We start from the raw sequence: 134,484 nt of genomic DNA on the forward strand, positions 1-134,484 counted from the left end.
GGCTGGAATTATACAATTTTTTTCTCTGATTTTTTCTGCGTGTATCTTTTTTTTTGTTTTTTTGATTTATATCGCGGACTTTGCGTAATTGCATTAAATGGCATGGAACGCGAATCCATCACCAGAAAACTCAGAGAGAGAGAGGGAAAGAGAGAAAAAAAGATATAAAGAGTCAACAACAAGCGAACAATTTTACCCGTTCAACATCAGCGCACAAAATTCCAATTTATTTTAATTGATTTATTAATGATTGAAATGTTGCATAAATGTATACAATATAAATGACCAATTCGAATGTGGAAGATGAACGGGAAGAGGTCTTTTATCTCCATCTCTGACGACTTCAGTATCCGTCTGGTTAGATAAGGAAAGAAAGCCTCTTACATATTCCAACCACCAAACACCACCAAACACCACCCAACACCACCACCAACACACCCTATGCTCCTAGCTGGAGGCCTTTGTCCAATAAGTTACTTGTGATCCTTTTTCTTTTCTTCTCTTTTCTATGCTGCGAATGCTTCTATTCCACATTCAAAGAAAAAAGCCATTTGCATTTGGTATCTCTCAAGATTAGCTTCCAAGGGGTTGGGTTAAGGATTCGAATTGGGATCGGGTTCAGCTAACTGTCTGTGGGTGTTTGGAGGGAGAGGATAAAAATGGAAGAATGCATAATTATGCAATTTCCTCTTTAACGCTCAGACAGACACATACAAAAAGAGTTGAATTCAATAAAATTTACATTTAACCACAAAAACAACTGAACTGAACGGCTCAACTGAAGAACTGAAGAGCTAAAGATGCAGACCAAAACCAACCGAACCAAACAAACCAACAAAACGAACAAATAAAACACAAAAAAAAATAAAGGCAAATGATTAACATTGTCTGCATCAGCATTTTAAATACTCTATACATTGAAAACAACGTAAACAAAATACCAATTTATAATTGAAATATTTTTTAATATAACTATTAATGTATTTTATATTTTTTAGTTGCGAAAAACAGATAATCGAGACTTAGAACAGATGTATCAGATCGAAAAATTCACCTAATTAAAGCTGATATTAAATACAGTTTTAAGCTTTTTGATTAAGTTAGTTAAATGATTTTATAAATTCGTAAAGTATCTAAATTCTGTACAATAATATATAAAGCTAAGTTTAAAAAAGCTTAAACACAAAAAGATAATTCTTTCTTTCTTTTACTTATTTATTACTACATCAACTTAATTGCTGTTTTAGATTTATTTGATTTATACCAAAATCAAGTAGTATGTTTATTAGTTATTTTGATTACTGCTCAATAGATGTGCTTTTATTTTTCATGTAAGGAAATTACATTTTCCAATCTTAAATTCAAATTCAAGCAGATAAAACGAGCTAAATAGAAGCTGCAATGATAGACATAAGTTACTTAATTAATTTAATGATTTTCAATTTAATAATCATAAAAAGCAGAAATGCATTTCTTTATTGTACCAAAATATTGGTCTTATACCCCATAGTGCAGCAGATAAATTCAAAAGAAGAATTACACGTGACTAATATTTTCATAGAGTAAGTAAATAAACTAAAAATATTTACATTCTTAAATACTAAACGACAAAAAGTATAAAATAAATTAAAAAGTTTGTGTACACTTCTTTGACAAAGGGTATGAAAAAATCCAACTTAAGATGAAAGTTTAACAAAAGGCCGAGGAGAGACAAGAGAGAGTTTTGCGAGACAACAGAGAGACAGTGAGACGCAGAGACATAGACAGAGAAAAAGAAAGAGATAAAGAGAGAGAGAGGGGCAGCTGAGACTTGTGTAAATTGAAATTCAAGCTCACCGAAAACAACAACAACAACGAGAGAAGGAAAACAGAAACAACAACTGGAACTCATGAAGAAAAGAATTTCTCATTCATTTCGAATTACGCTGTATGAGTGTCAAAATGGTGGCCCATAATTGAAGACTTACCCAGAGAGAGAGAGAGGGAGAGAGAGAAATGATAGAATAGAGAGGGGCAGCTAAAGCTAGGATAAAAACGGAGGATGGAGCACGAGGCCAATTGGCTGGGTTTTTGTCGCCTGCTGCAGACCGAAATTCAATTTCATGCCGCGTGACACAAAGACAAAGGGCTCCAAAAAGGGCAGACGTAGAACCAGACGAGGATGAGAGAGCGAGGGGAGACGGAAGAGAGTTGAGGAGACCAGGCAAGCAGTATGGAGTGCGGGGCAAGGAAGGGGATTCGAAAGTGAGGTCGCAGCAGCTGCAGTTGCTGCCGTTAAGAAGCGTCGCCATGTCAAGTTGACATTCAAAAAATTTTTGCGCACACTTTTTGGCTCAAAAGAATTTCAAATTAGCCACTTTTGCTTAACAATTGTCGTTGCTGGCGCAAGTCCCGCAAATTAAAATGCACCCAGAATGAGCCACAGAGAAAAAAAAAAAGAAAAGGAAGAGAAAATCCCAAAGAGCGCAAAAAGGGAGTCAATCCTGACCAGGTTCAGGTGGTCACAGCACAAATGGCGACAATTTAAAGTCAAGTGGGGCTGGCAAAATAATTGCAAAAAAAAAAAAAAAAAAACGGAACCACAGAAAATGCTAGAAAAATTCCACTTGAAATTCTAGGAAGTTGCTGTACTTCGATCTCACTCTCTATCTCTTTCTCCATCTCCAACTTCCTTTCTCTCTTTCTCCCTCTCTTTCTCTCTGTCTCTGTCTCTCTTCAGCTTTGGGCATTAGCACCATTTACTGAAATCAACGTATTGCCTATAACTCTGATGCTTAGAGGTTAACAAGTGGCTAAGTGGCAAAATTTCCATGAAAAACGCGCATTGAAAAATCAAATCAAATTGAATATGCGGTCTAACGGCCAGTAAACGACTAACAAAGCTAATGAATCGACTGGACAAAGACCAAACTCAAGTGGTTTCAATATGTTAAAATCAGTGCAGATAAAAGACAGTTCATTCAACTCAAATTAGTAGATAAATTAAAACGAAATATCTAGTCTACATACTAAATCATATATTAAAAGGAATTCAAGCTAAGTCTAGTTTAACAAATTTATAATATATATACAATCGCCTCTTAATCTCATCGCTTTATTTTCATTTAAACTATTTGAATCAAAATTTCATAAAAATATTAAAATTTTAACTTAATTTTGAAAAACACTGCATACAAACTTAACAAGCATTTCCAATCATATTAGACTTTTTTTTTGAGTCGTCTTGCTGATTAAAATGATCATAACTAATCTCATTTTCTGATCATAAGTGACCCATTCGTCTTGAAGAGTTGCTTATGACCCCATGTTTTAATCAATTTCGAGTCATAATTAAATCATATATATTTTGTTTTTACTTAAAGTAAATCAACTTTTGAGTCTTCTTTTAATCGCGCTTAAAATAAATCATATTTTGATCATCAAAATGACTCAAAGAAGACTCCTCAAAAACATTTTTGACAAAAAAGGCTTCGAAATGCTAAGTGTGGAATTATAATTCCTAATACAAATTTGTGGATGTAAGCTCCGATTGCGAGATTTTTTAATAATATTCACCTGGAAAATAAGTAAAAGATATATCGTATATTACCTCAATAGAAGTAGATCAAGAAATTACGAAAAATAATAAGTAGTTAAAGAATAAAAACATTGGGTCTAACCTACATATATGTATGTATTATCAAATACATATTAGTTTAAATATTATTAACCGTGTAAGATAGAATATGTTTGTAAAAGAAAACAAACTAAACAAAAATCTTCTCAAAACTTAACAAAACAGTTTCATTTAAAATATGAAACCGAACCCAAACGGTTGATTGTTGAAAAAACAGTCTAAAATTGTTGGTTAAGTAAATTTATTATATATATACACATGTTATATACTTATGTAACTCAAAACCGTAGTAAAGTAGACAAAACAATAAATTGGACAAAATACCAAAAAGAATGGATTATGAAATATGGAATATAGTTTGATAGCAACTCTCATTTAGGGCATATTGAGTTGCTCGGTCGGCGTTACAGAAGTCGTCGGGTCCCCATCCCCATCGAAAGCATGGTCTCGCTCAAAATTCTGCTCCCGCTTCAATTTCATGATGCATTGATGAATTTTATAGGCCGTTTCGCATTTGTTGTCGCCCTTAAGGTTGTGGCATTGTCGCTGTGGCCAGGTATTGGGATTACTCACATCCGAGAGGAAACCAAGGAAATCCTTTTCCACAAACACGCCATCGTGCATGAGTCCCATTTGCTCGTACAGACAGTGGGTGAAGCATTGTGTGGCCTCCGAGGCATTGACCTTGACATCGGGTTGCTGGAATTTCTGTAATTCCTCAAGGGAGATTTCTGTTTGTTGGGAACAAATGTGTATCATATCCTCGTCGAGTTGACGTGGGGCATCAATGGTCACAGTGAGGCCAAGATTCAAATTGATTTTCGCATAGCGGCACTATCCCACAAACAAGGACATAACTCTTTAAAAAAAAGACTCCAGTAACAAAACGGAAAGAACTTACCTCTACAGTGGCCAATATTAGGCTAAACACCAATGGAACTGTCATAATATCTGAGCTATATTTCACTTGATTCTGTCTCTACATTTTCAGCAACAGCTTTATATATATAACATATATACATATATACATATATACAACACTTATATATAAGTGTACAGCTTTGGGCCAATAATCATCATTATACTTAGTATTAATTATCAAATTATATCAATTCAATGATACGTAAAATCTGCTTACAACTCAAAAAACCAAAAAAAATTATAATCACTGCCATTGCCAAAATAATGAAACTTTTTGTTTTTGCTTTGGGGCAAAAGTTGAGCCGCAATTTTAATAATGCCCAAAAAGTAACGAAATTCAAATCGATTCTATGCCAATGGCAAATATCTTAAGAACTACTTCAAAATTTGAACCAAGTCTCAAGTTTTGCTGGGCAAAAAATAAGCCAAAAACAAAACAAGTTTACTTAGATATATAAAAGACGAAGCAGAAATACTCTTTGAATAAAAATTGTTTGATTACTTAATTATAGATATTTAGCCAACAATTGTTGGACATGAAATATCAAATATTAGAGGATTTCTAATAGCTCTTTATGACTTTACAAAGTAAAAAGCTTTTTTTTACTTTTATTTTAAATTATTTGAAGATTTAAATCTTGTACATAGAAAATTGTACTTTTAATACCTATAAAATCCTAAACTATTATTTAGAACTGAAGAAATCGCTAGTCTTGGTTTGCCATTGACATGATTCTCATCTCGATTTAGCGGTTATCATGTACTATAGCTATTGGATTGGTTGAGTCTTTCAAAAAATTGGTTATAATAAAACTTGATTGTTCTTTAAACAACTACAAGAAGAACCTTTCAACCATCGCTCTATCTAAAATCTACCCTTAAGTTTGCTCATCTATTAGGTTTGCACATAAAAGACAACTATTTTTTATGGGTTTATGGAAAATGATTGGAAACTATATAGCCAGACCATATACTGATAAAAGATGTTACTCGTATGCGGAATATTGAAGATAAAATGATTGATTTTTCTTTTTATCTCATATATACTATTTTACTTGGTTCTTACTCAGTTAAAATCATTAAAGAAAATCACTCTGCACGTTTTGGCTATTAATTTTAAAACTTATAGACTAAATAGAAACATTAATATGATTGATTGATAATTGATTGAATTAAATATTAATTACAATAACAATTGCCTTAATCAACTTTATCAGCATAAGCTATATACCCTAAGGCAGTGATTATTAAGGCTAAAATCAAAACCAGAACGAAAAGTGCAACAACTTTTTGTATACATATCGACAACAAGTAGGAACGAGAATGTCTTTCGATGTATCCTCCAATGGGAGTATGTGTGTGTGTGTGTGTGTGTGTGTGAGTGTAGACTGGGCACTTTTGATATGGATATGGATGCGGATGTGAATGCGGTAACTGCTGCTGCTGCTATTTTGACTACCTCTCCTGACTTTTCCTCCCTCTCTGTCTCTCTCTCTCTTCTCTAGAGAAGCTCCTCTTTACTGCGACTATTTCCGCTGGGCGCATTAACTGCAGGCGCATAACTTTTCCAATTTGCTTTTGGCAATTATTGATATAAGCCCTAACAGGCAACAGCAGCAGCAGCAACAACACTTCAACTACTCTCCCCCCTTTAGCCAACTTTCCCCTCTTCTCTATATGCTGTGGGCTTGCTCTCTTTCTGTGTATTGGGTCCAAGCATATTTTCTTGCATTTTGCGCATATTTGTGCAACATTCTCAAAATTTCTTGAACAAAGTTTTGTTATTATTGCCGTTTTTCCACTCTGCCTTCTCTGCTTACTTCTTTTCTCTCTCTCTCTCTCTCGCTCTCTCTCTCTCTTTCCCAGTGTGTTGCCTGCCACTTTGATTACTTTTGCAGTTTTGCTAGTGCAATTAGTTTGTTCATTAGAAAGCAACAAAATGGCCAAAACTCATGATGATGACGATGGGGTAGTATTTGGACTTGGATTGGAATTCACACACTTAATTAGTTTGGACAGTTAATTTGCCTGACTGCCTGTCAGGCAAGCCAGCCTCTTGCATTTTGCTTTGCTTTGCTTTCCCTCTCTCTTTCTCACACAATTCTCTGTCTGTTTTGTTTGCCAGAATGTATCTTTAAGTTGCATTCATTTGATATTTGTGTGCAAGAAGAATACATTAAGTCTAAATATCTTGCTAATTAAAACATGTTCAATATGAAACAATTGTCTTTTTAAATGTGCCTTTTCATTCAATAGTTCAAATATAATACAAAATAGAGTTTATTTTGATTTAAAATTGACAAGTAAAAACAATTTTCAATTTAAATGACTTCAAATTATTTGAAATTGATCTAAATTAGTAAAGAAACTTGCTGCCTAGATAGTCTTGGTGTAAAGACCTTTGGCTTGGCATTGTTATGCCAATTAAAATGCAAACATAAATTGGTCCTAAGTTTATTCATAATTTGTTAGACTGCTAAATAGTTTGAGTCCTAGTCCAAGTCATCATCCAATGGCTAGTTACTAAACTGATTACGAAAATTGCTTAAAATTTCTTAAAAATCTATTTAGAATTAAGATTAACAGTAGACAATTGGATTGGATTAGTATTGAAAGTAGTTTCCCTTTCAATTTCAAAAACAAAACACACACCAAGTGAACGAGAAAGAAACTCTGTAATTGAAATTTCAAATACAATCAGACTTAATTCAAATCTTAGACAAAGTAGAATTTGTTCATTCTCTTTGGTATACTTCTTAGGGGGTTTGTTTTTTCTCTTCTTATTTTCATATGGACATGGTTAAAATGTTGGCTCATGTTGAGTGATTTGCCTGGAGACTGTTTTGGCGTAGCAATCATTTTTCTATGCCAATGTGTATGTACACATGCATATATCTATGTATATATATATACAAACGAATATCCTTAACCATATCCTTTGCCTTAGCCACAAGGATTTTGCATACAAGTTGTGCACACACACATAGATATATACATATATTGGCCTCTATATCACATATCCTTGCTGCATATTTGTTGCATAATGCCAACTTATGCACTGGCACATTGTTGACCAGTTGTCCGGCATCTGAACCCCGCACTGGTACCTTCCATTTCTCCCCCCTCTCTCTCTCGATGGACCTCTCTCATCTTAGGGCCAGTTCTATTTGCATCTAATGCCAAAGCGTTTTGGGGGGTAGAAAAATCTACAAATCGCATGCCGCAAAACAAAAGCAAATGCCAGAGTAGAAAAAGAGTGAAACGAATGGAAGAGAAACCCTTGCAGATGGATGACTGTTAGAGGAGAATCCCGGCTTGCATACCAGCATTATTCCACGTCACTGCCTGCACATTTCAAATTGCACATGGGCCAGGCCAACACAAGCGAAAAAAAGATAGAATGAAACGGTTTACCAAAAGGCTGCGATTTTTTAATACCCTGTAGGGACAAGCCTAACAATATATTTTTGATCATTTCAAAACATAACTCTATCTAAACAGTTGATATACATAAAAAAAAATTTAACATCAAACATCAAATTTAACATCAAAAAAAGTAAAAAAAAAAACGGCTTCTACTATTTTGCTAATACTTAATATCTTAATAATTAATAACACTTTAGGGATTTGCCTAAACTATAATTAGCCAAAATTAAAAGGCAAAGAGCTTTCAGTGAAATCGGCTTTTTTTTTGAGCGCGAGTGTACATTTCTAACAATTGAATTGGTGTGCAGCAAACAGTTTTTTATCAGCTCAATAAGCGTCTCAGCCAAGTTTGTAATGAATTTTTTTTTTTGCATATTAGCTTATAGTTATATCTAAAAATTAAACTATGGAAGATATTGTTAAAGAAGGTAGAAGAGGCATTTTAATCTGAGGAAAGCCGTTAATATTCACAGAAAGATCTGAGCTCTAGCTAAGTTTCTGCAAACGAAAATTTTGTACATGACTTTCGGAAAAGGTTCAAATAGATCATGGATAGATCATCATTCAAATTGCCAAAAGTTGTTTAAAGTTATAAGATATTTTACATGTCAGGTTGAGCAACCTTCGATCCTAAGTTCGTAAGGAAAAGCTGGAGACATTTTATGATTAAGTCTTCAATATCGATTTGATATCCAAATTATGGTTTGTCCTATCTTCTGAACATATAATTTGTGATCTGCCGACAACATATTATTCATTTCGTAATGGTCTCAATTGTAGGGAACTCAAATAATACAGCTGATTACCACACAAGCTAGATATCAATAAGGCAAGTCTCTAAAGATCAGTAAGGTGTAAGTCTGTTTACTTCATTCTAATTCTAAATACAGGGTATCAAAATAGAGAAGAAAGCGACAAATGGTAAAAGTAAAAAAAAAAACCAACAACTATGTATGCATACAACTCTAGGAAAATTCTCTTGCAAATTTCATTCAATAAGAAATAAATAAGTAAATACTTGAGATACCCGAAAAAAGAGAGGAAAAACATGAGAAAAAAAAGAAACCCAGATGACGAAGAGAAAGGAACTTCACTGTGACAAAAAACATTCTCGAGGTGGTTGTTGGTTGGTGGTTTAATTTTTTTTTTCTCTTATTTTCTTTCTTTCCTTTTGCCTGGCCCAAAAGCCTTTCAACATGCAAATCACATTCACATGAGGCTGAAGTAAACGAAAGGAACATACGAAACAAAAACCGACTTCTCGGAGGGAGAGAGAAAGATAGAGAGTTGTAGGCAATGTGACGGGGGCGGATGTCAGTGGTGCGATGAGGGAGGGGCGGAGGCGGTGGGTTGGGGTCACACAAAGCAAATATGACATTTTGAGGCATCAAGTAAATAAATGTTAGGCGGGCACAATTGAAACGTGCCAAAGCCGCTTGACAAACTACCGAGTTGGGTAAGAAACGTGGTTTCAGCTCGAGGCCATCTTTAGTCCCAGCTCACCTCACCTCACCTCATCTTCAGCTCATGGTCCATATTCATTTAAAGTAAAACAGACATGACTTTGCTACAATTTCATTTCAATTGTGTCTTAAAGACATTTCGAAAATATGGGATTACTTTGAAAGAGAATAACAATTGAATTCATTGTTTCTAAAGTGTTAAACAACCTGGAATCATTTCTGTTTTAGTTAAGTTAAATTGAAAATTGATTCAACCACTTAAAGTATATATATTTTGTTGGTTGCAATTTGGAAACTACATAGTTTTGACCAGTCTTAAAACGATTTAAATTAACTGAGAACAAGCCCTAAGAGAAATGGTTTTAATTTGTTCACAATTTCTTACAAATAATATCAAACATTATCGGAACATATGTATTTGCCAATTGATTTAAACCAATTATGAGTATCAGTTCTTAGCAATTGTGGCTTTTTCAACAAAAGGATGAGTTTTCGTTTCTGATTCCGAATATTTTTGTCAGAATCGGACGAGAGACCCGTTATCCTACCGATTCTGAGGCAAATTATTTGATTTCAAATCGTTTGCCTTTGAGTCAGTAGAATAAAAAGTAATTACAAATTTTCTTATAAATTTGTAATAATGACTGCTCTTTCCTATTTTCCTATCAATCTGTAAAATTTTGAGAACAATTCGATGTATTAGTAGATAGTTGATTGTTTGAAGTAGAAATATTTTAAACGAAATGCCTTCGACACCTTTTTATGGTTAACAATAAAATGTTTCGAACTTAACTTAGAAAACAACAACGAACACCATTACAACATCAGAATTGAAAACAACAAGTTCAAAAACGGTGGGAAAATGCTATGAATTTACGTTTGAAATTGACTCGGAAACAACAACATGTTTGTATGTATAATGTCTCTCATTAAGAATGGAATAAAAATTTATAAAGTATTTATGGAATAAAAATTTATAAAGTATTATACTTTCTAATAAATAGTAACCTTAACATTAGTTTTATTTAATTTATAGAAAATAGGACATCAAAATTTGGTTAGTTATAAAATTTTTTTGAAACTTTGAGTAAACGATCTCAAAATTGCTTACCAGAATTCCAATTGGTTTTATGTGATACCCTTTTCAATTTGATTACGCCATGCACTAGCAATTGTTATGGCAAAGACTTCAATTAAGTGTAACGAAGAGTGATGGACATTTATCTGAAAGTGGCAAAGAATTGGCCCAACGAAAAGTTCATCTATTATTATTAACAACTATTGTTAAACAAGTCTATGGACATGTCTATTGTGGTATCTATCAGGTGATGTTCTCTATATTTAGGTCTTTAGAGAAATCAGCATAATCGAAGGCATTGTAATGGCGACAGGAGGTAGAGGTAGAGAGAGAGAAAGAGTCCTGTGTATTCCACTCCGCCCTTACTTCCTCTCTAACACTGTCTCTCTCTCTCTCTTTCTCACTTGGATCCTCATGCAATTATTTGTATAGGAATTTAAATTGAATGTCAGTCTGTTTGTTTCCATAACACACATGCATAGAGTCGAACACGCACACACACACTCACTCACAACCATTCCCATACCTATACCCAAAGTCTAGGCACACATAGACACTCAGTGGCTGACAGTTTAAGGAACATGAACATAAGAGGAGGGGAAGGAGGACGAATAGGAGGACTGGTCCAAAAGCAGACCTAAACCAGCAACTGGCTCCTTTAACCCATCTTTGACTTGGTCCAACACCACCATCTTTCCCATTCACTATCTCTCTCCCCATCTCGTTCCCCTCCCATTCCTCGAACGTCTGTTGGTGCTGCTGTAAAATTCCAAATTTGTTTTATTTGATTTCTGCGCTGCTTTCGCTCGTTTTCTTTCTTGTATTCCGTTGCTGTTGCTGCTGATGCTCCTTCTGCATATTTCCCTTTTTATGCAAAAATATATATGCCACGCCCCCGCCTTTATTTGAATATCGTGTCACATGTCGCACGCAGTTAGAGAGGTGGCTACCACCCCCTCCTCTTCCCCCATCAACTTCTTTTCCTTCTTATAGGTTGTTGTTATTGTAATTGTTGTAAATGTCGCCCAGCGACAATATCACATTTGCATATTTCTATGCAAACACACGGAACAGCAGCAGCAGCAGCACCATCCCCAACCATTTTCATGGTCCACCAAGGGGTTCAAGGGGGCGTGTGTATGTATGAGTTTGCATGAATGTGTGTTTGCATTTTTACTTAATTTTATTTGTATTGGATTTGCCACCCAGCGACAGAAGCAGCGACATTGCAATTCACAGTTTCTTGCATTTTGGAATTTTCCTGCTTTCTTTTCTCCTTCACCTCTTTGTCCTTCTCCTGCTCCGTGTTTGCCATCGCCATGCGCTTCCTTTCTCTGTCTGCTTTTTTTTTTTTTTTTTTTTTTGCAATTTTCACAATAAATTTTAATTCAATTTACTGCTAAGTTCACACAGAAGACTAACTAAACGCAAAAGGAAATGCAGCCAACTGAATCGCATCCTATTCGTTTATTCTTTTTTTATTTTGAGAAGTTCAAGATTTGCCTATCATACAGTAAAGCATCGATTGGCATGGACAATGAAAGTTGGAATAATATATAAAAATTCATTTAATACTTATTTAAGAGAGATGACAATAAATCTGAGGTTTGACTTCAGAAAAACTATTTCTTTCTTTTATTAATTCCTTTTAAAATATTGCCTTTAAATATTGTTTTTATTTTGTGAAAAGAAATATTAGATTTGTTTAATATATTTTGTAAAAAAAAATTTTAATTTAAAAATAATATATATAAAAATTTCAAAATTTGTTATTTTGCCTACAAAAAGAAAGGTGAAAAAGGAGAAAAAAATCTGAATCCCTAAAACCTTTGCATATTATTTATTTTCAAAACTGCTCATCAAATTTTTAATAGTCTTAAGATAAAGTTAATAAATTATGACAATTTATAATAATTATTATTTTAAGGAATTAGTTTTAATATTAAAGAGTCTAACAAGTTAGCTGGTTTGATTGATTTGATTGGTTTTTCGTTTGAGAAACTTGGCAACCCTAAAATCGATAATTGTAGAAAATTTAACTTCAAAAAATCAAACTTTTACAATTCAACTCTGGAAGAGATTTGAGAAAATTGTTTTTGAGAATGAAAAATAAGAAATAATAATAATTTGAGACATAGTTAATTTCAAAAATAATTTTAGTAATAAGTTTTTGAGTTAAGAAACAAACTTTCCTACAGAATAGATGCACCAAACAAGTTCACCAATAAAGATCTTGAAAAAGATCATATCGATAAACCAAAACATTGACAATAAGTTTATCGAAAATTTATCATCTTTTTAAGAGTTTTTCACTTTAGCATATTATTACTGTACGGGTAACCAAAGGCATTGGCAAATTGTCCTTTTACACAAACGGCCAAATCGAGCAAAGTTGCTTCTCCGCGCATAGTTTCTGCATTTTATGCGAAACACTGGCAAAGTAGGTAATAAGTTTCACTTATTATGATAATGGGCAACGCGCATGTGCCCCCGTTTGGAGCGATTTAGTTTTAAGTGAATTGAATGTGCGCAGCTGCAAAACGATAAAAGATAAAAGACACACAGCATACACACACACACACACAGACACATTCGAGACTAACTTGAAATTAATGTCAAAATTGTAGAAAAACAATTGTGTGGGTCTTTTTTGTTGTTGTTTTTGGCGAATGGGTATGGCATCTCCTGGACGGCAGGACAATGTGCAACATGAACCGCAGCTGACTGAGGCGTGAGTTGGAAACGAACTAAAATTTTGCATAAACCAAAAATTTAAATATATGTATTTTTCTTACTACAGTCAGGCCTCGAAGCATTCGCTTTATATATACAATCCTTATGAGAAACGTACCATCGAAGTGCCATTGACGTAAGTTCCAAAAGGAAACCAAGTAAAAGATTAAAACTAATTCATTCATTTATTCTTTTTAGTAACTTTGATGCTTTCGTTTCGCTGCTTAAATGTGTAATTGGTACTGGAATATTGGCCATGCCATTGGCATATCGTAATGCGGGAATCGCTGTGGGTACCGTCATGTCCATATTGCTAATGATCCTGCTGACCTATTCCATACATTTGCTGGTGTGTAAGTCTTTGCCAAACAATTCTCTTTGCAGCTATCATAAAATATTCCATCCCATTTTATTTTTAGATCTCTGGCATGACGGAATGTTGCCGACGTCGTAAAGTTCCTCAGGTCTCGATGCCAGAAGCCGTTCAAATTGCCTACGAAGTGGGTCCAAATTGTGTACGTTGCTTTGGCTATGTCGCTGGTCTGTTTACTAGTTGTATTCTGGTAATTGGGCAATTTGGTTTATGTACCATTTATTTGGTATTTGTGGCTAAGAATTTTAAGGAAATCGGTGATCATTATTGGCAGGATTTTAATGAACGCTATTATGTGCTTGTGGCTTGCATTTTATTATTGCCCATCTTTATGATAAGACGTTTAAAGTATTTGGTCCCCTTGAATTTGGCCTCGAATTGTCTACTCTATGTGGGTTTCGCAGTCATTATGTATTATCTCTTTCGTGGCTTACCCGATCCGAGTACAAGACATCTAGCCAAAGAGCCAGAGAATTGGATTATATTCTTTGGCATAGCTGCCTTCTCCCTGACAGCCGTGGGATCGGTAAGTTTTAACTTGATATAGATAAGTTGCATATATTAAATATTAATTCCTATTTTATTTCTAGATGATTGTGGTGGAGGCCAATATGGCTCAACCACAGAGCTATTTGGGCTTTTGTGGTGTCCTCAATTTGGCTGTATTCTTCATATTGCTATCGAATACCTTTTTCGGCATCATGGGCTATTGGCGTTATGGTGATAGAGTCGAGGCCAGCATTACCCTCAATATACCCAGAAATGAAATGTGAGTAGGATAAGATAACTTCTGGGCTTATAGAAAACGTTGTATGTCATCTGCACTTACATCTAAAAGCTCTTTCTAATAGTAGTCAAACATCATTTTATTACAAAAACATCCAAGAGAAAATACTAATTTATTCGTTTCCTTACATCCTTTTTTACTTAAATTTATTTAAAGTAGTATGCTACCTTAAAATGTCGTGTTTTGTAGTTAAGTGTGAGCCATCAAGCATTTGGAAGGTTGTTTGAACAGAAATAAGCCTGAAGAGTTTATCCTAAGCCTTCTTCTTGAATCAAATTGTGTTTTTTTACGACTGTAGCACTATTCAAAATGTGACTCTAAAACGAGTCACATTTAATACAAAATATGACTTCAAACCAAGTCGCGTACCATTAATCAATAGAACTAGCCGTTTATGACGAAAAATATGACTCAAAAAGGAGTCAAAATTGAATAAAAGGAAGGGGATTAACCGCATCAAGAGGAGTTGTGGCTAGGCTACCATTTTTTTCGGACAAATAACCAGAAAATGGGTTCAAAAAAGATTCGTTTGCGATCAGAAATTCTATAAAATGCTTGGGTCGGTAATAGTAGAATAGTTTTAGTAAGTTTTTTTTTTGGCATACAGACAGTCACATGATTAGTCATATATATATTATCAAACCTGGTTTAAATATTGAACATAATCATTCAAAAGAAAATTGTATTTTAATGTTTTTTTTATGATTTTTTCATGTCATATAGGGTAGATTGGTTTGTATATGCTTTTTGTTTTTGATAGCTTTATGGTGAATTATATAGTGCACATAGTTGATCTTTTGTAATATAAAGCATTTTTACCTAGTTTTTTCCAAATGTAAACTAATTTTGCTTGTATGAATATATCAGATATCTGTGCTTCTTTAATATTCTCATTAGATCGTTTGATCGAAACGCACGTTTCCTGTTTAGCAATTTTTGGTGAACTGCCAAGTTCCCTTTTCAGTAGACTTAGGCACATTAGAATTGTAATGTCAATCTAGTATCAGAACTATATGAGAATTACAACTTAATAAAGTAATAAACAAAAAACATAGCATTCAACTTTAAGATTTATGCATAATCTTTTATGCATAGTCTTTCGAATAATAGTACTAAGAATTCCTTTTCAAATCCTCTTTCTTTTACATGTTACCTTTTTCTGTATAATAATCTTTCTCTCTATTTTTTTAAGACTCTCACAGTTTGTAAAAATTGTGATTGCATTGGGAATATTTCTGAGTTATCCGCTAAATGGCTTTGTAGTCATGACTGTGATCTTTAGTGATTATGCATCTGGCACAGAACACAGTAAATGTCATCATCTCTGCGAGTACATAGTGCGCATTTGCTTTTTGGGTCTAACAGGTAAACAATACAATGGTAAAAAAAAGGTAAACACAATTTATATATATTCATTTTTAGGTCTGGTGGCTATTGGTGTACCCAATTTGGCGGCCTTAACCGAACTGGAGGGGGCCTTCTCTTTGAGTAATCTGAATTTACTATGTCCGGCCCTCATTGATTTGTTTCTCAATTATAGCACTGGCTATGGCAAATTCAAATGGAAATTGATACGCGATATAGTGTTAATAGTGATTGGCATTATATTTGGAACCGTCGGCTGCGGTGTGGCCGTAAAGCAGCTAATTGATGACTTTAGGCAGACAATAAAGGATATTTAAACGAACTAACCATTAAAATCAAATTTTATTCATCTTTTTTCATTAGTTTTTTTCTATCTTAAATTTAATGGCAAAATATTTGATTTGTCTGGCTATGGCAATGAGCTGAAGATGAGAGGGGGGGGAGAGACAAAGGTAGATGAATGATTTTAATTAACTACCTTGTATCCTTGTATTAAGTCGTTGGCTGCTGTTTGCCCAACGTGGCGTATACTTAACATTAATTAGTTGGCATTAGTCGATCAACTGCATATCTATGCCAGGGACTCGAGTGGAGAGAAAATAAGGATGTGAATGGATGGATGGATTTGGCTTTTTTCTTTCTTTTCCATCAGTTTTTTTTCTTGTTTTCCTTTTCTTTTTTTTTTTGAAAATTGAATTCTCTTGCCTCAATGAAGCGCAAATACAAAAGCAAGTTGCAGCAGCATCACAATAAACTAAAAGACAAATACACATACAAACAAATTTCAGAGTGAAATAGAGAAAGAGAGCGAGCAAGTTCCGACTCCCGATTCCTAGAGTCCTGGAGAAGTCCTTATATAAATAGGCATAGGCTAAAGCAGAAAAGCAACTGCCGACGACGATGCCAACGACAACGGCAACGACTGTTGACTGCCAGCCAGTGTAAATAGCAGCCACGGCAAGTGAAATACAATAAAACGAAATCACTAGCAAACCAAGAGGCACCAAGACGGTATGAGAAAAAAAAGGAAGGGGAACGGGAATGGGAATGGAATGGAATGGCATAGCGAGGTTTGGGGTATGGGGTATAGGAAGCTGGAGCAGCTCCTCAAGGAACTGCTAAGGGGAACTGCTGCACGGCCAGCGAGTATAAGAAAAGACCACTGCAGCAAACACACACAAAACACAATCTTCATTCTTCAAATAGAAATACAAAAAACAGGAAGAAAAATACTAGAGGAACAACTCTAGATGTCTAGGCTAACAGCGAAGTAATTTATACCCTGTATAAATATGCAAAAATGAAGACAGGATTGCACTGCAATTCAAATCTAATGGTGAAGTTTTTAATTAATTTTGCCTTATAAAGGTCAATTTTAACTTAATTTTAAAATTTTAACTTATCTGAAGCTGTTAGGAAACTATCGAAAAGGAGCTGGAAAGAGGTTTAGTTTAACCTTGCAAGGATTACTTTTTAGCTGGTCAACATTTAGCTTGATGGGTAAAATTAACGGATCGGCATTACTTTATGAGCTAGTAAGAGAGTTTAAGTTGAAAATGGAAAGGTTTTTCAATAAATATGTACTTCAGAAAGCGCTTTGATGATCTAAAAATATAAAACCTTTGGGTAAAAGAGAACATTTTACTTTCTGCTCTTTCTTGCAGCTCTTTAGATTGAAGATACAAAATATTTTTTATATAATATTGAACAAATATACCCAAACTATAAAACAACAACTTTTTAATCGTTCATTTTTGTTGTAGATGTTAGTAGTTTTTTTACCAATATTTTTGAATGTTTTGATTTTCTTTTCAGTTATTAACTGCAACCATATTCATCTTCCTAACCGAATTATTTCTTCTGTAATAGGTAATTTTTAGTTGTTTCGAAAGTTTACTCATCATTTCTTATTAATTTTTATTTACTCATTTCTTCTTATAAATAAAAATGTAATTAGTCAAGAGTAAAGATTTCTTTCCCAAACGATTTTAGGTGTAACACAATATTAATATCACTTTAACCTGCCTAATCATCCGTAAAATACGTAGTCTTTCGATTTCAATTTGTAACTAGTTCTTCATTTTATTAAGGTACTTTTCTTATTTATTTCTTTTGCAAATAATATATAAAACAGAAAAAGTTTCAGTAAGTCATATAAAGTGTAAAGTCCAATATCTTTTGTTCAATAAAATGAAGAGCCTTAGTATTGTAATAAGAATCAAACATTTACCAAAACGTTGTAATATTAAAAGAATCTATAGCTTTATGATCCCTTCAACTGGAAATTAGGTAAGTTTGAATGCAAAACAATTTTGATATTTTCAATTCAAGCTTTTGTAAAGAAAAAAACTGTAGATAGACAAAGAAAACTGTAACAATTGGAGCTTGTAAATAAAGTATACAACTATTTTTTATTCGTCGATCTTGAAAAGTTTCGATATATTGGGTCACATTTTAATGGTCCAAAATGCTGCACTATTCAAGGGTATATAGAAAAAAAAGAGCCGGAAAAAAAGGCCCAACAACTGCCACTAACAGCAATTGGTGAAAGGGACAAGAGAGGGAGGTAGAAAGCAAGCTGGCCTACAACAATTGCTTAGAGCTGGGCAAAAGAGGGACAATGGCAGTAGGTAGGTTTTTGGTTTTGCTTAGGCCGTTGTCCTGGGGCATGATTTTTGCAGACATGTTGCTTAAAACTTAATTTAGAGACCACCACCAAAAAAAAAAACGAGAAACGTAAACGACGAAAACTGAGCGAAATGAGATCAAGACGAAACCGAGGAAGAGGACCAAAAACAGGGACCAGGGACAAGGGACCAGTACCAAGACCAGGAAGTAGACACAAAATTTGCCAAAGGCAGAAAGACATTACAAATAATTCCCCAAATATATATGTATATAGTAGTATATATAATTCTGTTGGACTCGGCGGTTTTTGCTCTCTCTTGCCTAGTTGTCAGTGCAGACACACAGAGCACAGCATCATGTCAGTGTCATTATCAAACAATTGCGCAAAGCTAAAGAATGTCGAGAAGACGCAACGCAACTGCGGGGCGAATCGGGGGGATAGGAGCTGAAACCCGGCACCAGCTCAGACATTCACATGGGAAGTCATCGTGTCTCGCTGGTGTCTCGTGGCTGGGTTTTGTCTCCACAGTCCAAACAATGCGTATGCCACACAACTTCATTCACTCTTCTCCCTCCCTCAACCTCAGTTTCTGCCTCAGTCTCTGACTTTCCTTCTCGGGCGGGTTTCCTTCGGTTTTTTTTTTTTTTTTTGGTATTGCATTTAACCAACTCCGGACAAACTCCACTCCGTCGGTTGGCTGTCACACATGTCCTGCTCCTGCTGTCGTCTGGCTCTGCCAAGACGTTTCTCAAATTGAAAAATTCCAATTTTAATACAATTATTTGTAGGCAAAAACGAAAAAAACAAAAAAAAAAAAGTACAAGCAGCAAAACCAAAGAACAAGAACACGATGGATGACACAACGAAAGATGTATGTAAAAGAAGAGGAAGAAGAAGAAATCAGGCCGTGCAACTTGCTAAAATGATAAAATAGTGTAGAACTTCTATAAAAGGAAACCAAGAGTCAAGCAACTTCATTTTCCATTTCGCCTTGTTAGCACATTGAAGGACATTGTGATCTTAAAGTGAGCCACCCAAAGGCCCAATCAGGAAACGAATCTTCAATTTCATAAGGTTAAACAATTTGCTTCAATCTACTCCCAAAAGTTCACATTAACGCGAAGTCAACATAATTTTAACTTCTTATTGTCAATTCCATTTTTAATGCTTGATTTTAGGCTATTTATTATTGTGTTAAAACTTTTCGAGATCTTTGACTATTTTAATGGGAAAATTGCATAAGAATTTTCCAAATAAAACCTTTGGATCATAGCAAAAATTAGTCTCTTTATATATATAGTGAAACATAAGTATAAACAATTAGTAGATTTTCCAACAACAAATAAATTAAATCATTCATTTAAAAATTGTTACTGTGAAAGAAAATCATTTTTAAATTTTAATTTCTTAAACATAAAAATTCCAGAAACTAAGATCATCGATTGAAAATCAGTCAAAAGCCCAAAAAATCAATCGATGCGACGGAAAAGTCAAATAGTGAAACTTTCCCCCCCTAAAGTATGCAATGAGCAATCGAGAAATTGACATTATTATATTCATAATTGTAAAATATTAAAAACAATTTACATATTACAGACTCAATTATGGTTCATATAAATTATAGTTAGAGTTAGAGCCATACAAAATTTAAGGAAATATTATTCATCATATTTTCTTAAAATTTATAATTTTTCTGTCTAAACTTTGACGACGATCTTAAGAAATAATTTGTTATTTCGTACATTGGCTTGACCAACATTTGCAACATTTTTCAAGTTTCTGATCAACTCAAAAATAAGTTCGATATATTACTTAACTTCAAGAAATGTTTTACTTTTGCAGGTAATTAAAAAAATTAAAAAAATGTCTAAATTTCATTTTGTATAATTTTCGTTTTGTGGACAAATTTAAAACACTTTACAGTTAAATGTGAGAGAAGAGAATGTTCCATATGGAAAATCTGCATGAAATTTCTGTGTCATTGGCCTTCATCTGCACGTCAAGAAAGTCATTATGCAAATAATTATAAAAATTCCTAACCGAAACCAAAAAAAAAAAAAACACACAGAAAAGAAAGGTCGACGACAAAAAGACAAAAAAGGAGAAAGAAAAATAAGTGAGTTAAGAAGCATATAAATTCCATTTGCCCAGGTAAAAATTTTCTCAAGGAAAATGCAGCGCACGCACAGAAGGATGTCGATGCGACGACGACAATGTTGAGGGGAAAAGAGTGTGAGGATAAGAGAATGGTTGTTGGATGATGATGCTGCTGCTGCTGCTGCCGCCTTTGGCATGGAGGTACTCGTTTTCTGTTTTTTTGTCCTTGGCAATTGGCGTTTACCTGAGCGCAGGACATGGCATACCAAACATTATCACAGCGGTTAATGCGGCGGCATCAACCAGAAGCATCATCATCAAGAGCAGCATCGGCATTGGCATCGGCATCATCATGGTGAAATGTTATCAACAGCTTAGCGTTAAACTAAACTAAAACTTTTTCGCTGCACCATGGTGCAACCTCATCCTGCTCATCCTTATGTTGGGGTCGGTCCTTCAATGTTTGTTTCCCCACCTTCTCCTACTTTTCTCTTTATCTGGTCTTTATCCTACCACTTGCTATGCGCTTCGATGATTTTGATCAGATTTACTAGCACGAATATAAAGCGAAAGAGTGAGCGAGAGAGAGAGAGAGAGGGATGGTGGTCGCGAATGGTGGGTGGTGAGGGAGGGGGCGTGGCATGATGTCCAGCATTCGCTTTTATCTCTTTTAGCTGCAATATTTTTGCATTTATAATGAAATTCATCGTTCATTTTTCATACTTGCACAAAGTGGATTTTTATTAGATTTACAATTTTCTCTTTTTGCCTTTTTTTTTGCTCTGTGTATCTCCCTCCTCTTGGCCACTCTTCGTATCTCTTTCCCACTCCCTTTGTAGCATATGGTTTGCTTTCCATTTATTATGTTTTGTCAAATTGTGGTAAAAACTAGTAGAAAAGCATAAGAGAAAATGTGTGTGTGTGTGTGTTTGTGTTGTGTGCTGTTTTTTTTTCCGCAAAATTTTTCTATTAAATAAACTGTCAGTCAAGTCATTGACGCGCTGGTGCTACGTGAGATGCCGCCATTTCCCCTTCAAATAGAAAGTCATAGACGATGATGTTTCAAATAATTGTGCTTAGACACCGCGCAACCACCACCCCCCGCATCCTCCACTAACACCCTTCCATCCATAGCGGGGTAAATATTAACGACATTTTTAGTTTCAGGCATGCAGACAACGGAATATACAAGAATATATATTAACATTATTTCTCTAGGACTAGAGTCTGCCTTTTAGCGTCAATAATTGAATGTTACACGTAAAATATTAAGAACGAACAGTGTAAAAAAAAAGAAAGTAAATAACATGAGTGCCAGTCAACAAGTTCATTATGCGGCAGAACCAAAAAAAAAAAACGAAACGTGAGAGTAGAGACCTTTCAACTCAAACCCATTTCAAAATGTGCTATGAAAATGAAAAATTCAAATCCCAAAAGTAACCGCTCAAGTGCAAGCTGCCAAAAGCTGATTGCTGCGACAACAACGAACTAGGAGCGCCAGTGGGCTAAATCGATAATTTACTACAACTTTACTTATCGATTCTTTTCTCATCGCTGGTAATCGCTTATATCGAGTGATTTATCATCACTAATTTTAAATAAAAGTCTGAATTTTCCGCGTGCTCTAGAATTTTCATTGCTAAACCATGGATGATGAAGCCGAAACTTATAAATTATGGCGCATACGCAAGACCATAATGCAGTTGAGTCATGATCGAGGCTATTTGGTTACCCAGGATGAGTTGGATCAGACGCTAGAGCAGTTCAAGGAAATGTTTGGAGACAAGCCCAGCGAGAAGCGACCGGCCCGTTCCGATTTAATTGTGCTGGTGGCCCACAACGATGATCCCACCGATCAGATGTTCGTCTTCTTCCCCGAGGAGCCCAAGATTGGTATTAAGACCATCAAAACCTATTGCACACGTATGCAAGAGGAGAATATTCATCGAGCCATTGTTGTTGTCCAAGGCGGCATGACGCCTTCGGCGAAACAATCTCTAGTGGACATGGCCCCCAAGTATATATTGGAACAATTTCTGGAATCTGAGCTATTGATCAACATTACGGAACACGATCTGGTGCCGGAGCATGTGGTAATGACGGCCGAGGAGAAACAAGAACTGTTGAGTCGTTATAAGTTAAAGGAAAACATGTTGATGAGAATTCAGGCCGGTGACCCTGTTGCCCGATACTTTGGACTGAAGCGTGGACAAGTAGTTAAGATTATAAGAGCCTCGGAGACAGCAGGCAGATATATTTCCTATCGCCTAGTCTGCTGAGGCGATAGAGTGGACGAGGAGTTTTGGAAAGGACAGATAGCTTAAGTTTTAATATGTAAGGCAAAGTAAGCTAACTGTTTATAATAAAGATAAAAACTGACTTAAGAAAGATATAGATGTTTAAATATATATATATTCATAGAATTACCTGACTAAAAGTTCAAGAACGAAAAGCCCTATAGATTGGCTCCATTTTCCAAAAATATTACGGAATTGTAGTTCCACTGAGGGCAAACTTTCAGCAGGTAAGGTAACTTTCCTGTAATTCTTTCAGATCGTACAAATATATAGTTATAGCGCTCCATGTAAATCAACTTTAAAATAGTATAAAAAAAATACTAGACTATCGGCAATGGCTAGAATCTATCGATATCATGTAAGCCCGCTAAACAATCGTTGGTATCGATAATTTAGTAGCTATACAACACTGGTGTTTGGCCGAGAATTTTGCAGCTTTTATTGTTTATAACATTTGTTTTGTTTACACCCACACAGAAAGAGCAAACGAGACAAGAGCCAAAAGGAAGATTATGGATAATTAACAAAAACAAAGAAATCGGAAAAACAGAGTAAGTGCGCTTGGAAAGTCGGTGGTTTGCCTTTCGTTTTTCTTTTTAGGCCCTATGACACATGCATATGTGGGAGCATACAAACATACGGATATAATTACATATGTGTGCGTGCGTTAGGGTATATGTACGAATGTAACTGCATAAGACACACACACACATCAGTGTGTTATTGTGTGTCTGTGTGTAATTATATTCTTTACTTGTGTGCATTGCATTTTATATGCTTGTTTTTTGTGGTTTTAATTTGTTTATCATCTTATTCTCATCTCCGATTTCGCATCTCTCTCACTCTCTCTGACAGACTGTTGTTGTTGTAGACAAAAGGAGGCAGGCGGCGGCGTGAAGCAGACGAAGTGGCAACCCTAAACACCCACAAAACGACGCATTTAATTCAATGTTCTCCAACGGATTGCCCTGCAATCTTTCATTTCCAAGCTGTCTAAGTGTACCAAAAGACGAAATTGGTAATGAAGAGCTACTGCCCGCAAATATGGGTACTCGTGAGCCTGTTATATTGAATGTCTATGATATGGTAAGCTCCCCAAAAAAGCAACATAAGACCAAAATCTTTCAAATTCCTCGGAAGTTTTTGGCGGAATCGAAATTTGCATATTTTATTGCTTTCGTGACAAATGCAATTTATTCGCTTAGCTTGCACGCAAATCCTTAACTTTTTAGTCAATATTTTCGAATTTTGAATGAGCGAAATGATGAGAATGTTATTTTAATATTTTTAAACAACATTCATATATTATAGATCGCCATTTATTCCCTACTGTTCAGATTGTTGGCATCAACAATCATAAGCATTTATTAAAGTAAAACCACTTATTTTTAGACTTTAAGTGATTTGTATTTCAACTTCTGCGGTTAAAATTTATGAGCTCATTTTGCAAGAATTTTGTGAACCCCTTTAGATGCTATGATTGTTTAAATTAAAGATTAAGATGTTTTCTTCAGTCAATTAAGTGCAAAACTTTCAATTGAAGTCGAAAGATTGTAGATTTTTTTTTAAAACAGCTGTTGAACAAATGGTAGTGTCTATAACTTTGAGACTGATGCTTTTAGTGACTTGTTTCTTAATTTAAAATCTGTTTTCTAACTAGGAATTGGTTTATTGTTGCCAAAAGTTTAAAAATGTTAACTATGGAAATTCTTCATTTTGGCATCCAAAATTGTGCAGTTATGGCCATATCCCTGAAAAGTTTCGTCAATTTATAAAAATCATAACCATTCGAAGCAATTCGTAAAATTATGGTCAAAAATGTGTATAAATTTTGACATAAAGTCCAAAAATGTGCCAAAAGCTTCCCATTTTAGCCCTAAATGTCATGTAATAATGGTTATGTAGACGAAAACACTTCATTTCGTCGTGAAATGTCACCAAATAATGACTTTGTGCATTATTCACCCAACATTACACCTACATTAATTGATATTTAATTTATTTATACTAATTCAGGCGCAGAAATTCGTCGAATTTGGCTAAATTTGTGAAAACATTTCATGTGGACGTAAAAATAGATAAAACTATTGTAATTTTCTCGAAAACTCCTTATAATACCGTAGAAATTCGACGGAAATCGTAGCAATTTTAATGAAAAATCTTCAATTAGGCATCGACATTTGTAAAATTATCACAATTCTCGCCAAAAAAAAAAAACCTTTTTTTAATTTCTTGATAGTAAAAACATTAAAATATCTAAAGTTTTAGAGATAAGATAAACAGACAACAGATTTGTCACCAATGTTGATAAGACTTTTTATTGTGATAATCGGTTGTTGTCTATTTGTAAAATTTCCAAGCAAAATAAATGTAATTAAACGTTTTTTTATCTTTCTTTTTTTTACGATAGTACTGGATCAATGAGTACACCACATCCATTGGTCTGGGCGTATTTCATTCCGGCGTTGAGGCATTTGGCACTGAATTTGCATATGGTGGCCATCCATTTCCGTTTACGGGAGTCTTTGAAATCTCACCACGTGATCATGATGAATTAGGTGACCAATTTCAATTTCGTCAGAGCATACAAATTGGTTGTACCGATTTTACCTATGAAGAAGTCCGACGAATTGTTGAAGAATTGGGTAATCAATTTCGTGGCGATCGTTACCATTTGATGAACAATAATTGCAATCATTTTTCGGGCAATTTAACACAGGTAAATTACAAAAATAAAGAATATCGAACAATTTTACTATACTATCAAATCATCTGCAGATACTTTGCGGCCAAGAAATACCCAGCTGGGTCAATCGTTTAGCGCATTTTAGCTCCTGTGTGCCATTTCTACAAAGATGTTTGCCAAAGTGAGTTGGAATCTTTTATAAAATATGTATAATTTGTTTAATTGTTGTCGTTTTTTTATTTATTGCAGAGAATGGCTAACACCGAATGCCTTGCAACAAAGCATAAGCACAATCCAAGAGCGCGAAGACTCCGATACCAATCCCCTTTGAGATTATACCTGAATTATCCCCCAAAAACGAAACATAAAAAGCATAGTTCATATTATCCTAACTACTTCCTCCTTCTCCTTAAAGAAAAAAACAAAAACTCTATTACAACAAATTGTTTAGTTAAAAGAAAAGAAAACAACCAACAAAGTAAAATATTTAAGAGAAATAATATGATAAAAACCAGCCAAGAACCCGCGAAAAATATATAGATATAAATAAACAAAAAAAAAGAAACTAGCTTAAGTAATTATGAAATGCAAATAAGAAGAGAAGAGAAGAGCGTTAAATTCGCAAGAAAACAAAAACTCTCTAAATTAGTTATGATGGGGAACATGATGAATTGGCTCTATGTAATTTGTATAATGACTATTCAGAATTTAAGAATTATAATTAAGATTGGATAATTTAAGTAGCAGAGATGATCGATCAGATGATTTTAAAGCTATATTCAACAAAACTCACACAACAAAAACACACACACATATACACATCGAGTAAACAAAAACAACAAACAACAACAATTACATATTGATATCGATATCATTGCTGCTAGATTGATTAATTGATTGATTGATAAATGCTCCCTTTTTGAAATTCTCTATTATCCTATCTATTTATCTCTTAATGTAAACTATATACATCTGTAATTTTCTTTTTTGTCTTTGTCGAATATTTATAAATCAAATTTATGTGTTATGTTTTTTCTACAATTTCCTGTTCAGTTTTAGTCGCATTATTTAACAAACAAAAAAAACAAAAAAATTATACACCAAATTACACGGATTTGTTATCAATAAATATATATATATATTATTATTATGTATATGTATTTGACATTCTGATATTTACACATAAATTAACATTAATTATAATTATTAAAACAATTTGATCGAAAATCTATTTCGATTTGCATTTAGTCTGTTAAAACAAAACAAATTTTACAGTTGTTTTTCTTTACTGCCTACAAAAATAAAAAACAAATATTGGGTAAAAGGGTTAAGTTTAGTTTTCAGATCAGAAACTCCATAAATTCTAATTTATGAAATGACAAAACGGGGAACAAATTTACAAACATGTTTTTTAAATTAAACAAAAATTTCAGCATTTTCAAAATTGTTTACTTTATTTTGCTTGAAAATTTGGAATTTTAGAATTTTTATTTGAATAATTTGTTTTAACATCTATCTAGTGTAAATATATTTCAAATATTATTTTTTATCTCTTAAAGTTAATGTTAAATAAATTAGTTTCAACTATTTACAAAATACAAAATTTTGTTAGTTTTTTTTTGGACAGCTTTTTAATAAATAGAAAAAATGAGAATTTTTAGCTATTTTTGGACTTCTCGGTTATTTCAACTTTTTATACAATTAAAGATTGTAAAAAATATTTTAAAAAATTTCGTTTTAATTTTTTGATGAAAATCCAAAAGTTTAAGATTGTTTAGTGAAATTTTCTTCAAATTTTAAAAGTTATCTGATCTTAAGGATAATGTTAAATAAATAATAGTAAAATATTTACAAAATGCTAAACAATTTTGTTAATTTCTTGGGGAGTTCTTTTTTTTTAATAAATAATATAATTTGTAAGTTAGTCAAATGGAAAATATAATTAAATATTATTTTTCGATTATAAAAATTGAATTTTTTGAAAATTTCACCTGGGTTTTATAAATTAGTTATAAATTATTTACAATTAGAAATGTTTTTTAAACCAGACTGGATACATTATTACTATATAAGCCAATATCATCTAAATCCAAATCGCCAATAACTGGACGATTTTGCCAGGCCATCGAAGAGCCAGCGGAGGCCATGGGAGGACTTGGAGCATATCCGGCCAAATGTTGAGCACTTCGACTGAGACTAACGTATTCATTTATGGGTCGCTGCGTTGCCAGAACTTGCGGCTGCGAATGTCCCTGGGTATGCGGATGCGGATGCGGGTGATTAAAGATATTTGCATTTGGTTGTGGTGGCGGATGTGGATTTGGTAAATAGCCCGAATTCGAAATGATTTTGCGACGATGCGGCAATTCATGGAAATAGGCATCTTTGGGCACGAAATTTTGTGGCATTTGCTGTGTGGTGGCATGGATGACAGGTAAACCAAATTGCGATTGCTGCGCAAGATGGCCAGCTGTCCGATGGGGTATACTATAGGTGGGTGATGGAGTACTAGCACTTGCTTGCATGGGATGAAAATTGTTGGCCTTTTTCAAACATTTGATCTCACTATTTCGAATTTCAACTTTATTTTCAAGCACGCCGTTTCCATGAATTTCCATTTCCTCGTTGCCATATTCTTCATTGTATTCCCGTATAGGATTTGAATAGAAAAGATTCGACATTATGGGTAAATGTCGTAGATTCTCTTGCTCCAGGCAAAGTGGTTGCCTCTTCAGATTAGCCTCCTCTTTATAGAGTAATTTATCGTTAACCAAACGCTCGCCAAGGCTCTCATTGCGTGCAGCGGTCTTCACGGCATCTTCTTGCTCTTGATTGAGTTCCGCATCCTTGCGTAGCGCCTTGATTACAGAATTCAACATATTCTCACCGCGTCCGAAACGTGGATAATATCTAGGTGATGGTGTACAGGTTTCCCAACTATTTTGCGAGGGATTCGAGGTTTCACTAGAGTTGGGATAGCGTCGCAGAACATGTGTATACTCATCACTCTCCTTGTCCTCCCCCCTCAGGTGGTTAAGGGATTCGGGGCGATCCGGACTGGGTTTGAAGGGAGGCGACAGAGATGAGAGTGGTGATGAGATTGGTAACTTTTGCTCTTGCTCGCTATCCCGTTCCATTATCAACGTGGTCTTCTCTAAGAGGACACCTAAACGTTCGGAAACTTTCAGGAAATCCAATTTCAATTCATCCAATTTTGAGTGCTCATCATTTGCTAGATCTTGTGTGGAAATGGGTAGTGGATTTTCTGCTAATATCTGCTCTGCCTCCTCATCCTCCTCTGTTTCATTATCCTCACTTTCTTCTTCGGTGCGATGTACAATCGCTTCGACAGCTGCTCCAATTCCTGGTACACTTTGATCATCCTCATCGTCTTCCTCTTCGAGACCATCAACAGATCGCGAATTTTTCATTGTACGATTCTCCATGTGCTTTTCCAATAGTTCCAGACTCCGACAACGTGATAGAGTCCTCTCCAGGGTTGATCTATTGTGATGGAATGATGTGGAATGCCTCTGGGGATTGCCACGCATTAGAAACTCATTCAAATATTGCCTTTTACTCTCACATCTCAAGCGATCTTCAATCATTGTACGCGTCAGTTGCTCAATCTGATCGTTTGTCTTGATGGCCAACGCTTGCACCTTGTGTCCCAGCCGCTCTTTGGTCTTGTGTACGTATTTCTTTAAACTCTTGCGATTACAATTCAATTTGTTCTCAATGTGCCGAAAGAAGGGACCACAATAGCAAGTATTGCCCACGCTGACTTGTCCCTTGTGTATATGCCCAGCCAAGTCCAAATAGTATTGTTCTCCTGGACGCAAAGGTTCTTTGGGTAGGGTTTCCAATTTGGGTGAGGGAAATGCTCGAGGATCGGGAAAATAATGACATCCATAGGGTGACCAATTTATTCCTTTATCCACACTATCTCTATCTTTATCTCGTTCTCCATTTCTATCTACCTTTTCATCCTTGGAATGCTTCTCTTTGCGATTACGTATACGACGTGGTGTATTGAGTATCTCTATAATCTCACGATAATTCTTCCTAATTGCTATATGCATAGGACAATCGCCTTGGGCGTTCTTTATACTTAAACGAGCATCGGCTTCCAATAGGATTCGTGTTAATTTTCGTCTACCCATGGCCGATGTTATATGCAAGGCGGTATCACCATTCAGATTCGTCTTATTTGGATCACATAGGGCGGAAAGTAGAATCCGGGTAACGCCAGCATGTCCGTATCGACAGGCAGTGTGTAATGGTGTATCGCCATACTGGAAATTGTTAAAAGAATTTGATCAATATAAAATACTTTGAAACAAAGGTTTTTTAATCAAGAAGATTAGTACTATTTCTAAACACGTTTTAAACTATCTGATATAGTCAATCAAGCAGTGAAGAGACAATTTTTTGCATTCTAACTGGAAGATCAAGGATTATGGATTTAGTATTTTTTGCTTTTCAGTATGTGGAGTTATTAAAATTACCGAAATATAGAAAAACCGATATTTGGGAATGTCCCCAGACTCCGCCCGGATTCTTTTTAGTTTTTACACCAAATTTTTGAAATTTTTTTCCATTTACTTTCGACAAAAACTGCTGAATATGCCTAAATCATAACAAAACATGACATAACCTTATTCTTTCCTAAAGATCTACCACTATTTTCCGTGAACGTGAAAGATCTACCACTATTTTTCGTTAACTCACATTATTTTGAACATCAGGATCGGCTCCAGCTAGCAAAAGCTCTCGTGAGCTTTGATTATGACCATTTTGAGCGGCCAAATGGAGAGCGGACAAACCCTCATTGTTGATAATGCCCAATGTGCTGTTATGTAGGGCTTCTATGGTGGTTGCTGCCACCCTTGCCTTGACCTTGCCACCACCGTTGGACGAGGACTTTTCCTTGCTGGTTTGCAGTGGCTTGGCGCAAATTAGTTTCACACAACGGCTAAAACCACGACTGGCCGCCTCATGTAATGCTGTATTGCCATGATTTGATTCCTTGGCCAAGCGATCTGTATGACTGGAGCTGGAGGAGAGTAAGACTTCCACACGTTTATCATCTCCAGCGGCAACGGCTTCATGCAAAGGTGTCCAATTGACAGAATCGGGCTAACAATCCAAAAAAAAAGGTGGAGTCACGTTTAAGAAAAGACGCATTAAGTGGAGGGAATGAAATACCTACCCCAGAAATCGCATTTGGCAGGGCTTCCTGTTTTTGTAGGCGATTGGCTATGGATCCATGCTGCATTTTCTAACAAAAAGAAACCAACCAAAAGATCAACAAATCGTTGTATTTAATCTCATTTGATGGCTTCAATTACAGTTATCAGAGTGGTCTACGAGTGTGTGTGTGTGTGCGTTTCTTGTGTGTATTTGTATTGGTGTACACGTAGTAATTACCATCTATGTGATACTCCCATTTTTACTCCCAATTTCACTTACTTTTAATTTGAATTTTTCAAATTAAGCGCCTTCGAGTTTTACATTTTAACCGTTGCGTATAATTTCCAAACAATTTGCTTTTCAATTTCCTTTAATTTTCATAAATTTTTTTGCACTACTTTGCCTACGTTTGTCTCTTTGAGTTAATTCTTTAAGCCAGGCCTAAAAGAAACTCTGCAGAAGAAAGCCAATCACAGGTAAAAAAAAAAAAAAATTGGCAACAGGTTTGACCATTATAAAAATCCCACTATAATTTAAAATCCCAGTATGAGGTAAACAAATCTTACAAGTTCTCATATTAGGAAAAACGTTATGCGATAATTATATATTTTAAGCTACTAGAGTTTTTTAGTTAATAAATATAATATAGAATCTTAAAAAAAACGCTTAGCGGCTTTTAATTTTTGTAATAAAAATTGTTTTGAAATTGCTCAAATACTGGGATACAGAAATATCGGGCATAACATCTATTTGATCCACTATTTTTTCTTTGAATATGAATGATTTGATGTTTTTGAGGCGAATTTGATTTCAAAGAGAACATGTTCGGTGCGGTTCAAATGGTTTGATGTGGCTTCGGGTGGTTGCGGCGAATGGTCAAAAAGTTACGGCGAATGTTCACTTTTGCAAGGCGAATATCAATTTTTCTTCATTCAATTTTTTTTACGGCGTGAGCGAATTTGGGCTCGAGTTCGACGTTGTTGCAAGGAGTTCGGTATGGTTCGGAAAGGGTATTCGCTGTTCGTCGAATGTTTAAATTTGACCGTTTTTTTTTGTGTTGTTTTTGTTTCCGAGGTGAGCAGATGTGCGGTCGCGTAGTCGATTGTCGATAAATTCGCTTTTTTAATAAGAATTGTGCACCTTTGTTTAAATTCTTGGAGCGCGTGTGTTGTTTTCTATTGAATTAAAATTATTTAGCGAAACGCAGCAGCAGCAACAACACTAACAAAAACAACAAGAAACAGACAGGCAACGAGACAAGGGGCTACAAAGCGACACGCCTTGTCGCCCTTGTTTTTTGTTGTCGCGCGTGTATCTCTCTCCGCGTGTGTGTGAGTGTGTGCATCGTGTGACGATAACGATATAAAAATCCAATAAAATTAATAATTATTAACCAAAAAGAAAGAAAGAAAAACATCAGCCGCATAAAAAGAAGAAGAAGCAAGAACAACAAATAGTTTTATGCCAACTCGCGGCAGAGAATTTATTTGCACGCCCACCACAACACCCCACTATCCCCCCCTTCCATTTCCCATTAAGCGTCCACCCTCCTTCCCCCCTTTCACTTACGTTCGTCGGCGCTTTCACTGTTGTTGTTGTTGTTGTTGTTACTGCCTTTTAATTCCAGTTTTTTTTTATTGTTGTTCTTTTCGCTGGTTCTTTTTGTTGTTGTTGCTGCCGTTGCTCACTTTAATGATTTCTCTGCGTCATCTAAAATTTGTTGCCATTCAATTCCAGTGCGAGTTAATATTTCGATTTATCTACATACATATATAGTATATAGTGAAATATATATGTGTATATATATATGAAATATCTGATTATATAGAGTTATCTCTCTGTTACGTTACGCAACTGTGTGTGTGTGAGTGAATGTGATTGGTGCAACTGTGTGTGTGCAAGTGTGGGCGAGAAGTGCGTGAGTGTGTGTGTGTGCAAAATGCATTTGATTACCGTTTGAATTAGCCGATAATCATAATTATAATTAATAACAACAACCGAATCGAAATATATATCGAAAATCCCCCTCCACACACAGACGCACACACACATAAACACACACACATCACAATAAACACACACATAAAATCAAAACAAAACAAAAAAGGAAAACGCATAAAGGAGGAGCAGCACCACCAGGAGGAGGAAGAGGAAGATAATCTTCCATAATCTTCATCATCATGGCCTCCGCTCATACCCATCATAATGCCAATTTGCTCAGTTCCGATATATCCAGACGGAATCCCCAAGATGAATACGAACTCATCCAGAAAATTGGATCTGGCACTTACGGCGATGTCTATAAGGTGAGTGGAAGTACATAATATCGAAATTTACATTGACTTTAATTCTTTTATAATATAAATTTCAATGGGTTCTTTGATTCCAATTGTTAATATTTAAATTGGAGTTAATTTTAGATTGAATATATATCAGTTCTTTGGCAATTAAATATCAAAATTAAAATTGCGACTTATAAATTAATATAAGAAACTGTGATTATCATTTGTATGATGTTAAACCATATCCAGATACTTAATACAAATGTTTCCACGTATCCACGTGGCTAGTCCGGGGATTCCATAATGTCAATATTTTGAACAATTTTGAACTTTCTTTTATCTCTTTAATAATTCCTCTCAATAATTCTTCGTATTAACTCAAATTGCCAAGCCAAAAATCTTGATTTTTAGATCGAACTCTCTTCGAAAATATTTTATAGATCCGTTTATGTCTCAATTTCATGAAATGCAGGAAAAAGTAATCTTTACTTACGTGTTTGAGCCTCTTGATACTGAAATTCTATAACGATGGAAGAAATCCTTACAGAAACTAATATTTTGTCATTTGTTATAACTTTAATAATCTAAAAATACTGAAAACAAAAACTTTCATGTTATAAAGTGAAAAATTAGGCATCTGTTTGATCCTTTTGATTTTATACAATTTTTATAGCACAGACACTTTAAGAATTTTGATGTCTCAGATCTGGAATTATTTTCAAATTAAGTGAACATACTTTGGAGTTATAAAGTTGTGCTATAAATTGCATAGTTAGGCATCTCGAATGATATGATTTCTTTTCTATTTTAGTTCCCCGACAATAAAAATACTTATGTTTTTATATTATTCTATTTTAAGAGCAAGTTTAGTGTCGCTCTTAAGTTTAATGTCCTTTCATAAAACTGTTTGGTTTCAAATATTACTTTTGGGGGGCAATTTCTACTTAGTTTCATTCTTTTACTGCTTTGATTTGGATATCTTTATATAGAATCGATTTTCATTTGCAAGACTAAGTTTTTGAACATTTTGGAACCCAAAAAAAAGTTGTTTGATTATTCTGACTTTTAGAATTAATCTAAGCATTGTTACTTGACTTCAAATACAATATATTGGGGATAATATATTCGATATCTTCTTTTTAATATATATAAACAACGCAAAATCATTTCTAATGTAGATCGTTAACCATCTAAAACCCATAAAATATGCAAAAATAGATTAAATTTTGTTTTCCAATTACAGAACATTTGCCTTTCTATTTTATTTATTCTAAAGAGAACATTCTAAAGATTCCTTAACAAAGGAAGCCATCAAATATTTTTCCTAGCATTTCCAAGTAGCTTCAAAAATTACCAACATTTTATTTAGTTACCCATCAAAATTTGTCTATTAACTATGATATTACATTTCATAAGAGTCCGGTTCCAATTTCATTTTATATAAAACCAAAATGCATCCGCATTTAATTTCTAGTTCTAAAATAAATATTTCATTTTATATTCTCAATGTTTTGTGACTGTTTTGTTTTTTCTCTATTTTTTTCTGTTGCCCTTTGCTATGGAAAGAATTCTTTGCTTACTGCACACACACACACACACACACACACACACACACATGAGACAAGACTCAACCGAATAAATAGCATGTTTGTAATTTAGAATGTTGCAGGGCCCCGCCCCCTTTTGGCCTCAGCATGCCACACACCACTCCGTTTCCCATTGACTTTTGTTTTGCGTTGCATTCCTTCGGCGTAGCATGGCATGAGCTGCTCTTCTTCTCCTCTTCATCATCCTCTTCCCCCTTCTTTTACTCTTCCATTTTATTCGTCTCCTTCTGGTTCTGTTTCTGCCATTGCCTCCCTCTCTCCCCCCTCTCATTGGCTTGCGTCGTACTCATTTGTACATCTGTTTGTTCCCATTTTGTTTGGGGATTCAGTTCGTTATGGAAAAAAATAGCAGCAATTTCGAAAAAAACGAAATATTTCAAATATTCTTTATAAAAATGTGCAATTTTTTTTTTTGAGGTTTCTGTTTGTGCGATGGGCCACTCAGATTTCAGTTTCCTTAAATATTTATGTATTTAAAGTGTGTTAATGTGTTATTGAGGAATTTTACATTTTCGTTTCATAAGTTTATTTTATTGTTAGCAGTTTTCACTTCTTTAGGAGAGTCTCTTTACGAGAAGAGTCTCCTACAGTTTTAATAATAATAATTTCTATAAAACTTTATATCAAATAAATACTATAGACTTTAATCATTGATTATATTCTTTGTAGTCAATCATCAATTAAATCATTTATTGAATATTTTCATGTCTGAAACGAAACGTAAAAATATCCTTCATAAAAAACCTTAGGAACTCAAAACATAGTTCATAAAAAACTGAAGGTAATTTAGCGCTATAAATCCTTAAAGGAGGAAAAAGGATAAATCTTTTTCGACTACAGGTTATGATTAATGTTCAAAGGAGCAGCGACACGTACATAGTTTTCCAATTGGGCGTAAAAAATTGTTTATTTTTACTAATTCTTCGGTCAAAAATTGATCTGTTCGATATTTTTTTGGTTTGTTAATAAAATACATACAAAAATAATAATACCTATGTATTTGTACATTAGGGTGAAATGGTATATTAAAGTCGCTAAATTTTGTGTAACAGACAGAAGGAAGCTCCGTGCATTTGTTTTACTTCCTACTGGAATCCACAAAGAATGCTCACACAAATCCTTGAGTGATTGAAAATGAAGCGTTTCTTGAGGATTACTTTAGGATTACTACATCGGGGTTACCTTTCCTTTCTATGGGGAAATGACTGTCATAGCTTTAGTTATTAATACCAAATTGAAATCTAGCTATTTATGTATCTCGGGTTGTTTATCTTCGCTTTATGTTATCATCATTTATCCAGAGGGGTCCGCCAAAACCACGAGCTGCTTTTCTGCATTGATTCTCTGGATTAATTTGATCAATTGTTCGACTACTCACAGTGTTTGTGTGTGAGTTGTGTGTGAGTTGTGTGTGTGTGTGTGTTTATTATGTTTATCCACAACTGTGTTGCATTTGTGAATTTCATTTTGGGTTGATTTTTGCTTCGCTTCGCTTTAGTTGTGGCTCTGTCGCTTGGCATTTTGTCTCATTATTGCTCGAATGCGTCATCCATTCAGCAAGTTTCAATTTCGAATTCTTTCACTCTTTATTTGTTTTCTTTTCTGTTTTCTGTTTTTCTTTTTCATCGCAAAACGAGTTGTATTCGGTTTTTAAAGTCTTTTTCAGCTAAATGATATGAGCCTGACCTTAGATAATCAACTTCATCTGCTTGAAACTAGTCTCTCCCTCTCTCTCTATCTTTAAATTAAAATTTGTTTATGTGTTATAATTTAGATTTTATTTATCACTTTGCTTTGATATTCAAACCTGATCGTACAACCATTATTAACAAAATGATTTGACGTTTGTGTTATAATATTTCATAGAATGGAATAAGGTCAAAACGAGATTTTATTGGTTCTTATCAAGATCGAACTGCTTTATACCATTTGTTTTTATTCCATCGATATCTTAGCCAAATGTTATAAATACTTACTGTTGAAATTATATAAACAAATGTTAAAATCAAAGTCCATTGACTATATAAGACAAGCTGCCAAAGGGGAAAAAAATGTTGGACAAAATTTATATAATTGTTAAGAACTTTTTAAGGATATGAGGAACACTTTTTAGTTTAATATTGACAATAATACAAATAAGAATAGTATTAACAATTTGAATGATTCTGACAATGATTTTAGGAAATTTTAATTTTAAAATTTGCAAGTTATTTCAGATACATAAATTTTGCTTGATTTACAATTACGTACATATATCCATTTTAATGGTTAAGTCATATACCGATGAGCTAATAATTATAGTTTATATCTTTTTTAATAGACTTGCGCAAAAAGTCGTTTATCTAGTATAATTAAATAATTATATTGATATTTAATATCCTAAATATTATATATTCTATACTAAATTGACACTGATCGACTCTTTATGACTATTTTTTATATTTCTCACATACTTTTGATTAATTTAATTTACAATTTCCCTACAATATTTTAAATTGTTTAAATTTATAAGTGACCTAACGAACTGGAATGACTAGATCGGAATGTCTATATAGTTAAAACATGTCTGATGGATATATATATTTAAAAAGGGCATAGAAACATTTGCATGAACCTTTTTGGATTATTCTTTTATATGGAATATATATGTTTGTTTGCGGAATTTATGATCGGGCAGCGACGTACCGAGGTCTGCCCTCTCCATGTGTTTTTTTTTTTCGTTAAAAATGTTTACACAAAATGGTGAGAAGAGAAAAATATGTGTGTATTTTTTTTTGTTTTTTTTTCATTTTCACTTACTTGAAAGTTTGTTTATGTTATTATGTTTGATTATGTGTTTGTATGAATTCGTAATGCTTGCTAGGTACTTTCCTTCTTCCTTCTCTCTCTCTCTCTCTCTCTCTCTCTATCTTGCTCTATCTCTTTCTGTATGTCGATTTGCCCATATCAACAATTTGTTGACAGGTTATTATATTACCAGCTGTTCCAGTTTGGTTTTTTTTTTCATTTCATTTCATTTCTCTTCTAGCTTTACACCTTGCCATAAATTCGAATTACAACGAAACCAGAAAAAAAGAAAAATTAGTCCAAAATAAAAAAAAAATGGCAAATAAATTCCACATGCCAAAAGTGCGAGGGACGGGAGTGGCAAGGGAAGGGGAGAAGTGTGTAGAAGCTTTTTATTAACGGAAATTCGAGTACAACAACAAACAATAACAATAAGGAAAGAAAAAAAAAGTCAAAGAAATAAGAGCCAAAATGGTAAAAGATGAAAAAGTAAAGTCTACTTAAAGGCGCGCCAGGCAAAAAAGTGCCAAGTTACTAGAAAGAGAGGGAGCGAGTTATGCAATGGAAACTGGAACACAAAAAAGTAAGGGGGAGAGAGAGGGAGAAATACATATTTGATGTATATTTGTCTGTATGTGTGATTGCCTTTGCCAGGCACTTGACTTCTCTCCAACACACACTCCCACATACACACACACACACATACACATCTACATTGTGGCTCCATTGTTCCTGTTGTTGGTGCCACACTTTAACAATCATCCTCATCGTCATTCCCATCCTTGCCATCGTCATCGTCATCGTCCTCGTTGTGTGTGTGTGTATGTTTTTTTTTGTTGTGCACACGCAACACGCATGAAAACATGAAAAAATTGGCGCAAAACACTCGGCCCAAGCGTTTTTCTTCGTCGTCTTCGTCTTCTTCTTGTTGTACTTCTTCAGAAGGAAGCTAGAGAAAATTACTAGAGAAAAGAACGAAGTGAAGTGAATTGAAGCAGCGCAGTGAAGTGGCCTCCGCCACTGAAAAAAAAGGGGCGAGTGGGTGGAGTGGGTCACGTAGAGAATATACAGATGTAAGGGGGCGTGGACATTCATATGTTGTGTGTTTGTTTGTTTGTTTGTTGATTTGAGGCTTGTTTGCTGGTGCGTTGCGTAGTTATTTTCCCTTTCTTTCTTTTTATTCTCTCATTCATTCATTCATACATTTCATTTCATTTTATTCTTTCTTTTCCTTTCACACATTGCATTGCTGGGATTTCAACATCTTGTTGTATAACTTGTGAGGGAAAAGGAAGAGGCAAAAACGAATCCCATTTACATATTTCAAAAGTCAATGAATCAGTTACGTATAAGCAAACTGGCCATTAATAGTCATGGGGCAACTTGCAGCTGTTTTTGTGTTTTTCATTTTGAGAACACTTTGGGGATAACTTTTATTTAAATGTTTTAAAACAATTGGTAAAAGTTGTTGAATAAGATTGTTGTAATTAAAACAATTAAGCTTATCAGACGTCATAGGAGGCTTGAAATGATACAACTTTTTCAAAATTATTCGAATTGATTTCTACAAGATTTTGAAATAAAAGTTTATTGGAGTTATATTTGATTAAACACATCAAGTTTTCGTATTGAACAAAGAGTTTCCTATTTGTATATGCTGATCAGGAATCTATATTGTATTTTCTAATCAGTAAATTATTATTAATGTTAATTGTTTTTCAAAATTAAACTTCAATACATAAAAACTTTATGTCTCACGCCTTCTAATTATTTTGTGTGCCTTCTCTGAAAACATTTTGAAATCGAAATCTATTCAAGCCCATTGTTTGACATTAATTAAAGTCAAAATTCTATACAGAATCTTAGCTTTCCTTAAAAAAATATAGGAAAACAAAACCTTTACAAAGGTTCATATTTATGACACTTTTTCTTTAAACCCGTAACCGCAAATTTAATAAATTTCGAAACCGCAAAGTTATATGGAATTGCTTTTATGCCTCTCATAACAATGTTGTTGCCCATATCTTTACCGATTTTTGGTTGGTCTTTATGTTTTTTCAATGGCGTCTTTAGACTCATTTTTGTTTTGTTGCCAACCACAAACAACTTGGTTAGACTAGACAACACAGAACCGAAATGGAATATGTATATGTAGATAGAAACACAAACACAACAAGAAAAGGATGGAGGAAAAATCCAATGTTCGCCTTGAACTAGGTGGCGCCATCTACAAAAATGTGTGTGGAGAGGAAAAAGGGTTTTTCCATTTACCAAAAAAATTTCCATCAAGTAAACAAACCAAAAAAAAAAAATAACGCAAAACGCATTCGGTGAAAGAAATCTGTTCATTTTCTTCTCCCTTTTTCACGCACATTTCTTCAGTAAAATATGCAAATGGCTTTGCGACACGCCCATCAAGCAAACGCCTTTTTCCATTTTTTTTTTTTTGGCCATATTTAAATGTTTAATGAAAAATTGCTATGAGCTTAGGGAGGAAAAACGCGGGATAAGGATAGAAATGTGGGGACGAGATGGTGGGGATGGAGGTGGATGGAGCAAGTGGAAAAGGTGGCGAAGAGAAAGAAAGAGAGAGAGAGTGAGACAGAGTGAAGTGTGGCAAGTTGGTCCGAGAGGGTGATGATGGTGGCACAACCCTTAATTTAGCAACAACAAAGAGCCATAACAATAACAAGTGACGATTGGAGCAGAGGAGAGACAGAGAGAGAGCGGCAGAAGAGAAGGAACCGCCGGGCAAACGACTGGAGGGGAAGTGAACGGGAAATGTGGCCATGTTGACCTAATTCCCGGCGTGGCAATAATTTGCACGTCTTCAACACGCTTGGGAGCGGTGGCAGCAGGAATCGTCGGGGAGCCAAGGGCGGGTAGCGATAGGGTTGTTGCAACAGGGTCGCTGACTGTTGCAGAATGCTTTTGTGTGGCAGGTTTTTGTGGTCGCATAGCCACCTACTGCTGCTGCTGCTATGTGGAACACCCCGTTTCCTCCTGTCTGATGCAGTTGCCAACAGATGCCAACAACAACAACAACAAACAACACTAACAACAATTCCAATTAAGTTGATACAAAATTTAAGGCCAGAATAGAACGGACATGGATGTGCCCCATTAGGGAATATGCCGCAATTAGCCGACGGCTTCCTTTCCACAACATCGGAGACTGCCCCTAGAGAACTTTCCACTCCACCTCCTCAAATTCCTAATCCTAATCCACTGTTCCTAGCCAAATCAACTCTAAATGCACAAAAATTTAAATAATGAAAAGAAATCCCAACATGAGGGACCCCAAACACAGTAACTGATGGGATGCGAAAACAGACAGAAACAGGCAAAAAAATAAACCAAAATGGAAAAAAATGGAATAAAAGATACCCAGTTGTGCAAATATTGGGTTTTGCCCTTTTCACCTCCCCCGCCTTACCCCCTCGCCATGCCGTTGAACACACTTACCTCACCCAACATTTCATTTCCTTACCGCTTTAAAGCATATCAGCCAGACAGTCGTCCCCAAAGTCAAATAAAAAAAAGAAAATAAGGGAATCCTTTGTGTGATACCCATTACACATACGGCCAACCAAAAACTGGCCATACTGGAATTAAACTAAACGGATTAAAACAGAGTCGACCAAATGATAAACCGCCGAATCGGCGAATAAAAACAAGAGAACAAAAGGCGTACAATCTCCTTTAAAAAGGTAGGATGGATAAGCGATTTCAAAGCTTAGAAATGAAAATAACATTTGAAATTTTTAATTATAAGTAAGCCCTTAAAAAGGATTAAAAGAATTAAGACAATAAGTTAAAGAGTTTAGTTTAGGAGGAAAAAGTGTAAGGCCAAAGGTCTTGATCAATTTAAATTTTGGTTAGTAAAGCGTATTAAGTTTGAATTAAATGATATTTAGCCAGTAATTTGCTTTAGATATAGTTAGTTAAAGGTAAAAATCAAACTGCTTATCGATTTAAGCACCTATTCCATATTTGCCCCTAATAAGTATCAAAAAGTCGTTTATCAAAACATTTCTTTTGTGTCTGATTTTTTTTTGATCATTATTATTTTCCTTCTTTTATTTAATTTTTTTTCTTTGCTTAACATGTTTAAAGTTGTGTTTAGTAGGGTATAAAAAAAAGGGCGTAGGCCCCAGATAAAGGGCGGGAGGGATGGGCTGACTGTTGGGTGGGTGTGTTTAAGTGTGTGTGTGTGTGTGTGTGTATTAAGTCAACCCTTTTCTGGGATTGCGCTAGAGCTGTCTGCTGTAGGCGTGTCCAGTGTGACGCTTACTTTGATATCACATTTTGGGCATGAACTTTTTTTTTTAAACTTGTTTTTACTGCCGCTGCTGCTGCTGCTGCTTGTCACGTGTTTTGTGGAGACAAGGACCAAGGACCAAAGAGTGGACAAGCAAGTTGTGTAGATTCTTGGCACTGGGCCAGGAAATAGCCGCCACTTCCAATGCTGGGGGCTAATTTGTCTTCTTCCCCCACGACTACTTTTGGTATTGCTGCCGCCTTTGACCCTGCAGCCTAGTCAACGTCTAAATGTCACATTCATCTTGGTCCAAACTGTCGTCCATTCTATCTCCCGTTCTTCTCTCTCTCTATCTCTCTCTTTCTCTGTCTGTGGTTGCTTTGCTTTAGTTGGATTTTTTCCATTTCCTTTGCCCCATTTCCTCATTTGACATTTTTCCCTTTTGAATATTGAGCAGCAGCAAGTAGAAATATTCTTATACTGAAGGTTAAATTGGATATTAGCCAGATCTTAGAAGGGGGGCAAGGAATTTGCTCTAAAACTTTAGTTTAAGCCCTCCAAAAGGAGAGTGTGGGAAAGGGAGAAGTTGCTGTGGCTTAGTACAAAAGTTTTACCAAAGAATATATTTAAATCCAATGTAGAATTTCTATACGATTCGTAATGAAATATTTGCATCTACAAACCAATTAGAAACCACAGTAGAAAAGCAACTCATAACTCTCCCAAATAAGCCAGGCTTAAATGTGCGAGTGGGTAGACAGGGGAAGAGGGGCACGTGCTGTTATTACCAGAAAAGAAGACGAAAAACAATGATTAACCTTTAAGTAATTTGCATAAACTGTGAAATATCTGCAGGCCTCTTGTAAACATTTTTTTTTCTTTTTTTTCTGTTGTATTTGTTGTTATATTTTTGTTTTTGTGCTCTCCCACACCACTGTGCATAATTAATGAGCAAAAGAGACAGCCATATACTATATGTAGGCGTTGGAAAAAGAACTGGGTCGAAACACAGAGAGATAGATAGAAGAACGGGATTCGAGTGGGGACAACCGCAAAACACTAAACTGACTTTAATTGAGGGAGACATGATGGAATTATTAAAATTATGATGACAAGAGGCAAGTTCCCCCAAAGGGAAAAAACCAAAAGAGAGAGAGAGAGAGAGAAAAGAGGAGAGAAGAAGTGGCAGAGGCAAAAAAGCATGACGAAAATTTTTCTTTTCGAAAAAGACACCGAAATACAATTAAATGATATAATTGTGCTTGAAGTAAAATTTGAGAGAATAAAACTTCTTAACCGAAGTTCTTAACAAACTGAACTATTTCCACACACTCACTTGCATGTGTGTGTGTATGTGTGGCAAAAGCAATTAGCTAATGGAGTTTTCTGTGCTAAAACGATAAAAACACATAAAAGAGAAAGAAAAAAAACTGTTTCGATACAAGAATTAAAGACTTTTGCATGGTGAAATTTTTGTTGTATCATCCTTCTAAGGAGGAAAAAATGCTCACCAAAAGCTTTTCTTCATACACACACACAACAACACTTGTAGTCTAATGAAAGCCATCAAAGAAGTCTTAATTAAGCTTAAGCCCAATGATAATCTATTAATTTAGCAAACACCTGCAGTCCAACAACAACAAGGAGAGGAAGAAAACGAAGACATGGCTAAGCTTAAATATGGCTATAAATTTAAAAGCAGAAGCTGTTAAATTAAGTCTATCCAGCTTATCTACCCTGACTCAGCAAAACAATCAAAAGCAACAAAATGTTGCATAAATATTCGAAATTAATCTACTCCAGATTATTGAGAATTGCATGAGAAATGCATGAGAAATGAATTGAAGCTGCTAAATTAGTCTCGAAAATGCATAAACTTTGCATATGGACAACAGTGCAGTGGAATAACCTCAGGGGGGATTTTGGGGGTTAGGTACACCTTTAAACGCTCTATAAACGCTATTTTTAAAAAAAGTCGGGTCAACCCCCTTAAGACTAGAAAAACATTTGTTACTGTCTATTGAATTTTCAAAAGTATTATATTCATTTTGTAAACAGTTTTTATAACTTAAAAGATTTAAAAGCCTTCAATACTGAGTTAAAATTGTTAAATCAATTATTTCCATTAACTAAAGTTTAAAGTCTTAAACATCCAACCTGCTTTAGGAATTGATCCTTGTCGTGCTCTGTTTTTTCTTTATGGATTTTAAGCTTCTAAATTATAGCTGGAACCTCTTTTGATATGATTTAAAAACGACTTGACTCAAAACTAAACTAAACGTAGTTACTTAACTAACAATGAGACACAAGACAAGTATAAAATTGCAACTTACATTAAGTTTTAAAACTAGAAGTCCCTCCTGAAGAATACAAAATATCTCGCAATGCAAATTGAACAAACAAAATTTACACACACACATAAAATTAATATCAGCGAAACTGGGAAATGAAATTTATTAAATTCTTACATTCCTACATAAAGTCTATAAACTCTATACTCTGGGCTTTCAAAATGAAATTTATGGGTTCTTTGTAGGGCTTATGAATAATAATACAACAGTTTTATAACCATATTAAGTCTCCACATGTCTCCAATTAATATTTATTCATCACATACATAGTATAAAAAAGAAAGAAGAAAAAATTCTCTTCTCCCGTTCCTTCTTTTTGCTTTTTATTATTAACCATTAAAGAAGAGCAAAAAGACAAACAACAACAATAATAATAATAGGAAAAAGCAAAGTAAAGAGAAGGAAAAAAAACGTAATACAAGAAGTTATATGAAAATGTGAAAAATATGATAAAGAAATGAAGAGGAAAAACCTAAGAAGAAGAAGAATAAGAAGATGTAGTAGAAGACAAAGTCGTCCCCTCAACAACAATGGACACAAAAGGCAGAAATCAGCAGCAAATAGCAACAGCAACAACAATGGACCAAAGTCAAATAAAAAGTCTTTTAGCAACGCTTTTGCCTTCTTGTTCTAATAATTTATGTGCCATTGTCTATGGCTCCACCTCAACCAGCCTGCCTGCCCCCCTCTGCCGATCTCATACATTGCTCCATGTGCTTGGGTTTTCCCCCTTTTTCCATCTCAAGTTGAATGTACGGCAAAAGTTTGCTTCATTAGCGAGTGAGTAAGGGAGAGAAAGACAGAAAGAAAGAAAATTCTCACACAAACGCTTTTGCCACCTTTTTTCCACTGTAAATGACCTTGAGCCCAGGCCAGAAAAGAAGAAAACCAAAAAAAAAAAAAAAAAATCAAGACAAATGTGTGAACTGAACACTTTAGACTACTTTGCTTCTCTCACGTTTCTCCCCGCCACCGCCTGCTTCGAATTTGAAGAGCAAAATGATGATGAAGCATAGCTCAAGCCTCTCTTGGTGTCTCCCCACTCTTTCTTTCTGTTTTCATCTCTTTCTCTCTGTATATATCTTGTCGCGTTTTTCTCGCCTGCTACTGATTTATGTCCCTCAGCTTGGGGGAATTGCTCTGCTGGAAAAATGTTTCCAAAACATTACGTAAATTTAATGCAAAATGCAACTTCAGTAACAAAACAAAATGGAAAAACAACAACAACAACAAACTGACCAATATTTCACAAACAATGCCAGAATGTGGGCAGCGCATTTGGCGGAAGTTGCAACAAATTCTTCCATTTTTTTCCTCCCCATTTTTCCTTTTCCTCCTTTTTTTTTTCTATTTTTTTCCTCCCCATTTTTCCTTTTCCTCCTTTTTTTTTGGTAAGAGAATTTCCATCAAACGGCCGGCAGGCTGAAACAAACAAGGCAACCACAGCAACCACAGAGCCACAGAATGAGAATGGACGATGAGCTGCTGCTATTCCAGAAGTTTCGACGAGTCATTCCCTTAGACCAGAATGTAGATCCTTCAATTATGCAATTTTCTATTTTTCACTGAAGCACCGGACTAGACCAGACCAGGCCTCACTTCAGGTGTGTGGTTGCGTGTTAGGAGGCAAATTTGGGCTTTCCAACTTGCAGTTATGATTCCTGTTCATTGATATGTATGCTGCTGGTGTTTTCCTTCTATTCTGCCTGCAGTTGAAATGCTTTTGATTAGGTTCTTTGTCATCACAAAGCAGCGACTGTTCCTTTGGGAGCTTCTTTAGAGATGCGCTCACATTTACCAAAACAATTCACAAGCCAGTGCACAGTAGAAATTGTTAGATATACTAACTTTAATACGTATCGATTCAACTCTCTACTTTCATAATATTTCACAAGGGAATAGACTTATAGAAGAAAAATGTGTTGTTAGTTACAAAATCCCTGGAGAAAGGTAATGTAAGATATATAAATGTTTTTTATACCCTTGCAAAAAGGGTATATTAATTTTGGTCAAAAGTGTGCAACGCATAAAAGGAAGCATTTCCGAGCATATAAAGTATATATATTCTTGATCAGCACGACGAGACGAGTTCAAATAGCCATGTCCGTCCGTCCGTCCGTCCGTCCGTCCGTCCGTCCGTCCGTCCGTCCGTCCGTCCGTCCGTCTGGATCAACGCAAACTCCTCCTCGACCGTTGGAGCTACAGAGCTGAAATTTTGCATGTAGGCTTGTATATACTGCAGGCGTTGTATATCTCGGATTCATCCGGATCGGATCACTATATCATATAGCTCCCATACAAATGGCAAAGTCACGAACAGTGACTTTTCTTAATAACTTCGTTATTTTCTGAGCTATTGTCGTGAAATTTAATATTGGTGAGTTAATTACACATATAAACGACTATGCCAAATTTGATCAAGATCGGGTTACTATATCATGTAGCTCCCATAGGAACGATCTTTCGAAAACAGTGACTTTTGTTAATAACTTTGTTACTTTTGACGCGATTGCTTTCAAATTAAACATTTGTTAGTTTAATATATCTGTTAATGACTGTGCCAAATTTGATAAGGATCAGGTATATATATCATATAGCTCCCATAGGAACGATCGGTGGAAAACAGTGACTTTGATCAATATCTTCGTTATTTCCTATGTAGGCCGTTCTTTCGGAAACATTAGCCTTTTTAGCTTAAACGTTATTCCACTTTGATGGCTATAGGTAAGGAAAGAGTTACCAAAAAAATTGCAAGGGTATACAAACTTTGACGCGGTCGAAGTTAGCCCCGGCCCTCTGGTTTTTCTGCTAAACATAGTAGATTTTGGTTGAAACGACTTCGCTTATAACGTCCGTCCGGTTATTCGATGACTTGGTTGGTCTCTTCCATACAAACTTATATGAAAGGGCGTTCACTAAGTACGTCTCCGCTTTTAGGGACCAACCGCTCATAACGACAATGTTTTTCATAATTCAATGGACAATTGCCATGTTTCCAAAAAAGAATATTATAAATGAATGCCAAAAATTAAAGAAAGTATTTAATTTGAGTTTTAGTTCCTCAGGATATATAAAATACATTACATTTCTTTTTTTTTTGTCTCCTTTGAATGACTAACTTCATTTATTTAAATATAAACAGTTAATTTTACAGGTGGAACACCTTTTATGCCCTTATACCCATTTAAATACAGAATTTTGCAGTAATAATAACAGTAATAGCTTTTTTGTTAAATGTTAAAATTAAAAGTGTTAAACTTTAATTGCATCTAGTACCCCCAGAAAGCCCATTTAATTGAGATTTTTGACAGGGCATATAGGAAATGTCTTTTGCCTATTTAGATCGGCGCTAGCTTTCAATAGAATATTTCAAGATAGTCTTAGAAATTCTCTTAATATAAAAGTTTTGTTAATCTTATGGGTTTTGTGCATTTCTCTAATAATTTGTCGCTTTAATAACGTTCATATGGACATCCTTAATGATGTCAAGTGAATTGATGCTAAGGTTATTGAACTTTCTTGCCATTTCACCTTAATACGACATTGCCATCTCTATGGCTTATTGTGCCTATTTCGCCCTGTCATTTCCATTTTGAGTGCTTCACAATGGGTTTTCCCTGGATAAGGTTGTCCCTACTCCCTGTGCAATTTTGGTAATAACAAAAAAAAAAATAAATAATTCTAGGTTTTCTATTGAAATTGTTGTTATTGTGATTTTGCCTCAATCTTGAATCTTAATCTCATATATATACGACACTCACACACACACAGAGAGGAAAGAGACCCTCAACCACCTAGCGAATCTAATAAGCTACAGAAAATCCTTACCTGACTTCCCCTTTCACCGATGACTCCTTCTCTCTTGCCTTTGTGTGTCGCGTGTCTGGCAAATCAATTTCCTCTTATCGTTGGGTTTTTTTTTTCGCTCTCGATTCTGGTTGAAACATATTTGAAATGTGAAATAATTGCCTCCCCCTGACCAATTTGTGTAAGACGGGGTATAGAAAGAGACAGAGAGAGATAGAGGGGAAAAGAAACATTAATTTCAACACGCTAATGGATCGATATATGCAAATTGTTTTGGAACACCCAATTGTTGACTAGTTATGAATGGTCCCCAGACCTTTCCCCTCACACATACACACATTTTTACTCTCAGCTTGTTATTAATTTTGAAGTGACGCTAAAAGCAAACAATAAAATTCTCTGTCTTATGTAGCATCATTTACTCTTCTTGTTTGTGTGTTGCTCTTTGGCAAATTTATACAAATGGAAATGAGGGAAATTCGATGGGGGAAAAGACTAGATGACTAGAAATTCCAAATGGCGCCTAAGATTTTTAGCTCTAGCTCTCTTTATGGAAATCAAAGTGTGTACACATACCCCCAAAAACTGTGTGATAAATGCTAGGCAAATAGTTTTTTGGGCAGAAAACTTTTAGCTATAGAGTAGCACTAAGTAAATGAAAAGTTTTTGCGGAAGGAAAGGGAAAAAGAGACTTTGCCTCTAATCTTAAATTATGACCGGGAGACAGGAATTTTTCAATGAATTTATAGCCAAAAGGTTCTGTGCCTCATTCCCCACCACTGTCTTTCTCTCTGGCCCACAGACTTAAAACGCAATAACCGTTAAGAATGTTTCCTCTACACTCCGCCCCCTTTGGGTTTTTTTTTTGCTTTTCTGTATTTCGTTAACCAAGCTTTTGGCTTTGGCTAAGCTGACTTTGGTTAGGGCACGTTGGCCAAATGGTCACGTTTTCATTCCACTGAGGGATAAGAAAGGATGGTGGGAGGGGAGACAAAGACTATGAGAAACGTTGCTCACTTTGAATATGATTAATGAAAAAAAGTACAAGTATGGAGAAGGAAAACGACGCAGACAAAGTGCGAGAGAAAAGGGAGTGAGGGAGAAGGTAGCAAGTGATATCGCCATGACATTCGACAGGTGTAATGCCAACTCAGCGCTAAAAAAGAATATGTTTGAGGAAAATTTGTATTGACATTCGTATGTACGAATGAATTCCACACGAGTGTGAATATGTGTGTGTGTGTTGAAAAGCGTATGTTAAGGTGGACAGTCAACACATGGAATACTAATGTTAGAGATGACAGCTCTCAAACAACTGACACACGATCAGATCAAGATGGGGGTGAGATCATAGAACTTTATAGTTGTAATCACATGGTGGGATGGGGACAGATTTATTGCAATATTATATGACAAACTCTATTGATTGGTGACAACAAGAACAATTTATTGTATAAGTTTTAGCTAACGTTTTTCAATAGTTTTGTCACTTTACAAACTTGTTTGTCCTCGCTAGGACAACAAACTAGCTTCCATCTATTTTTTTTTTGCACAAATACATTACTTCTTTTATCTTTCTTCTCTTATCTGAAATAAGAAAGAAATTAATATAAGCGGCGAAGTTTGAATCAAATAAATTTACAAGAAGTTAATTGTTAAGTATATGAATATTGAAAGTAGTAAACATTGCTCATTTTGCTGGACAAGTTCACTTGGTCTTTTTTTCGAAATCAGTCAACTTACTCATTTTGTTCACTTCCTCATTCCACTGCTCACCAGTTGCTCACTTGCTCAGTTATTACAATTTTTCCGTATTTACTGTTTTCAATAATAATTTATGATTTTTAATTTGTGAACAAAAAAGAACAATTGGAAGAGAAAACATGATCATCTCATTTTTGTTTACTCACTCAATCATGAACATCACTATTTTTAAAACAGCTCGAATAGCTACAAGTCGTTTCTATTAACACTAGATACAGTGTTAGTTAGAATTCTCTTATCAAGTTCACCTTAGGACCACTTTCCTTCGTCTGCTACGAAGAGTCATCTAGTTCCTTTGTTCAAATTAATATTTTCTTCCATAAAAAGGGGAAGAAGAAATAGTTCAATATTTTATATGTTATTCCTAATTGACAATATGAAAAGTGGCTAAAATTTTCCTATAAGGCCTTTACCTTTATTTTTCTATATGTGTAATGAAATGGCTCATTATCTGTGTTCGATCGATAATGACTATCTATATGCTTACATATGCTTATATTATTGCTTTCTACTGCGTAGTTTGGGAAATGAAACCCGTCTCATAATATCACATTCACATTCAATCTATATAGATTACAATTTCTATATGTATATATTATTTTTCAGCTGTTTCTAAGCTAAAATAAAATGTAAATGCCCTTGGCCTGTTTTCGACTTAATCGTTAACTAATTAGACGAGGTTTAGATAGCATTAATTATGTAAAAACAAAAAACATCGCCCATATTGATCGTTTTACATGGCCATCTCTATAGCAACATACTACTAACTAGACGGGAGGGGGGTGAGAAGAAAGGTCTTAACATTGATGTTATCCAAGCAGAATATGGTTGTCATGGCTATAGGCTAAGCCGCAAGCTTTGAAAGTGTGCCACCAATGTTCCATCTATACCGACATACTCCTACACATTCTCCAGCACACAAGTAGATATACATATATACTACTTGACGATAATGGGCCGCCACATTAGCTACCGTCAAATGTTATCGCCTTGGCATATTAAAACCCGAGACATGAAGCGAGAGAGGGAGAGACTTTAACCATTCATTCAGTCACCCATTCATTCAACTTGGAGTAAAGTGGCATATACATCAAACACGGAAATTAGCATATGATGGGACTAATGATCATCATCATCATCATCATCATTCTCATTATCATCTTGATGATGACGATATTGTTTTTGTTGACAAAACACAACGTTTGCCTTTTGTACTTATAAACTGAGCTGAGAACCAGACATGGAGATGCTTTAATTGAGTTGCCATTGCATGCTGACATACGTGGCGTATACGCAATTTAAGCTTTTTTGTTTTTACATATTTTCTTGCTAATTGTTCACAAAGACTTGAGCTTCAATTGTTCTTGTTTATTGAATAAATTCTTAGAGCCCTGATTCCTGACCCAACCTAACGTGACCTGACTTCCGACCCGATTTTCTATCAATGCATGAAACTTGTGTCTGCTGCTGTAACTAACCATGTGTATAAGCTATCTATATATACATATATATATAAAATGTATTGTATTTATCTAGATGTAGGTCGCCAAACACACACACATACACACACACACACAAGTGTAGAAAGAAAAATACGCAAGCGGATGGGATTTGTTGTTCACCTGGACAAAAGCTTTTAGGTAAAACACAAAAAAAAGCCTATATAGATACTCGAAAAAATGGATAGAGATAGTAGTAGCTAGATATGGAGGGCAACAAAACAAAACAAAAAAAAAACATAAGAAATTAAAAGCAAAATCCTGAAATGCATTTGCCAACCAAAACCTAAAAGCAGTCGCATGACACACGCACGGGGAATGGGATGAGGATGGGATTGGGAATGGGTTGGTTTACGTAGATGGTTCAGCTTATTCTGCGTGACAAACTTCGTTGTGTGCATTTTACTGTAAAAAGGCATTTGAAAATTGTCTGCTCTCTGTGGGAGAGTGGATGTGTGTGTGGGTGTGTGTGTGTGTGTGTGTGGTATATGTGGACAAGGACCTTTCACCTTTTTGCGTGCAACTTGCCCTAGGCCAAGTGGCACCCTTCTAATACCCCTCGCAACTAAGCACTGACACAGACATATAGACTAATGTCTCATATTTGCCCCCCTTTTAGGTGCCTTCTCCTCCTCTATAGAGAGAGGGTTTCACCTTTTTTTTTCTGTCATCCTCTCTTGTCAAGTGTCGAGCAAAAACACGAGAGACCAGCAACCAACCAGAAATAAAATTGAATACATTTCTACCGATTTAATACTCTAACAAAAGGCACACAAACCCTTTTGTTACTATGGCAGCTTTATGTTAAGTTATGCAATTTCCATTTATTTATTATTATTAAATATTTATAAAAAGATCTATTTGTGTAAAATTTGTGAAAAGTTTACAAAAAAATTGATTTAGGGGTGAATTGTGGCAAAGTTGAGAAGTTATTGATTTCAACTTTTCTGCATTTGGGTGACAATTATTGGTATATTGACTCCATTTTCATCTAGTAGGTTTATTGGCTATGGGAAGACATGTAAATGCGCTAAGCAAGGTTCAATTTTATTGATTTTTACTGTATTTATTGTTCTTCTTTTTCTTCCTATAACACATGTTCTCGATATATACGTTGATTGATGCAAGTTTTCTAACAAGCACTGTTGACTTATCGATTGCTTCCCCCAATGTGGAAACTTAGGAACGTGGAGAATGTTTTCTAGTTAGTCTCAATATCACAAACAACTGCAAAAATTAACTTGAGTTTGGTTTATCTGTCATTTTATTTTGAAATCAAATCTACACCCCAATTCAAAGGAATTTCTGGACACACTTGTGATTCCAGCAATGAAATTGGAGAAAATAAACATTTTTGTGCGTTCATCAGTTTATATTTCACCAAAGATCAATGACATAGTTAAATAATAAATAGATTACTTTTCTCTTTATCAGATTTAAAATAAAGTTAGCTGTTCACTAATTATAGCCTTACATAATTTATAAGCGATTAAAAATGAAGTTAGCTGTTCAGTAGTTATCGTCTCTATTTCTTTCATAATTTATATGTTAGTCTAGTTAATATCTCTCAAAAGATTCATTTTTCTGGTGTGCTTTTAATTTAAAAGTTTATTTTTTCATCATCCGAATGTTAAGATAGTAAGATAAGGTCCTTTAGGTACTAAAGGTACTACAAAGGGTATATAAAATTTCACTTGGTACCGTTTTTTTTTTTGTTGGTTAACTCTTTGGTGTAAATATTTGCAGGCAGTCAAGTTGTTAATATTTTCGAAAACAAGCAGCAGGCGTCCAAAAATGGTAGGTGGAACTACCCACCCAAAAACCCAGAAAAACATTACCTCTCCCCCTCTGCCAATGTACCACACCTTTATCGGTCCTATTTTGGAGCTGGAACTTTTCAATTTGCTGGGCGGTGTTCTCTCTGTCAGATTCCCTGGCAGCTGCGAGGGAGTGAACCAACACTTTGTTAACTAAACTGAAAGTAATTAAAGTATTTCGTTCAGGTCAATGCTTGGTTTTTCTTTTGGGGAGGCGGCAGCTGCTGCAAATGATATTCAATTTGTAGAAAACGTTGTAGGGAAAATCGAACTACTAGGCTAGACAGAAAATAAAAAAAGGAAAAAAGAGAAGAAACAGAGTAAAGTAAAAAGTAAAGGAAGAGAGAATGGATATAATATGCATAAAGCCAATGAGGCTAAACAAGCTCAAGGAAAAACTTTCATATTGTGGGTGTGGGTAGAGTAGATGGACAAAACTTTTTTGCTCGAAATTTGTTTTTGGTCAATTTTAGTTTGAGAACCGAGAGGCTTGGCTAGGCCAAGCCGGCCCAATGAATGCAATTTGGTTAAGTGTACGGGCCAGTTAACAGTATCAACTGGGAGGAGAAGTTGTAGCAGAAGTAGGAGATGATGATAGATGAAGCTTCCTTTCCCGATCTGGAGTAGAGAACTGGGATTAGTTTTTGCTAATTGAATTGTATGTTCCTGGGTGACGAGCCCAAGTAGAAAATGGAGCACAAAATCTATGGGGCTACAATATGCCAGACAGTTACGGATACATATGTCCTGGATTATGTTGACTACATCCTTTATTCTCCTCCCCTCTCACCCTTAAACCTTCGGATGTGTGTGTGTGCTTTGGTCTTACATTTTTGATGCCTTGACATAACAATTTTCGGGACTAGAAGCTGGTGGGATTCGTTTTGCGTGCAGGGCAGGGCTCCCCCTCCACACACACACACTAATCGTTTATTTACGAAACGTAACCGGAAGGAAGGCCAAGCTTTCCTCGTTCGTTGGTTGGTTCCTCCCTGATGCCAATTCATAAAACATAAACTCAATTAGTTTAAAAGGCTCGACAAAAAAAAACGTTAGAAAAAAGGCAAAACCGTTCGAATTACGTTGACAAATTGCACAAAATAAAACGGAGACGAAACAAAAAAAGTCAAAGAGATGAAAGAAAAAAAATTTTCAATTAAAGACTTGACTTGCCACGGATTTCGTTGCTTCCTTTTGCCTTCTTCTCCTCTCTAATCTATCCTTGAAAACTCATTAGGGGCAAACTTTTCGTTGTTGCCTTTTACCTACATTTTCGGGTTGCTGCAGTTTCCCATTTCCGTTGTAATTTGGCTTACAATTAGAGGTCGCAAAGAGGAAATTTTGAAAAACCATAAATGAAAGAAAACATGCTCAAGACGAGAGTAGAGAAAAATCTTTTAGTAATAAAATCAAAACTAAAATATAATAAGTAAAATTTTCTGTTTTCTACTATGAAATTTTTTTCCGTTATTTTTCCTATTTCAAGTTTGTGTCTAATTGCTAAAAATGTTTCGTGTTTATGCTGAAATTAACTTGTAAAAATGTGCAGCATACATTACAGAGCAAAACAGACGGCCAGAGGATGCCAGACATTTAGTCAGTCAGTTGAGTTGGTCTCAGTGGAAAAAGGGCAGCCAAGAGCAAGAGCTGGTCCCAGGGCCACTCTCAAGTTGATTGCATTTCGAGCAAAAAAAAAAAAAAAGTTCGCCAGGTCTCTTGCTCTCCTCTCTCGCTTGCTAAAAGTTTCTAACGAATTTGAAATTAATTTTAATTAAATTTTAACTTTCTAATTGAGGAGGAAGCAAGAAAAAAATAAATAAAGTTTTGATTGATGCGAAAAAAAGGGAATTTTAATTGCCCTCGCGGATAGTCAGTCTATTTGTTGGCTCGTAAATCAAAGCAAATAGCAAATTGCAGCATTAAATAGAAAATTGAAAATCAATAAAACTAAACTAAAGCCACAAACTAGAAAAGGCAAAAAAAAAAAACAAAAGTAAAACAAAGAACGAAGATGGAAAGGGAAATTAATAAAGAGGCCAAGCCAGGACATAAAATGGGAACAGGACACGGACACGGACGAGGCCCAGGAAAGTAATTTTGCACGTCAGACCAACAGCACAACAATGAATAAGGAAGAAAAAGAGAAAGATAGAGGGTATGTGTGTGTGTGTGTGTGTGAAAGAGAGGGAAAACACTTGCCAGAGATGGGGCACAATGTTGGGGCAAATCAGGTAAAGTAGCGGAACTGTGTGCGCTGCTGCTCCACTTACAGATGCCCCACTTCATCCTCTTCACTCCAATTCACCTGATTTTTGGTAGGGCTGAGGGCTTCTGCTTTTGACAGAGTCTTTAAGGGGAAAGTATTTTAAAACTGATTGCTACTGACTCCGTCAACTCCACCCTCCGTCTATCCTCTGATGAACTTCAATCTCACCAAATGTGACAAACAACAACAACAACAAAACATGGGAAGGTGGCAGCAACACTTTATCTTTGACTTTTTCATGGAAACTTTTTCTTGTTGTATTTGTTTTTCCCAATTTCTTTGGTTTTTCCTTTTGCACCAAGCAACTGAGCTGTGTGTGTGAGTTTGTGGTTTTTACTGTAATTAAGTAAGACAGTTAAACGTTTCTGACCACGCCCCAAAATTTCGCAAAACACTTTTCCGCCTTTCGTTTTTCTTTCTCACTTTTTGCCGATTCTAAATTCTGACCATTTTTGCGTAGTTTTTCTCGCTATTTGAACACAAAACTTTGTTTTTGCCACTCACTTTATTCATTCATTTAATTCGTATCGGACCACAATGGCCGCATAGTTACCACACACACACACAGACACACCCCATTCACACACAATCTCCCGCACACACTCACTTTATATATTTTTGGCAATTTTATTCCCTTCCATATGTATATATGGTTGCAAAATTGTGGTTAGATAAGATAATTTAAAGTTTTTAAGTGGTTTAAGTGGTGCCCTTTAGGGACGATCGATATGTATTAGTGTGTGTGTGTTTGTTTTTGTGTGTGTGTGTGCGTGTTTCTGGCTTTGGCATGAAGTTTATTTTTTGCCTAATCAAGCAAAAATTTCTGCAAAATTTTTCCCAAAGCTTATATAAACAATATGCTCAAAAAAAAGAAACTAATTTTCATCAATTTATTTTCTCTCTCTTGTCTTTACAGGTAAGCAATCGACAAAAAGAAAAAAAAACATCAAAGTGAATCTTCATCCGCCCTGTTGGCTGCCTACAAAGTTTCATCTCTGTGTGAGTAAAGTCAGAGCAAAATTTTTTAATTACTAGCTGCTCGATTTCCAAAAAGGGGGGGAGCGGCCACCCGAAAATCATCTGATATTGAAACCTAGAAATTGGGGGTAACGGTGGCAAGTCGGCGAGGGAGGAAGCAGCTTAATTAAATTGCAATTTAGCCGCCAGCAGCAGCTAGAGCAAAGTCAGCAGGAAACTGGCAACTGGACAATGACAATGTCATCAGACTGCAGCAGCAGCGGCTAAGGGAATTGAGAATAAAGAGGAAGTTCATGACGCTTGGGGCCTAACACGACGGACCAGACTCCAGACCCCCCCTCCTTGATTCCCTAGATCCAGCTATTCTCGTTCGTGCGCAAATGACAAAAACAAAAAAACGACTAAAAGTGCCCCAAAAAAAGTAACAACGACAACAACAAGATGAAAAGGAAGCGTGAAAATTCATTATTTTCCCTAAAGGGAACTGCACTTGAATTGCATTGCATTCAATGGGAAATTCCAGCAACAATGTTGTAAATCATAAAGCAAAAAAGCAAAAACTCTGCTCTCTCAGTTTTAAGAGCATCAAATCAAAAAAAAAAAAAAAAACCTCTTGTCGACAACTAATTTTCACTCGTTTGCTTTTGTTGTTCATCTTCTTCTACTCATCCAAGTTGTTGAGACGCGTTTTATCGTTTTCAATCGTTGTAAAAGAAAAGAGAAAAAATAATTAGAATATTGGCTCAATTGCTTTTCTGTGTGTGTGTGTTCCCATTTGCTGCTGCTGACCTCATCATCATCATCAGTAGCAGCATCATCTTGAAGGGAAATGGGAATAAGTGTGATAAGATGCGAATGAGATGAGCCATAAAGAAATCTCTGCCCCTTCCTTACCCATACTATAAATCAAAATTGAGAGTAGTGTAGAGAGATAAGCAAAATCAGTTTTTTTATGATTCTAATTGAATTGGTTGAAGAAACGAGAGAAGAAAACAGAGTTAAATATTTTACTTTCATCTCTCTCTCTCTCTCTCATTCTCTCTATTTCTTAACTTAAGTCCGTTTTAACTACCGACCTAGAGAATCCTTTCTATATAATTCATAATGTTTGCTCATTGCGAAATCCTTTTCTTCTTTTGTCCTGTTTGTCGGTGTGAAAAACCAATAAAACGCGTGCCACATAAATTCTTACACAGCGAAAAGACAAGAACAAATTTTCGTTTGCTTGCGTGAGCTTTAAATATTATAGCATGCTTTTTGGCGTTCGTGCGCGAAAATCTGAGAGAGAGAGGGAGCAAAGAGCAAAGGGCTAAAGGCAAATGTGTCTGTCAGGAGGAGGAATAAGAAACGCAGGAGAAGGAGAAGGAGTCGGAAATCAGGCAGGAACGTAGCGAAGGAGAAGCGAGCTACTTCAATATTTACGTAATAAAAAATTCAATTTAGCGAAAGTTTAAAAAACATCAATGCGGATGTCTCTCGAATGTCGAAGGATATCGGGGAATTGAACCGGCAGAAGGAGCATCTGCAATAGCCGGAGCAGCTGCAGCTGCGATGCTACTAATGCTACACCTCCGCCGAGATGAGAACCCACATCAATTTCATTCCCCCGGCTCAATAAATTCGATTTGCAAGAGCTCCTCCATAGCTATAGGAAAGCATCTTCCAATTCCACCCACTTGGCCACCTACCTACTCTCTATTCCCACTGCCAAAGAGGAAGTTTCTTTCTTTACCCATCGATTATTGTTGCATAGTTTCTGCATTTTCTCTTTTCTTTTCCGCCCACCCACTGAATCCTGCTCCTCTTTGATTCCTACGATGGCTTCCATCTTCTTAGCTTGGTGCTTGTTCAATTTTCAGCTTGAAATGTAAAGAGTAAACTACGCAAAATTTGAAACTGATTGCGCTTGAGGCAAAATACTAAGCTACACGTTGAGAAAAAAAAAAGAAAAAGAATTTTGAGGCAAGTATGCAAGACAAATATTAAAAGGAAATTCTTTTGTTCCTCCTCCATATGGCAAAAAAAAAGTCGCAAGACAGCAAAAATACTTTTTCATCCATAACTGAACAATCTAAATTGATTTATTATAAGTAGCATTAAGTAATTGTAAAAAGGATTTCAAAGAGGATTCAAGAGGATCAAAGAGAGGATTTTATCTAAGTGAGTGTAGATAAAAGTAAATGGGATATGTTATATATATTCTTTCCAAGAGATTCAAAGGATACTAGTCTATTTCCTTTTCATTATCTAGTAATCATTTTAAGAACATAATAGCCGGTATAAATGTCATTCAATAGATTTAGAGCATAGATACTTTAGTTTCTTCTCTAATTTATTGAACTATTGTTACAATTAAAACTAATCTTAAATAATTAAACAAAAAAATCGAAAATGATGCAATAGAACGGAATTTGACTGCCAATTGAAATTTGTTCCAATAATAAAGTTTTTTGAAATTGATAATGTCTTTTTAAAACAAAATTTACCAATTTAAAGCTCATTTTGCCAGGTTTGATGTATAATTTAGCAATATTTCACAGATTACCGTTTGAAATTAATAGAAAATAATCGAAAAATGTGCTCCAAACAAATTCTGTTAATAGGCAAACTTCTTTACTTTTTACGTTTTGGTAGAAAGAGGAACCTTTTTAACATTTTATTCTTTTATATAAATTAAAAGTGTTAATCAGCATGTTTTTTCGATTTTATCCAAAATAGCTTGTAGAAAAGTATGGATATAGCAAAGGGATTGAATCTTACAAATAATTTTGATAGTTTATACTAAAAGTCTTCCTATTTGGAAAGCCTTTATAATTATATAATTAACTATTTACTTACAAGTATTTCTTTACCTTTACCTTTTTTTATTTCCCTATTTCTCTTTGTCATAATATTTGATCTTTACGTAACGCTCAAAGTTAAAAAATGTTTAAAATTACTTAACATCAATAAAAGTTATTTAACTAATTCTGAAATCATCTAATTTTGTATTTCATAAGGGAGATTTACATATTTTTTGTTTGCTTTATTTTCCCTGTAGTCTCTCATTTCATTTCATTTCGTTTCCCTAACATTTGGCTGTTTTTCTTGTTTTTCTTATACACATATTCTTTCTTCGTTTTTATGTCCAACATCATGTCTCTTTCTATCTTCTTTCTTTGCTTCTTTGTTGTTATTATTGGTTTCTTTTATCTACATTTCTACTGTGTTACTATTCTCCTTAGGCAATTTGCGTCTTATTTCACATGTTTTTTTCTGTCTTTATTGCCGTTTGCGTTAACACTTTCTCGTTTTCTTTGTTCATCAAGTGTTTCTTTTTTTGTTTTCTTTGTTCTTTGATTTGTTACTTCTATTTCTTTCAGTGTAGAATGTCATAACGTCCAAAACCACTTTGAAAGAGATTTTTGCTCTTTTTGTTGTTTTTTTTTTGTGTCTTCGTCATCATCTATTTGCTTGAAACAGTTTCGATGTGGCTTAGTTCTCGCTTCGGGCCAATTCCAAGAACTAATACTCACTCTACCCTATTCAATGCCTTAAATCCCCCCCTAAGCACACCCCTTAAATTGGCCTAGGTCATTCACTGCGTATGCGTGATGCCAGGCAAGGCAATTTTTACCCCCCTCTTCGTTATCAGTCATAGACTACTGACATCTTATGACTATATATGGTTTTTATTTGGTATCTGTGTGTGTGTGTGTGTGTGTGTGTTTGTGTAGGTACTTATTATTGATAAGTCACTTATGATTATGACCCTGAGTTGAGCTGACGATTGATGTGATTACAACACGTACAAATTGGTCACAAACCTTGCCAATAAAATTGAGATAGATCTCTGCGAAATGAGCTCAATGAAGTGTTGTCGGTTACCCTATCTCACACTGCTCCCCGTCTCAGATGATATTTTGTCGATTGGTCGGCTGTAAATAAATTAAATTTCCGTCTTCGTTGTTTGCCACCGTCAGGTGGTGTTGGTGGTGGTGCAACCTACTGGACCAAGGTAGAGCCGTCAGCTTTTCTTTCTTCTTCTTCTCTGTTGTTTTTCATGAATATTTCATAGACCTTGACTACTCGGCTACTCGGGCTTTCTGCACTTTGCTTTATTAGCTGGAAATTTATGGCGTATTTTTCGCCATTTCCCGTGCGGCGGCAATTGCATTGAAGTCGCTTCGTTCCTTCCGTTCGTCGTGCCCCTTGGCAGCAGATGCTGAAAATTGCTTATCAATTTATGCAACGGAGGTGATAAATTTCTACTCCATGTTGCTTGTTTATTATTATGGATGGGTCGCGGGTCGACATCGTTGTCGTGATACATAATATTGTGGGCGTGGTAAAAAAAAAAAGAAGTAAGGTTATAAACAAAAAGTAACAGCTGCTTCTACTGCATCCCAATGCTTCGGTTTGACCCATTTTCTGTTCACATTTAGCTGCCCCAGGATAGTTGCGTTGTTGTTGTTGTTGTTTCGAGGCTATTTTTATAGCTGACCACATAGAGAGAGAGCAATCCCCGTCCCGTTGTTGTGTGTATTGTGGGTCGCTCGGCCAATTCCCCCATCTATTTTCAGATTTTTGCTCACTTATTTCTATTGTCGAATATATAGGAGAGCGTGAAGAAATGTGCCTAGGCACGTCATTTGGTCAGATAGACAGACAGTTAGACAGACGGAATGAAACGATAAGAAAATTAATGACCAGAATGCTAAACTCAAGTGTAGACAACAATGAAATACTTGAGAAAGAAAATGCCAAGAAAAGAAAAAGAAAATTATTAAACAAAATAAAGAAATCCTTCATAGAAAATCCTTGAGATTACAAGTGACCTTGAAGAGAAGCAGCTATCGCCCACGGTCTCCAGAACATGGAGCTGTTGTTGTTGTTGTTCTTTTGCTACATAGTTTAATATGCATGGGAAAAACATAATTTAATTTGCATGATTAGCCTAAGGGACACACACACATACGCACACCTGAACGCCACTCACACACGCATACACATCTACGCCTGTCTTAGCAGGTAAATCCTTAGCCTAGTTTTGCAAAGGATGGGGAAGATGAAGGAAGAAAACTAAGACATATCGTATATACATATATTTTTGCGTGTTTTAGCTAGGGATTTTGGGTCAAGTCATTGTTGTCCCTTGTTAGCTTAATTTGCCGTCTAATTGAAGTTGGACACGGACAACACGCGCTCAATTTCCATTCCCATACCTTCCACCTATTTTCTTCATCTCTTTGTCTTCCTTTTCATCCTGGAGATTGAGAGAGTCCTGGCAAATGGCCCATGAGAAAGGTTAAATCCTAAAGGAATGTTAAGATGATAATGCAAGAGATTTTACTGAAGGAAATTGCTTTTCGGGTCTACAAATGTGCATCCCAATCTGAAAAGTCTCATCCTATCTCGCTCTCTCTCACTCTCCATCGGAGTGTCTTGTTTGCCATCAAATGAATTTTCAATAAGGCAAAAAGTTTTCCCTTACTTTGAAGGAAAGAGTTAAATGAAGAAAATTTATCTGTATCTATTCTGGCCTTTGCCCTGTTTGCCATGGTCTCTGGTCCATCTGTATTTCGTTTATGTCTTACAATAGAAGGAGCTTTCGTAGCAAATCGGTTGTTGTTTTGCTTAAACAACAAATTCCATGTTGAGCGTATTTGAAAATAAACAATTTAAACATTTTCTCCTCTCCCAGTTCGCTGGCTCCCTCTCTTCATCCTCGACCTTTGTATTTATCTTTCTTTAACAACATATTTGCTTAGTTTAGCCTTCAATATTATTGTTTAGATTGAAAATAATAATTTCACAAGAATTTCCCTTGCAGCATTTTCATTTTGCTGTTCGATCGATTGATTTTTGCTTTGCCTAATCATTCGTCGCGAGGGTGGTTTCAAAAATTGTATGAGTTTAACAGATATATTATTTATAATGAGCTCATAATTAGGTTTTACAGTGTTTTTTTCATAATAAGGAAAAGCTAGTAAGATTTGTCTCTATAAACGTGGATTTTATACAATTAGAACTAAAAATTCTGTCGAGTAAATGTTGTTCTGTTCAGAATATGCATCCCGTATAATAGTCGATTTATCGCCCGATTATTTTACAATATATGTATGTTTTATTTATTAAAAAAAAAATCTTGTCAAAAGGACTTATTATCAAATATTTTCAAATATTTTTTAATGATATGTTAGGATCTCACCATTGAAATCATCGATAACAAAGAAAAATAATCGATTTATCGCTTGATTTTTGGTTTATGAATTGTTTTTCAGTCCTCAATGGTGCAACTTAGATTAGTTTAATCACTAAATAGACGTTTTTATTTCCAACCTTCTCTAAATAAATAGTTCCACGTCTTAATAATATTTATCGCGATTAGTCGTGAACGATAATTTCAACAAAATGTTATAGCTGGGCCCCCAAAATCCATTCCCTCCTGAATTCATCGAAGCTCTCTCACAATTTTGCACAAGTTTATAGTCTTTTTTTGGGTTTAGCCCACAGGAAATTTAAATACTCGTAAATTCATTGAACTGCCCCTGAAAATAATTAGTTTTCTGCACAGAATGATTTGAAGAAAATACGAATACGAAAAAAACTTGTATATCATGCTTCTAGAATTAACTTTAAGTATAATTTGAAACTGAAATATGTAATAAAAAAAAACCATTTAGCATTCTGCACTTATGTACACTCGCTTACACAACTGACGGAAGGATGTTGCCTAAAAGCAGCAGCAGCAGCATCAGTAAAAGTGGCAGGAACAGATGGGAGAGGTGGTTGAGCACCCGTCACAACTTTAATTCATGCAACAACACTTAAAAATCTTTGTCACGCGTAGCGAAATTTTCCTGCTGCTTTTTCTCCCGCTGCTTCTGTCTGTCTATCTTCTTACTACTTTATAATGCTTGCCTGCCTGAGGTGTCACACCAAGTAGGGACGAAGGACGAAGAAGGGCACTCGACCAAAAGCAAATTAGTTTAACAACAGCATCATGCAAACTGTGTGTGTTCAGGTGTGTGTGTGTGTGTGTGTGTGCGGGTGTGCGAAAGTGTGTAAGGAAGAACTTTATGTGATGACTGACTTAATGAGGTTGGGCGTTGTGTTGGGTTTAGGTCTAGAATGGGTTTTCTTCTCATGCATTTATGCAACGTTGAGTTGAAAGGTGACTGAACACACAGGCCACCAGATGGGAGAGGGAGAGATTGGCAGAGTGGGAACGATCTCTCGAGCGGCTGTTGGCCTGACCCAAACATTAGAAAACCTCTTCACCCTTTTTTCATTTCATACAAATTAAGTTCGTTGTTGGTCCTAAAAATTTGTTTTTATTGCCGTTTGACCAGAACACACACACATCTACATATGTATTTTGACAGGTCTTTTTTTCGCCAAATTGTCAAGGTTATAGCAAGGACTATTTGGGTGAAGGTTAGGCCACACACAACTCCTTCATCATCATCACCATCGTTGACGTCGACGTAGTCCTCATTTTGTTGGTTACTGTCAATGCATAATGTGTTTTTTGGTTGCTTTTTTTCTCTGGTTAAAGTAGCTCATGCATAAACCAAGTTCGTTAAAAATTTAGTTGGCCCCTTGTGGAAAGAGAAAAAGAGTCAAAACGAGAAGGAGGAGGCCGGGCGATAAACTTTTTTTACACTGATAACTAACGGCAGGTGCAAGTGGGCGTAAAAAGGCAAAAGCTTATGCCCATCCTCCAACTACTATACAACATATCTATAACCATATCGTAGTCAGTACGTGATTTGCTTGTATTATGTTAGATCATAATGAAGATGATGAGAGCTAGCTCATCTCTCTCTCTGCCTGTCTCAGCCTTTCTCTATCTCTCTCTCTCCCTCCCGTTCTATATTTGTTTCTTTTGCGACCTTCACCTGGTGCTGTTGCTACTGCTTGCTGAAAGCCAATAAAACTTTTTCCATTCTCTATTAGTCAGGTTAAAGCACATTTGCATTTCGGGCCTAATTTAAATTTAAATGATATTGTATTTTCAATTAGCATTTTCTCTCTACTTGTCGTTGTTAACCTTTGTTTGACCATGCCCAAGTCAAGTCTACGCTTTGCTAGGCAAGTCAAGTCAAGGCAAACATTGTCAAGACAACAATTAACATTAACAACAAACAAATAACAATTACAAAATACACATACATACATACAAAAGTACATATACTTATACTTAAATAGAAGAACAAAATTAGTTGCACTTAATATAGGGATAATTTATTCAGTCCATATAAATTAGTATAAAAAACTAAAAAGATTAAGTTATTTTTAGGCTTACTCAAAATTTCATATCTTAAAGAGACTTTGTTGACTTTTAATAAAAACTATTGCAAGCAAAAAATATATTTGAAATTTTTAGTTTCAGTTTATTTTAACAATAATCAAATTACAAATATTAAATTCAGCTTGGGATAATTCAACTTGGTGTGTACGAATTACATTTTTCTTAAAAACTATTTCAAGCTAAGAAAATATTTGAAATATTTAGTTTCTCAACTTTATGAGCTCATCTTACCAAAATCAAATTCTTAAACAAATTCCTCAGATTGTAGTTTTTATCGACATAATTTTTATGTTATGTTATGTTACATGTTGCATGGGATTATCCCTTAACTTGACATCTATAAGTTTATATTTCTTAGAAAGTTTTCAAACAGGAATAAAATGTTCATCTTCGTAATGTTTTAACAAACATAATGGTTTGTTTATCTCAATTTCAAATATTATATTATTTTTTTTAATTTTCAATAATTTACTGTATTAAATTACAAGTGGAATTTAAGTAAATTCTTTTATTGACAATTTTACTATAACTCAGTCGTTTCTCTACGAAATTTGGACCTTTGAACGCTTTAAAATTGACCAAAATATTCGAACTAATTCATATTTGCCATAATAAGAAAATTTCTATTACAATCTTTGTGATTGATATTGGTTAGAACTAGTTCATTACCAAATAAAATTAAGTAAATGTATCTACTCTAAATGTCTGTCCCTTAAATGGCAGCCTCAGCGCTTTAGTTTAGTTTATTAAAATTGATGAGGCAAGCTAACAAAATGAAATTCAAACGCTAATTTTGAACCTGTTGACCGCTGAATGAAAGATACACATAGCACTACAGATAATAAAAAGGGGGAGATAGGCAGAGGGAGAGAAAGAGAGAGAGAGAGAGAGAGACGCCCACACAGAAATTAGCCCAAAGCAACATAGACAACGATGACGATGCGGCAACTAAATGATGTGCAAAAAAAAAAAAGAAATAAGAGAGAGAGAGAGAGAAAATTAAAAGCAAATAGTAAGAGAAGTAGCTAGCACAAAAGCAGCTCAAAAGAAGCGGAAAACGCTTACGGTGGTCACTCAGAAAAGGAGGGCCAGACAAGGTGCAAGAGGAAAGGTTAGTTAGGAGGTACGGCATGAAACCCCGTTTTAAGTAGCTGTAAAGCCTTTTTTTATTTGTATTTTTTGTATGTTTGAACTGGAGCAGACCAAGCTCAGAAAGTGATGCCCCATGTGACACATAAATACTAAATACTAAATATGTACAAAACCGTAAATGGGCTTGAGCCAAAGAGAGGAAGAAAAAGAAAAGAGAGAAATGAAACGAAAAAAAAATAACGATTAATAAATATAAACGTGGCCAAAGTAAACTAGACAAAGGGTGAGAGACAGAGAGGGTCGCAGGTGTCAAAGTAGAGCAGCAGGCCATAACGGATTTTGAAGGACTTCTACTCGGTAAATTCCCCAAGCAGTTTTCAGCTCTAAGGCTTTTATTTGCAGTAGAAAAAAAAGCTTTAGGTGAGGCTGCAGCTGCTTGCAATGATAATGGCTTAGCAATTATAATGAAATTTCCTCATCTCCTTTTTGCAACTGACATAAAGTTACCCTTTAATATGATGATGTGTGGCTAAGGACTAACTAATTTACTTCCATTTGGTTGCATTTGCAAGCTAATGAATGCCAAATGCCATTTTTTGGGCGACATTTGCGCAGAAAATGCGCATACTTTTCTTAGCAATAATTGCAACGACAAATCAGACGAAGTCTGATACTTCAAAGAAGTTCTTGGGGCTAACATATATTCTTTTTAAATTGAAACAGTTTTCACTCAAAGCTTTTAGACTTTAAAAGTGTGACCAGCCTTAATTTTACAACAAAGTCATACGCCGAGAGCTGGAGAGGAAGACCAAATTCTAGAAATGGAAAAAAAATGTTTAATGCCATTCCACTAGTAATTCACTAAACTCAGGTCTAGTTCCATATAGGTAAAACAAAAACTAATATTCCATTCGAATAATTAAAAACAATAATGTATTTTATTTTAAACCTTCTTTAATACAAATTTTTGGACTAGTTGAGCTCAGAAAATTTATCGCCAACTTAAACTTTGACAAACAAAAATCTTGAATTCATTTTTAGCACTAATGGGTTCATTGGTTCTCTATAAAGTCTTCTATATATATTCCTTGCCACAATCAACTCGTTTAATCAAATTTAATTAACATAATTAAATTAACAAGTTGATTCTCTACCTAATGTATCCAGGTCTATATCTCTGCTTTCATCTAGACCAAGTTTGATGAATTTACTTTATATTTGGTTTCGCAATGAACTTTTTTTCCTCCCATCCTTTACATTTTCAGGATGTTAATATATATTCTCATTTATAACCTATGTCCTACAGGGTATTCATATATAAGCACACACATGTGAGTTGGTAATGACCCCGCGATGAGTTCAAAGCACCCGTTGTTGTCTGGCTCAGTCAGTCTCTCAGTTCCGCTGACTCTCTGTGTGAGTCTGTTTTGTCCTGGGCCACTGGGTTCCCTTTGCTGGCCTCCCCTTCCGACTGGACTCTCATTTCCGTTTGATGCTTTTGTATTCCGTCTTTGTTGTCTCTGTCTACGTTGGCTTAAAGCTCCATCGCCCTTTGACAATTTTTTATTTAACTCGTTTTATCGGAGCGCCGCGTTCAAGTGCACGCTCATTATGAAAATTATCAAGGCAAGCAGTAGGAGGCAGGAAGACAGGCACTTTCCATGTGAATAATGTGGTGCCCGTCTCCATTTTGGTTCTCTGTCGCTATCAGCCATTTCTTTTTCAGTTGCTTCCTTTAGTTATCATTCGGAGAATGTTTATTATTGAGTGTCGGCGATAAAAAAATGTTCATCTTCTCTTTTTGTATTTATTAATTTTAATTGCTTAACGGTGTGGAAATAATAAAATTTCACACACACACACACAACCCGCATAACCCAGAAGCCACTCACTCACTCGCTCACTCACACACAGTCACAGAGATTCGCAATCTCTGTGTGTGTAATTAACGGTAAAATAGACATAATTATAGTTCAGGGGCATTTCCGAATTTGCTGTTATCTCTTAATTATTGAAATATTTGCCCAAGGTTCAACAAAGTTCATTTGCAATGCCAAATAAAAAGGAAAGGGGGTGGAGGAGTTGCCTGTGATAACAAACGATTTCCATTATCATTGAGGGGGGTCTCCTCATCCCCCTCTCTTGCGCTCCTCACACCATTTCTCTCTCTAACTTTGTACACGAATAAACAATTTGAAAAGCTGACATAATGCCCGCATTAACCAAAAAAGAAAAAAAAAACGACAGCGAAAAATGGCAAATATTTGTTGTGGAAAATATGCACACGCACACACACAAACACAGACCACACTCAACACTCTTAGCAACAACAAGAACAAAAAAAAGTGAACAATAATAAAAATTGAAACGAAACAAAACCGAAATAAACCAGACAGAATAAATGACAACAAAACATTTTCTTTTTTTTTTTTTTGTGCTTTGACAAATTTTGTTCTCCGTGCCTTTTCTGAGTGGGCGTGGCTTGATATATTAAATTGACAATGACAAAAACATTTTGGTTTTTCATTTTACTTTGGTTTCAGGTCCCCCGCTATGTAGCTGCCTTCCTCTCTCTCTTTTTCTGTCTCTGTCTCTGTTTCTGTCCCCACATTTATTTGCAATTCATCAATGCAAAATTTGGGCTTTTCCATTCCATTCGCAATGTTGTTTGTGTTGGGATAGGCAAAGGAAAATGTGGGAAATGAGGGAAAATGAAATAAGGAAATTGACAAAAGAGAAAACTAAATATAAATAATGCAGTAGAATTGAGAAAACTCTATGAAAATATGTATGTATGTAGGTATTTAGGTCGTTCAGCAGGTCGTAGAGGTCATTCACCCATGTAGTTTGCATAAATTTTCATTATAAATTTTCCATTTTTTCTTGAGATATTTGGACAGTTGAATAGATTTTCATGCAAATTATACGAAGCACTCAATTTTTTGTTTAGAACTTCAATCATGTACAAATTACAGTACAGTTTTTTCTGTCATAGAATTTGTCATTTCACTTAACTTTTAGTAGATTCAACTATGCTTTTACCAAATGATACTGAAGTTTGCCTTAATTCTGTCATTTAAGATCTTTTCTCAAATGTCTAAAAATTCTTGTACCGCGTACATTTTAAATGACATTTCCTTTGGGTTTCTCTTATTATTGATTACAATTTGATTACAATATTCTCTAATGTGCAATGTCAATATTCCATATATTGATTGGTCATTTTGATTGATTATCACACATTTCCATCCATCCATCCATCACTCCATCTATCGATTCAACCATTGAAGCATACGCATTGTCCATTAGCCTTTTATCTGTGAGTGTCTCAGTGACAAATTTGATAAATTTCCTGCGCATCAACAGACGTCCTTTTCCACCCAGCCAACCACCTTTTGCCTGCATGTATCACATGGTCGTCTGTCCAAGAAAAAGACACATATAAAAAAATGCCAAACGAGCTGCCAAACTCTACGTTGTCTTGGCAATGACCCAGACCCCCAATTGCTTGACTGTCTCTCGCTCGATGATCTGATGGGGCACCACTTGAATGCGCCAAATGCTTTTGGTTTTTTTTTTTTTTTTTTTTTTTGGGTGACTCGTGCCAGTCAACGATAAAATTAATAATAAAAGAAAAGAAGAGACAAGGCCATATCTTCTCTTCTTCTCCCCTGTGCCGATGTTCGTTTTCTGTGTGAAAAATTGCTTGAAAATTGCGAGCTCATCAATGAACGGAAGAGACTCGATTTGGATTTCTCAAGTGGGGTAATATGAATACTTGAGATATACTTTATGACCCAGTCACACCGAAAGTGGCTTTTGCCATCGATTCGCGTCTGTTGTAATTCGATTTTTACCCAGCGAACGAACCTTTTGCATTTAAATGTCACTGTAAATTGAATTAAGGTTTTACACTGAACGAAAAAAAAAACTCAAAAATAATAATTCAACAGAATTCAGAATCAGCAATGCGTGTGAAATTCTGTAAAATGAAATTAAGCTGTCTGTATGATGTGTCCTGTCGTGTCCTGTCCAAGCAATTAGCATAACAATAAAGGACTGAAAATTGTGTTTAACGCGTGAAATGCATTATGGATATAGCACAACAACAACAACAACAAAAACAAACAAAACGCTAGCAACAATAGCAATAAAAAATGCTGTGGAAAAAAATGAGAAAAAAGCCATAGTAACTTGGCCATAGATAGAGAGAGAGGCGAGAGTTATAGAGATGGAGTGTAGGAGAGAAGTAATGCCAAGAGTTCTCTTCTCTTTTCCTTACTTCTGGCTTCGTTTTCCTGTTGTTGTTTACTCATGCAAATACATGTATGTATGTATGTTGTTGTGCATACATATGTCGGAAATTGTAATGATTATATAACACATTTATTCACACACATATATAGGAAGCGGTATGCCACGCCCACATATGCCTTGTTCTCTTTGCAATGGCAGCTCATTAATTGTTCAATATCCATAGCATACATTACAGCGCACATTCTTTGGTTAATGAAATTTTCATATATATTTTTAATACTCTCAAAAATGGGTTATTTGTCAATTGATTGGAACCTTGCAATGACGAAAAAGAGATACATAAATTCTCTTCATTAAGAAAGTGTAGAACGGGTTCTTAATCAGTATTCAATTAAGTCATTGCAGTTGTCTGCTTTAATCGAAGCTTAACTTGGTTGTAGCGTTCTTAGTAATCTCGTAATACAGACAAATTAAATTAGAATATGCAAATATTAAGCATGTACCTAAATGAAATAATTAAATATTTATTTATAATTTAGTATCTACCACCTCTCTCTCTCCCTCATTGTCTATCTCCATCCTTTAATTTCTTCATCGATTTCAAACGTAAATTGAGATTAATTAAAGAACGGTGCGATATTGAATTTCTTGTTCTTAATTCCGAGTGATATTGCAATCGTTTTCGAAGCTAAGTTCCAAACATACTTCACCAGCTTTTAGAGCTACCAGGATCTATAATTATTAAGGTATAAATTTGTTTTCGAGTGCAATTCATGACCAAATAAAGTCACGTTTTATTTGCGAATGCTTTTAAACTAGTTTGATTCTAAACCTGGCAAATTAACTTCATTTTTATACCATTTTGAACATATATTTTACACCGAATTTATTTGTTCCTTATTGCCAACCGTAAAATGTGTCAAGCATTTTAATTGAAAACCTTCCCCACCTAATTTAATGATTGCTTGCTAGGAGTAATTTTTGTAAAATAATGAAAAGATCCCAATTATTTACTCACATATTAAAAAAAACGTAATTTTTATGATTTTTTTTAATTACAATTTGCAATTACTTCTCATTCGATTGACTCAGAGGCAAACGATTTCAAACCGAATAAATTGGCGAAAGCGAGAACCATGTTTTAAATGGGACTCCAACAAAAACAGTCAGTATCGAAACTAGAGCTGGACTGTATATTTTTGGTATCCTTATTTGAATCTAGTATCTGTACTATTTTCTTTCACAGAAGGACTTAAATGTCTTTTTGTTATAGTCGTATTGATATATTCGTAAATATTATCTTAATTTTGTAGATATTATCTGAGCCTTTGAAATTAATTCATAAGTTCTTAACATCCTAGCTTGATTTAAATGAAGTAAAATGGCTGAAAGTTTACCATTTCAATTCAATATTTTGCAATTAGAACAAATATGTTGGACATGCACTTGACAGCCTCAAAGGTCATAAATTTTCTTAGCATGTTATGCCTGTACATGAAGTAGTTTTACATCAGATGATAAATTTATTTTATTATCGTGTTATTCGACTACCATAGCTTGCGAAAATTTCAAAATTTTCTCTTCTACCCATAAGTTAGTCAAGGTTATTGCTTTGTGTTTTAGGAGCTCTTGGCAAGGGCATATAGAAATTCGTTGCATTGATACATATTTTTAATTTCGAGAATGTTTTTCTCGTTAATGGCTTTTTAATTTATTTGCTGCTTAATGGCCGTGATTTTAATACATTTTTAATTAAAATCAACATACTAACAACAGAAGAAAGCAAACAAAATGGCAGCAACAAGGCAAAGAAGAAGTCTACAAAGCGCGGTGAAGTGAGGGGAGTATAAATCAATTGGACTCTTGAAATTGAAACCGAAAATAAGTCATTAAAAGTTTTCGTTGTCAGTCTGACTCCTGGCCCCGGCGCTGGCTTCAGGGCTGACTTTATGCAATTGCATTTGGAATAGGAAACTTAGCAATAACTTTGAGATGGTTGTGAGCGAGTGGGTGAGTGAGAGAGACTTTAAGTTGACGTTGGCACAGCTCATTATAAATTTTGTTGATGCTGCATATCTCAGGGCCAAAAAGGATGTGCTGTGCTCGCTTCCTGCCAGGCACCATCAGCAGCAGTAGCAGCAGCATCTTTTTTTATTTGTGCTTACAACAGCAGGAGCAGGATAACAGGAGTCAACCTCTTTTGCCCCTCTCAGCATTTCATTTTCATCTTGTTGTTGCCCAAGCCACAGGGAACTTGTCGGAAAAATCACGCATAATTTATTTACCCCAGTACAAGAAAAGCCTTGACAAGTCAACTGTGGACGACGACTAAGCAAGATGGAAAAGAAGCAACCAAAATGCAGCCGTTGTGAAGGAGAGAGGCAGAGAAGGCACCGACTTGTAATAGAAACCCGATTGAAGCGCATCGCCGTAATATAAATCGCTTTATCTTCATTAAGGCAAGCAAGGGAAGATATCATTGCAGGAGAAAAAAAATACACCTACACACACAAACACAGGTGAATCCAGCCTGCTACCGCATTGAATAATAAATGCAACAAAAATAAAAGCTAAAGGAAGAAAACAGAAAAACTGAAATTGAAGCAGTGACGAGAGGGATAAGGAGGAAAAAAAACGAGAGGAGATGCTGTAAAGTACATGACGCAGGGATAAATGGTAGAATCATGTACACGTACACACACACAACCTACACCATTTCCCTCCCACAACCACACCTCAAGGATAAACACACACACACTGGGAAGCAACCAACCGAGCCACCAACGAACGAAAGAACCTAGTGGATACATTCATTGTTGTCATAGCGTGTGGGCGGCCAGAACAAAGAGAGAGATAGAGAGTGAGAGAAGGGAAGAGTTTGCTTTTGGCCCACTGCATTTTGCAGACCTTCAAGGCTGTTGTAAGGCAACTCAAATAAAAATGAGAAGGATATAGCCACCACACTCCCTTCCTCTCCCTCTCTCTCTCTCCGTTTGACTCTTTATTGCAGCTTCTCTGAAGTGGAAAGCCGCTGCTTCACGTGGCCCTTAAATGGAAACCAATGGTCAAAAGGTGGGCGAAAGGAAAGTTGCAGCAGATTTTATGACCAAACATTCGAAACATCAAATTGCATTTAAAGGTAATGATGATCGCTGGCCATAAAGAGTACTGAGGAGCAGAAGACGGGGGAAATCCCTGGCTCCGCGCTGGCTCATTACAATTGCAAATGATGATGGCGGCAACCAACCAACCCACCAACTAGTCAACCTTTTTGGCACGCACTACCGCCACATTCCACTCTCCACCTCACCTAACTCACTCTAATGACAAAGGTCAGGTCAAAGCCATTCAAAGCGACAATTGAGTGCAATTAGAGTAGCAGCAGCAGTACCAACAGCAAAGACGCGACATTGCCAATGGAAATTTCAACTAGAGCCACTACAGGTCGCTAATGAGGCGCAACTAATGGCAAATGTAGCGATTGGAAAGATATAATAAGCAATGATATATCTTGTTTGATTTGCTCTCACTGAATGTTGAAAAAGAAAAGAGGGGGAAAATATGATTATGGTAATTTTTTTTTTCTAGACTTACGTAGGTAAAATAAAACGAAAGGGAAAAAAGTTATCAAAGATGAAAATTTATGAAACATTTATAACGAGTAAGTGCAAATGTTAGTGCAGTAATTTGTGTATCCTTTGCACATTATCTACGATTCCATTTTGATCAGACTCTAGTTCATTCAAATGTATCTATTAAGCTTCTCCATTTTATTTTATGATTTAGAGACAAAAAAACATATAAAATTGTAACGGCATTAATGACTAAACATGCAACTTAATTAAGACATTGCGTTGGCTAAACTACTTAAATGAACAAGGAATTTATAACTTGCATCCATTCAAATGCCCAAATCATAGACAACTATCAAAATGTTTACCACAAATAATTATATTTAGCTAAAATCTCTCTAATAATTATAGAAAATAGATGACAATCATAAATCTAATGGTTATTTTATGAAACATTGCCTACAAATAACAGAAATTTTCAAATCTGATAGTTGAATTTCTTGCAATTATATTTTATGCTTTTTTGCTTCATATTTCTATGCAAATAGTTGACGTATTAAGACCTTCATGCTTCATTTGCAAGACTTTCATTAGTAACAAGATTATGCCTCTCATTATTTTTTCCCACGACTCTTGTAATATATTTCTCAAGTAGTCATCAAGAAATGGTATTATTTATTGACTAAAGAACTTGAGCCACCCACCAGCGACTACTGGTCCGTTCTTCTCTGCCTACTTTCACGTAGCGTACAGGAGAAACCAAGTTAACATTTTCGATTTTTGCCCACGCCGAAGGTCTTTGGCAGTGCGTTTTTAATATTCTTCACGGGCATTCACGGGTGTTCCGGATGAGATGGATGTGGATGATGATGCTGATGATGATGATGCAATGCAACCGCCTCCTTTATTGTTCTATGCAAATATCATCAATTGAGGTTAAGGTGGTTGAGGTGGTTGGTGGTGGCTCTTGGTGGTTAGGAGATGGGTGTTAGTGGGTTGGAGCTGCACTGCATCATCATCGAGTAGTTACACGGGCATTTTTATATGCAAGCGTACGCAAAAATTTATTGAAAACGAACAGAATATTTGCATGAATGAAGGTGAACAGCAGCGAAAAAGCCGCAGAGCATGAAGGCAAAAAAAAAAAAGGGTAGAGAAGGGTACATCATCATCTGCAGGTGCATAGCAGCAACGTTACAAGCCAATGAACAATGATTGCCCCCATCCCAATTTACCTGGTTTGGGGTAGTTTTTCATTGATATTCCAAATGCAGATTTCGATTAATATCCCTTTCAACCCACCCGCCCCGAGAGAAAGTCTCACACACACACACACAATCAATAACAATTTATTCCAATATTCTCCTCTTTTCTTTCTAGGCAAAACGTATTCAAAGCAATGAGCTGGCTGCCATCAAAGTCATCAAATTGGAACCCTCCGATGATATACAAATCATTCAACAAGAGATCATTATGATGCGTGATTGCCGTCATCCCAATATAATAGCATATTATGGTTCATATCTGCGTCGCGATAAACTCTGGATATGCATGGAATTTTGCGGTGGCGGCAGTCTGCAGGATATCTATCAGGTCACTGGTCCTTTAAGTGAAACCCAAATTGCTTACATGTGCCGCGAGACACTGAAAGGATTAGAGTATTTGCATTCGATGGGTAAAATGCATCGTGACATTAAAGGTGCCAATATATTGCTGACGGAATATGGTGATGTTAAATTGGCCGATTTCGGTGTCTCGGCACAGATAACTGCAACGATCAATAAGCGAAAGAGTTTTATAGGTAAGTTAAAAAAAAAAACAACGAAAAATTATATATATATGTATTTTATCCTTAAATCTTGTGACGAGACACACAGTCAATTAGTTTTAAGCCAGTTTGTTGGCCCCCTTCTGCTGCTGCAGCCCCCCTTTGGCCTATGAAAATTCATTTTATTTATTTATGCTTTCAAAATTGAATCGAATGGAAGCCAATCCCAGGATACGCTCCCGCATTTACCCATCTATTTATCCTACCAGATACAAAAGCATTTGCACATATTTGTATTTTATTTACATATATATATTTTATATATATTCTTATTTGTTTGTAACAAATGCGCAAACATTTTCGGTCTGCTGCAACTGTTCCCCCCTCTGTACTCTTTCTTCTCTCGACACTCGATTTATGCAAATTTAATAGAGCAATTTTTATGGGCAAACTGAGACACAGAGTAAAAAGGGGAAAAGTGGTGGAAGAATGTGTATATGTATGTATGTATATATAAATATATAAAATTTTGTTGGCCAACAAACAAACAAACAAAGCTCAGACGGGCTACAAAAGGAAAACTGTGAAAAGCTGTTTCACACTCTCTTCTACAACATCCCCCCAAAATGATTCTCTTACCCCTTTCTCTTTGTCTGGTCTACCTGCATTGAATAGGTTGAAACGAAATGAAATGTTTATCATTATGTACCAGAAAAACCTCCTACTGACAGGCTCCTGACAGACAGGAGGAGGCACGGAATCAAAACCAAAGACCAACAGCCAGGTAAAAGCTGTCAAGACAGACATAAAACGTCTTGAATAAGATATGTTAAGAAATTGCCGTATAAAAGAAAAACTAAAAAAAAAAACTATGAAGAAAAGATTTTTTAAATCAATTTTTTTTCTATATATATAAAACCATTAGAAATTTTGTTAGAAAATCTAAAATGTCATCAGCATAAAGCCAAACAATTCAATTTGTGAAATTTTTATATAACAAATGTGCAGACAGAGTGTGTGAGGAGAGAAAAGAGAAAAGTTTGTGAGGAGAGGAGAGAAAGCAAACACTCACCCGCTGAGTAGAAAATTTTTCAATTGCAGCAACAACAGAATAAACAAACAAACAAAAAAAAAGGAAAAAAAGAAGCAGAAGCAGAAAAAATTTATCCATGCCAGAAGCTGGCTGATTCCGCAGCCACGCGTCAGGTAACAGCAAGATGTCCTTCCATATCTGTAGACTGACTCCTCATTGTGCGATGGATGTCCTGTTCAAGCAATCTTTTTTCGCATTCCTGCTCTCTGGTCTGGTCTTTTTGGTGCTTTGTTGTCCAACAGACCAAACTGGAGCACACAAAAGCAAATAATGTTTTTCACTTTCTTAATACCCTTTGCCAAGAAAGATATATTGATTTTGTCAGGACCTTTGTCGCCTAAAATTAATCTAACTAAAAGACATAGCTCAATGCCATGGGAAGAACTAATAACTTAGTTTTAAAACAGAATTTGGAACTTAAAAAGACTGACTATATCTTGAAAGTTCTTTAAGAAAATATTGAAACAAAAGTATGATACGTAGATGGACCAAGACGCATTCAAGTGGGGGTCTTAAAAATCATTTTTGACGCTCTTCAACTAATCCGAAAGGAAACAAATTGCCTCCAGCGAAAATAACTAACTCGAAAATCTTGATTTTTATACTGGTCCCCCTCCCCCTTTATAATATTTTCTAGATTCGTCCATGAATTCAAATTTCACTTATAATAAAAGGATTTAATAACACAATAGCATGCCAGTTGCTTGACGTTTTTCTCGTGTTGTTTATGTTTATAGAACGAATGCATCCATTTTGTTTGGCAATTGAGTTCTTTTTGCTACGCTGATGTGTTCTTTCTTCCATTAATTTAGTCAGAGAAAAAAAAAAAGTCGCACAAAGCTAGTATTAGTTATTTTCCATATGTTGAATTCCCCTTAAGGCATTTAGTTCATTTGCTTTAACCATTTATGTTTTCTGTTATTTTCACCTTTAACTTTTAAACCAAATACCTTCTCTAATTCCAACTTCTTCCTGTGCTGTTTTCTTAATCTCTACCATTGAGACAACTGTTCAGCAGTTAAATGATAATATCACATGCAAGGGTACAGAAATTTCAGTCCAACTTCAGCCGTGCTTTTTCCTTCTCCCTCTTCTGTAGCTCTTCCAGCTCTCAAGGATTGCCAGTTTTTTTTTAAGTACAACACTCTAGAGATGTTCTGGTAGAGTTTGATAGCCTTGGTCCTTGTTCAGGGTACCCCTTAAACCTCCCCATTCCCTTAAAAAACTCCACCTACATTCACCTACCACCACTTTAGCTGCTTATTTTTAACACTAATAGATTTCTGTTTCTGCTTATGCTTCTGCTTGTTGGTTACTGTTGTTGTTTTTGTTGTTGTTGTTGCCTTAAGTTGCGTTAAGAAGCTTTCGAAATCCAAACATTCTCAACTACTTAGACAAATTGTGGACTGTCGAAGGAATTTTCGCTTTAAAAAAAAATAAAAGAAATGAAAATGGCAAGTAAAGTGCCAAACAGGCTTTAAACGGACTACGGGGGAAGGGGCACACAATGTATGTATCTGTGTGTGCGTGTGTGTGAGTGTGTACGCAATTTATATGTAAAAAGGACCAACTTATATTCAGAGAGCGAGAGACGTTTAGAGTCATGACAACTTGCAATCTCGTGACATGCAGACATCATAGTAAGAAGAAGTTGTTGGCAAAGGAATGGGGCAAAGTGATTTGCATTTGCCGTTGAGAAGACTTTTTTTTTTTTTTTGGTAAATAATGAGATTTTGTGGCTTGTCGTTCCTAACTCACAATTAATTATTTCAAATTGCTTTTGCACTTAATTAAAAATGTCTTTCTCTTGTGTTTGCGCGCTCTCTTTCTCTTTTTGTTTCTCTTGTGACCTCTCTTTGAAGCGACCTTTCGTTTTGGGCTAATTAAGTTATGACAGCTGGCAAACTTTTAACCCAACCTATCAGCTATCCGTTTTTACCTCCAACCGTTTTGCTAGTTAACAGCACAAAAATAAAAGGGTTTGAGGTTACTTAATCACAGCCACGCCCATAAAATTAGTCAAGTTTAAGCTGCTACTTGCGCGTTTTTATGCTCAATAAGACATTTGAGCTTTTGCTTGACATAAAAGTGAAGAATTTTCTGATTTACTTTGGCATGGAGTCACCAAGATTGGATTTGTCTTATCCTCCCACTTCTCCTGCTCCCCATGTCCTGTCATCAAATTGCTTAAGCAGTTTAGTTTTCCCTTTTGCGTTTTTAATGTGTGGCCATAAATTTTTCAGTGCCTCTTACTCGGACGGTCTCTTGACATTTTGAAAAGACAATTTCATTTGTTCGCTAATTGTAAGCATAAATTTGATTTATTATTTCATGATGTTCAATTCAGATGAATATATATACATACGAAAATGGCAAAATGTGGAGCAGTGTGAAAAGCATCAGCAGCAACATCAGACAGCAATTATTTGTGATTAATGTGCAATGCAATTTGTGGCAACTGCAGGAAAAACTTTACAAGGAAATCCCTCAACACTGAGCCGGAAAACTCATATTGTTTTATTACAGAGTTTACTCGAAAATGACAGCAGTTCATTGCAGATAAATTTTTGGTTGAAACCCTTTTTCTACCATACACCCATAGGGTGAAATGGTATATTAAAGTCGCCAAAATGTATGTAACAGGCAGAAGGAAGCATCTTCGACCCCACAAAGTATATATATTCTTGATCAGGATCAACAGCCGAGTCAATCATGTCCGTCTGTCCGTCCGTCCGTCCGTCCGTCCGTCCGTCCGTCCGTCTGTCCGTATGAACACCTAGATCTCGGAGACTGTAAGAGCTAGAGCCACCAAATTTGGTATGTAGACTCGTGTAGTATGTAGAGTGATCAAGTTTATTTCAAATTTTTGCCACGTCCCTTTCCGCCCCCGCAATTTAAAAAAAGCGTTTATCTCAAAAACTATTCCAGCTAGAGCCACCATATTTGGTATGAGGAAACTTGATTATCTCCCGTATTTTTTTACCTTATGCAATCAAATTTGACACACTTAAATTTAATACTAATATCTAGCAAAATACCAAATTTGATCAAAATCTGACAAAAAACAGTCGAGTTATGCATATAAACGTTTTTCCATAAGGCCGGAGTTGGCCGTTGGCTGGTGGGGGCGCTAGGGTGCTCGTATGATTGAGTGAGCGAGATACTAAGATATGCTTGTAAGAAGCATGTGAAAATGCATGGTGTATGGTATACCTAAGTCGGCGAGACGACTTACTTACTTCATTCAACACAGACACACACACACACACACAAATGTATATAACATTTTATTTCTAACTTGAATTGTGAGATCCTTATATTTAAAATAATTTGTAGGGAAATGAAAAATGTGACACAAAATGACTAAGGAAATTATTTCTACATATTCATTTATATAACCTTGGTTGGAGATTCATAGATGATAAAATCACGAATGAATTAAAGCTAGATAATATATGTACATATATCTTCTTGATTGATAAGATTTTTTGTGGAGTAAATTTATTACAGAGATATAAACAATGATTTAAAGCTCTATCAAAATGATTCTTTTGTGAAGAAAATTCATTTTGTCACAAAGTATGTAACATACTATATATGTAAATATTTCTTTAGTCGATAAATTACTATATCAATTATTATAATTATAATGATTTTAAAATAATGATAATGAAATTATCTGATGAGATTTTGATATAATTGACCTCTGAATTTCAATTAGTTTCATTCTAAATAGAAAAAATGTAATTTTATTGAAGTTTTTTACTAGTTTAGATGACAACATTAACTCTTTTTTAACTACCTCATATAAATATTTATATTATTGTTTATTGAAATAATAATTTGGTGTTGGTACTAAAAAGTAAGCTTTTGAGGCCACTTTTAAGAATTTCAAATCTTTAAAAATCAAAAATCTTCAAATATTTGAAGCGCAACCTTTTTACATTTCCTTTAAGACTTCATTCACATTAAAAAGTTAGTGATATATGTAATAAAGTAAAGATGCGAAAAGAGACACACTTTAGCCACTAACCAATTCTCTATTAAAGTATTCCTATTTGCAAGTGTGTTGAAATTTCTTTATGGTCAAAGTTTAAACTTAGTTGGATATTTTATTGTACATATTGAAAATCATTTTATTTTTTGTATATTTTGTGTTTTTCTTCTATTTTTCTTTGTTATTGTTTGTCTACTTAATAATTTAAAATTTGCTCAAGAACTTGGCTTTTGACTTGAGTTGTTTTCTTTTAATAATTGCCATTTGAACATTGTCTGCTGTTGGACACTTTTTTTTGTTGTTGTGAATAAATTGTCAATGGCGACTCAAGTATAACCAGAAAACAGGACAAAATTCTTGGAAGGAGAAATGATGGGAAAAAAGGATATTTTGAGCCTTGAAAATTTCACCTTAGTAAACTTTTTAAGAATCGGTCTTTTAAAACATAAAAACAAATTTTAAAATGTTCTGTGGATGTAAAATAATCCTTGAAGCAAACATAAATTTTATACAAATTTTAAGTTGCAAGGTATCCGATATTTGTATTTGTATAAATTTGTTAAAAACAATAAATACTTTTCCTACATAATTTAAGGAGCTCACACATTTTTTGTCCCCATATCAAAAAATGTTCTATACACTTAAAAGAGTCTTTAATATTGGTTCTTTCTTTAACGTTTCTGTTTTGCTCTTTTCATAGTTTTTCTAAACACTTTACCAAACAAAACTTCAAATTGAGAAGCAAATTCCCATACTTTTAACTATTTCAAGCCGCAATAAAGTTGTATGGCAAAAACCACTAAAAGCTGATATCAAACAAAAGACTCAGCTGACTGCAATTTGTGACTGACTAAGAGGGTCCTGAACTTGTTCTATTCTTTGTGTTGGTTGTTGTTGGTAGTATGCAAAGTAAAGAATGTATTTTCTGTATTTTATTTTAGCCACTTTTGACTCTCAATGCACTTTATGCTCGTCGAGTAAACAAAATAAGTGAGTTTTTTGAACCATAAAGCTGACATCGGAGGGCAACGTCGTTGTCATGTCAATATGTATAAAAGGTACACCACTTTAACATAGTGTGAAGGAACCCGAGAAACCGAATTGGAATCTGAATTCAAAAAACCCCACAAAGTATGCAAGTGCAAATGACAAGCAGCAGCAAGAGTAACCATCATCATGATGACGACGACCTACGACTCTGAGATGGGCGTTAGACTACATGTCTCTCGCTTACTCTTATGCTTATTCTCTCATTTTCTCTTCACTTTTCTCGTCTGTGTGTGTGTGTGTGTGTGTGTGCAGTTGTCAAACAATGTGACATCGCTTACTGTTATCATTTTGGAGAGCTCTCTTCTTCCATTGTTGTTGCTGTTGTTGCCGTTGATGTGACAAATGTGGTGATAAGCACACAGACATATAGACAGAAACAGAAGCAGACAGACAGACAGACATACAATCAGACAAGACTCAACATTTCTCTGTCTGTCTTGGTATGTCGTCTGTCTATGGTGCATATGAAACCGCAAACAAGACAAATAAAGCTCAGGGACAACACATAACCAAAAAGCGAGAGAAAGAAAGAGAGAGATAGAGTGAGTGGGAGAGGTAACGAGAATATAAGAGATAGAGAAATGTGACGACAGCCTGACTGACGCTTTTATTATTCAATAAAAAAGGTGCTTACGTTTGTGTTTAGTGTCATTAACGAGTCAATGGCAAAAAGAAATGATGAGACTCACACAGGGTGAGTGGGTGGGTGGAGGGAGAGAGGATGGGCTTAAACTTCCACATCGTTTGGTTTTGACATGTGCCACGCCTAAACATAAAGATGAAAGCCAGCCTCTATGTGGATGTGTGTGTGTGTGTGTGGGAGTGTATGGGAGTGTGTGTTCATAATGTGTTTGCCGCCTGTTGCCGGAAATGCGTTTTATCCCTAAATAGCTGCAGCCTAAAAGCAGGCAATGGTTTTTCTCTCTCTTTTGCTAGCTAGCTCTGCCATTTTTATTCATTTTTTTCTGCAATTAACCAAATGATACTTGAGCTCCTCACTTCCCTTTACCAAACTGTCTCTGGGCTTGTTTGTGTTGTGTTGCCTTTTAATTAAAATGTAAGACTCTCTCTATATATTCCCTTTTTCTTGCTCTCTCTCTTTCCGTTGGCTGTCATTTGACTTTACGTTTCACTGTGTCTCGATGTTCGAGAGACTTCAAAAAACGAGGCCAGGGCCAGGGAACTTAAATTTGATTTTCCACCTTTTCATTGTGGTTTAATTAAATTGAAAATACAATTAACTTTTGGAGCAAAAGAGATGAAGTGCACGCGCGCACACACAGAGAGGCCCATTGACTTGAACTAAAATTGAAATTAATTTCTGACTGCTTCATCGGTTCACTGACTACATGCCTGAATGGCTGACATGCCAAAAACTACTTCAACAGATGCCACTTGCCGTCTACTGATGTTGCCTGCTGCTGCTACTGCTGCTGCAACGTGGCGTATGAGTAATGGCTGACGTATTAGCCGACTGCCATAAAACGTGCGACACATAATGAAGCGCAAAATGTGTCACAAATTTCCACTACCCCAAACATTAGAATGTCTTTCTCCCTCTCCCTCTCCCTCCCTCTTCTCGTTTTACATGGTTCACAATTTTGATGGTCTTTATCCGTATTCACTTTGCATAATTCAGCAATTTGTTTATTTTCGCACACCAAATAATCAGCACAAAAAAAACTTAATTAAATTAAAAACAAAAACAGAAACCGCCATATAAAAAAAAAAAAGAATAATATAATAAAAAAAACTCATGAATATATGACATAAACATAATCGACAACAATGAAAATAAAATTTATTAAATTGCTGCATAATTAGCATAGCATACATTTGAGGGCAATTTAAAAACTAGCCAGCTTTTAATAACCAGCAATTTTAATGAGACAATGAGTGTTAATCAGTTATTTATGAAATGCATTAAATCATTGATCAAAGTGAGAAGATATAAATAGAAAAAAGTTACAAATGGCAAACTGAACAATTTTAACGTGTTCTCTTTAAATATATGCACATATGTCGGAATCGTTGCATAAGTGTTCGAAGACTGTAAAATGAAACCTAAAACGGTGAGCAATTTATTTTGACAGATTGACAATTCAAACCAATTGCATCACAGACTCTCTAGAGTGACATAATGTCAAAATAACTAATGGGATTTAAAGTTCGTTTAACCAGCCAACAGCCAAAAGATTGAGCGAATGTAAAAAAGTTGATATTTAAAGTTACTTGGTCAAGATGTCGGATATGTAGAATACAGGTAATGACATATTACAAATAACGGCAATATAAACAGAACTGGAGTTCTCCTAAACTACTCTTAATCATTGTATCTTCTTTCCTATGAATTGACTGCGGCAAGTTTTAATGGTGAAATTTAAGCCTGGAAAATGATTTGAAACTAATTCTGGTGTATATATTTCACTTGAACTGCTTCCAGCTATATTAATCATAAGATTAATCTTCTTCATGTGTCTGCAAACTTTTATACAGTACCATAGTCCAATTTTTATTTGTTATTTAATGCAAGTGAAAAAATGATTTTGAAATGTTTGTATTCCAGGAAAACGTATTAGCAGGTTCTAGTTTCGAGCACATTGGTAAAGGGTCATAATTTCTATGCAAAACAATCTAAAGGGTTAAAGGTATTATTATAAACCGGAACAACTACAGGTTGAAGATGGTTATGATTGAATCCACAAAAAAATCACCTTACACCATTATCACAAAAAATTTCTTTAAATAAATATATAAAAATAAATACATTTAAAACCGCAAAATAATCTCACAATCAGTTTTGAACCTAATGAATGAGAATATACACAGTTATCGTAGATTAGTAATAATATCCAGATTTTACTCAATCATTAGGAAATTTAGAGGAAAACTAGTAATTGTGATTTAATTTCATGACCACAAGAAACCAAATGTGCTTACTCAAATAACATTGTTTTTCTTAGAAATTCAAATGATTCTATACATTCTAAGAGCAACCATTGTAGGCAAAATTTACTCTTAGTCATTTGAAGTCATTCGGATGTAGATGTAGATTTTAGGGGGGCGAGACTTTCCCTCTCTGAATATATTCATTTCTATGAATGCTAGAATTTAAGTTGACCTCAAAGAACTATAGCTATAATCAAGACAGTTCATAAAATTTTTTTTCTTTTTGTTAAAACTGTTTTTTTTAATCTAACGCTTGATTTTTACATTTCTCTCAAATTTGATCCCCACAAGGTATGAAAAATTAAGTTTGCTGAACTTGGAATGAATTATAATTAAATAATTATTTAAATTAATAACTTCTTCTGGTGTATAAAACAGTAAAAAGTTCTGCCTTGGCTTTAACTCTTCTTATACAAGTCTGTTTTTAGTAAAAAAAAAAAACTATGCGTAAAAAAATACTCCAAGTCTATAAATTACTATTCCCATTTAGGAAGCCAGTGAACATTAAAATTCATTGAATGCCACTTAAAACCAATTGGAAAACAATATCATTAAATCATTTTTAATATATTTTCTTTTTTGTTGTTTTTTAGGTACACCCTATTGGATGGCACCGGAGGTGGCCGCTGTGGAGCGTAAAGGCGGCTACAATCAATTATGTGATATTTGGGCTTGCGGCATAACCGCAATTGGTAAGCAACTAGCTAAAAGTGTTAAAGTCTGATGATAAATACATATTTGTTTTCTTGTTTTGTTTTTTAGAACTGGCTGAATTACAGCCACCAATGTTCGATCTGCATCCAATGCGTGCCCTATTCCTGATGTCAAAGAGCGGCTTTAAGCCGCCCACATTGAGCAACAAAGACAAGTGGAGTCCCACATTTCACAATTTCATCAAGACGGCTCTCACCAAGAATCCAAAGAAACGGCCAACAGCGGAACGTCTATTGCAGCATCCGTTTGTTCAATGCGAGATGTCGCTGCGTGTGGCCAAGGAGTTGCTGCAAAAGTATCAGAGTCCCAATCAGCAATTCTATTATTATCTAGATGGCGATGAGGAGGTAAGAACCAACTGGTCCTCGCTTTCATCCGATCCGTTTTTTCTTTTCTTGTGTAATTTATTTGCGCTTTTAGTGTGCTGGCTCGTTGACTTTGCTCTTTGTGAGTTTCGTTAGCTCCTTCTGGTGCTCTCTTGAAGTTTCTTTGCGTAGAGTTTACTTAAGCGAATAGTTGTTTCAAGGATTTAGTGAGGCCATTAGAAGAAAACACCTTGGGCTGACTTGAACTTTCCAATTGAGTTTCTTTCTCCCGCTCCCTCTCTCACTCTCTGTCTGTCCAAATGGCCTTTGCACACAACTTTTCTGACGTCTCTGGCCTAATTAATTTTCACCACGAATCACCACAGCTGCAGCAGCAGAAATGCTACCAGCTGTCTAGACTCCTAAGTCCTTGTCGCTCTTTCTTACGCTTTTTAATGTAAATTTAATGATTTTTCCTTTTGTGCCCTAAAGGTTCTCTATTTTAAAGACAATTTTCGAAAAACCCCCAAAAATATATATGTATTAGGCGGCAAGTTAGGGGCTCTAACTGGCAGAAGCCATGTCAAGTCATAAATCTTCAATTTGTTTTGGTCCCCTCGAAAAAGACTGCAAAACTTTTCGCTTGCTGCTGCTGCTGCCATTGCTTCCTCTAAGATATTCAAATTTAACTTAAGCAGCAGCAGCAACAACAACAGAAGAAGCAACGTCGTCAACTTTTCCGTACGGATACATAAAGTGACATGCATGACTTTCTAAAAACACAGAAAAAAAGAATGTATTAAAGAAGTAAGTTTTGGTCATAACGAAATTTATATGCACTTGTGCACTATGCAATCGTTTGAATGATTTTAGATACTTCTGCATTGCTATTTCACATTCTCACATGCAGCTCTTATGGAAGCTACAAAATTTGAAGTATCACTCCATCCAATTAAAACATCTGACCAATTCTAATAGACCCTCTGTTAGGGTATCACAAAAATAACTAGAGATGAAGGCCGAATATGATTTTGATTTATGAGATTTTATCCAAAAAGAGATGAGATGAGAGCAAGAGCTGGCGGAAAAAGTTTGTCACCGCCTGCCATTCATTCATTCACACTCATATACTCACAATCCAGAAACCATTTAGGATCTAATCTTGACTTTGACTCACACCAATTTATCCTCATCTCATCTCTCTCTCACAATCTCCCCATAGACGGTGGCCAGTGTGCCGCAGCGCATTGCCAGCAAGATGACATCGCGTGCCAATGGCGTTCCAGCCCAAAATCATACGCTCAAAACAGGTAAGTAACCGCAACCAACCTTTCCTTTCTCTTTCCCTCTCTCTTTGTGTTGGCTAATAAGCTTTCCTTTTCTCTCTCTCTCTCTCTCTCTCTCTCTCTCTCTCTCTCTCTCTCTCTCTGTTTGGCAGGCATGACAACAACAACAAATTCCACGTGGTATGAGCGTTCTTCTAGTCCCGAGACGTTACCAAGTGACATGTAAGTTCCCAAACACTTATCTTAATTTTGCTGCCTGAAAGTATGCTATGGTGTTTGGAAATGGGTTTTTTCTTCGTGATTTTTGCCATAGATTTGTGATTTAACTCTGCTTTTCACCATATTTTACGCTTTCATTTCTAATTCTGTTTTACTATCATTTAATATTCACATAGATTATACATTCTATTTTGTATATATATATAATATGTACATATATATTGCTTCGATTCTCATAGAAGTGGGGCGGGTTTCATTGGAACACTCATTCTCAAGAAAGAAATTCTCTTTACTCAATCGTTTTGATTTTGTGTGTCTTTTTTTTGTGTTTTTTTTTTCTCTCGTTTCTTTTTTTGTTTTTTTATAGTTCAACTAGAGAACGACCGAAACTAAGCGGCACATTGATAATGAACATGTCCTTAAGGTTAGCCCCAAAAGGGTCTTTGCTTTGAAATAAAAAAAGTTCTTTAAGTTCTTGCTTCTACGAATGGCGTAAGGGAAAAAGTTTCTGTTTTTCTGTTTTCAAGTTAATGTGATTTACAGCCCACTTGTAAATGCCACGCCTACTACTACTACTACTACTACAACTACAACAACTAGTATCTATATCGCGTGTTGCGCTTTCTGTTAACGTTAGTTTCCACTCCTCTTTTGATATGACCATGGGGGCGAAAAAAGAAAAACACTATGCCATGGAGCATGTTTGCTGCTGCTGCCGCTGCTTCATGTAATTTGCCCAGCTTACAACTTGCCACAGTCATTTTTTAGTTAGTTAGTTGGGCACGTAGCCCAGAGAAAAACACAGAGAGCAAGAGAGAGAGGGAGAGAGAGACAGAGCTTCAGAGAGGATCTAGCCAGCTGCCTAGCCTAGCTCTGGGTCTATGTTTACTTTAGTATCCGTATTTGCTGCTGCAGTTACACTTGCTTGCGCTTAGTTGGTTCTACGTGCCCAAAAAAAAAAAAAAAAAGTAAAACAAAAACACAGGTTGTGCATTTTTCATTAAGCTTGTGTGTGTGTGTGTGTGAACAAATGTGTACCTATGCATCACATTTCCACCCACGCAAACTCCCAACTCTCGGGTATAAGTGTAATTACCACCTGCCTGACTGGGTCTCCCTACTCCCCAGTCCCTCTCTCTCTCTCTCTCTCTTTCTCTATGGTTGGGACTGATGGATGTGCCTGGACTGGAATATTTAGCTGCCGCCAGCTAGCTAGCTAGGCTACCCAACATAGAAGAGGAAAACGTAATTACTTCTAAACAACAGCACAAAAACGAACGAACGAACGAACCAAAGAATGAACTCCACAAAGTATGCTACAAAATAATACTAATAATAATAGACACAGACAATGCACACTATGCAGCATACTCACGCACACACATAAAACAGATTTTGCATGCGTGCAACAAAGATTTCAAAACAAACGAAAAGAGATTTTTCCTCAAAATGGCAAATACTTGCTCAATACTTGAAAAGCCTCATTTTGCGGCCTTCGTTCAAATGCCAAATATTTAATACCCGAACGGATTTTCCAATTAATCGAGACACTCTCATTTCCCAATTAATTACTCAAAGAAGAATTTCTGCAATTTTCACAGGAAAATGTAATTTACTAAAATTGTTGCCAAATTGCAATTTAATTGGTTTCAATGTTGTTGAAATTAGTCAGTTGAATTACAACTAATATGTATTTTGTGGATTGTTTTTGAGGAATTAAAAGAAATTAAGCTAGAGATATAACTACTAACTAAAATGTAATCTTGGCAAACAGTAAACTTTGAAATTCTCTAAAGCTTTTTGGAAAAAGGTTAAAGAAACCTATAAAAAGTTTGAAGAAATTATTTTAACTAATTTAGTTTGGAATTTCGTTAGCGAATTTAGTAGTTAATATGTTAATATTTTTAAAGTAGCATAAGTTGTAGTTTGTTTGCATTAACTAACAGAAAACTAACTCTATTTGGGATATTTGTACCAAGTTAAAACTTTTTTTTAGACATTTATATTATCGTGTATGTTATACATTTCAAATTGGTATTGGGTAAAATACAAAAGTTTTCCAAGATATTTCCAAATATTTTGGATTGCAAAAGCTTTTTTGTCATTTCTTTTTATTCAACTTTCTTCGAATTTCAAATATTTCACGGGTTTTGCTTGATTTTAGAAATTATTTTATATATAGAATTAGATTCTATCTAATAAAATATATAATTCTGGGTTCGAAATTGTTACCTCTTTATAGGAAATTTCATCAGTTTTTCTTTCTTACTGTCCTTTAAAATTTCCTTGGTAGGAATAACATGCATAATTCCTAAAACAATTTTCTTTACAAAATGAATATAGTAAGCTTACTTGAAATTTATACTGAATACGTGTAGGTCCTTTGCCATTTAAGCACTTGAAATTTGTTGCTCTGTGTTGTAATAAGCAACAAGAATGGCTATAACTTCTATCCCTCTCTCCCCTCTCTTTCTCTCTTGCTCATCTTGCTTAAGATAAGTTTCAGTTAAGAACTAAACTGCAAGTTATTAAAAACAAAATGAAAACGAGAAACTTTTCCAAAGAAATTAATTAGGGGGCATCAAGTATACGCCAAGTTGTGCGAGCAGTAAGCAGCATGCAACTGAGAGATGGAATGATGCAAGTTGCAGCAGCAGCAGCAGCAGCAGAATCTCAAGACAGAGAAAGACAAGAGTGAGTGTGGGAGGGAGAGAGGGATGTGAAGTTATTTGTTCTCTTAAAGGATTACACATTGTATGGCAGAGGTTAAAAATGTTTCTGTAGAGAAGAAGGAGCAAATGCCGGAAGTATCGTTTGACATATACAAAGAAGCAAAGAGTTGCGCCCTTACCAATGACTTTTTATTTTTTTTTTCGCCTCTTTGATGGCTCTTAACTCCTTCAGTTGATGATGATGACGATGATGATGGCGACCAAAAAGTTTTACCGCCGTCATGGTTAATTTCATTTAAACCTTCATAAACAGAAAGAATAACAAAAACAAGAACCACAGTAGCAGAAGCAGCAACAGCGGGCGGCGGCATAATAAAAATATTTGTTTCTTTCCTTTTTCGGTTTTTTTTTTTTGTTCCTTTTCTGCTCGTTGCTGCGGCCTAAAAGAAAAACATTATTAATTGCTTTCACAGACAAGAAAAACAACGAGCAAAACGGGAAAACTGAAAGCAAATCTGGGCAATATTTTCCACTTTTCGGTTAGGAAAATGTGCTGGAAAAAATCGCATTGAAAATGAAGAAGAAGATAGCACAAAAAAAAAACCTAAAAATAACGAAAATTATGTCCATGAAAATTGGATGATGCGTTTAATTAGGCATAAGACCTACTGGGGCCAGCTTTTATTTCTCTCTCTCTCTCTCTTAGTTGATTTCTATCTCTTTTGCTCTTGTTTTTGGGCCAAACTGACTTTTGCATGAATGAATTTTTGAATTTTGTTTATCCTGTTTTGCTTTTTACTTTCTTCTCTATCTCTCATTGATATTAACAAATGGGATTTGGTCTTTCGGGGTTTGCTCTCCCCTGACTGTGTCTCCCTTACTCTTTTCCTATATACACATATATATATATCTATATATAAGTATTACCTTTATTTTAATTTAGTTTGTAATTTCTTGAGGGGGCTCAATACTAATTTGTTTATCTCCACACAAACAAACACTCTAAAATTGTGAGATATTTAAACATACAATATACTTAAAACAACAACAAAAAGAAAAAATTGTTTTTTCAATTGATTTTTGATTTTGTTTACACACCAAATCTTTTATTCCGTATATTTCTTCTATTCTGTTTTTCTTTTTTGTATTTTCTTTTTCTTCTTCTCGTATTTGTTTTTGCATTTAATTTTTTTGTAGGAGCCTCTTACAATATATTGATGAGGAGCTAAAGCTAAGGTAACTACACCCAAAATAAAACAAAATCCCCACAAATATGTATTCAACCAATTCTTCTTTCTATAATATAATATTTTGAGCTAGGCTCGGGATATTCACTTGTAGATACCCCACCAATATACTTGAACTTTATTCATTCACTTATTCACTTACTCACACACACACACACCAACACCCACACTTAGTAACTAACCAACACTTGACTTTGATTTAGCGTTAAGTTCATTCCACTGAGCAAAAGTTTGCCATCCATTCACTAACACGTGCCCACATATATACTTAGTATATGGCATAAAGTCCTGACTGAAAGACGCAGCTGGCATTTATCAAGTGAAAACCACTCACACACATACCATAACACAGACACAGACACATACCCTAGCCTCATCATCTCGTGACCACGTCAGTTTATTATCCTTAAAGAACAACAAAAACAACAACCAACACTATCAACATTTTCAGTTTTGCGGGTTTTTTTACCCTTACAATGGGTTTTAATCATTTTGTCATCGTGTTTATTTATGGTATGGCTACTTTTGCCCCAAAATCTATGCTACAAAGGAAAAACAATGTTGGCCCAAAATAGTATGCTAAGAAAGAAAGACTATTTCTTGACCCGAAACAGTATGCTACAGTAAATTAGGGGCTATAGAAGTTTAGGATTAACGGCCTCTATATAAATATTTAAATCAAGATATGGAGACGTTCATCTATTCGATTTAAAGTTTCCATAACGATTTTTGTCTGATAATCCCAATAACTGATTTATTCTCTATGCAAATACGTATACAGAGAAGTATATATAATTTTGTTGACCAATTCTATACACCAAATTAGCCAAGAGAAGCTTATCTCTCAAGAGACTTTAACTTCTTAGGGTATTTAAACATGGACTTTGATTTCTATTCAACTACCTTAAAGCTTTCTCTAAAAATGGAAATTTATTTCATATAAATATTCTCTACGAAGTTTGTAAAAGTTAATCAAGCCAGAAGTTAATAAAAACCAAAGAAAATGAGTAGAGAAAAGATTCAAATAGATAAAAATTAACCACTAAAAGTTACCTCAAATATTTACCAACTTTCAACACAAAAGTTGGCAAGGAATCTCAGAGTTTTGAAATAAAGAGAACTCCTTAGAGATACGAGTAGTTTAATGTTCAAACTCAAAGTATTGCGATCTTAATCATTTCAATAACTAAGACATTACATTTCCTTTTCACTAGTTGACACAGGTTGGAAGTGTATTCAAATTTCGCCTAGCCGATAATAAAACTTTGCAGATTGTTCATTCCGTTTCATTGTTGTTTTTCTTTTATATTAAGTTACGTTTTACCTACCGTTGATTTTCTTTATAATTTAGTTTTGCTTCTTCTTCTTCTTCTATGGCCTTTGTTTGGTCTAGAACAAAAGAGTCGCCTATCTGCTGCCTTCTACTGACTGAATACAGGAGTAGAAAAAGGAACTGAAAGCGGGTATATGGCTCAACTCCTTGGCCAAATCAAAAGAAAATAAAATAAAATCATTTCTCAACTAATTTATACAGTATATCGACCCTGCATTCCTCAATGAAATCTGCTCGATTTGTTTTACCCTTTTTTCCCTTCTTTATTGTTTATTTATTACTATGGGATGTGTCTCTGTTTGTGTGTGCGTGCGTGGGACTGTGTGTGTGAGTCTGGGATTGCACATTTCTTTTATAGTTATTGTAGTTATTTCTGTGTGTATAACCAAAGTGCAAATAATTCCAGGGGCATTGATGAATTTTTAAGCAATTGAAATGAAAACAAGAAAAAAGGAACAAATTGCAATTATGTTATAAAACTAATACAGAAAAATTGGCAAAACCAAAACGATTTCTGTTACAAAAGATTTTTCCACAAAAACTTTTTTTTTTGTTTTGCTTATTTTATTTATATATTTCATTCTATTTTCTTTCGTTTCTACGTTTTGTGCCCTTACCTAACAGGGGTATTAAAGTTTTCAAAATAGGTTGGTTAGGAATGGAAAAAGAGATTTTTAAATTTAGAAATTAGATATAAATCTGTGTACTCTTTCTATATATTTTAGTTTAGCGGTATTATATGCAGATCTAGGATTAGGACTAAGACTATGATAGTTTATAAATAAGATTCCCTATTTTTGTAGTCAGCTTTATTTTCAACCTAGATCAAATATCATATTGGAAAAACCAGTTGTATCCATAATTTTCATAGAAGACTTTTCAAAAATAGAAACTTAAGTGGTTTAATAATATTGGTTGGTCCACGAAAATCACTTTAAAAGCGAAAGTCTCCAATTGAAAGCACTTTTTTTTAGTAAAGCGACTAACCTATAAAAGATATAGAAACCATTTAGAAAATAAAGGAATGAAAGGGCATTCAAAACATTCGATTCGATGTATTAGAAGATAAAGGCCATTATTTTTGGAAGACTCGAACTGAAACCTCATTGAAAGATAAGGAATTTATGGGCATATTGGGGTATTACGGTAAACTTATTTCAATTGTATGATAATAGCATGTTAAGAATATAGAAGAATATGGAAACTTACCTTGATAAAAATAGAAAATATAAACAAATTTATCATAATACAAAAATATCGCCCGATTAAGTATTGTTTATATTTTAAATCCAGAAATCTAGATATTTTCAAAATTCAAATTTAGCTAGAGTATAAAAAAAAGTTCGTTTTAGCTTTGGAAAATTATTTCAACCATTTCCGACCTTATGGTATTTGTCTGTGTGTGTGTGTGTGTGTGTGTTTTGTGGAAAAATTGTTAGCATTTTGTTTTTAGTAGAATTAATTTGCCAAGATTTTTTGTGTGTTTCTACACATTTTGCTTTCGTTTTCTTCATTTTGTTTCTTCTTTTTGGTTGTTGTGTGTAAATTGTGTAAGCATTTGTGTGTGTGTGTGTTCCTGTTTTAGTTATGTGCATTCATGTGCGAGGCAATTTTCTATTCAGGCATTTCGTGTTTTCGTTTTTTGTGTGTGTATATTTGTGTGTTTTGTCTGTCTATAGTTTTTGTGTATGTCTTTATGTTGTGTTTATGTATGTCTGTGTGTTTGAGTGTGTGTATCTGTTGAGCATTTTGTATTTGCATCTCATGCATAATTTATGGCTTCATATATTAGTTTATTTATATATATATTTTTTGCACCATCAACAACAAACAAACAAATAGGCAAAAAAGAAGCAATCACCCATGCACATACACATTTACACTTAGTGGACATGGCAGGCGTGGTCACACGTACACACACACACAAACACGTACATCCGCCCTTGTTTTAGCCATAATTTAATTAAAAGCATAATCCGCTTACCAAAACCGAAGCGAACCCTCCGAGTGAGTCGTCCAGCGAGTTGGGGTTAAGAAGATGAAAGCTTATTGCGGTTTGCCACAAAGAGTTTATCATTTCGATTGCATGCGTGTGTTCAGATCAAAAGACATACACACACACACACACACACAAATAGACACAGCTCCCCCTAGAACACTTGACACTTTCCAAATAGAGACCACATAATGACCACCATTCGAAGAAAATGTGTTTTGTGTGACAATAGAAGATGAAGATGATTCTCAACAACTTTTGGCTTTCTCTCTTCTCTTTCGCTCTCTCTTCCCATACACACCGTACACCCACACTTACACTCTTAATCCTCCCACTCTCTCTCTTGTCCGCTCTCTGTTAATCTCCGTCCTCCATCCATCCCCTAATCCGTTCCGATCCGAACCGTACCGTTCCGTTCTATTCCGTTCCAAATGTTGTTCAATTTCTGCTGATTCTGCAGAGCAACATTGCCATTAAATGACACCAAAGATTCTTCCTCTGTGCTCGAGTGCAGCTGCTCCCACAATGGCGGCGGTGGAGGCGGAGGTGGAGGAGGTGGCATCGGAGGAGGAGTAGGGAGCGGGGCAAATGGAAGCAGCATTGGAGGAATCAGCAGTCACGGTGGAGGCGGCAATGGCATCGGCGTCGGCGTTGGCGTTGGCGGCGGTGGCAATGGCATGGGTCATCATCATCATCATCATCACCATCATCAGCAACAGCAGCAGCAACATCAGTCACATCAACAACAGCAACATCAACAACAGCAACAACAACACCAACAGCAGCCACATCATCTGCAACATCAGCAACAACATTTGCAATCACATCAGCAACAACAACAACAACATCTCCATCATCATCCAGCATTGACTTCGTCCAGCACCAGCAGCGCCTTGTTCTCGTCCCTAAATGCCACAAATTGCAATTCGAACTCAACACCCTTAACCACATCCGCATCATTGGCCACCATGCCAGGGCTGAGTGCCTATTTGGGTATGGGTTTATCCAATTTGCGTACCACCAGCATTTGCGATGATGACGACGATGATGTCGATCTTGATCTTGTCGATATTGCCATGAATAATGCAATTGGTCCATCAACATCGGCTGCTGCTGTCGCCGCTGCCGCCGCCGGTGTTATTGGTGGCTCTGCCGTTGGCTCTAATTCCGGCTCCGGTTGCTCCGCCTCTGCTGCCCATTATCTAAGACATAGCAGCAATTATCGTTCGGCAGCAGCCGCTCAGGCATCATCCCAGGCATCATCATCATCGATAAATCCCTCGGCGATGGCTTCAGCTACAGCTACTTCGAATGGTCATCATGGTTTTATCTCATCATCCAGCACTTCTACTACGTCCGCGTCATCATCAGCTTCGTTTTATAATCGCCTACTACTCCTCGATAATTCTAGCGGTGATGCAGTTGGCGGTGGCGGTGGAGGAGCAGTTAATTCTACCACCAATGGCCTCCTTGTCGATAAGCATGAATCATCATCATCATCATCATCAATGGCAGCAGCAGCAGCATCCACTCCATCAACTGTGACACAAACAGTTGGCGATGGCTTTCAAATGCATTCCGCATGCCCATCCACTTCTTCTTCGGCGGCAGCATCTTCTGCTAATCCCCCTACAGAGGTTGGACTGGCGTCCAGCAGCTCCAGTAGTTCCACCCATCTCTATCAGAATTTGTTGAGAAGCAGCAGCACGGGAGGAGAATCACCGCAAACATCAGTTGCCACAACCAGCCACAATTCATCCTCCAATAACTGTGATTATCGGCTTGAGAGTAACCAGGTGAGCTAATACCAATATTTAAATTATCTTTCCCGGCTCATAATAATCTTCCATTTAGAACGGCTTGGAGGATTCACCAAGACGCCATAGCTCCATGGATCAATTGATTGGACTTCTCAATGATATGGGTAGACCGCGTAGCCTAAGCGATGGTGGCACCCAAGACGATGATGATGGTTAGTTAGCAGAGACAGAAAGTCTCCTTTAACAAACGTTCCCCCGTTAATTGATATTTCGTCTCTCTTGCAGTTGAGAAGGAGGCCCAACCGGATCTCTTGAATAATACGCCACCGGTTCCCCCCAAACGTTCGCATCGTCGTCGCCATACACCACCGCGTCCCATTTCGAATGGTTTGCCACCGACGCCCAAAGTGCATATGGGTGCCTGTTTTTCCAAAATCTTCAATGGTTGTCCGTTGCGTGTGCATTGCACTGCCTCATGGATACATCCGGAGACGCGGGATCAACATTTGCTAATTGGTGCCGAGGAGGGCATCTATAACCTCAATATGAATGAACTTCATGATGCGGCCATTGATCAGCTATTTCCGCGTCGCACCACCTGGCTGTATGTGATTAAGGATGTGCTGATGAGTCTGTCAGGTAAACGATAAGAGATTCCATCGATCTTTAAGGACTTGTAATGACTTCCTTATACCTTCCCCTAGGCAAATCCTGTCAATTGTACAGGCACGATCTCGTTGCCCTGCATTCCAAGCAGACGGTGCGCTTTTCGCTGCACATGAACAAGATACCAGAGCGTCTGGTGCCCAGGAAATTTGCCCTAACCACCAAGGTGCCGGACACAAAGGGTTGCACTCAATGTTGCGTCACACGGAATCCCTACAATGGCTATAAATATCTTTGTGGGGCAACGCCCAGCGGCATTTTCCTAATGCAATGGTATGATCCGCTCAATAAATTCATGCTTCTGAAGCAATGTGAATGGCCAGCCATTAGTATATTGGGTGGTGGTCATGGATGTGTCCAAAATGGACATACACCTGTCTTTGAGATGATTATAACGCCCGAACTGGAGTACCCAATTGTGTGTACGGGTGTGCGTAAAGCTCTCAATGGTTGCCTCAAGCTCGAGCTCATCAATATGAATAGTAAGTGGAGAGACGTGGAGAACTTTTGTGTGGATTAAGCAAAATGTAATTATATTTTGTTTAGGTGCCAGTTGGTTCCATGGACCGGAAGACCTAGAGTATGACGCCATGGCCACGATGGTGCCGCGTCGCGACCTATTGAAGGTGGTGCGTGTTCACCAGGTGGAAAAGGACGCCATTCTCGTTTGCTATGGCAATCTAATACAGGTGGTAACGCTCCAAGGCAATCCCAAGCAGCACAAGAAAATGGTATCACAGCTGAATTTTGATTTTAATGTGGACAGTATTGGTAGGTCAAAGGAGATATTAATTCCAATGTTTTTATTTAATTGAAATCTCTTTTTTCGTCTTGTAGTTTGTTTGCCGGACAGCGTTTTAGCATTCCATAAGCACGGCATGCAGGGCAAGTCGCTGCGCAATGGTGAAATAACGCAGGAAATCAAGGATATGAGTCGCACCTATCGACTGCTGGGTAGTGATAAGTAAGTATATGTTTATTAAAACATAGATTGCTTTGGGGAAAAGTCTAAGTCAAAACCTATGAGTAACATTCTTGAGTGTCTAAGCGTAAAATGCGACTATAGAGATGCGAAATGTGCAATACATGCCCCTAAAAGTATGCATTAGAAAATCGTTTTTTGACATACATAGTCAATTAGGACATAAAAATATTGGAAGTATGAATGGAGAGCATTCTAAGCCTTTAGGGATGTAATATGGGCCCCCTAAAGTAGGCAACAAGAGCTCGAGACTACAAACCCTGAGATTATTGTCTTTTAAATTCCAATTGTTAAAAAAATAAACGTTTTTCTATAGGTTGGAGATTCATTTCCAGAAAAATAGAAACTTTTGTAAGCTTGACTTTAGAAAAGATTCGTTAAAAATATGTTTACCCTCTTTTAATCTTCGTTTTTACTCAATGTACAGTTACAATTACAAACCTAACTTTTATTTCTAATCATTTTGTCAATAGTTGTCGATTCACTTCTAATAACTTTCATTCTCTTTTTTGCAGGGTGGTTGCCTTGGAGAGTCAATTGTTGCGCACTGGATCGCTGGGCAGCGAGGAAGGACACGATCTGTATATTCTAGCCGGTCATGAGGCCAGCTATTAAAACAGATAAACTTCTAAAATCGACACCCCACACAAACACACACACACCACCACCAACACAACCAACTTTCCCCTTTCCCCACATAATCTGATTGTTATAATTTACACAATTGTTCGATACACAATAAATTTTAAAGGCAAAAGCAAAACAGAAAGAAAAAACGACGTCGTCGCGGTCAACGTCAGCTGCAATGTCGGCGTCGTCGTCATCGTCAACTACTAACTGTAATTTAATTACAATTACTCGTAGACCTAAGCACTAAATAACTAAAAACAAAAGAAAAAACAAATTTATAGAAATTATATAAACCGAGCGAGATTCGCGAAGCTACTTAGCGCAATTTTATCGTGGTACGTAGAGGCAACCGGATGCAGTAACTAGTTCTAGAACCAAATCAACCAACAACAATAATGTCATCAAAGATAACCAATTTCTTCCTCATCCACAAAAATTAAAAATTTGATAATTCTTTGCCAATTCCATCAATATATATATCTGGTACCCTGAGATCTTCGCTACTCCTCAAAAATTCCGTTGTAGTTATATTTTTGTATTACAAATTTATTTAAAAATTAATCATAAAAGAAAAATGCTTTAATTTATTCAATTAATTCTAATTAAATTATTTAAGAAATTTGTGTGTCACCAATCACAAAAACAACAACAACAAAATCCCAATAAAAAGCAATGTTTCTATATAGTCAGCAACAACAACAAGAACAAGAAGCAACAAAAAAAAAACTATTAATTTACCTTCTAGAATTCCAACAATTAACAAATTGATTTTGCTTTCTAAACAAAATTCAATATAATAAAATAATTGGCTCAATATCTAGAGAAAGAGAACGAGAGATAAATTGAAAAACAAAATAATAGAAAACAATTTAGAGAAGGTTTGTTGGGAAGCAAAATAGACACTAAGACTAAGACTTTTCTAAAAACTAATAAACACAGCAAAAACAAAAACAAAAAAAAAAAACAAAACAAACAAAAAAGGAGATAAAAACAAAACAAATATTAAATGATTCAAATCAATAATTAAATTTCAAATTGTAAACGATATTTAGACTAAGCAAAACAACAACAAAAAATATACAACTTTCCAAGCAGCACGTTTTATGGTCTTCAGTTGTAAAAAAAAAAAAACAAAATAAATAAATATTTTACTAGAATTTAAGTTAATTAGTTCTTATGAGAAACAAAAGCATAAAACCCAAAACTATAAAATAACTTGTTGATCTTTAGTTTAGAGCAAAAAAAAAAAACCAACAAAAAATAAAAAGAAATAAAAAATATTTGAAAAAGAATCAGCAAAGCGATTTTTAAATTTCCCGCGCAGTCCGAAATGTTATCGTTAGAGAGCAGATTTATCGGCTGTTAATCGATAATTATGTTTACGTTGTCCAACACTGTGCGTCTGTTCACGTGTTGTAGCCGAAATAAACAAAACAATAAAGTATATTAGAAAATGAAACCATTTGAAGTGCCGCCATGGGAAAAGGGATCCGAAATCATAGAGTTCCCCACAGTTGGAGGATCAAGGACAAATGGAGTCACCGCGCCGGTTAAAAAAAAGAAACCAAAAAAGAAGAAAAAACCAAAGCAGCAGAAGGAGCACCAGGATGGAAGCAAATTCAGGTTAATTAAAACTTGAAAACTATTCGACTTATAGGATATTTATTGTAATTTGAATTACAGTTATCGAGCAGGACATGGTCCCCTGGCACCACCCAAAGATTCTTCCTCAGACGACGATTCTGAGGATGATACCGAAAGTGGAATCAAGGCCATGCACAAGATTCGCCAGGGTCGCATAGAGAAGTCGCGACCCTCCGCCCAAGTGACCAAGGGCTCCAAGAAGCAACTAAATCTTAGTCCAGCTTTGACACAAGCAGCTGTTGAGGCAATGGACACCACTTCTACACCCACATCGACAGCTCCTTCACCAGCTAATGGAAGCTTGGCTGGCAAATTTCAATCAGAACTATTGGGTGGACGCTTTCGTTATATCAATGAGCAACTCTATAGTATGACAAGTCGCAAAGCTGAATCCTTGTTCAGTTCAGATGCATCTGCCTTTGAGGCCTATCATGCCGGCTATCGGCAGCAGGTGGAAAAGTGGCCCACAAATCCTCTAACACGGATCATCAAGACAGTAAAGAGACTGCCCAAGACAGCAATTATTGGTGACTTTGGTTGCGGTGAGGGTAAATTGGCTCAATCGGTGCCCAATAAAGTTTACTCCATGGATTTAGTGTCCAATCGTGATGATATCATAGCATGCAATATAACCGAAACTCCTCTGAAAGATCAATCGCTCGATGTGGCCGTCTATTGCCTCTCGCTGATGGGTACCAACCTAAATGACTTTCTACTCGAAGCCAATCGCCTGCTCAAATTGCATGGCAATCTCTATATAGCTGAAATACAATCAAGATTCGAGGATGTACGTGAATTTGTTCGTTGTCTAAGTGCCTGCGGCTTTGATCTCATCAAAAAGGATGTGGCTGTTAATTACTTTTATTTCTTTCATTTTCGTAAAATGCGCCATGTACCCAAAACTGTAAAATTGACACCATTTTCGCTGAAACCTTGTTTATATAGAAAACGTTGAAAGAATAAAAATTGACATAAAACTTGAATTCGAATTGATATCCACCGAAAATATTTTGTTATCCCACACTAAAGCTCTGGTAACTCGCATCATTTGCGAGCAATGTTAAATAATAACATTTTTTTGAACTTCAATTCAAATCAATAATTATAAAAATTTAAGAATATATGTTTAAAGTTAGTAATTGTAAGTTGTGGAACAGTGTTTAGTCAAGTTAAAATGAAATAAATTCTTTTAATTTTTTCTATAGTGAAGTAACTTAAATTTTATCGGCTAAGTACTAGAATTAGCACTAAGTGCCCTATAGAAATTTCTGGTATAATTTGGTCTGTCAATCAAAATCAAAATATCGTAAATTTAAATTTATTGCATTGTAAAATGTGGGTTATGGCAAAACTTTGCATTTTTCATTGACATTAATACACCTGGAATGCGCAAAGCCTCCCAAACGATAAAATATAGATTTTTTAAACTAAAACAAAAGATTTTGTTGAAAAAAGTAAGTAAATAACAAAATAACTGAAAATATTCAAAAAAGTTAACAGTTAGTTAACAGAGTGTCATGGATAACTTTAGATTAACAGTGTGGCTAACATTAAATTGTTAACATTTCAACGAAAGTTTTGATGGTGGTGGTTGTTTTTAGTTTTTAAATGTATCTCTCAGTATTTCCAACTGTAAATGTATCTCTCAGTACCAGTTTGCTCTTCGTGCGCGTAGCATTTCGAATAGATTCATATTGAAAAAAGAAAACACGGTACGTCTTCTGAGTGTATTTGTGTGTGTGTGTATGGGTGTGAGAGAGTGTGTGCCAAAAGAGCAGAAAAAGAAAATTTTTTTCGCTTGTTTCTTTGGATTTTATTCTTGTGCAAAAGCGCGCAATATTCCTCGACCAAATGTGTTTTGTGTGTGGTTTAAAAATAAATTTAAAGATACAAATAAAACGTGAACAAAATATAATTTATTAGTTAATAAGTTAATACTTATTAAAGTGCAAGAATATATTTTGCCTACGCCCACGCCGCGTAATTTTTGGCCGTACACTCTCCCCGCACCGCATTCCCGATTTCCCCCACCCCTTGATACGAGACACAATTGCGCCACCCCCTTCCTTTCCACTAGTTTTCTCGCTCGCTCTCTCTGTCTATTCTTTATTACTCACGAGTAAGAATTTTCAACAGGTATTCAACGACGACGACCACGACAACAACAATAGCAACATCATCAACAACAAACAACAACAACAACAACAAATTGTCTTTTTTCAAATACGAAAAAAGTTGTAAAGAATTTGTTTATAGTTTTTTGTTACGTCTGTGTTTGTGTGTGCTAGAGTGTGACAAAAAATATATAAAAAATCAAATTTCATTTAAAAAAAGGAAAAGTCTTACAATTTAAAGCGCCTAAAAGTACACTTTACTTAATTTCATCAAGGCTTAAGGATAATTTTTTAATTGAGCCTGGTAAGTGTGAGTAAGCTACTTACGTCTATATAGCTATATATCTGGGGCCATTTGTCCCGATAAAATTCCGCTTGAGGTTTAAAAGTTTTTTTTTTCTCTTTTTTTCAATTTTTTTGGGCTGTGGTCGGAGTTTTTCGGTGGCTTCGCATTTAACCATACACACATATACGTAAATATGACTTCATAGCTCACATACACACATAGACCAGAGAGCTTAAGAGAAAGAGAGCCAGTGAGCGCTAAACAGCTACATAGTCAGAGAGTACGAGAGAGAGAGAGGAGAGAGATATTTAGTTTTTTTTTGTCAAGCTTTTCAAATGTATCTTTTTCTTGTGTTGCCTTATTTCTTTTACCGTATTCTCTGTTATTCTCACTTGTTTCGCATTTTATTACAGGAGCGGGTCAACAGCATGAGACAGAGGGTGTGAGAGGGGTGGAATAAGGGTGTTTCGTTGTAGTAGTAGTCAAGGAAACGTTCCACAACATGATCGAATTGGAACTGCATGGTTGTTGGTTCTGTAATGACTCTCTTATTGGAATTTGTTGCGGTCTTTGGTCTATGTGACACATTTCCTGGGGACAATGAGGCTGACGGACTACGTCACTGGGACAAAAATAGACGATGCCAAGCGATCGCTTAGTATGCATTGCCCCTTCTTATCAATCTGCGATTTCTGCAAGCTCTTTTTTTTAGCCCATACTATGAAATATGTTCAATGATAAGATAACACACAGCTAGAGAGTCCCCCCATCCAAAAACACAAAACAAAGGCCATGTGTTTGGTATGCGTTATGAATGGTGGGCAGGTGACTATGCCCACTTAAACCCCCCGCCCTCCCAAGAGTAATAAGAACCCCTCTACGCATTTAGTAGCCAATGCGTCATCCAATGTAACTTGATTTCCGGAAAAACTTTAATCAAGACGTGGCCGCCTTGACAACCTAAACCTACAAAAAAGAAAATAGAAAAAACATTTAAAAGTGGGAGTGAGACTTTGACCTAAATCCATACATTTTCCCCTCATACAGGTATGTAACTGCATTAAGAAAGAGAAAAAAAACCGGTTAGAGAAAGAAGAAATTGGCTACAAACAGATAAACCAAATGAGCAAAGCAGAAACAAGTAGTCTAAAGCTTCTAGCCACTCCTAGAGCCAACAACCACAACATAATGCTAATATAACTGTACAACAACATAGAAAAGTAACTGAAAATGAAAAACCTTTAATAAACAAGCATGTAGAAAGAGAAACAACAGCAACAACAACAACAAACAAGAAAAATTATCATAGAGGTGTAACGACTTGGCAGCACGCAAACACGGCTAACAAAAAAAAAAAACAACACGATGTTTGGTCTGGATTCTCCAACAAGAAAAACAAAACCTGAATTCAGGCAACAACCGAAGAAAGAGAGAGAGACACCGAGGCACTAAGAGAGGGCCAACAACAAGGTGTGTCTGTCAGCATTAGAAGAGAGCGAGACAGAAAGAGAGAGAGAGAGAGAGAGAGCCCAAAAGAGACGAGTCTCTAAGCCAGGTTTTGACTTAAAATACAATTTTAACTGTGCTGCCAGATCGTGGCAATGAATTATGTGTCTGTGTGCAAGTGTGTAAAGTGTGTCTGCTTGTGCCACATTAACTAGACACACAGACAAGGCTATTTTTGACTCTCCATTCGAGTTGCAAGTTTTGTCCCACTCCCCTTCAGTTTTTCCCCCACAGTTTGAAAAACTGTCAACAAAACTCAATCAGACAGCAGACTGACTTCTTTCCCCCTCAAAATACACACACACAATTTTCGCATTCTATTTATATGTTTTTGTTTTTGTCGCATCGATTTTTACTTACTTTGCCTCTATGAATCTATATGATTTACTATATATATCTACCATACAAATATCTATCTATATATATGTATTTTGTATACTGGAGTATATCCATTAATTGTGTGTGTGTGTGTGTGTGTAAAGCTCTTCCCTCTTCTTCTGTCCCATAGCTATTAACTATGTATTTATGACTTGGATGAGCAGAAATCAAATTGTGTGGGTGTGGCTGGTGGCAAAAGAACTCTGCCTGCAGTTGTATACTCTATAAGCAGGGTATATACACTTTATGATTATATTAGCCAAATGGAGTTTCAATCCTAAAAGGTATATTTTCGATCTCTTTAAGTCTTATATTCATGTATGGATGATATTCATCTACTACTCAAAGAGAAAGATTTAATATATCTCGGCAAATCAAGTATATTTTCCTCTTTGGCCTAACCACCTTTCGTTTTTTTGCTCTAAAATATAATTTGCAATATTTAAACCAGGATATATAAAGTTTGGACATGGAATAAAATACTTTCCATTATTCATTACAAGAAATTTCATAAAAATCGGCTGAAATTATAGGAAGAAACCTCTCTCCCCTGTGATTTACGACTGCCTTCAATGATAATTAATGCATATAAATTTTTAAGACTTCTTCTTAACTTGCTTTCTTTGCTAAAGGGTATTCTTAGGCCGTCAAGATGACTTTCAATTCATTCTATTATTATATTAAGTTTTGTAGTTTTGTTTTCCCCCCTATCTGTCGCTTGTTGCGGTTATGTGTTGCATATGTTGGCATCTCGACGAGTGATTAGTCTCAAGAAAAAATGGTTCTTTGTCAAGTGGTTGTTGTTCGATTTTTTATTAGAACGGATCTCAGCTTATCTACTGCATTTAGACCAAGGCAATTAAAAGGCTAGCCATATGAAGCCGATAAAGGAAACTTTATACACGCGCACAAACACGTTCATACACACACACACATTTGTTTTTATTGATTGACCCAAATGGCAAAAAGTGTATAAACATTTTATAAAAATGCAAACATTTAGCATTTCTCTCTAGGCGGAAGCTATGAACGGATATCCCGGAGTCAGTCAGTCTTTCTAAAAATATATGTACATTGGCCACGCTTCGTTGAATGTTTATTTTTAAGCCCAAAATGAGGGAAAAAACTACTTTCATGCTAATGGACATCAAAAGCGAAAGTTTACAATGTGACAGGAGTTAGTTTTATATATGTATATATATAAAACTTGAAAAGAGATCCATCATCATGAGGGAGAATTTCATTAACTTGTGTATATATGTATTTACATCCATGACCCTCAAGAGTCAAAAGAGTAAATTGAATTTGATTTAAGTTGTATTAAATTCAATTTAATTAAGTTAAGCAACTTGTGCCCAGACGATGGACTACACCCCAAAATACAATAACAACAACAACAATTGGTTGGTTTGTATCTACTATATGGCATATGGTTTATGTATATTTATATATATGTATATCTATATATATACTACATTCATACATTCCATAAGGCATTGTTTTCGTTGTCTTTTTTTGTAAGAATTTTTTTTCATAGCGCCTATTCAACGAGTGTGATTAGAGAGAAGAAACAGTGTAGTAGGTTCCACCCAAGATGTTGCTGTTTTTGTTGTTGTTGTTGATGATGAATTTCACCTCGACCTCCTTCAATTGAATTGAGGCGAATATATGTTCTATTCTCCACATATGTATGTATGTACATATTTCGGCATCTCTTGCGAAAATATATCTTTTTTGGTTTTCTGTGTATATTTTAATTTGTTGCAATAGCAAAAACCGGCAGCAGCTGCCCCCTCCTCCACCCACCCCATCATAATGATGACATCATCAGACCTCAGAAGCATCATCATCATCGACAGAGCAAAATTTAATTACATAGAAAAAAGTCACGAAATAAATCTAATTTATTTGTAACTAAATGCTAAAATACTTTTAAAAATAATGTTTATTCACATTCTCTCTCTCTCTCTTTCTCTCAGTCTCCCTCTCGTTTTCTCTGATTCATCATGGCCTATCAGGCGTGAAACATTTCACATCATTTATATTATTTTGTTGTTTTTGCTTTATTTTTGCGGTTGAAATGCAATTCGAAATTGAAATAATTTCAACTTGTTGTTGATGATGTCAACAGAAACTTAGAAGGGGTCATACATTGCGTATGCGCAACCTTCAAAAACCAACAAAAAAAAAAAAGAGTCTATAAAAAATTCAAATGTTTGTTGGACTTTTTTTTTCGGCTAACATATAATTCTGTTGTATATTCTGTATATAATTTTAAACGCACGATGACGCCACCAGGGAACCAGAGAGACCCAAAAGACGGACACACAAACACACACACACGCACACACACACGCACACACAGAATGGTCAACAAGCAGAATTAAACTGGTTCAACCCGTGCGGCGTCTTCCACATAGATCTCGCATCTCACATGAGACTCTTTTAAAGGGGTCTCTTTCTCCCTCTCTCTCTCATTCTCTGTCTCTCATTCAAACACGTTGTTATTTTTCCGTATTTAAAATCAATTAAAATATAAATTGATTGCATGTTATTGCATCTTTCAAGTCAATTACTTGGCATTTTTTAACAAAATTCCTTCTACATCATAAGAAAGTATAATGGCCCCACCCCAAACATAGCGTCATTTGCTTTGCAAAAAAAATGATATCGAGAAATGTGTTATTGGGGAGATTTAGAGTCCATGACATTGCCTTCCCTTGCCGGCTTATATAATGTTAATATCATTTGATATATGTATATAATTTATGTCATTTCAAACTTCAGAAGGATGACACTGGCGTAGACTTTAGGAGGGGAACACGTTCTTGAAAACTTTTATATGAGTTAAATTTCCCACATTTTCCATCTGTCATCATTCCCAGGCTATACTTTTAATTATTACTTGCTTATCTTTTTTGCATAATTACAACTAAATTAATTGCAACTTTTGGTAACTGAAACTGAAACTATGAAAATGTAGTTTATAGTTTGACGCTTTCGCTAGTTAAAGTTCGCAGTAAAGTTTTCTCCTTTTTTTTATTACGGTCTTGCTGTGTGTGTTTATAGCCTTGAGTACATCGTAGATTGCTTTCAATTTGATTTGAAGTAAGTAATGAAATGGAATGGAAAGATGCCATGACATCATGCCCTCCAGCCGTGGTCCCGCCCTGCTGTGATGTGTCTCCTTCAGCATTCCTAATTTGTTTGCGAGTTTGTTTTTGCTTTTTTTTTGTTGTTTTTGGGGCGCCAGGCGACCGTAAAACAGAGAGAGAGACTAATGAGCGCCTGCTTGTCGTGGTCCACTAGACAAGTGGACATATCCGGAGCCAACAAATAACATCATCAATCTAGAAATTGTTCTTTTTCATTTAAAGAGTTTTTTCTTTTTTTTTCCATGTTGTTGCAGGCATCTTCCTTCTTGCATCTTTCATCCTTCAACACGACGACTTCTTAGAAGATGCCAGCGGAAGTTAAACCATCCGCGCCAGCTGAGCCGGAAACACCAACCAAGAGCAAATCGAAGAGCAGCTCATCAACATTCTCGAAGGCGGCTCTGGCTCGTGTAACTCTGCTCGATGGCTCCATTTTGGATGTGACCATTGATGTAAGTAATTAAGTAAACTTCTTGCAAATTGTTTCATACTAATAATTATTATTTCCTTTGTGCAGCGCAAGGCAAAGGGTCGTGATCTGGTCAATTCAATTTGTGCCGGTCTAAATATCATTGAGAAGGACTATTTCGGTTTGACATATGACACGCCCACAGATCCGCGTACCTGGTTGGATTTGGATAAACCGGTGGCCAAGTTCTTTCGCACAGATCCCTGGCCATTGTCATTTGCGGTGAAATTCTATCCTCCAGAGCCATCTCAGCTGCAAGAGGATATAACCCGATATCATTTGTGTCTGCAAGTTCGCAATGATATACTGGAGGAACGTTTGCCCTGCACTTTTGTTACCCATGCTCTGTTGGGCTCCTATTTGGTTCAATCCGAGATGGGTGACTATGATCCCAAGGAGATGCCCAATCGCAGTTATTTGAAGGATTTTAAAATTGCCCCAAATCAGGCACCAGAGTTGGAGGAGAAGGTCATGGATTTACACAAGACCCACAAGTGAGTCCGACTAAGATATAAGTTTCTGAAAACCTAACTAATCTCTCGCTCTTTGTCTAAAAACAAAACAGAGGCCAATCCCCCGCCGAGGCTGAACTACACTATCTGGAGAATGCCAAGAAATTGGCCATGTATGGCGTTGATTTGCATAAAGCCAAGGACTCCGAGGGTGTAGACATTATGCTGGGCGTTTGTGCCTCCGGTCTGTTGGTCTATCGCGATAAGTGAGTCATAAAATAATTTCAATTTTCTTGCATTTGATACTAATTCTTGTAAATGTTCGTGAACAGATTACGCATCAATCGTTTCGCTTGGCCAAAGATCTTAAAGATCTCGTATAAGCGTCATCATTTCTATATCAAGATACGACCAGGAGAATTCGAGCAATACGAATCTACCATTGGTTTTAAGCTTGCCAATCATCGTGCCGCCAAAAAGCTATGGAAATCCTGTGTGGAACATCACACATTCTTCCGTTTGATGACCCCGGAGCCGGATACCAAATCGACGCTATTTCCACGTTTTGGTTCGAAATATCGTTACAAGGGACGCACTCAATACGAGAGTCGTGCCACTCCGGTGGATCGTACTGCACCCAAATTTGATCGTACACTATCTGGGGCACGTCTATCATCGCGAAGCATGGATGGTGAGTTGCAAGTTTGAAACGGGGATTCCCCTTGATAAGGTAGAGATTTTTAACTTTCATTTTGTTTCCCCATTTGCAGTTTTAGCCTTGGCCGAAAAGGAGAAGGTGGCACGTAAGAGTAGCACTTTGGATCATCGGGGTGATCGTAATGCTGGCGATGCCGATGCCCATAGTCGCAGTCCCATTAAGAAGGACAAAAAGGATAAGGTATGGCAAACTATACCCATCGCCCACTTGGACCTGACAGAATATTTCAAACCATTTGCACCCATTGTGTTCAACGAGTTTTTTAAACTAAAAACCATCTACTACCTACTACATACATATATCTAATTTTTTTATTTACTTTCTTCTCGGTTTGTTACTAACTCTTTTTCTCAAAAAAAACAAACACACACATTCACACAAACACTTAACCCTCACATGCACTCCAAAAAAAAACAAAAACACAACGTGATGACCTAATGATCTATTCGAATGATGTGCTCGTTGAAAAATTTTAAATTCCTAATCCTCAAATGACACTCAAAAATAAAACCAAGTTAATACGCGAATCGAGCACTGGCACTGCCTCCGCCTCCTCGCAGAGCTCCCTTGAGGGTGACTATGAGACCAATATCGTTGCCGAAGTGGCTTCCAATGTGGTCGAACTTTCCAATGAACTTCAGGTTAACCAAAAAAAAAAAAACCAAGAATTCCATTTTGAACTCTCTTCTCTCTTTACTTCTTAATTTTCTTTTATACCCCTCTTTGATTCCGCTTTATAAGAAACTCTGCTTAATCAATTGTTGTGCAAAAAAAAAAAAAATCTTAAGGACAAATTTTAATTATTAATTCATCTATATATATATATAAATATTTTTATTTATTTTTTATTTCATAATTTATGTAAACCCTGGTAACCCACTCACCCAACCTCTTGAATGCGCAGTTCCTTTTTGATATGGTAAATTTTTCGTTTTCGTTTTTGTGTATAATATAAAACCAAAATGAATCGAAATGATATATCCTTATATAAATATTTTTATGAGAGACTTTCTATAACTGTGCCGTCTAAAGACAATTTTATTTTTCTTTGACTTCTGTCTAATTTCATTTTTACTATTTAAATTTAGTTAGTTCATTTTTAATGTTACAATTTTAGTTCTTGATTAAATGTGGTCTCAATGTCTCTGTCTCTGTCTCTTCTCCCTGTATATATATATATTTACACTAAAGTACAGTCTACACAAAAAAACTTTCATTGGCTAAAGCATTTAAAAACAAAACAAAAAAAAAAAATACCTAAACAAACTCCATTTAAATAATTGCTTGTAAAAATCATGAATTTATGTTTTTTGTTTACTTCTTTTTTTGTTTGGCTTTTTTGTTTGCATGTTTTGCATAAATATTATTAAAAAAAATTAATTTTTAAATATTAATATAAATTTTTTGCCCTTGAAAATATTTAGGATGAGGAAAAGGAAGCCAAATTGCGCGAGAAGAAACTCAAGGAAAAGGAGGAGAAAGAGCGCAAAGAGCGTGAGAAACGTGAATTGGAAGAGAAGAAGAAAGCCGAAAAGGCAGCCAAGGCAGCAGCAGCAGCCGCTGCCGGCGCCGCAGCAGCAGCAGGCTCTGGGGTCAATGGTAAATCCTTTGAGTTTAATTTTCTTTAGAAATTGATTAAAGTAATAATTTAATATTCTCTTTGCCCAGGCAACGATGAACTTAATGACTCGAATAAGTCGGACAAATCGGGCAGACGTGTAAGTATCTATATAGATTTAGATACTTGACAATTTCTAGATTAAGTCTAAGCACTGAACGATGGAGTAAACAATTTTGCTCGACCCTCGACTCTTCGTGTAAATACCCCTTTAAAAAACCCCCAAATCCTAAACCTAAAATCACTTTCACTCTTAAGTTTCACCCGTAAGTTATTGATAGTTTGTAGTAAAAACCAATTTTAATTTTATAAATATTTTTAATTTTTCTCTTTTTGTTTTTTATTCTTCCCGTTCCCCCAATTATTGTTTTTTTGTTTTCATTTTGGACCAAAAACAAAATAAAAAGGGCGTTGGTATATTCTCGTCGGGACGTAAGAGCAAGAGCGGTTCACCATCTAAAGATAAGGATGGCAAAGATAAATCATCCGGCAAGGATAAATCTAAGGATAAGGAAGTGGGTCGTCTTGGTCTTGTTGTGACAACAGGAGAAGGGGATGAGGCCAATAGGAAACAACAAGAACAGGATGAGGCCAATAAGAAACAACAACAACGTGGCTCTACCACACCGGGTGTAACCCGTCCATATGAATATGCGGCAGATGCCGATGGCAATGCCAGTCCAACACGCAAATCATATACACCTGGTGGCTTCCGTTACGATCAGGATCCAAATGGTGCCAGACAATTGGGTGCCGATGGTCAGGAGCAATTGTCACCGACTTCACAGCAGAAGAAAATCGGATTGGCCTTCAATTATGCTCCGGGCAATGAAAATGCTTTGAAGGAGACGGCCGAGAAACTAAAGGCAGGACAATTATCGCCACGCACTCAGGATAAACTGAATCGTGGTCAATTGTCACCGAAATCGAGAGCCAAACTCTTGCAAGATGGCCAATTGTCTCCGACCACCAGAGCTAAGCTCCAGGGAAGTGCTGTAGATGCAGCCGCCAGTCCATTAACCGATAAACGATCCTATTCACCTACAAAGGGACCTGGACAAGGTTATTCCTCGGGTGCTCCGGGCAGCTATAAGCCATTAGCGGATCCTACATCCGATTTCCTCGAGTCTCAGCGTTATAACAAAGAGCCAGGCTATGTGGGACCGTCTAAAGATGGCGCTGCAGCGGGTGGAGCTCCAGGCAAGCTTGCTGCCGGTGCTGGTGCAGGAGCTGCAGCTGCTGCTGCTGCCGCTGCCGCCGCCGCTGCCAAGCCCAAGAAGAAGCGTGTCAAGATTATGGTAATAACCTCCAAATACGATCCGTCCACAAAGCGTGTTGATGCCGAAAATGGAAGCATTGAGCACTCCACAGGCATTTTGGATCCAGCAACTGGACAAATTGATACCAAATACGGTCTGATCGATCCCAAGAAGGGCACCTTGGAGGCTCTCAATACGAAAACTGGCAAGAAAGAGCTCTATCAGGGCGATGTTGATACGAAAACGGGTAATATTCATTTGGTTTCTGGTGTGGCTGATCCCAAGACGGGACGTCTGGATGACTCTTTGGGTCAGATTGTGTGCATTACACCGCAGGACAACCCAGTGGTTGAGCTAACAGTTATCACAAGTCGCATTGATCCAGCAACGGGTAAGATTGATACCGTCAATGGTGAAGTGGAACGCTCTTTGGGCGTTTTGAATTTGGATACTGGCCTACTGGATACCAAATATGGTGAGATCAATACACGCAAGGGTGAACTAAAGTCCATTGATCCGAAATCTGGTAAAATTGTGGTCACCAAGAATGTTCAAGTTAATCCAAGCACTGGACAGATTACCATTTTGGGTGTGGTCGATCCCAAGACTAACAAATTGGATCCCAATCAGGGCCGCCTAATTGAGGTGGGTCAACAGATTGATCCAATTGTGGAGGTTACCTCACTGGCTGGCAAATATGATTCCAAGAAGAATATCATTGATCCCAAGACGGCTCAGGTGGAGACCTCTGGTGGACAATTTGATCCAAAGGGTGGCAAGATTGATACCAAATATGGACAGATTGATTTGGTGAAGCATACAATCACTTTCAATGATCCCAAATCGGGTAAGACGGTGACCCGTGATATTAAGATTGAACCAACAACTGGCCAAATTCTGCTCAAGAATCAAATCAACCCCAAGAATAATAAACCCGATAAGGATTATGCTCGTATTATATCGTTGCGCATTGTCCAACAACGTGTGGATCCAACGACAAAGTCACCGATTTCACAGGTCAGCGCCGCCAAGGATAAGGACATTATTGTGGATCCGAAATCCAACCAGATTTGGGTACCCACTGGTGCCAGTGATCCAACCACCAACGAACAACAATTCATTTCGAGCAGTGTCGACCCGAAGACAGGTTATGTCATCACCATTTATGGTTACCTCGATCCCAAGACCAATGAGATCAAGAAACAGACCAAACTTGATCCCAATACCATCAAGATTGATCCCACTTCCGGTAAAATCTATACTGCCACTGGTGAATTGGAGAAGGGTGAACCATTGTATGCCACCACTCATGTGGATCCCGAATCGGGTGAGGTCTACACGAAATTGGCTCGCGTTGATCCCAAAACAGGCAAAATTATTATTGTTCGTATTCTGCTCATCTCGAAAACGGATGAACGTGGCCGTCCTGAAGAGGTTAATCCCGATGAATGTGAAATTGATCCCGCCTCTGGTCGGGTGCTTAAATTTTTCAATAAAACCGTTTATGTATACAATATGATTGATCCTGTGACTGGTGAAACTATACAGGTTGATCCCAATGATCCGCGTTTCGCTGGAGCCCGCACCACAGTGACCCACACGATGACCCTGACGGGAGAGATTGACCCAGTGACGGGACGCATTAAGAGTGAATATGGTGACATTGATCCAAATACAGGAGATATTGATCCAGCAACGGCAGTAACTGATCCTGTTACCGGCAAATTGATCCTAAACTATGCCCAAATCGATCCATCGCACTTTGGCAAACAATCGCAGGTACAAACGACAACGGAAACGGTGCCCATCACACGACAACAGTTCTTCGATGGTGTCAAACACATTGGCAAGGGTGCTCTGCGACGTGATAGTGATGCCAGTTCCGAGGATGATATGGCCCAGCAATATGATCAGGATCAGATTAAGGATATCGTTTTGAGTAGCGCAAATCAAGCAGACATCAGTCAATCATCCAAATCGGGCAAGGGAACACCCACTGTGGTCAAGACCACGACCAAACAGGTGCTGACCAAGAATAATGATGGCGTCACCCATAATGTTGAGGAAGAAATACGAAATTTGGGCACAGGAGAGGTGACCTATTCGACGCAGGAACACAAGGTTAGCCAAATAATAGAATTTTTGTTGCGGGGCTTACAGTTTTCTTTGTCTACTAACTATATATCACTCTCAACAATTAGCTATAAAACTCTCTTGCTGTCGCTTCAACAACTTTTTCTCTCTTTCTGCACTCTTTAAACGAAATTTAAAAACCATCATCATCCACAAAAGAACTCTCTATCCATTGATAATTCTTCCTTTTTTCCTAAACTTTAAGTTGCTATCAATGTTGTGTTTTATATATACATGTATATGGTGTTCTATAGTGAAAGATTTTTGTTGCTTTTGCTATCGTCGCTTTGCTGTTATTGTTGTAAAATTTTGTTTGATGCGCACTAACCCTCACTTTAATCCAAATCAAATCCACGTTGAATCCACAACCTTAGGCTGATCCAACACCCACCGATTTGAGCGGAGCTTATGTCACGGCCACCGCTGTAACCACCCGCACAGCCACAACGCACGAGGATCTGGGCAAGAATGCCAAGACCGAACAACTGGAAGAGAAAACCGTAGCCACCACCCGCACTCATGATCCCAACAAGCAGCAACAACGTGTTGTCACCCAAGAGGTCAAGACCACGGCGACTGTAACGAGCGGTGATCAGGTAAGATTTCGTTTTGTATTGCATGGCTCTCGCAGCGGCAAAGGCAAGAATCTAGGGCTGTGAAATGTAAGAAGCTTTTCCCCCTAAAGTATGCAATAATCAGTCCAAGAAGTGGCTTAGTGAAACGTAAAAAGGAATGTTTTCGAATCTCTTCGAAGCGAACATTGTTTATAGACAATTTTTGACTTACATGTCATGGGAAAAGTTACAAATGATTACTACTGCATACTTTAAGGGGCAATGTTCCCCCCATTTTACAACTTAAGATCTGTCTTTGCTTTCGCATGTTGTCGTCGTCGTTTTGCATGATTAAACTTTTGATTTGTTTCGTATTGTTTTTGTTGTTGCTGTTATTATTAGTATCAGAGACGGGATAGTGTTTCGTCGACCAGTTCAGGCGATTCGGGTACACCAATCGATGGACCATACTCAGTTGGTTCCACTGTGGTGCGCACAGACAATCAGGTTTGTTTCTTTTCATTTTCTTTTTCAAATGCAACTAACTACTAGTTTCTATTGATCTTAGTTATCTTTAGTTTAATCTCTGATTTGGAATGGGTTTTGATTTTTTTAATCCGTATCATTTTACTTTTATATTAGAAATCTCCGCTATTGACAAGCTCCACTGGTGCTACACACCCAACTGGACCGCATGTTGAAAGTACTCGAGTGGTTCTTGGTGAAGATGCACCTGGTTATTCGGGACAAGGTGAAATTATCTCGACACAAACCGTTAGCAGTAAAACGCGCACTGTGGAAACCATAACCGTAAGTAAAGTAAAGAGTGTGAGAAACTGCCTCAAAGTGGAGCGTGGAGTGCGTAAGTATGCAGAGAGAGGTAGGAATTATTACTGTCCTGTATATGTTACGCTGCGCCCCCCACTGTAAATTATATACATTGGTCCTTTGTTTTGAAGTTGTACTAGTTGACAAGTAGATGAAAATAGAGTTAAACCTAAAAGAAATTGTCTTAAAAATAATGAATTTCTTCTTCTCATCACAGTACAAAACCGAGCGCGATGGCATTGTTGAGACACGTGTGGAGCAAAAGATTACAATTCAATCCGATGGCGATCCAATCGATCATGACAAAGCCTTGGCTGAGGCAATCCAGGTAAGTCACTTAAAATGAAATTAAACTCTTTTATCTATTGTAGTTTACTAATTTGGGGGGCGGAACTTTAAGTCTAGCCTCAGATTCTAGCAGCTTAGTGACTTACAGTGGTAATACACTGAGTTTCCCTTAGTATAATTGAGTGAAATGGACTGAAGTTTCTTTAAAATCAAATAACCAAATGAACTTTTTAAAAGAACCTTGCGCCTAACTAAAGGCAAGGATTAATACAATTTAAGGGTATCGAAATCGAGACTGATAGACTGATTTTCATTATTTTTGCAATTTGGACTATGAAATCTTTTTGATGAATGAGATATTCTATCACAATGTATCATTTAAATTTGTTAATAACAAGACAACTTACCAATAAGAAACATACAAATTAAAAAAAAAATGCATAAATTGAATTCCCAAAGCTTAAAGATTTGGAAAATTTGCAATGAGTTTTTATGGAGTTTAAAAACTAATTTCTTTTGGAATTTGCCAATTTTTTTCAGACTGTATTTTGGCCAACTTCAGAAAGTAACATCTTAATTTAATTAAATAAAACTGAACCAGTTATGTTATATACCTATATATAGAACTTATGTCCTTTTTTCTTGTTTGAATATTTAAGGAATCAAGTGTTCAAGCTTTTCTTCTATGTTTAAACACATTTTTCTTAATAAAATGTATACCAGATAAGGATATGAGGATAAATTTATAATCAGAAAACTCAAATTAGTAAACAACAGTAAACAAAAAAATGTTCAAGCTGGTTGGCAGTTTAATTTAATTCACTTAAGAAAAACTTACTAATATATTTATTCTATAAACTTTTGCAGGAAGCGACGGCCATGAATCCAGACATGACAGTCGAGAAGATTGAAATTCAACAGCAAACGCAGTAGAAGTCGTTTTTTTATATATAAATTATTGAATACAAGAAAAATAAGAGAAACAATCTACACACACAATTCACAACCATGCACACAATTATCTACCCACACTTACACACACTCACACTCACGCACACACACACAAAAACACACACACTCACCTGCCGCAATAATAAGTACACTTTTTATATTATAACAAAAGAAAAAAACATACAAACAAACCAATCGAGCCAATAAGTAAGGAGCCACCCACATGACAAACTGAAATAATGCTAAAAATGAAAAAGAAAACAAAACAGAAATCCTTTTGGGAAATGTAATTGCATCCATTTATATATATAAATAAACATTGAATGTGTTTTATTATTTTTTATATTTACAAAAAAAAAAAACAAAACAAAGAAAAAAAAACTGTTGTTTATAATATTACTTTTTATTATTACCATATAAAGTATATATAAATATATATTGAATGTGCAAATTGAAATAAAAGTTCTATATATTATCTGTAAACCACAATTGCATTACAATTACGACAAGAATAAAAACCTAAATGTACACAGAAACGAGAAGAGTCTATTTGTATTTTAAGGAAATGTTTTTTACTTTTTTGGTACAACACGAATAAGTATGTCTACTCGATGGCTCCACTGCCCCCCGTCAATCTTAATGGGACGCTTCTTCCGAGTATGGATAAGCTGAAGTACCTGGGCCTAACCCTTGACAGGTGTTTAACTTGGAAAGGTCACATCAAGGTCAGCTAAACCTGTTTATTCGGCAGGCTCTGCACCTGCAACAAATTGTTAATCTACATTCTGAAGCTCCAGGCTGAAACTCCAGGACAATGAACTTAGCCTAGATCCGCTGGACAACACAGACAGACAGACAGGTGATTCGTCCCTGAAGTTCCGAAAAAGCTGCTTAACCCTCTTCTTTACAATATTTGCTTATGCTTTAATATAAACAATGTAAAATGAGGAAAATGAGGTAAATTTGCTCCCAAAAGTATGCAATAAGCCGACCAAGAATTCAATTTTTTAAACACATAAAAAAGTTGTGGAAAATTCGGAGAATTCTAAAATTAAGCGTTGCTTGTTTACAATTTTTAAGTTTCACGGCGTAGGCCTTTTCCTATGGAAAATTATAAGCTTTTTGCAGATATTGAACACTTCCAGGCTATTGCATACTTAAACGAGCTCATTTCCTCCATTTCGCAGTCCTAGATCCGCCCATGATTTCAATATTGTTTTGCATTAAGTGAATTTTTCTTTTGCCGATATACTTAACTCAAGTTTACGAACAATAAAATAAATATTTTATATTTACTCAGACCCGAATTTGAAATAAAACCGAAATTTACTTTCCATAACTAAGTTAGCTTAGTTCTACTGCTCGTCTATTAGATCAGATTCTAAGATCCCTATTCCAAGCCAACTATTGTCAAATGAATCAATTCATCAATAGAAAGTCCTTTTAACCCACATAGTCTTTTCACATGACCCTTGAATCGACAAACTATTTAATGTTTTAGACAAGTAAAGTGAAAATTTCTCGAATATATTAAATTAATCATAAAAGGCCATCTATCTACATATTGTCCAAACAACTGTTGAAGCGATAATTCTTTATTGCATTTGACTCATTAAGGTGCTTGTGGTTGCTGGTTCTATTATTGTTTTCCCTTGGCAATTCTGGATAGACACAAAACAGAAAAACACAAAAATGTAGGAAACGCTAATGAAATCGATTAAAAAAATTTTGCAATTAAATTGAATTACCAAGTGCAAATAGAAAACAAAACAAAAGCAACAACATTAGCGCAACCAAGCGCATGACGTAGCGATAAGAACATGAAATCTAATTCGCAATTCCAGGACATGAGGAAAAAATGGGCGACAACTCGACGAGGAGGTAAAATGATTGTAATGCAATATTTATGGTTGCCTTCCCCTCCCCCTCCCCATCCGCCTCCTTAGGGGATAATAATAGTTACGTTCTGTGCGGCTTTGGAATTTCGCTTGAAGTTTTCTTTCTATGCAATTTTTAAATTGCAACCACAAAACTTGCAACATGCAAAAAAGCAAGAAAGCAAAAAAAAAAAAAAATGTCCAACGAACCACAAAAAAAGGCCGTAATTAAAGTAGAGCGTACAAGGTGACTGACTAATGCATTGATTCATAGTTTAGATATAACTAAAGCCTCACATCGTTCCCCCCCGTTAGACCGATAAAATGCCAAACGAAAGGCGTTGAAATTCTGAACCATGCGGTCAAATCCATCCGACAGTCATTCAGTCAGTCATGGCAAGCAAGCGAGCAAGAATTGCAATGCCAGGTGGTCACCATGTCCCCAGGAGGAACCCTTGGGGGTCTCCCTCCATCCATCTTTCCGACTCCCCTTTAGCTTCTGGTCACGTTAACCTAACCCCGTTGAGTGCTTTAGCGGCTCATGCATTTTTAAATGCGCGTGGAAAAATCCTCTTGCGAATATTGTTTTCCGAAACTCGTCCATGTCCATGCATATTGCATGTTGTTGTGGTCAGACCGCACACACACACAGACACACACACACACACACACACCTAATAAATAAAAACTTGTGGCAAATTATTGCATCAACTTTTTTTCTACTGTTTTAGTTTCAATGTTGTTCTTCCACTTTGTTCATACTCACTCCTTTACCCAACCTTTTCCAACTATTATCCAGGTTATGGTTAAAAAACAAAATAAAAAGAAAAAGGTCTCGCCAGAAAATAATGGAATATAAAATTACCTATAATCTTTGTACATTCTAATCCTATGAAATAATCATCATTTTGATTTGATGGCACAAAATCAGTGCAAAAAATCAAAGCAAACCCCTTTGTCCCTCTTGCCCCTCCTCCTTTGCCTCGCTGAAGTCGCCAATTAGATTTGATGACCATTTGCGCTAAAATGTTATAAAACAACCAACTAAATTGAGGGGGAGAGTTCTCTCTCCCACCTCCATCAGTGGCAAGGGGGCGTTAACCATTCAAAGCGAAAAAGAATGTTTAATCCACTGCAAAATGTCATGCGAAAATTGTCGAGGAGACCAATTCCGCTTCCATGAAACAGCAATTTGCATGTCTGTCTATCTACCCAAGTCCCCCCCCACCACGGTCTAGGCCACCTAATCCTCCTCTTTGCAGTAGTTCTATTCCCACTAGCCAGCTAGACCATTCGACTCCGACTCCTGACTGTTTAAGTAATTGCCTTCCAAATGGACAAGTCCCTTTTTCTATTACGTTTTCTTTTTTTGTTTGGCCGCATTGCAATAAGCAACAAGTGGAGGTAATTATAGAAAATATTTGCATGAAAGTGCAACCTAGAGCAAAAAGTGAGTGAGAGAGAGAGAGAGAGTAAGAGAAAGGGCCAGCTCTCTCCCGCTGCAATTGTTTGTAAACAAATTCTCAAACCTTCAATTTGTTACCAAAAAAAAAGTCCTCAACACATTGGAAGTTTTCTCTGAAGAAGATTGACGCATGCGCTGAATTCGAAATGAAACTGTTATACAGATATTTCCCCTGCGGAAAAGGTGACCACTGCAATGACTGCAATCAGATAATCGCCAAGCTAGCCAAGTCTAGGGATGATCTCTTACTAACTCTTCTATGTGCAAGTTCTTTAATTGGCAACTTCTCCAAATCGTTATAACAATAGTGTTTATGGTTAATTTCATATAATTTTAAGTATTTAAAAGGTTTTTAAAAGATATTGTATAGGATATAGTTGTAAACTATTAACCTAACTATATTTTACAAGCACTGGCAACTAAGGCCTTCGGCTTAGACGAAAACTACATCCATACACTAGCCTGGGATTCGAACCCGGATCCTTGTTGTTCATTTGACTGAATGACTAGGCCACTTAGACAACTCATCTACCGAGGACTGCTTTTAAAAGATATAAAATGAATGTTTCGACAAACTATACCTTAAAAGAAAGTTAGTTAGAGATGATCAAATTCTTAAACGAAATGATATAAAATTGAAAGACTACATATAGACATACGATTATAAGGATAACAATTTTTATTAATTTTAAAAATAACTATCTACATAGTTTTAATAGGCACTAGGTAGTTCTGAACTTTTATTTTTTCATTAAATATTTTTTAATTTTAGATAGGAATATTAGGATTTTTTCTCCAAATGAAAAATCTGTAATCCTTTATTGCGGATGGAACCGACTAAATGAAACCCAATAAATGTTTTAATACTCTATAGTCAATAGAGGTAAAAATATATATTAAATTGGTTTAACGTAGCATTTAATTTAAAAGTTGTTTCATAAGAACAAAATGACTTTCAGGGTAATATAGCTTTTTAAATGGTTAAAAATTGTTCTTAACCTTTATCACATTGAGACAAATTAGTCAACATAATCAAATTTAGGCTTCAAAGTTACACAAATAATAAACTTTAGATTACGAAAATAAGTTTTGACAGATTTTAAAAACCACAAAATGATATCATACCTTCTTGATTTCTCGCTTCACTTTACTACATACATATGTCAATCAATATCAATCTATGCTCTCCTGGTGGAAAGTAATACACTTACAAGATGTTTTAAATAAAATAATACATATATGTAAGTATCAAATGCTTAGCACAGACAAAGAGTCTATATGCATTTAACGTTCTCACCTTTTTCGTTGGTCGTTTCGTTTTGCATCACATGTTCGTTATCCAGGGCATTTGTTAACCGAAGATCCACTGTGTATGTTTCTACATATGAAAAATTCCTCAACTTTTTTCAACTCACGTAATTTTAATAGAGTTTGATGATTTTTGTACAAATTAGTGTTTTATTATATTATAATAACACACTATAGAAATTTGAAACAAAATATTGTAGAAAATTAAATAAATTGTTAGATTTCACCAAAGAAGTATGAACACCTTAGCGAATCACGGCAAAAAACAGTGAACAGATCTTACAATGAAATCGTTTTAAGCAATAGAACTAATCGTACTACTAACTGGTTGAGGCCTATCAGATGAATATCCCACAATGATCTGAATTTACCCTTTGCCTCTCATTTCAAAGTTGGGCAAGATAATTGCTAAACCATTTTGCTAGATTGAAAATAAATTTAGTGTTATAATCGACATTTGGGCAAAGGTAAGATATAGATAAATTCCTTTGTTTTGGTTCAGTGAAATTTTGTACCTTCCTCATGACAAAACTAAAAACCACTCTAGTTTCGTTTTTCTTACCTTTTTTTTTTTGGCTAATTAATCGACCATATGCTAATGGAATTTTCCATGAGGCAGCCAAAGTAAATGGTCTTGAGTCAAGTTGGCCAAGTAGCCTCAACTCAAGAAATCATCATTAGGCCTATGTAGATTTCCCCTTCCTGGATCTCCTTCCTCACTCTACCAAGCAAACAACCAACTGATTGACAAGTGAAATTTGTCAACGAAACAAGTTGAAGAACATATAGAGAAAAAGTACATACATACAAATATGGGGAATATTTGATTTGAGGTTTTGTCCTCCTAACCCCCCACTCTTTCTCCCTCTCTATCTCTTTGGACAAATATTGAACTATTGTAATTAGCGTTTGAGGCATTAATTAGCCCATGACAAAACCCTCACACCCCTCTATGATAGCTCTCTCTCTTTCACTCTCTAATTTCATTTTATTTCCATTGCAGTCAAACAAAAAAAAACAAAAATTCTCATCACGTAAGAAAATTTGCAATCAAATTCGTGAGAGTCTCATAAACGTTATCCAACCTAACTGACCATAGGCTCAATTTCATGGTGGTAAAAGGATTACGGAGGCCGGGAGGAAAGGGGGGTCTTAGGCGGTTATTTGGGTTTATTGAGTGCAATATTGAAAACAAATTTGCGCTAAATGCCTTCAATTGCCACACAGAGGCATAAAAATGGCAATAAAAGGCAAATGAAAAGCGATAAACGCGGACAAGGATAAAGGATGAAAAGCCACTTTCAACCCTTTTTTTTCTGGTCAGTTTCAAGCACACACGAAGCACAGTGGACAGGACGAAAGGGTTTTCGGGCGAAAGCGGTAGTGTTTTGACTTGTATGGGTTAACAAAAACGCAATTTTCAATAAATACCAATTATGATGAAGCCAATTTGACTCTTTGGCAGTTTTTCGTAACGTTTGTTTTAGGTTTTCTGCTCCGTAGGACTTATGCGAATTATGGGAACATATGTCCTTTATATCAGGTGCTTCAAGTCCTTTTTTTTTACGTTCGTTCGATGGCCCATTTATCGAAATTATGCCAAAGGCATAAAAATTTGATAAGCTTCATTCTTCCTTTAACTATTACAAGTGGTCAGAGGCCTATAAAGTTCTCATACATAGTTTGCAATTGCGTGAGTGCTTACGCAAGTTCCCAAAAAAAGAAAAATAACAAACCCAAACTCAATCTATTTGGTTTCGTTTTTAACCAAAATTGTCATTGCATGCGACGTGTGTGCCGCGCTCCATGAAAAATTCATGGCCATTGTCCTACACATAATTAGGGGGTTTACTAGGAAAAACCAAAAAGTGGAAAGAGAGAGGGGTAGAGAGGAGGGGCTGCCAAAAAGTAACGACATTAGAAAATGGAGCACATGTCGATTCAATAGTGGAAAAAACCAATATGACCAGCCAGCAATCATTTGATTTTTTCTATTAGATTGCTGTGTCGAGAAAATTTGCGCGCTTATCACTTTAATGTTCGAGCTACAACCAATCCCTCTCCCCCCTCCTAACCACCTAACTATATGAGCCACCAAGGATTCAGCGCATGTTCCATGTTCCGTTTCGCGTAATAAAGGTCATTGTAACCCCATCATATGTAGGTAGGTACGTAATAGCCGCACAATTTATATTATTAATGCCTTTATGTAAGTGAATTGGTGGAAGAAAATATACACTGCAAGAAATTTATGCCACAGCACATTGGGCCATTTGTTTGTCCTGTCAAAATTGGCTTAGAATTTTACCTAACTTTACACTTTTGCTATATAAGGATCCAATTGTTTGTCGATAAATTTGAAAATAATAGTCAATGTTAATTATTTTAATTCGAATTAAACTATCGATGTTTTAGTTAGGAATTATCTTTATGTTTTAAAGAAAATCTAACCCATAGTGTATTATGATTTAATCCAACTCGGTCCTCAAAGAAATTATGGAAATTGCATACTCTAGACTGGGATTTAAGCTCTGCTTTTAACACTTTTTGCACAATGTTGCCCTTTCTCTTAATATTTCAAAATTTCGGTAATTAATTCAATAATAATCTGTAGAAAAAAACCTTTTTTACACTGGATTTTTACTAAAATGCTTTGAATTAACGCTTTAACTAACTTTTAAGCTAATATCTCCAAGAACTTTAATTTTTCTATTTCAAAAAATTTTTCAAAAATTTTGAAATGAACAAAAACTCATCCTAAAAGTATGAAAAATGGCAAAACTTTATAGTTTTAAAGAAATAGGTTAATGAATTTATAATGTTGATAAAAAAATTCAGGACTTTTTCCATTTAAATTGTATCTCATGCCGAACAAATGATTCTTTTCCATTGTGCATTTAGGTGAGTTGCTGTAAGGAAAAGTACACTGCAAGAAATTTATGACCAAAAGGGCTGGAGATGGGCAAGGCAAATTGTATCTTGAGAACATTTCCCTTTTGGTGACCAAAGTCTAAATAAAGTAAACTAAATATAAACAAAAATGTATTTTTAAAGTTTTTTTTACACGCACAAGTAAGTGACTTTCTTCATTATCCTTGTCAATTAAAAAAAAACAATAAGTGAAGGATCACAATGACGTGTGTGTGTGGGGATTGATGGCTAATGGTGGCATGAAGACTCGTCACCGCCAAAAAAGGCAAGAGTTAATTGAAGGCAAGAGACAATGGACAACTCATACACTGTTTCTTTTTATTTTTTGGATTTTCTCAAGTTTTTCTTTTTGGTGTACTTAACAAATTGTCTTGCATTATGTATGAAATGCAAACAAAATGACAAACACACACACACAAAAGTCCCATTGTTAGTGGCCGAATTCCACTTTTCGCGTGGCCAAATCAAACAGGGCTAGTGGGTCAATAGTGAGAACCCAGCGTACCCATTCCCCCATCCTCGACAACTCCACCTCCAGAATGGTAATTTTGTGGTTCCTTTTGTGCCAAGTGACACACACGCATGTCCACCATGTCAGTTTAGGACAGGAGACAGGAACATTACCCCAACTCCAACAAAATAAAAACCCCCCCATGAAATTGCGCATTTCTTTGCACCTGAACTACAATCCCAACTGCCTGCCTCGCCCCCAACTCCAATTGGGCTACGCCCACCCATCAAAAGATAATTTAATAGTCTAACCATATCGATTGTGTGAAGGCTTTTCTCTACTTTATTTTTTTTTTTGTGTTTTTTTTGGCCAGCCAAATTGCGTGATGCCTGTGGATGGATGGTCAATTTTACTCCCAAACTACAAGTAGGCGGAGCTAGGACATGTGTATGCGTCCCTCTATATGTGTGTATGTGTGTGTGTGTGTGAGGGCCGCGCACATGAATTATTAATTGACAATTGCCGAAAATGTCCAACGGAAAATGTCAATTTTACCTTTAACGAACAAGAAATGGAAATGGGGTTAGTTTTTTCCATCCCTCATTCCCCTTCCCTTCTCTTCCCTCACTCCCTTTACAGGTGTTTCCATTTACTTCCAATTGCAAATTACAACTTCCGGCCCAAAAACTAACTGCCTATCTATATGTGTGTGTATATGTCTGTGTCATTAAGCATTAACCAAGATAGAAACGCTTGATTAACTCAAAAGCCTTGAACCATTTGCCAAATGAGTTTTTCCCATCACTTGACAATTATTTATAGATTTTGTGTGTTTTAGAATTTAAATGTGATCAGATTCAGCCTAAATATTGGCCCCGTTAAAAGTAACAATCACATAATTATTACCAACTCATATAATTATTACTTAATAGTACAGTCCCGCTTTTTTAAATAGTTTCTTAAATCTAATTATTAATAGGTATAAAACCCCCAAAAAAAAATAGGTTTTCACTGACGTCAATAGCTAGCCAACCTTTAGATTCGAATCAAAACTTTGTTCATGGCTAATAATTATAATTATTCGTTTTGCTATTGCTATTTTGCTATAGTTTGGAAAAAAGGGTTTCCTTGAGCAAGAATAAAAATATAAATATACATCTTAAGTTCCTCTGTCATTGGAAAACAAGAAAACGAACTCGAATTCAAGCTTACTTGGACTGGGATATAAACGATTTAATGAGCAGTGATCAACTTCATCTACACCAATGAAGCAAATCATCTCACAAGCGAATATATACATGAATTGGACACATGGTCACCTATTGAGAGGACAATCAACACATAGATGACCATTTTGCTCAAACTGGCGATTTTTGTCACAACTTTTGATCTCTGAATGCTCTGTACTCTTTCAGATAAGACTATCCTTCAACTCCTTCTCACTCATCGAATTCATAAAAGTACCAACACTACAAAATATTCACCTTATGGGTAAATTCAAAAAGGCGGTTAAATTAACAAATATAATTTAAAATACAATCAATTATTATATGAGCAGTAAGCCCTGGCAGCTGCTTTTTCTATTCTGTAGTAAGTTGAAACTTTAATCTGTTCATTTTTTTCTTATTAGTAATAATAATAATATCTTAAGTATCCAATATTCCCATAAATGCAGCAAATTCAAAACTTTTTATTGATCAAATTATATTTTTCCCTTTAATGCAATGCAACTTTGAACAATGCCATTAAACTTAAAAAGATTTCAAAATTTGTCGACTTTTTTTGACTGAAGTCTGTTCAGTTTCCTTCTATACTTATAGATTTAGGCCAAAATAGTTCCTTAAAATTTAAGATACATCATGATGTCAAGGTCAGATTTGGAGAGTTGTAATTTGGTGCGTTTACATTTTCGGCATTACACAATAAGCATCCAAAAATGAGAGAGAGAGAGAGAAAGAGACACAACAACAGCTGAACTAATAGAACAGAAGTCAAAGCCGGTTTTGAGAATAACGTGACAGACAGAGAGCAAAAGAGAGACCGAGAGAGAGAAACAACTGACGTGTCATTCAACTCGATCGAGAATAAGAACCATTGCAATGGACACAGGTGAGCGCAGAGCGAGAGCTAACCACCTAACAGAAAATTCTGTTGAGCGTAGCAAAAAAAAAAAAAACAGAAAACCAAAATTAACTTTACTAACCTCCGCATCAAAGCAACCAAACCATTCCCGCAGTCTCAGACCGGCAAGAGTTGGGTCAGTTGGTTTGTCAGTCGTCGTGTTCCTCGTTGTTTGTTTTTCTAAAAAATGTTGCGATTACTTTTGTTGTTTCTTTTAACTGGTTTAAATCATCTTGGTTATCATGCTACGTTGGCCATTTCATGCCCGGGATGCGTGGATTTGGATGAGCTGAGTTTCCAAAAGACCATTGAACGTTTTAATTACACTTTGTGCAAATTTGACATTGCCTTTCCCTATGGAGATAAGCACGAGGCATTCGCTGCCTTCTCGAGGGCAGCGCATAAAGTCACAAATGATCTGCTAATTGCCACTGTGGGCATAAAAGACTATGGCGAAATGGAGAACAAGGAGCTGGGCGATCGTTTTGGTGTGGATCAAAAGAAATTTCCAGCCATCCATCTCTTCAAGGGCAACATGGATGAATTTGTTAAATTTCCCGATCATCTGGACATTACGTTGGACAATTTGAAGGCTTTTGTTAGCAGTAACACGGAACTCTATATTGGACGCGATGGTTGCCTCAAGCAATTCAATGATGCCTTGAGAAACTATGCCAACAAAGAGGACTCTGAACAATTGGCATTGATTAAGGAACTTCAGGCGGAGCAGGAGAAACTGACCAAACCAGATGAGCAAGCGAATGCAAAGGTCTATTTAATGTACATGAAGAAACTCAATGAACTTGGCTATGAATTTCTCGAGGAGGAGACGAAACGTTTGCTACGTCTCAAGGCTGGAAAAGTGACGGCCGCCAAGAAGGTGGAATTGCATCATAAACTCAATATTCTGGAAGCCTTTCGTGTCCATAAATTAACCAAGGCAAAGAGTCAAAAGCCAGAGCCAAAGAAGGAACTCTAAGATAATTTTCTAACTCTCTCAATATCTCTCTTCCTTTTCTTTTTCTTTATTGTACTGTGTAGAAGAAAATCACCAAAACCTCCATAGAAATAGTCATAATCATAAAATAAGCTTGCAAATATATGTTTGTACATTAAACCGAGAACGTTAACTAAATTGGCCATGCATTTTGTTTATAACAGAACTAACAACTAGCTAACAGGTGTCCGAAAGCAAAAAGTTAATGAAATGTAACAATATGGAGGAAAAATAATTCTATTGTTAGAATCTCAGACATGAGGTACCAGGTAGTAAGTAGCAGGATAATATTTATTATAATCCAACTAGGAACATAAATAGCCAAGGGAATGATAGGCATTTAGCCATTTCTCCCAGTTTCCAGTTATTATTTCAATTAATTTATTGTTTAAAACTAGACTAGATTTAAATGCTCATATGAATCGGCACAGATGTACATCTATCTATCTATATCTGATTTATATTATAAATTTTAAAATCATTTTGAAAATTAAAGTTATTCAAATTGGATACAGATCCCCTTATGGCAGGCAATATAAAATTACTTGATTTGATTTATAATCAGGCGCCCAAGCGTAGGCAGCAGTTTTTTTAACACATACTACCGCCATCTAGTGTTCAATTTATATGAATTTAATTCAATTTAAGTACCTTCACTACAAGTACGTTTTTTGCACTTGTTTTCGTAACTAATTTTTAATATACTGTTATGCGTAGATACGATTTACATTAAGACATAATAATTTTAAGTAAAAGTTATTACCTTAATATGTAAGTACATATATGCGTGCGCAGCTCCGTTTTATTTTTTTGTGAAGCAAAAGATTTTAACATTTTGCATCCGTTATGTGAAGGCCTGGCAAAGGGAGTAGAAGAGGATAACATGAAGCGACTTCTATCAGAATGCAGAAGCACCCACATACATACATATGTATGTATGTATGCATGTATGCAAATATTAATGTACTTATGTATATGTGTGCATGTGTTAACTTTGCAAACTTTTATGAACCCTTTCATTTTAACTTTGTCACTATTATACTTCTATTTATATGCACAAAACGGAATACTGCAATTTAATTTTTTACACACTTTCTGATTCTTTTATTTTGACAAAAGAAAAAACCGAGAAACTTGCGCCGCGAACAGTTTTAACTGTTGATTTTATCGATAGCACTTTTTTCTTGTTATGATAACTATCGATATCGTGACTTGTGAACCAGTTCATGCTTATATTAAAGATCACTTGGCGGTTACGTCAATTTAAACAATTCAATAAGACTTTTCTTAAGCCGATTTATTTGAATTATAATAATTAAAGAATAATAAAAATTATTACAGTGAATCTAACATAATGAGATAATTGTTAATAATAATTGCTAACTATTGTATATGCATCTAAATTAATATGTTTTCATAGCCAAGGCCACCAGAAGAAAAATGTAGCAAAATATACAAGATTGCTCATTTTTTTATTCCATATCTTCTGTCAATATGCTTGCTGAATGTGGCCAGTTTGTAGAGATCACGCTGAACGCTTCTCTTTTATTTCACCAAAAAACGAATGCAATACAAATGCATGGCTGCTGGTCTGTGTGTGTGTGAGAGCCCCCCAAATGTGCGAGCGAGAGGTTAAAAGCCAGAGAGCGAGAGTGAAAGAGAACGAGCTGGCAGAGCAAAAAACTGAACACACAAATATGGCCGCAGTTTTTTTTTCTTGCAGTTTTCTCGAATGGTCGCTTGATCGCATGGGGAGTCAATGATGGATGGTGGGGGAAAAGAGTGGGGAGAGGGCCACCGAACATGTTGCTGTTGCTTTTGCTGTCCGTGTGTTTGTAGCTGTAGTTGTAGTTGTTTGCGTTGTTATCGCTCATTTTCACTTTAATAAGTATGATATTTCATTGTTGTCGTTGTTGTTGTTGTTGTTTTCTCTGAGTTTGCTCTTTTGTGCACGCTGTTTTTTCTATGCGTTATGGTGGGGGTTTGGGGAGTTGGCGGGTGAAGTAGGCGAATGGGGATGGGGCGACCAGCCGCCATATTTATTTTTTTTTTTTTGTGTGTTGTTGCAGCAGCAGCAGCAGCAGCAACAGCAGCAATAAACGCACTAAAAATTGTTTGTGTATGCGAAAGTCAATGAACTTTTTCGGTGCTGGCTGCCTAAATTGTTGTTTGCGATAACTATTTTTGGGCGCATTCGAATGGACAAATTTCTTATTTATACCCAGTACAGTCTGTTGTGTGAAAGGGTATATTCAGTTTTGCCAAAAAGTAAGAGATTTTACATTGGTAGAGGAAAAGTGTAGCAAAAGAATTGCCAACCTGCAGACAGGACTGAAGTCAGTGCGGGGGCTAACATGAAAAGATATAAAATCTGATGTAAAATTATATACTTATATGTAAGTATACATCATACATACTCATTCCCAAGCTTTTGTCTCCTTTAAGCAACAGTTCGCCGTTTCCTGTATTCGGTAAGGCCTCTTTCTTACATATGTTTTAAGAGCCTCATTTCTCTTTCTGAAATCCTGAGTACTCCATATATGAAGAAACCCAAGGTTAAGGAAATGGAGAACCTTTCGAATAATGTGGCTAATTGTTAAGATTCCGCTAATGGATATGCACGGTTAACTAGCGCCAAATATTCCAAAGCAAAAGACCTGGTGAAGGAACAATATGATCATATGATCAAATGAAGTAAGTAAGTCGTCTCGCCGACTTAGGTATACCATACACCAGTTAAGCAAATATTTCAACTGTATTAAACAAATGCATTTTCACATGCTTCTTACAATCATATCTTAGTATCTCGCTTACTCAATCATACGAGCGCCCCCACCAGCCAACGGCCAACTCCGGCCTTATGGAAAAACGTTTATATGCATAATTCGACTGTTTTTTGTCCGATTTTGATCAAATTTGGTATTGTGCTAGATATTAGTATTAAATTTAAGTGTGCCAAATTTGGTTGCATAAGATAAAAAAATACGGGAGATAATCAAGTTTTTCAAATTACGGGGGCGGAAAAGGGCGTGGCAAAATTTTCATACATACAAAATGTGTGCATTTACTAAGCGAATATACATACCAAATATGGTGGCTCTAGCTGGAATAGTTTTTGAGATAAACGCTTTTTTTAAATTGCAGGGGCGGAAAGGGGCGTGGCAAAAATTTGAAATAAACTTGATCACTCTACATACTACACGAGTCTATATACCAAATTTGGTGGCTCTAGCTCTTACAGTACAGACGGACGGACAGACGGACATGGCTAGATCGACTCGGTTGTTGATCCTGATCAAGAATATATATACTTTGTGGGGTCGGAGATGCTTCCTTCTGCCTGTTACATACATTTTGGCGACTTTAATATACCATTTCACCCTATGGGTGTATGGTATAAAAATCAACGAAAAATTTGACAAATTCAATTTGTTAAAACCTGGAATCGCTTTGGAAAGCACACGGAATTACAAATTTCTCCAGCTGATTTGTGTAAAAGAATCGATTTAAAAAATCTATCAGGTACAAAAAAGTATATTTTTGGGGGCTAGGAAACATTTTTCTCACCTAAATCGTTTAACAAAGGACAATTCAATTCAAATTTTAGAAAGAGGCTAAAATGGTTTGTAATGGGAATAGAATACTCAACTGGCCAAAATATCTTAGCATTTCGAAGAAGATCTTTAAAGAAAAGGGCAAAATTATAAGTCCTGTGGTCTTCAAATTTTTGAAAAATTTAAAAATATCAATAATTTCAAGATATACATACATGATTCCAGAATACGCCTTGCACCACTTGCTGACTGTTTCACTAACAGGTTGTACGTATCTAAAAAATAATCGTATATTTCGAAAATAGTGCTTCAGAAAAATTAACGAATTTCACCATTGTACACCTGTCTTCAATTCGGAGGATCACTTCGGTCTTTATATGAATCTAGAATTGCGCATTTCACCTAATTTATAGTTAATTCAGCACTGTCTTACCAAAAGGTTAACTCATATAATCCTTTTGAAAAATGGCTATTATTGAAGAGAAAGTGCAAAGTTGGCAGAAAACAAAAATAATTCCCCCACCAAATACTTACTTTTTGTAGGAATAAGTCTTACTGCTACTAAAAATTGTTAGGTTTTAGCCTACCCAAAACACAATTCACAATATCTTCTCGTTTTATTTATAAAAAAGAAAGGGTAATTTAAACATTTCCTCGAATTTATCTGCAAATCTCTAGTGGCAAAAACAAAAAAAAAACATATTCAATCAACACCCGCTTTTGCCAATCGTTCAATTGTTTCTTTTTTTTGGAAGTGTGATCGATAAGAGAGAGAAAGACCGAGTCGAAACCTTTGACCCGCAGCTTTGCCAATTGGTCATAAAAAGCGAAAATCAATTGGCACATTCTGCTGGTGGATGGACGAAATGCAATTTTCACACACTTTCACCCTTTCTTTCTTTGGGGGGGAAATGGAAAACTCTTCATCTTACCTATTTAAGTCTCAACTACCCCCACCCGCCCTTCCTTAACCATCACTTAAATTGTGCAAGTGCAGTAAATCAGTCAGGCATTAAAACCCATGTGGAGACAGGCTAATCAAAGGACATCGGAGCATCCTCTACTCATTCCATGGTTTTGGGAAAAAGGATCCTTACGAAATACGAGATGCCGAATTGAGAAATTGATTGTCGCCTCAAGGCAGAAAGTCATAATGTTGCATGGCGACAAATGCCAGTCAAAAAAGGGCCAAAACGAGAGATCGGACAACGCCATCTTTGGCTTGGTTACCTGCTGTGAGATTTACGTTTATGCATTTTCATTTTGTCGTTCATTTCGTTTGCCATAAAACAGGTTACAGACCTCTCTCATTCGATTTGGATTTTATCTCGCGCTGCAGATCACCGAAAGACTTCCCCTCCTCCTCCACCACCGTCACTTCTAATGCCAATGACAATGTCTATCAATTGCAGCAGCGCCTTAATCGAAGGGTTCGATGAGGTTCATTCGACTTCACAGGGCAAATGCATAAAATGTGTAATCCTCTGATATGAAATCTTTTTTTCGTTTTTTTTTTTTAACAATTTCACGACTTTCTGGCTCTGCATTGGGTCTAAATCTTTTTGCGGCAGCGCAGACTCCAAGCCAAAAAAACAAAATGTGGTAAAAAATGGTTGAAAATGAGCACAGGTAGCCGCCGCCGCCGCCGTTGTCGACGTTTTCTAAACCCGATTTTCTTCATCAACTGTTTTTTTTTTTCTGTAAATGTTTCATTTTTAAGGTTTTTGCTTTCCTCTAACCTTCTTTGATTGCATTTTGTGGCCAAGTCGAGGCGACTCAAGCCGCGCCTCACCTCCAACTCAAATTTCCAACTCCAGCTCATGGCTTAATTGGTTAAACGTGGTGGAGGGGGGTCGATACGGAGGAGGAGGTGGTGGAGGGAGAGAAGAGGTAAGGTTGCTGCATCGTCTTGGTCGATTGGCGTCACCGGCCATTGCTCTTCTGCAAGATGCAGATACCTCTTGTTTTTTTTTTTGTGTTGTTTTCCCAGAGTCAATGACTTGTAAAGCATTTTCTTTCATTCTTTAGGTGAGGTGGGGGGGGCGCAAAAGGGGCACCCAAAAAAACATCAAGCAAGCTTGACAGATTTTCCTTCTGTTATTTAGGGTTTGGCTTGAGAAAACCGCCATAATAACCCATACCCAAAAAAAAACATCAACGAAATTCTCTTCAAGATTCATAAATAAATGCAATAGATATGCGATAGCACCAGCATTTTCTTATCCTTTGAGGTTTTTCACGGTGTTGACAAGCCACAGGACGAAGTGGTAGGTAAACATTTAGTGTCATGGAAAACCCTTTCGCTTTTCCACCCCAAAAAACCAAACTTAAATTGACCCTCATCGACCTCCACCACTCCTTGTAACACGCTTCCCACATCTCTCTCGCCTTATGCTCATAATTAATGTAAAATAATTGGCAGAAATTTGTTTGCTATTTAATTGCTGTAATCCCCTCTGTCCCTCCCTCTACCGCCACCACTCTACCCCTCTTATGAGTTTAACCGAAATTTTCATTTTCATTTCATTTTCACAATTTCTCAATCAATTTTCTCTTGATTGACCGTCATGCGGGTCAGCTAAAAATTTGTGTATCTTGCGATTGCAATTGCAACATTTTCGTTTAGAATTTTCGTTGGTTTTTCCTCTCGTTAGGCACACTGCGCCCACTTTTATCAGCTACGGTCCCGGGGTCCGTGGTCCGGGTTCGGGTCATTGACTTCATCCAATGCGTTGTTTATGCAACAAACCGAAGTATGTATATGCGGCGCGAATAAAGTAAAGTTGCGTAGCTTTTTCCGCCAACCCAAAACAAAAACGGAAGCCCATAAATTGTGTGTGTGCGTGTATAAGTGTGTGTGGGTGTGGGTCTTAATAGCTGTGTGTATGTGTGTGGGTGCGACTTCTAATCGAAATAAAGACGAGTCGAGAAATTGTATGTCGACCCTCTCTAAGCATAGCAATCAAAATCTAACAAACAAAAAGAAGTCTAAATTTCTTTTGCAATTTTCCTTAAACTTTTCAGTTTATACATTCCAAAGAGATCTTTAATTACTTCTGCTAACTGAGTGTGGTCTGTATTGATAATCCTCATAAATGATCACTCTTTAGTTTTTAGTATTTTATGACTTTGTCGGCAATATAAATGTAAAGTTTTTATGTTTCTTTTTTTTATGGACTTTATGCTTGGTTTTAATTTTCGAAAGAGTTTTGATTGCCTTTTATTAACCGAAATGCAGAATTCATAAAAGATATAGTTAAAAGAGGTGGTTAACTAGTTAAAATTCAATATTTTTTATACAAACTTAAGCCTAAGTAAAGGTTAAATGCTTCAATCATTAATTGTTGATTAATTTAGGTTAGGAACGTTGGAATCGAACATGAATTTTTTGTGATTGTGGAAAAGCTGGAAACTGATAATGGAACTTCTATAAAGCTGTTATATATTATAGACCAAAAGT

The 134,484-nt window shown here is 36.0% G+C and overlaps 9 protein-coding genes across 16 annotated transcripts; 7 read left to right on the plus strand and 2 right to left on the minus strand.

Annotated features, from left to right (window-relative positions):
- Positions 1–3,991: 3,991 nt before the first annotated feature.
- LOC6638221 (general odorant-binding protein 56h) lies at positions 3,992–11,599 on the minus strand (the record flags this gene model as incomplete). Its single annotated transcript, XM_002061490.3, is given in 2 exon segments — positions 3,992–4,475; positions 11,577–11,599. Coding segments are annotated over 2 exon segments (507 nt in total), but the record flags the coding sequence as incomplete, so codon positions are not given.
- Positions 11,600–13,054: 1,455 nt separating this feature from the next.
- On the plus strand, positions 13,055–16,084 carry LOC6638220 (glutamate transporter polyphemus). 3 transcript variants are annotated; one of them, XM_047009535.1, is made up of 8 exons: positions 13,055–13,235; positions 13,305–13,373; positions 13,436–13,586; positions 13,657–13,800; positions 13,885–14,136; positions 14,201–14,379; positions 15,590–15,762; positions 15,820–16,084. In XM_047009535.1, exons 1-8 carry the CDS (start codon positions 13,174–13,176, stop codon positions 16,077–16,079), a joined length of 1,290 nt encoding a protein of 429 aa, XP_046865491.1. In that variant the 5' UTR covers positions 13,055–13,173; the 3' UTR covers positions 16,080–16,084. The 3 variants fall into 3 exon arrangements, with proteins under 3 accessions (XP_046865491.1, XP_002061525.2, XP_046865492.1); XM_002061489.3 differs by having other exon boundaries at positions 13,657–14,136; XM_047009536.1 differs by lacking the exons at positions 13,055–13,235; positions 13,305–13,373 and having other exon boundaries at positions 13,524–13,590; positions 13,657–14,136.
- Positions 16,085–22,066: 5,982 nt separating this feature from the next.
- On the plus strand, positions 22,067–22,876 carry LOC6638219 (DNA-directed RNA polymerases I, II, and III subunit RPABC1). Its single transcript, XM_002061488.4, has one exon. It carries the CDS (start codon positions 22,135–22,137, stop codon positions 22,765–22,767), a length of 633 nt encoding a protein of 210 aa, XP_002061524.1. The 5' UTR covers positions 22,067–22,134; the 3' UTR covers positions 22,768–22,876.
- A 298-nt stretch (positions 22,877–23,174) lies between these two features.
- LOC6638218 (deubiquitinase DESI2) lies at positions 23,175–26,625 on the plus strand. The gene is made up of 5 exons (XM_002061487.4): positions 23,175–23,336; positions 23,641–23,871; positions 25,196–25,504; positions 25,564–25,652; positions 25,721–26,625. Exons 2-5 carry the CDS (start codon positions 23,734–23,736, stop codon positions 25,800–25,802), a joined length of 618 nt encoding a protein of 205 aa, XP_002061523.1. The 5' UTR covers positions 23,175–23,336; positions 23,641–23,733; the 3' UTR covers positions 25,803–26,625.
- Positions 26,626–27,443: 818 nt separating this feature from the next.
- Positions 27,444–31,128, minus strand: LOC6638236. Of its 2 annotated transcripts, XM_047009464.1 has the most exons (4): positions 30,944–31,128; positions 30,684–30,752; positions 30,203–30,610; positions 27,444–29,766 (listed from the first exon to the last, which is right to left on the minus strand). In XM_047009464.1, the coding sequence occupies exons 2-4, from the start codon at positions 30,747–30,749 to the stop codon at positions 27,511–27,513; spliced, it is 2,730 nt and encodes a 909-aa protein (XP_046865420.1). In that variant the 5' UTR covers positions 30,750–30,752; positions 30,944–31,128; the 3' UTR covers positions 27,444–27,510. The 2 variants fall into 2 exon arrangements, with proteins under 2 accessions (XP_046865420.1, XP_002061522.1); XM_002061486.3 differs by lacking the exon at positions 30,944–31,128 and having other exon boundaries at positions 30,684–30,894.
- Positions 31,129–32,401: 1,273 nt separating this feature from the next.
- Positions 32,402–98,672, plus strand: LOC6638235 (mitogen-activated protein kinase kinase kinase kinase 5). 2 transcript variants are annotated; one of them, XM_023175923.2, is made up of 14 exons: positions 32,402–32,970; positions 74,681–75,101; positions 84,751–84,849; positions 84,920–85,218; positions 86,399–86,486; positions 86,615–86,684; positions 90,551–90,589; positions 95,341–95,725; positions 95,784–95,901; positions 95,975–96,328; positions 96,394–96,837; positions 96,902–97,126; positions 97,193–97,319; positions 97,853–98,672. In XM_023175923.2, the coding sequence occupies exons 1-14, from the start codon at positions 32,845–32,847 to the stop codon at positions 97,950–97,952; spliced, it is 2,895 nt and encodes a 964-aa protein (XP_023031691.1). In that variant the 5' UTR covers positions 32,402–32,844; the 3' UTR covers positions 97,953–98,672. The 2 variants fall into 2 exon arrangements, with proteins under 2 accessions (XP_023031691.1, XP_023031694.1); XM_023175926.2 differs by lacking the exon at positions 90,551–90,589.
- Positions 98,673–99,365: 693 nt separating this feature from the next.
- Positions 99,366–100,594, plus strand: LOC6638208 (ribosomal RNA-processing protein 8). The gene is made up of 2 exons (XM_023176700.2): positions 99,366–99,590; positions 99,651–100,594. The coding sequence occupies exons 1-2, from the start codon at positions 99,421–99,423 to the stop codon at positions 100,564–100,566; spliced, it is 1,086 nt and encodes a 361-aa protein (XP_023032468.1). The 5' UTR covers positions 99,366–99,420; the 3' UTR covers positions 100,567–100,594.
- Positions 100,595–101,919: 1,325 nt separating this feature from the next.
- LOC6638207 (protein 4.1 homolog) lies at positions 101,920–116,856 on the plus strand. 4 transcript variants are annotated; one of them, XM_023177074.2, is made up of 15 exons: positions 101,921–102,029; positions 107,305–107,502; positions 107,568–108,013; positions 108,085–108,237; positions 108,304–108,662; positions 108,742–108,869; positions 109,594–109,608; positions 110,114–110,288; positions 110,358–110,407; positions 110,715–113,687; positions 114,074–114,295; positions 114,656–114,760; positions 114,896–115,063; positions 115,299–115,409; positions 116,237–116,856. In XM_023177074.2, the coding sequence occupies exons 2-15, from the start codon at positions 107,356–107,358 to the stop codon at positions 116,300–116,302; spliced, it is 5,118 nt and encodes a 1,705-aa protein (XP_023032842.1). In that variant the 5' UTR covers positions 101,921–102,029; positions 107,305–107,355; the 3' UTR covers positions 116,303–116,856. The 4 variants fall into 4 exon arrangements, with proteins under 4 accessions (XP_023032850.1, XP_023032855.1, XP_023032842.1 ...); XM_023177082.2 differs by lacking the exon at positions 114,656–114,760 and having other exon boundaries at positions 101,920–102,029; XM_023177080.2 differs by lacking the exon at positions 109,594–109,608.
- Positions 116,857–126,524: 9,668 nt separating this feature from the next.
- Positions 126,525–127,608, plus strand: LOC6638206 (protein windbeutel). Its single transcript, XM_002061482.3, has one exon. The coding sequence runs from the start codon at positions 126,661–126,663 to the stop codon at positions 127,450–127,452; it is 792 nt and encodes a 263-aa protein (XP_002061518.1). The 5' UTR covers positions 126,525–126,660; the 3' UTR covers positions 127,453–127,608.
- The last annotated feature ends 6,876 nt before the right edge of the window (positions 127,609–134,484 follow it).

The sequence above is a fragment of the Drosophila willistoni genome (genome assembly GCF_018902025.1).
Source record: "Drosophila willistoni isolate 14030-0811.24 chromosome 2L unlocalized genomic scaffold, UCI_dwil_1.1 Seg139, whole genome shotgun sequence".
Taxonomy (NCBI): Eukaryota; Metazoa; Arthropoda; class Insecta; order Diptera; family Drosophilidae; genus Drosophila; species Drosophila willistoni.

Bases quoted from the DNA above. Each gene is read 5' to 3' on its own strand.
- LOC6638208 (XM_023176700.2), top strand. From the start codon at position 99,421: ATGAAACCATTTGAAGTGCCGCCATGGGAAAAGGGATCCGAAATCATA. The intron at 99,591-99,650 runs GTTAATTAAAAC...TTTGAATTACAG, and splicing joins CAGGATGGAAGCAAATTCAG to TTATCGAGCAGGACATGGTC.
- LOC6638236 (XM_047009464.1), bottom strand. From the start codon at position 30,749: ATGCAGCATGGATCCATAGCCAATCGCCTACAAAAACAGGAAGCCCTG. The intron at 30,611-30,683 runs GTAGGTATTTCA...TTGGATTGTTAG, and splicing joins TGCCAAATGCGATTTCTGGG to CCCGATTCTGTCAATTGGAC. The intron at 29,767-30,202 runs GTGAGTTAACGA...AACAATTTCCAG, and splicing joins ATCCTGATGTTCAAAATAAT to TATGGCGATACACCATTACA.
- LOC6638219 (XM_002061488.4), top strand. From the start codon at position 22,135: ATGGATGATGAAGCCGAAACTTATAAATTATGGCGCATACGCAAGACC.
- LOC6638218 (XM_002061487.4), top strand. From the start codon at position 23,734: ATGTTCTCCAACGGATTGCCCTGCAATCTTTCATTTCCAAGCTGTCTA. The intron at 25,505-25,563 runs GTAAATTACAAA...AATCATCTGCAG, and splicing joins TTTCGGGCAATTTAACACAG to ATACTTTGCGGCCAAGAAAT. The intron at 25,653-25,720 runs GTGAGTTGGAAT...TATTTATTGCAG, and splicing joins CTACAAAGATGTTTGCCAAA to AGAATGGCTAACACCGAATG.
- LOC6638207 (XM_023177074.2), top strand. From the start codon at position 107,356: ATGCCAGCGGAAGTTAAACCATCCGCGCCAGCTGAGCCGGAAACACCA. The intron at 108,014-108,084 runs GTGAGTCCGACT...AAAACAAAACAG, and splicing joins GATTTACACAAGACCCACAA to AGGCCAATCCCCCGCCGAGG. The intron at 108,663-108,741 runs GTGAGTTGCAAG...CCCCATTTGCAG, and splicing joins ATCATCGCGAAGCATGGATG to TTTTAGCCTTGGCCGAAAAG.
- LOC6638235 (XM_023175923.2), top strand. From the start codon at position 32,845: ATGGCCTCCGCTCATACCCATCATAATGCCAATTTGCTCAGTTCCGAT. The intron at 85,219-86,398 runs GTAAGAACCAAC...ATCTCCCCATAG, and splicing joins ATCTAGATGGCGATGAGGAG to ACGGTGGCCAGTGTGCCGCA. The intron at 86,487-86,614 runs GTAAGTAACCGC...TCTGTTTGGCAG, and splicing joins AAATCATACGCTCAAAACAG to GCATGACAACAACAACAAAT.
- LOC6638206 (XM_002061482.3), top strand. From the start codon at position 126,661: ATGTTGCGATTACTTTTGTTGTTTCTTTTAACTGGTTTAAATCATCTT.
- LOC6638220 (XM_002061489.3), top strand. From the start codon at position 13,174: ATGGGTATGGCATCTCCTGGACGGCAGGACAATGTGCAACATGAACCG. The intron at 13,587-13,656 runs GTGTGTAAGTCT...TTTTATTTTTAG, and splicing joins CCTATTCCATACATTTGCTG to ATCTCTGGCATGACGGAATG. The intron at 15,763-15,819 runs GTAAACAATACA...ATTCATTTTTAG, and splicing joins TTGCTTTTTGGGTCTAACAG to GTCTGGTGGCTATTGGTGTA.